Source organism: Polypterus senegalus, chromosome 17, assembly GCF_016835505.1.
Source record: "Polypterus senegalus isolate Bchr_013 chromosome 17, ASM1683550v1, whole genome shotgun sequence".
Classification (NCBI taxonomy): domain Eukaryota; kingdom Metazoa; phylum Chordata; class Cladistia; order Polypteriformes; family Polypteridae; genus Polypterus; species Polypterus senegalus.
The window spans coordinates 79,334,303-79,478,481 of NC_053170.1; the positions used below are offsets into that span (position 1 = coordinate 79,334,303).

At 38.6% G+C, this 144,179-nt stretch overlaps 3 protein-coding genes across 8 annotated transcripts in view; 2 read left to right on the top strand and 1 right to left on the bottom strand.

Annotated features, from left to right (window-relative positions):
- Positions 1 to 15,279: 15,279 nt before the first annotated feature.
- LOC120518075 (archaemetzincin-2) lies at positions 15,280 to 74,395 on the top strand. Of its 4 annotated transcripts, none has more exons than XM_039740660.1 (8): positions 15,280 to 15,491; positions 28,445 to 28,727; positions 38,908 to 39,081; positions 54,513 to 54,641; positions 59,142 to 59,305; positions 63,955 to 64,131; positions 68,965 to 69,115; positions 74,301 to 74,395. In XM_039740660.1, the coding sequence occupies exons 1-7, from the start codon at positions 15,450 to 15,452 to the stop codon at positions 69,100 to 69,102; spliced, it is 1,107 nt and encodes a 368-aa protein (XP_039596594.1). In that variant the 5' UTR covers positions 15,280 to 15,449; the 3' UTR covers positions 69,103 to 69,115; positions 74,301 to 74,395. The 4 variants fall into 4 exon arrangements, with proteins under 4 accessions (XP_039596594.1, XP_039596593.1, XP_039596595.1 ...); XM_039740659.1 differs by lacking the exon at positions 74,301 to 74,395 and adding an exon at positions 74,033 to 74,120; XM_039740661.1 differs by lacking the exon at positions 74,301 to 74,395 and adding an exon at positions 69,558 to 70,654.
- Positions 70,661 to 93,184, bottom strand: LOC120518074 (monocarboxylate transporter 7-like). Its single transcript, XM_039740658.1, has 6 exons — positions 92,805 to 93,184; positions 89,861 to 90,112; positions 80,862 to 81,005; positions 78,586 to 78,714; positions 74,873 to 75,721; positions 70,661 to 74,412 (listed from the first exon to the last, which is right to left on the bottom strand). The coding sequence occupies exons 2-6, from the start codon at positions 90,096 to 90,098 to the stop codon at positions 74,129 to 74,131; spliced, it is 1,644 nt and encodes a 547-aa protein (XP_039596592.1). The 5' UTR covers positions 90,099 to 90,112; positions 92,805 to 93,184; the 3' UTR covers positions 70,661 to 74,128.
- A 23,920-nt stretch (positions 93,185 to 117,104) lies between these two features.
- arsg (arylsulfatase G) overlaps positions 117,105 to 144,179 on the top strand; it is a 211,358-nt gene continuing 184,283 nt past the window's right edge. For all 3 annotated transcript variants that reach the window (XM_039739870.1, XM_039739873.1, XM_039739872.1), the window contains exon 1: positions 117,105 to 117,175. The gene's annotated coding sequence lies outside the window, so the exon portion shown is untranslated. The remainder of the gene's footprint in view (positions 117,176 to 144,179) is intronic.

A 144,179-nucleotide genomic window follows, 5' to 3' on the forward strand; every position in this document is an offset into this window, starting at 1 on the left:
GATCCCCCACACAAAGCCAGGTTAGCTTAACATATGGTCTTGGGGGGGTTGCAGGTGTTAAATGTACTATTGCTCCCATTGGTCTGAGATATGGCTGTTTGGAATTGGCTTGTCTCAGAGGCCTTTAAGTTCCATGATATCCTATTGGTTCTAGGAATTGGAGAGAACATCTATAAATGTACTTGCTCAACCACATTCTCTCTCTCTCTAACTGACCCACATATGATGAAGAAGTATCTTTCTTGCTAACCTGTGATGATGAAGACAACACAATGAAGAGCACAGCTTAGCAGCCATATTGAACAGACATGTGGCTGAAAGCTGAGCACCAACGATGCCTTAACTAGAGACATTTTAAGTAACTGCAAGTCTATGTGCCACCTGAATTACACATCACCATTTTATCAGGTTGTATGGTTGCCAATATTCAAATGTACTTTGCATTTTGTTATTATTTATGAATATTATCAGTAATACATTATTTTATGTGTAACTTAACTCCCGCTTGTCTTTACTACATCTAATTGCCTGAGGTTATAGATATAGAGGGGAAGGTGGGGATAAGTTATATACAGTGGTAAGTCTGTGAGATTAGGTATTCTAAGGCTACATATTAATAATACAATAGGGGAAAGTAGAGCAATATATATATTACTCTACCAAGATAAGACAATCACTTGTATGAAAATATACTATATAAATAAATGTTGCTTTGTCTGGTCCCCTTTTTGGTGTTCAATTTCCTGGTCTCTTCCTAAATTTTTTGTGCCAGCCAAGTCTTGCCATCAGTTCATTTCAATGTCAATAGGCTATGCCAGTGGTCTCCAACTCCAGTCCTGGAGAGCTACTATGGCTGCAGGTTTTCATTCTAACCCTTTTCTTAATTAGTGACCAGATTTTGCTGCTAATTAATTCTTTGCCTTAATTTTAATTGATTTAATTTTATTTTTCAAGCATTTGTGGATAAAAATGAAAGAATTTTAGTTTTTTCATTCATGAGTGATATTTTTCCAAACCTGCTGTTTGCACACAAACTGCCACCCCCAAAAATGTGCCATTTGGGACGGACCACCCTCTCCGCCCACCCCAGCTATGCCACTGAGGCTATGCACCAGCTCAACATAACCATGAACTGGATAGCTAGATTGGAAAAGGTATAGCTTTAAAATTTTGTGTGCAGAGACAGAGAGTATCAACATAGCTGCAGGGACCTGGCTTCACATCCTGGTCTGGTCACTAGCTGGGTGTAAACTGCATGCTCATCCTGTGTCCATGAGTACTTCCTCCTTCTTAGCCAAATGTATTTACGTTAGGTTATTGATGTCTCCTAATCTAACTAGCACTTCAGTGTCTATGGTGTAGGTCTAAAATTGAACCCAACCATCTCTGGCATCTTTCCTCATCAAAATGAATAAAGAATATAATAGGCCAGACTCACAAAAAGCTTTATTTTATATAGCACTTTTTGTGTTTTGTTCCATTGCTTATAAATTCTGCAGCAAATGTTACAGAATTACAGATGGCAGCACAGTGGTGTAGTACATATTTTGGATTCACATTCTGCCCTGTGTAAAGTTTGCACGTTTCCAAGTATCTATGTAGATTTGCCTTCAGGTACTCCAGTTTCCTTACCAAAGACATGGCGACTTTAAATTGGTCTAGTGATGGTCTGTTCATGAGTCTGCCTATTAATGGATTCACAACCTCTGTAGAGTTTCTTCCTAACATGCACTCAGTGTTGCTAGGATAGGCAACAGCTCATTGTGACCATGAAAATGGATGGCTGTACTTTAGAATTTGGGAACCTGGCACTTGAAGCGATAGCTGTGGTTTACTTGTATTAGCACATCTGTTATGTTGTTAAACCACATTTTATCTTTGTCTCGTATTGTTACAGGTTGTGCACTGGAGAAACAGTCCCTGTAAAATCTTTAAAGGGCACCTGTCTTAGATAGATAGATAGATAGATAGATAGATAGATAGATAGATAGATAGATAGATAGATAGATAGATAGATAGATAGATAGATAGATAGATAGATAGATAGATAGATAGATAGATAGAGCTCAATATAAGTGATAGACAGGAAACACACAATGTAAGAGATAGATGACACATTCAAGGTTATTCCAAAGATTTATTTTTTAAAACAAACAGTAGACTCAAAATATTTTATAGATCGAGTGCCCTCCATAATATTTGGGACAAAGACACATTTTTCTTGATTTCCCCTTCTTCTCCATAGTTCAAAATTACAAATCAAACAATTCAGATGTGATTAAAGTACACATTGCATACTTCCATTTAAGGGGATTTGCATATGTTTTGGTCACAGCATGTACAAATGACAACATTTTTTAACATGGTCCCCCCCCAGTCTGTCACTGAAGTTACTCCTCTGTCTGGAGATAACACTGTTCAATGGATGCAGTGGATTCTTCACAGGATTAACAGGAGCCTGCTCAGCGCCCGTCACTCTGCCACAGATGCCAAACTGTCCAGCTTCATGCCTACAATAGAGCCTGCCTTCCTTACTAGTTTGTCCAGGTGTGAGGCGTCCCTCTTCTTTATGCTGCCTCCCCAGCACACCACCGCGTAGAAGAGGACGCTCGCCACAACCATCTCATAAAACATCTGCAGCATCTTATTGCAGATGTTGAAGGACGCCAGCCTTCTAAGGAAGTATAGTCGGCTCTGTCCTTTCTTACACAGAGCATCTGTATTGGCAGTCCAGTCCAATTTATCATCCAGCTGCACTCCCAGGTATTTATAGGTCTGCACCCTCTGCACACAGTCACCTCTGATGATCATGGGGTCCATGAGGGACCTGGGCCTCCAAAAATCCACCACCAGGTCCTTGGTCTTCCTGGTGTTCAGGTGTAAGTGGTTTGAGTCACACCATTTAACAAAGTCCTTGATTAGGACTACTCCTCTTACTCCTCTTCCTGCCCACTCCTGATGCAGCCCACGATAGCAGTGTCATCAGCGAAATTTTGCACATGGCAGGACTCCGAGACATATTGGAAGTCTGATGTATGTTGGCTGAACAGGACCAGAGAAAGCACAGTCCCCTGCAGTGCTACTGTGTTGCTGACCACAATGTCAGACCTGCAGTTCCCGAGACGCACATATTGAGGTCTGTCTGTAAGATAGTCCCCATTCCATGCCACCAGGTATGAATCTACTCTCATCTCTTTCAGCTTGTCTCTAAGGAGCAAAGGTTGGATGGTGTTGAAGGCGCTAGAGAAGTCCAAAAACATAATTCTTACAGCACCACTGCCTCTGTCCAAGTGGGAGAGGGATCGGTGTAGCATATAGATGATGACATCCTCCGCTCCCACCTTCTCCTGGTATGCGAACTGCAGAGGGTCGATGGTGTGGCGGACCTGTGGCCTCAGGTGGTGAAGCAGCAGCCGCTCCATGGTCTTCATCACATGTGACGTCAGAGCAACAGGCCGGAAGTCGTTCATCTCGCTAGGATGTGATTCCTTTGGTACTGGGGTGATGCAAGATGTTTTCCAAAGCCTCGGGACTCTCCCCTGTCCCAGGCTCAGGTTGAAGATGCACTGTAGAGGACCCCCCAACTCCAACGCACAGGCCTTCAGCAGTCGTGGCGATACTCCATCTGGACCCACTGCTTTGCTGGCACAAAGTCTCCTCATCCCTCTGCTTACCTGGGCTGCTGTAATCGTGGGTTGAGGGAAACTCTCCTATGCTGGTATCAGCAGAAGGATGGGTGGAGGTTGCAGTACTTTGAGGTGAGAGTGAGTTAGGGTGGTCAAACCTGTTAAAGAAGTTGTTCATCAGGTTTGCTCTCTCCACGTCTCTCTCGATGGTGGCACCCCGCTTTGAGCTGCAGCCAGTGATGATCTTCATCCCATCCCACACTTCCTTCATGCTGTTATTCTGCAACTTCTGCTCCAGCTTTCTCCTGTACTGCTCCTTTGCCGCCCTGAGCTGGACTCGGAGTTCCTTCTGCACGCTTGAGCTCATGCTGATCACCGCCTTTAAAAGCCCTTTTCTTCTGGTTCAAAAGGCCCTTGATGTCACTTATAATCCATGGCTTGTTGTTAGCATAGCAGTATACTGTTCTTACTGGAACTACAATGTCCTTACAGAAGTTGATGTAGTCAGTAGTGCAGTCAACAACCTCCTCAATGTTCTCACTATATGATCCCTGCAGGATAGCCCAGTCCGTAGTTCCAAAGTCTCTCAGAGTCTGCTCTGCCTCAGGGGACCACTTCCTGAATGAGCGTGTGGTTGTAGGTAGCGCCCTCACTCTTGGCTTGTAGTAAGGCTGAAGCAGAACCAGGTTACGATCTGCTTTCCCAAGCGCAGGCAGCAGGGTGGCGCTGTATGCGTCTTTAACGTTTGCATATAGTAGGCCGATAGTTTTATTTCCCCGGGTGTTACAATCCACATACTGGGAGAAGGCAGGTAATGTCTTGTCCAGTGTCACTTGGTTAAATTCTCCAGAGATTAGCACAAGCGCCTCGGGGGATTTGTTTGCTCCTTTCAATTGTATTATCATCTGTGTTGCTAAATACAACAAAAACTGCATAACTCATTTAGGATTATCAGTGTAGAAATAAAACACAAAGCAAGTTTGGGATGGTATTCAACAAAGTGCTGATTCAAGGAAGTAACACGTGGCAAGGGGTTAAAAAAAGACAAAAAGACTAAAAAGAGAAGAGCCTGTAAATGTGAATATTCCTGATGATGGCTTCTTTCCTCTTCTGTCTCTTAAAGAGGACTGAAGAATTCTGGCTTGCTCTTTGTTTGTGGCGGGCACTCTGGTTTAGGAGTCATGTGTATCATCCGAGGTATAACCTAACAGTTCAGCTTCGAGTGTCAAGAACTCTGTCCAAGAGTCTGATGACACATGCTAGGCTATTGCCAGGTGTCCATTTTGGATAACCAGTGTCTGGTAACAGCCTCTCATCATGTGATAAAAAAAGGTCTGACTTTTAATATGAAGGTCAAAAGAGAACATACATTTTTAAGTGCTCATGCTGTACAGTAAACCTAAGAAGGAATCTGCCTTTGTGCCATTTGAGCAATTAATTATGGTACAGGGCCCTCCATAATGTTTGGGACACAGACACAGTTTTCCTTGATTTACCCCTCGGCTCCACAGTTTAAAATTAAATATTAAACATTTCAGACATGATTAAAGTACACATTGCAGACTTGATTTTAAGGGGATTTGCATACATTTTGGTCATACCATGTAGAAATGACAGCACTTTTGTTACATGGTACTGGCACATTTATCTTCATTGATGATAGAACTGCTGAATGATGAGGTGTATATAGCTTCAAGCAGCCATGCAAAGGCTATGCAACAAAGTGTTAAATATGATTGCTTTAATAGAACTGCCATTGCTATGGGGGGGGACCATGTTAAAAAATGTTGTCATTTGTACATGCTGTGACCAAAACATATGCAAATCCCCTTAAATGGAAGTATGCAATGTGTACTTTAATTACATCTCAATTGTTTGATTTGTAATTTTGAACTGTGGAAAAGAAGGGGAAATCAAGAAAAATGTGTCTTTGTCCCAAATATTATGGAGGGCACTCGATCTATAAAATCTTTTGAGTCTAGTGTTTGTTTTAAAAAATTAATCTTTGGAATAACCTTGAATGTGTCATCTATCTCTTACATTGTGTGTTTCCTGTCTATCACTTATATTGAGCTCTATCTATCTATCTATCTATCTATCTATCTATCTATCTATCTATCTATCTAGCTATCTATCTATCTATCTATCTATCTATCTATCTATCTATGTAATCCTGCCAACTACGCTAAATTATCTATCATTTACAGTATATAGTGCATTCCTATCTATTTATCTATCTATTGAAGGTGCTATATAGGCATCGACACAACACAGACTGAAAACAGAGGCATGTGTAAAATAAACAAAAAGACTTTTCATTTCTCTTCACCTGTGGGGCACGTCTTCCCCATAATCCCCACAGGCACAACACAGTCCCAAACAACACCCAAAGTAAAGCACACTAACACACACTCTTCCTTTCCACCACTCCTCCCAGGGCAGCTTCGTCGTCCTCCTCCCCACTCTGGGGCCTGGAGTTGTGGCCGCAGGCTCCTGTTGTAGCTGTCCAGGAAGTGATCTAGGTGGTAATTGGCCTAGTTAGGCGGCACTTCCAGGTGTGGCTGCATTCCAGCCCACAGAGGCTCATTAAGCCGTGCAGCTCCTCCGGGTGGTGGCCACAGAGCCCAACAGTCTGAGTCCTGACCTGAAGTCCCACACCTGTGGCCCCGATGTAACCCAAGAGGGCTGCCACCACGCGTTCCGGGGGACGTAGAGTGCATCCTATGGCTGCTCCCTCTGATCCAGTGTTGAAGGGGCATCCCGACCATCCCTCACATATCTATCTATCTATCTATCTATCTATCTATCTATCTATCTATCTATCTATCTATCTATCTATCTATCTATCTATTTGTTATATAGTGCCTTATCTATCTATCTATCTATCTATCTATCTATCTATCTATCTATCTATCTATCTATCTATCTATCTATCTATCTATCTATCACTAATTATAATGCTGGAGAGAGGTGAAATATTGCATGCCGATTAGCAATACAAGTAGGAATTTTACTAAACTCTGTATGTGTGGCAATAATGACTCCATCAACCTGTGATTAAAAAAGGAATGACTTTGAAGCCACTACAAAGATTTTATTTCCATATGTGATCACTAGGTGGCAGCAGTAATTTTGTAGCCCCAGCACTAATCCATTCACACAGTTTTCTAATAGAAATGATGGAGCCAGATAAAAGAATACACAATATTCTGGTAACAATATCATTTAATATCCTTCTTTTTGATGCCTACTGCTGAATGCTGCCTTACCTGTTCTGAACACCTTGTTTTACACATGCCTCTATTTTCAGTCAGTGTTGTGTCGATGCCTATATTGCACCTTTGCCACAATCGATAGATAGATAGATAGATAGATAGATAGATAGATAGATAGATAGATAGATAGATAGATAGATAGGAATGCACTATATACTGTAAATCAAGATTACTTGTGTTCTATTTGATAAGGATCTCCAGGTATGCATTTAATAATCTCTGAAATTCATCTGAGTAGCTGTGCATTACTAAAGTACATGAGCAAGCATTCATTCAGATTAACCTGCATACCCACTTATCTACTTTAGATTTCATAGTAAAATTTCTCTTACACTTGAAATGCAGAAAAATATCAAATTTATAAAACCGTACATACTGTATGTCATGTGTCCCCACCAAGTTCCTTTATAAATCTCAAATTAACTTGCACACACACAAATGTGCATACACTTCGAGTCAATCCCAATCATCTCCTGCCAGTAACCGTGTATGGCTTAAAAAGTACTGTTTTTGAAGTATCGGGATCTTTTTGCCATATAAAATTTGGCCATGTTCCTGAGTGACGTCTTTACTGCAAACGATGGAGGAACACAGAAAATTAAATTTCAGTGATTGTTAGCTTGAATGATTACTGACTGAAGTGGAGGAAACAAAAACCTTCTTTTTGCTCTGCAAGACTCACAAAGAAAACAAGAGTTAGAGCGAGTGACAGAAGCTGAGAGGGGAGAGTAACAGCAAAGTGCCATAATGCAGCAGATGCAAAGAAAACCTACGGCGCCTTGAGCGCCACCGTAGTAAACAGTGTGAATTGATGCAGGCTGTGTGTGCAGAACTAAGAGATATGAAGACTTTTCTTATTGATCTTGTAAAACAAATAACCTGTTTGCCAAGGAAATATCAATGTTGCAACACATACTGCACAAGTCTCTTTACATTTGATATACAAAAGCCAAACATTTTTAGTTTCAAGAGGCATGTAGGCACTCCAAGTTTCTGCTGTGTTTTTTAGAGTGCTGCACAAGCCATCACAATACAGCAAAGCCTTGTGAGGCTGTACGGCAGTGTGCCACCCGATGAGTTAAAACTCCGCCATCTACCTTTTAATGAACCAATGAATCAAATGGGGCCCTTGCCCGGCTGGGACACTTCCACACTTGGGAGGACATGGGGAGCAAGCGTGGCCAGAGCAACTCCTCTGTGTTGCAGTGGTGCCTCGGACTCTTGCAGGGCTTCATGGGAGTTCGAGTTTGCTGCAGCCCTGCTGGGATCCACAAGCAATGAGTCATCAAGCGCCTGGAGCACTTCCAGGTGCCTTATAAAAGGAGCCAGCAGCCACTACTCGGGGAGCCAGAGTTGGGAGGAGGAAGACTAAGCTTGACTTGAGGAGTGGAAGAGAAGGAGAAGAGAGAGAAGACTATTGTGTTTGTACTGTGCTTGTGCTGGGACTGTGTTGTAAGCGTGGGAAACAGAGAAGGCATTTCCCATGAGGTAAAAAGAAAATAAACGTGTGTGCCTTGAACCTGTGTCCCATGCTTGTCTGTGTCGGGTTCAGCTGGCAGTGCCAGCCTGGGTGGTCCACACCATTTTGTCATCCCTTCAGTATATCTCCTCTCTTGTAGTGTCTGCGGGTAGAGGACTGGGGGTGCCTATTATCACCTGAAAGATGGATTTTCTGTGCATGTCATAACTGGCAATGGCATCATTGGCTTTTTTGGGTGATACCCAATGGCATTCTGTACAAGGAATGAGTTTTCAGGGATCGCAATGTTTCTTTTGGCTTGTGATGACGACAGGCTTTTAAGCCAATTTAGATTTTGTAGCGTTGTCCTGTCGGGAGATGTATGCTGAACTGGAGTTGTTTCAACAACCATAAGGTGTTTGGCAATGGACACTTTTCAGCATGATCTGTCTGACCAGTCAGGAATCTCGCAATCATCCCTGAGCCTGAACCATGTTGTGCTATCCATATAAGATGGTATATGTAAGATAGTACCCAGATACATCTAACTTTCTTATGGTCTGGGTAAGCAAGCTAAGATCAAAAGGCAGTTTGCAGTAATTGTTGATCTTACTAATGTAATCGATGCAATTGACTCCACACCATCACTGAATGAATTTAATTTTGTAAACAAGAAGCACATCCATTTGATTAATATACAATTAATATGTGATGCTCAAATGTGTCTAGCTAACATTGTTGGAAGGTGGCCCAGCTGAACCCATGATTCCTTTCTAATGTGGGAAGCAGACTTCAGGATCATGTTGTGTGTGATAGTTGGTTTCTTGCTATAGCCACTATGTCATACAACACACAGCACACCTAAAATGGATATGTGACACATTAAGGCAATTAACAATAAGCATATGCATTAGGCATCCGCAAGCATTGAAGACAGAATATGTCCGTTAATCCTTATTTGTCCCTGCTCAGTACAAAGTGAATTAAAAAAATGAATGGATGAATAATTATTTCAAGAATATCAGAATGTGACCAACGTGTCACAAAAATGAGCAACGAAAAGAGATTTTTTGGTAACTTCACTGTCTTGTTGCCACCCATTCAGTAAAATGCCACCACCAAAAAAGTCTGTGTAGGACTTATGGATGGTCGAAACTTTCTGTAACGTCAAGCCAATTTTCACAGCAAGTTTGCTTAAGAACTTTGTTTAAGAAATGGTTCATGCACGTTTCCGAGCGTAAGCGAGTTTTATACATGAGGCTCCTGGATGCCGCATGCACCTCATAGCTACAGAGTCCTAGGTTGACATCCCAGCCTGGACAGTATCTGAATGGGTCCTACACGGCTGTGCGAGTTTTCTTCTCTGTCCTCCTGCTTCCTCCCACATCACATGCAGGTTAGGTTGAGTGGCACGTCTAAACTGCATGTTGTGTGCCCCGTGCTGCTATTTTGGAGAATGTAGGTTCAAAAACTAAATTAGCTTTTAAGACTCTAAGAAAAAACCACAACATTCATAAATGTGCGCATTGCATGGTATTTTGTTTTTACTCATCCATCCATTATCCTATCCCACTGAATTCTGTAGTCCCATGAGCTGCACTGTAATGATAATCAATAATTTGAGTTTTATAGAGAGTTACACTCTCACATTCTCCAGCAACTTGTTCACAAAAATGCAAAAAATATTTTTTGTCACCTTAGTAATGAACTACATTAAAAGTAATGATTATAAAACAATCTATATATATATATATATATATATATATATGAGCTTGTTTTTTAATTAATTTAGGTTTCTGAGATTAAGATTTCTTTTAGTTGAGTAAATGATAAATTAACTAACTTCCATCCATCCATCCATTTTCCAACCCGTTGAATCCGAACACAGGGTCACGGGGGTCTGCTGGAGCCAATCCCAGCCAACACAGGGTGCAAGGTAGGGACCAATCCTGGACAGGGCACCACTTCACTTGAGTAAATATTTTGGCTAAACGTTCAAACAAATCCTTCCCAGGCTCCAAAGGAGGACATTAAGTATTTCTTTGACAGAAACCACTTACCAACAAAATGTTTCTCTATATTCTCTGGCCTCTGTGGTGCAGGGATTAACGTCCTGCCACTTCTCAAAGATGTTCCGCTTAGGCTGCTTAATGAGTGAGTTAGTGCCTGTCTTGTGTTGCCCTGGCGCCCTGTCCAGCATAAGGGGCACATTTTACCCAGCAACTCTGAACTATAAGCAGGTTAGAACAGGAATGGATGGATTCTCTGAATTTGTTATAGTGCTCAAAGATCTCCCAGATGTTTTAATTCCTTAGTTTATATGATGCACTCTAAAGCAACATAGTATACAGGGCAATGACAGCAGGGAAGCCAAGAGTTTCATTTTAATATTACTCAATGGGTATTCAAAAAAATTAGTCAATAAAACAAAAATACACAGGCTAGTGACAAAAAGTTACACTTTTTCCAAAAACAGCGTCCCTCAAAGCTACACAGATAAGCTTGACTTGACACTTAATGTAAATCTATAAAGACCTTAGTAATGCCAGGTGTGCTCCAACACATTTAGGTCATTGCAGAGTGTGGCATCCATATAGTGGCACAGTTGTTATCAAAAGCTGATTCATTGTTAAAAATTTTTTTAATTTATGTTAAATACTATTTTAAAAGTATTTTAAATTTAAGTTCATCCATTTTCAGAATGAACATAATGCAGTTTCATTGCTGCATTGAGCTTCTTTGAAATATTTCAAACGTGTCCAAGGAAAATCACATGCTGTACCCACAGCTGTAACAGTGTGCCACCATTACCCAGAAAAATAAGTGCTATGAAACCATCAAGAATGGCTGTTTATTAAACAAAGCAGACAAGAGGGATGATCAAACTAAGAACAGAAACTACACAGAAAACAAACCCCAGCTGCCCCCACTGGGCCTGACTTCCCATGGCAGGGTGGCTCCAGTATAATCGTTCACTGGATTGGCCTTTAAAAGTCCTCTCACTGCTCCACTAGCTCCCTCTGGTGGCTATGGTAGCAATGCAACTCAGAAACGTATTTTGTAAATAAAAGGTCTGCCACCCTAGTTCTCTTATCAGCCTGCCTGCCCTCTTGGCTGCGTTCATCTGCTATGGGAAATTCTGCAGTTACCTTCACCCATGAGAATGTCTAGTTGGTATTTTAGGTTAAAAACCTGGTTGCTGTTGATTTGCTGTTTAATCTGCACAAAATGCAATTCAAGGTTATCTCTGGTTTTTGTGAATGTAAAAAGCGCATTAAACCTGTTAAGCGTGTTTCACATCACTGAATATAACATTACCATGAAATGCGATTTCCAGCTGACTGGATTATTATTTTGTTACTCTATGTAATGAAACGAAATGACAGGATTGTCACACAATTGATATAAAAGAACTGTCTTCGGTTCCTTGACACAACTTGTAGCAGGTGTGCAGCATGCACAATCGAGTGCACATCCCACCTGAATGATACTGGGGCTACATTAACAATTGACAATGCTCATCGAGATTTCTTTGGGTGCTTGTTGAAGAGAAGTGTTTTAATCCAAGACACACACCACCCACCAGTCAAATGTTTGAACATACAAAGAGCTTCCCATATTTTGATATAAACTGATATGTTTATTATGTAGACACCATTAAACTGATTTAAAAATGCTGCCAAAACATTACTAGTGTTGCTAATGGCTATTACTGCTAAAAAAGATTTACTTATAATTTATTACTCACATATAACCACAGAGCCCTCTTTTCAGCAGCCATTCCATCAGCGTCCTAATGGTCACCTCCCTTAGCTTATCCTTAATTAGTCACTAGGGGGGCTTTACCCCCTGCTGGCTTTGCTTGCCAACCCCTGGGCCAGCACTACGTGAAAGCTACTTTGTGTTTCTGCTGCTCACGCATGGGGATGCAGATGTACAATTTAAACAGATTGTTATTTTCATGGGAATTGTTACATATGCATAATAGAACTAACTATTTTACATTACAGTGAGTGATTAACCATAGTAAAAAATAGTTATAAACATAATAATTTGAAAGTAAATTATGTTTCATGTTGCGTTAGAGATATTTGTTGTGTTATACGATTTTGTTCTGTTTGGCTTTGAAATTAACACGCAAATAATTTTTAAACTTACATTTTTACTGTAAAACTTCAGTAAAAACAATTTTTTTTAATTACATTTTAGTCAATATCACATTGAATTTTGATTCTGTGTTTGGACTTACATCGTGACAACGCAACCTATAACGTGAGTGAATTTTGTTTCTTTCTCTCTAATAAATAAACCTACTTTTTCAAATATGATGTGATTTGTTAATTGTCTGCAAAAACTATTCTAATGTGGAACTGTTAACGTTTTAACACGATTGGCATATTAAGATCTACTTTGGTGTCTAATGTTATCACCTGAAGATGTACTACATTACCCTTCTTGGAAACATCTTTCTTTCTACAGTAATTCGTGTGAAGGAAGACCGGACGGTGTTAACGGTTGTAGTCATTCTTCATGATATTGTAAGTTGATGTTTTCATCTTACGCACAATCACCACCAACTGTTCCAGCATAGTCTAATGATATGCATTTAACCAATTTGCTGTGTAACCGATCAAAAATTTTCATGTTAATTCATTTGATTTTATCATTTCTCGGTGCTAGGATTGCCCGTGTACTCATTTTTTCTGTTGATAACCCTTCAGGATGAAATTCTTCATTAAGATTTGGACTTAATACGTCGTCTTTAATTGGGATCTTAAAGTGAGGAAAACGTAAAAATGTATAAGAATTGAGAGAGCAGGAACGGTGTCTGTCAAAAGCATTCACACAAATGAGAGGTCAGAGGGCTGTATGTGTGGTTGAATATAATTGAGAGGAGGGCGGGACTTCTCATGGTAAAAGTCTCATCTCACGGGATTTGAAAAAATCTCTTAGAAATAATCTTGTCTCGTCTTATCTCAGGATTTTCTTTTATAATAGAGAGATATATCAATGCCATTTGGTGATTAGAGAAACCTTTGCAATTACGTTAGCACCACTGAAACTTGTTATTCTTATTCCTTGGTTTGCAAGGTACTGGCAACTCCTTAAGTTCAGTTCTGTGTACAAACATGGCCAAAACATTATTAGAAACATGTCACCTATATTGTCTCACACAGAATGAAGGTTGTTCTATGGGACAGACTGCCAAGAAATTGAATATGTCATACCAGTATCAAATCAAATGAAAAAAAAGTGAAATCAAAGATTTTTAAGACTATTTGGGGAGAAGAAGCCAAAATAGATCTAAGTAGAATAGAAAAGGAAGGGGAAGGCATAGATGCTGTGATGAAATAGCGACTGTAGAAATCTTCAAAAAGAGCTGGGTAATGATCCCGTATAATGTCCGTCAAACACAATGCCCAACTGTATAAGGGTCAAAGGACATCAGAGTGTGTTTAGTTTGGGAAACAAACACCTTACATGTCCTCAGTTGCCTTACATACATACCAAATACTTGGCAGTGTAAAAGTATTCACTTTTAATTCAATGTCTCAACAATGTATTCGCTAATGCAGAATTGCCATCAATTATAGTTTGTATTGTCTGCATCGACACACATTTCACATGACAACCTGGATAACATAAACAAGTAGGGTACTCTGCATCATGGTGGTCGAAATTGCCCACGATGGAAACTGCAGGAACTCCAGTACTGACCAGTATACATTCTGTCTCGGCCATTTCTGGCCAAATGCCACTGTCATTTCCTTTCAGCATGGACAGCCTGCTATCATAGAAATTTGCCAGACTAATACAGTGGAGAACTTTAAAAAAACTGCTAAAAACCCATTACTTGAATATGGCTTTCTCACATAGCTTCATTTTAGTTTGACCCTGATATTCTGTATATGCATTTAATTATCAACATCATTCCAGGTGGCTCCATAATCCGTACTAACCCCAACTATCTCTTCTGTTCTTTTTCCGGTTTTCTGGAGTGGCGATCTGCGCCAACACCACCTGATCAAAGCACCGTGATGTCCCCACACTGATGGATTAAAGGCCAAAAGTCCACATGTAAGGTGACCATCCGTCCCCGTTTTCCGGGGACAGTCCCCTTTTTCGGACAACTGTCCACACTCAGAAACATGTCCCTGTTTGAAGATTTCATCCCCGGTTTCAGCTGGTTCACTTTTTTGAATGTATCTCATCACCACAATAATTTGAACTCGGCGCGCGTGCACGGTGTTTTGACGGAGGCCATGCTTTCCCACATCCTGCAACTTTGGTGAGAAATCACGTGATAAGCTTTCACTTTGTACTCTGTAGTGTTTAGAGGCCCTGCTCGTGATCTGTATGTAGATTTTACGCTCCTCTAGCCCCCCCATGTCCCCGGATTGGCCCAAAAAATTCTGGTCCCCTTACCACATGACCGTCATCATTTAGTTCTTCCATATGAACCCTGAATACAATGTGGACCAATTGAGGTCATTTATGTTAGGTATAATGCCTAGAGGGTACTGGGCGGTCTCGTGGCCTCGGAACCCCTGCAGATTTTATTTTTTTTTCTTCAGTTGTTTGGAGTTTTTTTTTTTTTTTGTTTTTTCTGTCCTCCCTGACCATCGGACCTTACTTTTACTCTATGTTAATTAGTGTACCCTAATTCTGTTTTCTTATTTATTTTGTCTTTTTTTCTCTTTCTTCATTACGTAAAGCACTTTGAGCTACATCATTTGTTTGAAAATGTGCTATATAAATAAATGTTGTTGATGTTAATCGAAGAGTCAGCTACAATGAAAGACAACAGCCACAAGGGAAACCAGAAGAAGGGACGCAGTTTTGAGACGGTCCCTAACCGGTAGTTTTGTAGGCGTGGCCTCGTGGTGACGTTTTGGTTTTTTCCGGTTAGCAGCTGCTTTCTTCCGGCTGCGGAGCTTCAAGCAGAAAAACCAGAAAGCGAACAAGCGCGATTGCTAACGTCTGACAGGCTGGTCGATGAGGAGATTTGCAGATGTCTTATTACTCGTTGGCTCTGTAGTTGACGTGACGCTAGACTCCTAATATGATATCTGGACTGTCTTCCGTTTCATGATTTTCTTGCAACTCGCACCAATGATTGATCCTAAAGAGGTACGTTTGCAGGCTAACGTTTGTAGTTAAGCCCCTGCTGTGTGTGCTTCAAGTCGTTCGTTTTTACATTGTCCACCTAGAAATTGTGCTGAATGCGCATACTGTGCTAGGCAATTAAATCTTACTAAGCTATTTAACGCGAACCGATAGACGGCTTCATACCTGAGGGAACGTATCGACGCTCGCATTGCAAACAACTTTTATTTTATAAAGCGTCTTCGTAAAGAACAGTAACCTTCCAGAACATTCTTCCACTTTGTCAGCCCGCTTACAATAGAATGACATGGATGAGGTGTGAAATCTCGTCTAGAATGTCGTTTTGTTGCAGACCTTTCACCGCTTTTTTAAAAATGGGTCAGCCAGAGCAGAAGTGCCCACCTCCGATCCAGGAGGGCCATAGTGGCTGCAGGTTTTCCTTCCTGGTTCTTTCTTAATCGGTTACCAATTTCTGTTTTTAATCGGCTTTATTTCAGTCGCCTTGTTGTTCAAGACTCAATCCTCTGAATTGCTTCTTTTTTTTCCTTAAGTTAGATTTGAAGTGAGACAACAGAGGGCCAGTTAAGTCGGGGCCTCCAACTCCCCTATAACTAGTTTAATTAGAATCCATTTTCTTTAATTAAACCTGTTATTTAATCCCACGGGGTGTTGGTGTTCTCATTCTACAACACCAGACATTTCCAAATCTGATTTTTTCTTTTCTTTTCTAAGACCACCATCAAAATGTTTTGTTGACCTGACCTGCTGTCTTTCACACTTAATTTTTAAATATTGTATGATGGACACTGGCTAGCTGGTCATGTGTTGGCTCATTCTGCTTGACTGCCAGAAAAGTCTTAAATAGCGAGTCAGTTAAAATTAAGGGAAAAACGAAAAAAAAAAGCAAATTTGCAGCAAAAAACGGCCCCCAGTTGAGAGTACAGAGTGAAAACCCGCAGCCTGTAATCCTCCAGGATCAGGTTTGAACACCTGTGAAATAAAGAGAGGAACAACAGGACTAATTGAACATACATTTTTGTTTGAATTATTCATTATTAACTGTGAAGTTGGTGGCTTGGTGTTAGCACTGCTGCCTCAGAGCTAGGAGGCTGGTTTTCACATACCGGGTCATCCCCTTACTGGTTTGGGTTTCCTCTCGCAGTCCAAGATATGCAAGCTAGGTGGATTGGTGTTTAGCTAGTCCGTGTGTGTGTGTTTCTGTGTGTTCACTCTGTGGTGGTCTGATGGCCCAGTACAGTGATTGTTTGTGCCTTGCGCCTGGTCCCTGGTCCAGCTTCCCCGCAACCCTCCTCATGACAATGTGAGCTTAGAAAATGGGGGGATTTATAGTTGCAAAGCACGCTCCATCCTTTGTATAGTCACCGTTACATTGTTCACCGCTGCTTAGCTGCAAAAAGTACCATTTAAAGTTTTAACCACACTGTATTTGACACACTGAGAGAAGTACCTGTACAGTATATTGAAACCTTTGTGCTTGATCGAAATGCCTTAATTATCCTAAATTGTCATCTTTGCAGCAAGATTTCATTAATCTTAACGATAGGTCATGAGAGGTCTTTTTCTGAACACATTAACAAAACAATGCCTAAGTTCACATCAAACATTACCTTTCTGACCACAGAAATAACAAACGCAGTCACTGAAATATCAAACCTGTGAGGGATGGAGCCAATCCCAAAACCTCGTGCAGAAAGCTGGAGACGAGTGAGGGAGAGAGCACACTCCTACAGAGCCGGTTTTGTGTTCACATTTAAATTAACAGGCACATCTTTTGAGAAATGGGAGCAAAGCCCACAGAGACGCATTGGCAGTTATCAGATTGGGACTCAAACCCAGGACTGTGTGAAGATATGTCATTTATTTTTTTAGTGCACTGAGCTTGTAAAATATAAACAGAAGTGGTGAAAAAAGTATTGCTTTTGAGCATCATGATCAGTTAGAAATGCAGACTTTTTTTTTTTTTTTTAAAGTAATGCATTACACTCACATTCTGCATTAATTTATTTTAGATTCATACAGCCCCATGTCTCTCCAACCTTGTACTAGAGTACATTTTTTTAAGCACTTAATCTCCAAGTACTGCCTGTACAGATATATTGCTTCTTTGGACGTAGTTAAGTGCATAACATAACATTCTACAACTTGCTTACTCCAATTCAGGGCCATAGAGTCGGGAAGCCTCTCCCTGCACCACCTGGTGCAAAGCCGAAAACAGCCCTGGACAGAGTAATTGCATGTCAAAAGGCTCATTCACGTGCACACTTGCTTGGGGCCGGTGTGAAATTGTCATTCAGCATGTCGCTGGAGTGATGGGTGGAAAACTGGAGTACCACACGGGTACCAGGAAAACGTGCAAACTCCATAGAAACAACAGTGGGGTCAAGGGATTACATGCGATACATTTTACACATGGATCTTTGAGGCAGCAGTGGTAACCATTGCTCTCCAAATTTGAACACTCTGTATGCAAGTATTCATATGGAAATATTTGCATTTACATTTCAGATTCATTTAATTTTCCAACAGTATTGCTGTGAAGCTGCTGTTGGTTCTGTGTTAACCACACGCTGCACCTTCTGGTTCCTGAATTGGAAACAGTCAACACAGTCTTTTTTTCCTCAATGTAGTTAACTACCATCATTTTAAGAAATGGTTAAGTTCAGAAGACGTCAGAATTGTGAACAGGCCGAACACAACAGTTTGAAAGATACACGTAAGACTACAAACAAACCAGAATCAAAGATTGAGGAAGGAGGAGTGTGCTCTGTAAATCCAACACTGTGGAACAGAAACAGCATTTTGAGCCATTCACATTTTGGAGTCGGTTTGACGTTTGATAAGTATGATGATCTGTGTGATTACATCATTGAAGAAGGCTGATTGACATACGGTACACAGAGTATGCTATCGTTGTCATGTAAATAATAAAAAAAAAAAAAATCCTGTAATATTTTGTGTATGTTTCAAGGTGCAAAAACAAAATTTAAGCCCACTGTATGCTGCATTTATTAAATTAGTTACTGGCCCCAAATTTGCCTTTAAAATATTCAGGAGGGGAAAAAAGTATAACCACCATTCCTCCAGTATTTTGCATACCTATAAATTAATTTCTTGGAGTGCACCCCTAAAACTCTCCTATTTGGTGCATTATAAGCATTGTATACCACTCCTTACATCACATCAAGAAAATTCTTTTTTTTTTCTAAATATTGGCAATTTTACTGCAATCTATTTTGAATATTGTATTTCATTCAGAAAGTGAACTTGTTGTATTCCAATTCTTTGTAGAATAGTAGCAGCCCTGTAATCTCAAGCATTGCTGTTAGGTTGGTGTGATTCAGAAAGCTCAAATCTGTGTCACGCACTGGGAGTGTCCTGTCATCCACTTCCCCGAATGCTGCATAGATGTACCCTTCTGCAAGAGAAATAAAAGGTGAACAATTTTGGTATTTCCTTTTTAAGAAAGAAAGTAGAATTTGACCGATTTAGCCAAATCAGAACCTTCATACAGAATGTAAATTGAAAAAGAAAAAAACTAGTTTGACTACGACTTATATCAATAATAGGTTTGCATCAGAAACTAATGAAACAGTTCAGATTTAAGAATTGCCAGTCTATTATTCCGTATAGTATTTTGACTTCTTAAGCTATGCAAACGTCCTGTCTGCAGTTCACTTGACAGAGGAGAGCCACAGTTCCCATCAGGCACTTTGAACTGTAATGGGGGACACTTAAAAATATGTCACCAACAATACCCTTGTATCTGGTCCCTCTGCTAAATTCATTATTAAACAATGGGTGGCTTGTCGGTTTAAAAATCATATTTAGTGCATTTCTTGTAGGCAGTATCCAGCCATCTACAGTAAATAGGTAAAATAAGGAGACAGCTAGCAAGTTGTTTCAGGGAGCAGTTTCAAACCATTAAAATCAAAGACCTAAGAAAGCCTACTGTAGAACAATTAACATCCCTTGATCATAGCCGCACTGATCTCTGTTTTCTTTCACAGAGATTCAAAGAAAAAGCTAAACTCCTTCTCAGACAGGGATAAGATATTTCTCCATGTCTTAACGACTGACTAACTTCCTAATCTCTCAGTTCCTCTACTCTAAAGGCAGGTTTTCCACACATGCTATCACCTTTTTTCCTTTTATCTTCTCTGGCTTTTTTACCTGCTCTTTACTTTTCAGTTGCACATCTGATGAATGCTATACAGTTAAAAGATTGTATATTTAACCTTCTTCCCTTTTTAGCATGGAAATAACCTTTAACCTTTTTTCCTGTTACAAATTATGCTTGTAGTAGCACAACATATTTAAGGAAAATGATTTCTACTCACACCAAGGAAAAAAGCAAAATAAAAACCAATTGAACTAGAAACACAATGGGCAGCTTTCTGACTATAAGCATTCTCAAACATGGTTGTTATCCTTGTGGAGTCTGCATTTGTTCCCTGTGTGTGTCTTTTTACTCCAGTTTTCTTTCCACATCCCTGGTGACAGTCATGTTAGGCCATAGCTGTAAACGGTTTTATACTTGTATATAGTTATATATACTGCTATATCAGAGTATAGCATCAAGTCAGTGAAACTTCTGGGCTATTGATCTGGTCCGTTAAGTATCAGAAGGGGCTGTTAATCAGTTTCAGCTGCTTTGGTGTTAATGAAATTAACAACAGGTGCTCTAGAGAGGCAACAATGAGAGGACCCCCAAAACAGAAATGGTTTAACAGGTGGATGCCACTGACATTTTTCCCACCTCATCTTTTCTGATTGTTTTTTCACTAGTTTTTCATTTGACTATGGTCAGTGTCACTATTGGTAGCATGAAGCCATACCTGGACCCTAAAGAGGTGGCACAGGTAGTCCAACTTCTCCAGGTTGGCACATCAATACATGCCATTGCCAGAAGGTTTGCTGTGTCTCCCTGCACAGTCTCAAGGGCATGGAGGAGATTCCACGAGACAGGCAGTTACTCTAGGTGAGCTGGACAGGGCCATAGAAGGTCCTTAAAACATCAGCAGGACCAGTATCTGCTCCTTTGGGCAAGGAGGAATAGGATGAGCACTGCCAGAGCCTACAAAATGAGCTCCAGCAGGCCACTGGTGTGAATGTCTCTGACCAAACAATCAGAAACAGACTTCATGGGGGTGGCCTTAGTGCCTGAGGTCCTCTAGTGGGCCTTGTGCTCACTGCCCAGCACCGTGGAGCTCGATTGGCATTTACCATAGAATATCAGAATTGACAGATCCACCACTGGCGCCCTGTGCTTTTCACTAATGAGAGCAGGTACACCCTGAACACATGTCACAGACATGAAAGGGTCTGGAGAAGCCATGGAGAACGTTATGCTGCCTGTAGCATCGATCAGCATGACCGGTTTGGTGGTGGGTCAGTGATGGTCTGGGGAGGCATATCCATGAAAGGACACATAAACCTCTACAGGCTAGACAATGGCACCTTGACTGCCATTAGGTATCAGGATGTAATCCTTGGACCCATTGTCAGACCCTATGCTGGCCTCATGTGGCAAGAATATGCAGGCAGTTCGTGGAGGATGAAGTAATTGATACCATTGACTGGCCCCCACGCTCGCCTGACCCACATACAATAGAACACCTCTGGGACATTATGTTTCGGTCCATTCAACGCCGCCAGGTTGCACCTCAAACTGTCCAGGAATTTCAGCAAAATGGACTAGCCTGCCACATAATTTTTTCACTTTGATTTTCGGGGTGTCTTTGAATTCAGCCCTTTGTAGGTTGATCATTTTCATTTCCATCAATGATGTAGCATCCCTTTGTTCCTAACACATTACCCAGTCTATATCAGTATAGATATCCAACAGGATTTTTTCCCATTGAGATCTGATGTGTTTTAAAAGTGTTCCTTTAATTTTTCTGAGCATTTACAAAGGATTTCTTTTAGCTGGCCCAATAATTAGAACAAAGAGTTAATTTGCTACAGTACAGCAGAAAATTGATTTAGTACGAAAAGTATTCAGACCCCCTTCAATTTTTCACTCTTTGTTATATTGCAGCCATTTGCTAAAATCATTTAAATTAATTTTTTCCCTCATTAATGTACACACAGCACCCCATATTGACAGACAAAAAGATTTTTGAAATTGTTGCAGATTTATTAAAAAAGAAAAACTGAAATATCACATGGTCCTAAGTATTCAGACCCTTTGCTCAGTATTTAGTAGAAGCACCCTTTTGAGCTAATACAGCCACGAGTCTTCTTGGCAAAGATGCAACAAGTTTTTCACACCTGGATTTGGAGATCCTCTGCCATTCCTCCTTGCAGATCCTCTCCAGTTCTGTCAGGTTGGATGGTAAACGTTGGTGGACAGCCATTTTAGGTCTCTCCAGAGATGCTCAATTGGGTTTAAGTCAGGGCTCTGGCTGGGCCATTCAAGAACAGTCACAGAGTTGTTGTGAAGCCACTCCTTCGTTATTTTAGCTGTGTGCTTAGGGTCATTGTCTTGTTGGAAGGTAAATCTTCAGCCCAGTCTGAGGTCCTTAGCACTCTGGAGAAGGTTTTTGTCCAGGATATGTCCAGTGATGAGCAGTGCCCAAGAAGACTCAAGAAGACTCATGGCTGTATTAGCTCAAAAGGGTGCCTCTACTAAATACTGAGCAAAGGGTCTGAATACTTAGGACCATGTGATATTTCAGTTTTTCTTTTTTAATAAATCTGCAACAATTTCAAAAATTCTTTTTTGTCTGTCAATATGGGGTGCTGTGTGTACATTAATGAGGGAAAAAATTAATTTAAATGATTTTAGCAAATGGCTGCAATATAACAAAGAGTGAAAAATTGAAGGGGGTCTGAATACTTTCCGTACCCACTGTGTGTGTGTGTGTATATATATATATATATATATATATATATATATATATATATATACACAGTATACATAGTTGTGCTTTAAAGTTTGTTGTGAACTCTTTAGAATTTTCTATATTTCTGCATACATATGACCTAAAACATCATCAGATTTTCACTCAAGTTCTAAAAGTAGATAAAGAGAAACCATTTAAACAAATGAGACAAAAATATTATACTTGGTCATTTGTTAATTAAGGAAAATGATCAAATATTACATATTTGTGAATGGCAAAAGTATGTGAACCTTTGCTTTCAGTATCTGGTTTGACCCCCCATTGCAGCAATAACTGCAACTAAACGATTCCGGTAACTTTTTATCATCCCTGCACACCGGCTTGGAGGAATTTTAGCCCATTCCACTGTACAAAACAGCTTCAACCAGTGGCGGCTGGTGAAAATGTTTTGAGGTGGGGCTGTGGTACAGCAAACAATTTCTCAAACAATTCTTCACAAATCAAAGCAATATGATTTATTGCAATGCAGACAAAGTTAAAGAACATTATTAAATCATGTCTGATCAATTATTTCAGTATATATATATATATATATATATATATATACACACACACACGACAAATGTGAGGACAACCATGTACAGGAAAATAACTGTGGGGAAAAAAAAAACTGCATCTTTTTTTACTTATTTGTACAGGAACACACTGTCTAGCACACTGTCTAGCGAGGCAACAAAATCCACTAAACCCTTAAAATGCCAGGGTCTCATCGCTGCCACGCAAGGCCAACTCAAAAGCCCCACAAAATTTAACACAATCAATTATCTTGGATAAAATATACCGATTTTCTCCTCGTTGTGTTTTCTTATCGCAATCCTGTGACCGTCGTCTAACTGAGTAGCGATGTTTACTCTTCCCAAAATGGCTAGTTTGACGGAATTATCCATGTGTGTCCTGGTGTTCTCATGTTTTCTTACTTTCTCGGACAGGTGCTTCATATCTCTCACTCCCGTAACTGTCCAAGCAGGATCTGTCCCAGTTGCTTTAAACAACAAGCACGGGAAACAAAATAAGGCATTAGCAGAAACGCATCCACATAGCCAGGCCTTTTGGTGTACCAACTGGAAGAGTAGCGCGTGTACTTCTTCCCTTTTCGCTTATCTGCTGTCTGATTAAGAGGTTAGGCTGATCTGGACCCAGCTCCTTTACCTTCAGTTTTTCTGCCAAAGTTCTCTTCTCAAACGGATATTGGAGTAGAGATTGAACAGAGTTGGGTTCGTGTGTCGAATTAACAACACCTGAGTCCACCATTGTCACGTAATGTTAATTGAAAATTGCGCCACTACAGACCATCCTTGATTTTAGCTGCTTGGGGCGACAGAAAAATCGCCCATTTCAGTTAAGATTTGAGGACGCTGATTGGCTAAATTTTATGTCACATCTTGAATATATTTATATCTTGAATCAGCATTTGACTAAATTCTACAAAGACCGCCTCCTTTGGGCGATATCTCGATCGCCCCTCAGCTGAAATTGAGACGTGCTGACAGGCAGAGAAGTTATATGGTGATGGTGAAAACATTTATTTTTACAGAAGATTTTCTAATATATCACATCATATAATTATACATTTAAATAATTTATATAATTATTATTTTGTGTGTGTGGTTCAGGGAGGGCGGCGCCCTAGCGCCCTCTATTGGCCAGCCGCCACTGGCTTCAACTCTGGGATGTTGGCGATTTTCCTCACATTAACTGCTTGCTTAAGGTCCTTCCACAACATTTCAATTGGATTAAGATCAGGACTTTGACTTGACCATTCTTATGCTGGAATGCAGTGTTTTCCTTTCTCCAAACATAACGCTTTTCATTTAAACCAAAAAGTTCTATTTTGGTCTTATCCGTCCACAAAACATTTGTCCAATAGCCTTTTGGCTTGTCCTCGTGATCTTTAGCAAACTACAGACGGGCAACAATTTCTTTTGGAGAGCAGTGGCTTTTTCCTTGCAACCCTGCCATGCACACCATTGTTGTTCAGTGTTCTCCTGATGGTGGACTCATGAACATGAACACATTAGCCAATGTGAGAGAGGCCTTCAGTTGCTTAGAAGTTACCCTGGGGTTCTTTGTGACCTTGCCGACTATTACACGCCTTGCTATTGGTGTGATTTTTGTTAGTCGACCACTCCTGGTGAGGGTAACAATGATCCTGAATTTCCTACATTTGTACACAATCTGACTGTGGATTGGTTGAGTCCAAACACTTTGGAGATGGTTTTGTAACCTTTTCCAGCCTGATGATCATCAACAACTCTTTTTCTGAGGTCCTCAGAAATCTCCTTTGTTCGTGCAATGATACACTTCCATAAACGTGTTGTGAAGAGCAGACTTTGATAGATCCCTGTTCTTTAAATAACACAGGGTGCCCACTCACACCTGATTGTCATCCCATTGATTGAAAACACCCGACTCGAATTTCACCTTCAAAGTAACTGCTAATCCTAGAGGTTCACATACTTTTGCCACTCACGAATATGTAATATTCAATAATTTTCTTCAATAAATAAATGACCAGGTATAACATTTTTGTCTCATTTGTTTAACTGGTTTCTCTTTATCTACTTTTAGGACTTGAGTGAATATTTGATGAATTCTTGACAGTGTATAACTGAGTGTGCTCCTTGATGAATTAACACAGGAGTCATCAAACAGATTTGAGTACTCACTGAGCACTCTTTGGACTAAGAGGGTTTCACAATGATTTTCCCTCACCACCCTACACCTTGCACACTTTAAAAGACACTTCCTCATTCACTTCTGGACACTCTTATCCTATCACTGACTCTTCATTCCAAACTATTAAGTTTAGTCATTTATATTGCTTTCTTTTTTTTTCTTGAGAATGCAGCATCATGTAACCATTATTATTTAGACATAAAATGTTTATGTTGCAAGATTCTTAACAAAAAAAGAGTTAGAGAGCAAAAACATTGCTGTCAAAATGTATTTGGAGGAAAATCAATACATAGAATCCTCAATTCACTGAAGAATGGTCCTAAAGGTATATCTTTAGAATGCTGTCATTCTGAAATGCATAGCAAAAACATCTTACATGCAATTAAACAGCTGCTGTCATAGAAGAGTGGTGTGAGGCAACACTGGTCAGAAGCACTTTCAGTAAATCTCAGTTAACACAGTCTGAAGCCCATCATAGGATGGAATGGCATTCAGAAAGAACAGCAGGTACTTAGAAGAGGGAGATTTCTGACCGCCCATATCATTTTAATAAAGTTGACCATTTGAAACCAGATTTTGCTTCTGTCCCTGCTGAATCTATATTTGGTGAAATCCTGAAGGCATGGTGCCCGTTAAAAAATGGAAAGCACTCATCATTTATATTTCATTTGCATTTACTTTCTGATGAAACAAGGGCTTCACTCCTCTCCATCATACATTGTCTTTTTTCTCAGGTTTTTAAAAGTTAAAGCTGAAGTCTGATATAATATCTAGTTCTTTCTGCTGAACTATCCATTCATTCGATTACTGAGCTTAAGTTAATCCATTGTTAGGATCATAGGGAGCCAGAGCCACTCCAGGTAGCAAGAAAAAATGAATAAACTGAACAGTTTTAAAACTGCAAACTTATATGGACTCCTCTCCAAACTAAGTTCAGGTGTTTCAGGCATACCCTTTGTTAACAAATGTCAATCAAGCACGTAGCCAGGTAGTTTCCATTGACGAACATTGGAAGTAGCACTGGTGGCACTGAAGAGCTCAGTGTCTTTAAACATGGCACTGTCATATAATGTCACCTTTTCCATAAATTGGTACATGAAATTTCTGCTCTGCTAGACCTGACCTGGTTTACTGTAGCACTATTATTGTGAAATGGACACATCGAGAGGCACCAATAACTCAGAAGTGGTAGGCCACGAAAACTCAGAGGTGGACCACCAAGTGCTGATGTGCATAGTGCTTAAAAGTCACCTATGCTCTGTTGCATCACTCAACAGAGTTCAAACGTGCTCCTGTAAGCAACATCACATCAACTGTGCGGCGGGAGTTTCATGAAATGGGTAGAGAACATACACACAAGCCTATGATCACCATACATAATGCCAGGCATCATCTGGAGTGGTGTAAAGGACACTGCATTTTGGAGCAGAGGAAACATGTTCATCATGCTTTACTATCTGGAAGCCTCATGTATGAATCTGGGTTTGACGGATGCCAGGAGAACACTACTTTCTGGACTGCATACTGTAAGTTCGGTGGAGGAAGGTTAATAGTCTGGAGCAAGGCCTATTGCTTCCACTGAAGAGTACTGTTAATGCTACAGTGTACAAAGTTGTTTTAGACAATTGTACACAAAACCAGGTCTGTAAAGATAAAGTTCGATGAATTTGGAGAAACTCGAATGACCTGCACAGAGCCCCGACCTCAACCCTACTAAACACCTTTGCTGTGAATTAGAATGATGATTCTGAGCCATGTCTTCTTGTCCCAATATCAGTACATGACCCCACAAATGCTCTTTTGGTTAAATGGGCATAATTCTCACAGATACACTCTATAATCCTATGGAAAGGCTTCCCTGTAGAGTACAGGCTTTTCTAGCCACAAAGATGGGGCCAACATATTAGTGCTCTTGGTTTTGTAATGGATGTCTGACAAGCTTTATATATGTGTGATGGTCCAATGTCCACAAACCTTTGGCTATGTAATGTATCTCTGCCATCATTACCTGTACACATACTGTTCTCTATGAATGATACAACCACTTGACAGTTCAACCAATTTGTAAACCCACTTAATCCAGGTTTAGATTTGTGGTCTTGTCTCTGAGGTTGCAGTTTCTGTCTTATTACCAACCACTTGATAGGTAGCATGCCTATGATTGGGAGTCAGATTTCTTTTAATAATTGCAAGGTAAGTATGTCTGTCATATTAAATAAAAGTATTTGTAAGAGGTTAATGACAAAACTATTCGAGAATATAACTTGACAGAATGGCAACAACATAATGCTCTGAGCAGTTTGTATTCATTTACCATTAATTACAGGTTAACGCTGCATATTTTCCATGACACTAAGCCTGTTTGTATGCAAACTGTGTGATTTGCCAAACACTAAAGAGCTGCATCTTTTGAAGCTTAAATGTTCTCCATAGTTGATAGAAGAATGAGAGAGGCTTGAAGGCCATTTAATTGTACTTTTACTTGGTATTCTGGCTTTATATACATGTTTATAAAGGGCTCAGGTCTATATATATCTCAGTGGAGCTGAGCCTTAGCCTGCCACATGTATCCACAGTGAACATGGGGTATGGGCATTTTAAATCACATTGGCATTATTTAATGAGCACATCCCAGTCTGAAATGGATGCATGTTGTGCTGCATTTCATAAAAAAACAATTATTTGCCCCAACTCTGATCAAATGTTTACTGTTCATGCTGCACTTGGGCCATTAATAAACTATACATCCAGTGTAGTCTTAAGAAGATGATTTTAAGCACAGCTGAAGACCAATAGTGTTAATTTAGATTATGTAACTGAGAAATTAAAAGTTTAACTGAATTGGATTATATAGGTTAAGAAAATGAATGCTCTGATGGTGTAGTTGTTAGCACAGCTGTCACAGAGCTCTACTTAAGAGTCATGTGATGAAGTAGCGGACCCAGAGATTTTTGTGTAGAGTTTGTTCACTCTTTTTGTATCTGTGATCACTTCTGTGTCAAGTCAAAGACGTGTTAGGTCAAATGATGACTTTCAGCTGCCCCACTTCAGTGAACATGTGTATATAATTGTGCCCTGTAATAGTTCATAGTTAGTTCTCATCTTGTACCCAGTGCTGCCATGATAAGCACCAGCTGTTCACACCCGTCACCTAGATAAGCAGGTTAGAAATTGAATGGACGGATGAATGAATCTCCAGTTGTCTAAGCAGAAGAAGTGAACTAGCAATAAGAGTTCATTGTCTTCTCGTATGAACTAAAATGCTCTATATTAATAGTGTGTGAAGTTTCACAAACACTGTTCACAAAATAGATATTTTGACTCTGAAAACAACAGGTGTCATTCTTTTGTCACTTTCTGGATGTGTTTATTCAGATGCAGACTATCCGGCATTCTGAAGACGCACTGAGGACCGCTCTGATCTCTAGGAGACAGGATTTGATGGATCGCTACAACAAGTATAGCCCTGGGGAGCGACGGCTACTAGAAGATTGCCTGCGCTCTGATAGTACACTCTTCCATCCCATTACATTGCATTCCCCATCAGATTGGATCCTAGCTCATCCAGAATCTACACAGGACTTTGAAGCCTTCTACAAGAACCCCTATCGGAAGACTCCCAACAAAGGAAGGAATACCGTGTATATTCTGACAATTGGTATGTTACAGCATGCTAGATTAGTGATGGAGTCTGATTTCTTACTTGACTAAATGATGACTGCTCCTTTCATGCAGTTTATGACTGCCGCTTGCCTGATGATGACCTGCTGCACACTGACTTCATGAATTGCAAAGTAATAGTAATTTTATAAACTTCAAATCCACCATTATGGGAGAGCAGATGAACTCTTTGCCAGCAGTTGTTCCTCTGCTTCTCTGGTAATTAGTATAGAGTTCCCTAGAATTCCAGCTTGACTCAGTTCTTCTCATTATGTAGTGATTACATTTTTAGTTGAAAACTGGTTAACTGTATTCCATGTTTTATTCTCAATGAAGTCAGTATGGTATATATTTTAGTAAATACTCAAATTCCAGTCATATCTAATTTAACTGTATTACATTACAGTTTTCGGTGTTTTCTATAGCTTTATGTAATTGGGCCTTGTTCAGAATGAAACATAAGCTCCAAGGAATTATATAAATTTCAACAGTGGAAAACAGAGGAGGATTCCCTTGTTTGCAGCCATATCAGGGCCAAATACAGTTTCTTTGCCAGTACAGATATGTCATTGTATGAACAAAGACACTTTTTTCAGTGATAAGGGAGAAAGGTATATTGTTATGTTATTATTGGTTTTATGTATCCATTATAATGCCTATTGTTGGCTACCATTGCCTAGATGGGCAGAAATAGTATTTCTTGTAATTTGCTGAATCAGTCATATTTTTTCTAGTGCCAATATTTGAATGGAAACACTATTTTTTATCAGAGAAGTTATGATGGAGTTGGTTACATTGGATGCTAAATTTTCTTGGCTGTTAGAAAGACCATGGTGGGATAGATGCTTCCTATTTAGATAGATAGAGGTAGATAGATAGATACTTTATTAATCCCAAGGGGAAATTCACATAATCCAGCAGCAGTATACTGATACAAAAAACAATATTAAATTAAATAGTAATAAAAATGCATGTAAAAGCAGACAACTTTGAGTAATGTTAGCATTTACTCCCCCGGGTGGAATTGAAGAGTTGCATAGTGTGGGAGAGGAACGATCTCCTCAGTCTGTCAGTGGAGCAGGACAGTGACAAAAGTCTGTCACTGAAGCTACTCTTCTGCCTGGAGATGACACTGTTCAGTGGATGCAGTGGATTCTTCATGATTGACAGGAGTTTGCTTAATGCCCGTCACTCTGCCACAGATGTTAAACTGTCCAACTTTACTCCTACAATAGAGCCTGCCTTCTTAACAAGTTCGTCCAGGTTTGAGGCGTCCCTCTTCTTTATGCTGCCTCCCCAGCACACCACCGTGTAGAAGAGGGCACTCACCACAACCGTCTGGTAGAACATCTGCAGCATCTTATTGCAGATGTTGAAGGACGCCAACCTTCTAAGAAAGTATAGTCGGCTCTGACCTTTCTTACACAGAGCATCAGTATTGGCAGTCCAGTCCAATTTGTCATCCAGCTGTACTCCCAGATATTTATAGGTCTGCACTCTCTGCACACAGTCACCTCTGATGATCACAGGGTCCATGAGGGGCCTGGGCCTCCTAAAATCCACCACCAGCTCCTTGGTCTTGCTGGTGTTAAGGTGTAAGTGGTTTGAGTCGCACCATTTAACAAAGTCTTTGATTAGCTTCCTATACTCCTCCTCCTGCCCACTCCTGATTTATAATATTACATTAGTTTACATTGGTTTTTTTTTCCCTCTTTCTGTGTGTGCTTGCCATGTCTCCATATACACTCTCTCTGTAGCACAAATCTCACAGTGATGCAGGGTGATTATAAATTCTGTGAGAAAACAAATCCTTGATTCTAGCTAGGGATGCTCTGATCAGGTTTTTTAAGGCTAATACCGATCCTCAATTTCATGTTACTTGATCGGCCGATTCTGATTTTTTTTCTTTTAGCCCTATAAAAATGTTTCACACTAAGCTTCTGCATAACCAAATGCATAGAAGCCTTATGTCCTATATTAAAGTATATTTTTATAATTAAACTATAGACCAGTGTTTCCCAAACTCGGTCCTGGGGGCAAACTGTGGCTGCAGGTTTTTGTTCCAACCAGATTCCTAATCAGTGACAACACCTGATAGCACTGATCTCATTTCATTAGCTGGTATTATTTTTCTTTTATTCTACATTCAGAAAAAGCACAGCAGCATGATTTTTACATTTATAAGACATTTAGAAATATTTCTACTTTTGCTATAGATTTAAATGCTTAACTCTCCTTTGTTGATTTCATTATATTTTGCCCTTTCTCTGTGTAGTTTTTCCCCTTCGTTGTATCTTATTAATGACAATTAAAAATGAGCAGAGCAGGCATGCTGGCAAACAACACTGAATAATCAAAGTCTGCAACTACTTTAGTATCAGACCCACTAATTAGTAAATAATGGATTAATTAAACAGTTAGAACACCTAGAAAAGTAGAATGAAAACCAAAATGAAAATATTATTAAAAAGAAAAAAAATACATTATTCCCATATAACTGCTTGGTACATTTATTTATATATATATATATATATATATATATATATATATATATATATACACACTCACCTAAAGGATTATTAGGAACACCATACTACCTTTCGCCTTCAGAACTGCCTTAATTCTACGTGGCATTGATTCAACAAGGTGCTGAAAGCATTCTTTAGAAATGTTGGCCCATATTGATAGGATAGCACCTTGCAGTTGATGGAGATTTGTGGGATGCACATCCAGGGCACGAAGCTCCTGTTCCACCACATCCCAAAGATGCTCTATTGGGTTGAGATCTGGTGACTGTGGGGGCCATTTTAGTACAGTGAACTCATTGTCATGTTCAAGAAACCAATTTGAAATGATTCAAGCTTTGTGACATGGTGCATTATCCTGCTGGAAGTAGCCATCAGAGGATGGGTACATGGTGGTTATGAAGTGATGAACATGGTCAGAAACAATGCTCAGATAGCCCGTGGCATTTAAACGATGCCCAATTGGCACTAAGGGGCCTAAAGTGTGCCAAGAAAACATCCCCCACACCATTACACCACCACCAGCCTGCACAGTGGTAACAAGGCATGATGGATCCATGTTCTCATTCTGTTTACGCCAAATTCTGACTCTACCATTTGAATGTCTCAACAGAAATCGAGACTCATCAGACCAGGCAACATTTTTCCAGTCTTAAACTGTCCAATTTTGGTGAACTTGTGCAAATTGTAGCCTCTTTTTCCTATTTGTAGTAAAGATGAGTGGTACCCGGTGGAGTCTTCTGCTGTTGTAGCCCATCCGCCTCAAGGTTGTGCGTGTTGTGGCTTCACAAATGCTTTGCTGCATACCTTGGTTGTAACAAGTGGTTATTTCAGCCAAATTTGCACTTCTATCAGCTTGAATCAGTCGGCCCATTCTCCTCTGACCTCTAGCATCAACAAGGCATTTTCGCCCACAGGACTGCCGCATACTGGATGTTTTTCCCTTTTCACACCATTCTTTGTAAACCCTAGAAATGGTTGTGCGTGAAAATCCCAGTAACTGAGCAGATTGTGAAATACTCAGACCGGCCCGTCTGGCACCAACAACCATGCCACGCTCACAATTGCTTAAATCACCTTTCTTTCCCATTCTGACATTCAGTTTGGAGTTCAGGAGATTGTCTTGACCAGGACCACACCCCTAAATGCATTGAAGAAACTGCCATGTGATTGGTTGATTAGATAATTGCATTAATGATAAATTGAACAGGTGTTCCTAATAATCCTTTAGGTGAGTGTATATATATAATATTATTTTATATTTATATATATAAATAAGCAGGCTTTGCAACGTCCTGAGTCTCAGTGATATAAAAGATATATATGCCAAATTTCAAGAAGATTGGATAATATTTAGAGGTTGCACACTTTGATCAGTTTTGTAAAAGTAGGCAAAAAATAAGATTTTTCAATGTTAACTACTTTTATTGGGAAAACTAGAAATCACAAACTTAAAATAATATTAAAACTAGACACTAAGATTAATAGGTAGTATGCAAAACTTGTGTTATGTTAATCAACTTTGAACGATGCAATCCCTTCTTTTGTTCGCTTGGTGACGACTTTTCTGTGATGCTTGACTACCCTCAACAAGAATTGTTTTTGTTGTTCGTCCCTGACCGATTTGTTAAACTTTTTTATCAGAGCAATTCCTCTTTCTGCTGTATCATTGACCACCTTAAGAGTGTTCACATGGCTTCTTAGAGAATCACTACAGTATTCTGTCACGTCGTGGATCCCAAACAATTCAAAGAACGTCTTTGCTTTATCAGTAACGAAATGGCTCAGGTCTTTTCCTTCAAAAACTAGGTTTTTACCCTCTAATCGTTTCATTTCCTTTTCCTTTGCAGGTTTGGTTTCTAAATTATTAGTCATATTTTCCTTTTCAGCCTGAGTAATACGTCCGTCCAAAAAAGCCAATCCTACGTTTGTTTCTGACAGATACCAAAGGTGTCTCTTAGCAACTGTGAGAGCACTTTTTTTGACGTCTGCATCTGGGTAAGTGCTCAGAAGCTGTAGCATATCCAAATCATTCTTTGGAGCCCATCGACTTACAGTTGCCTCGTGCCAAAAGCGAAAATATATGAGGCTGACAAAATGTGCAACCCGTTTCATTCCTTTCAATTCTCGTTGAGGAATATTCAACTGTTTAGTGAAGAGGACAATTTTAAGTGCATATATTGCCTTTGCCATCCACCTTGCTTGGTGCAGAGCCCCTGGGATCCTGAAACTGAAGTCGTTTTTAGACCAACCTCCTAGGTACACTGTAATAAAAGTGATCAATGTGTGCAACCCATAAATATTATCCAATCTTCTTGAAATTTGGCATATATATCTTTTACATCACTGAGACTCGGGGCGTAAGCAAAGTCATATGAAAATCACATCATTGGAAAAATTAAACACCCTAATATATATATATGTGTATATATATATATATATATATATATATATATATATATATATATATATATATATAATATATATATATATATATATATATATACTATATAAAATATATATATACTAGTAAAATACCCGGAGAAGTAGTGTGTTAAAGAAGCAATGAAAAAGAAAAGGAAACATTTTGAAAATAACGTAACATGATTGTCAATGTAATTGTTTTGTCACTGTTGTGAGTGATGAGTGTTGCTGTCATATATATATATATACACACACACACACACATAAACATATATATATACACATATCTATACATATACACATAAATATACACACACACACATATACACACACACATATATACATACATATATACACATAAATACATATATATATATACATACATACACACACATATATAAACATATATATACATATACATACATATCTACATATATACACACACAGCTATTTCAGTATCAGTGCAATACGCTGCTTGTTAAAACGGATAACTCTCGCTCTTACGTGCAAGTCTGCGTGGATATTATGAACTATAGTATTTGTTCAAGTTCTATTTAAATTTTAAATAGAAGGAATTTTTATTTAGTCGACAGAAATATCTTTGGTAGGAATGGTAAAAACAGACAGGAATATTATTCGTGAATAAATCAACTCAAACCTTAAACAACTTATAATATTTTGCTCTCCATAAAAATATATCCTGTCTAAATTATACAAGTTAGAAATAAAGTAAGCGTTAAAAGAACAAACATTCAAATTTCTTTACTCTTATGTAATTTTATATAAAAATAAACTTAGATTTTAAATATCCCAAAAGATTTTGCTCTCCATAAAAATATATCCTGTCAAAATTATACAAATTCAAATATGAACATGCTGCATAACAAAACCTGGAAATATAAATAAAATGTGTTCCTTTCAGCAATAACAAATCAAATCATTCAGTTGTCTTTGCTCATATGTCATTTTAGAGCTGGACGCCTGGCATCTTTTTGGCAACAGGTTCGTTTCTGTTTGGTGTGAGGTTCTGTGTTGTGGAGATTCTCAGGATGGATTGCAGGTGCTCATCAGTGAGGCGACTCCTGTGTGCTGTTTTGTTAGTCTTTATCACTGAGAAGAGCTTCTCACACAGATATGTGCTACCAAACATGCACAAGGTTCGAGCCGCAGGTAGACGGACTTTTTTTGTTCTTCAAAGTCACCAAAGCGCCGTGCAAACTCAGTGCGCTCAGTTTATCAGCAAAGTGCGATTTGGGAACACCGTAGTGACGACTTGGTTTAACATTACTTGGCAACAGGGAAAGTGGGGCAATTGCACTGGTGCATTTGTGTCTCCCATAAAAGCAGCTTCACTTGAAATCACTTTGTGATTGTGCACGGTAAAACGTCCGCTGAAGTGTCAGATTCTTATTTAATTCTTCTGCTTTCTGTATCTTCTGCATTGCATTCAGGTTACCCTGATGTTTTGTCTCATAGTGCCGTCTTAGATTAAATTCTGTAATTACAGCCACATTAGCTCCACAAATGAGACACACGGGTTCAGTAAACATATACTCAGCCTCCCATCGGTTTTAAAGGCTCTATTTTCAGAATCAACTTTTCTCTTCAGCATCGTGTGAGCTAGCTTCGCAATAACTTGCAGCATCATAAGCTAGACTTGATTAACGCGTAAGTGTTAGGCAAGGCAGCTGAAGCGCTGCATTATGGGATCTGTAGTTTATTGTGTTACCAGCGCTTCATATACCGGGCCATTAATAACAATAATACAGTATATAAAATGATCTCTGGCCATGGCCCCTTGAGTTTGACACATATGGACTAAATAGAACTTGAAAAGATATATTTTTCAAATGTGATCGCGCAATTCAGATAGAGTTGACGCGACTACAGCCTGCATGCCTCAATAAGTCATCCTCCCTCGCTCTTACTTTTTACCGTTCATCTAATGAATACACTGAGTATGGCTTTACCAAAACAATCATTGATGGCGAATAAAGTATCCATTATTCGAGTATGTAGATCGGATATATATATACATATATATATATACCAGCGTATCGCAGGAGAAGTAGTGTGTTAAAAAGCTAGAAAAGAAAAGGGAACATTTTAAAAATAGCGTAACATGACTGTCAATATACAGTATTTGTTTTGTGAGTGTTACTGAGTGTTGCTGTCATCAAGGATTTGATTATCATTATTTCTTTCAATCAGGTTCGTATTTGTAGGATGTGTTGTGTTCAAGTTACATTCCGTGTTTGTCAATCGTTGTAAAGATGACAGGTTTCATTCATCGATTCGTTTCTTACTGCATCAATAAACAGCTCGTCTTCTTCTTTATCTGAGACCTGACACACTGCATGCACGGGTTTTTTACACTGTCTTCCTTTAGCGGGACATTGACTTTTTCCAACGTGTGCTTTGTTTCCGCAGTAGTTGGATTTATGAATATGCTTGTATGTATCAGACGCTTCATATTTTTGCTGCCTTTTCAATTGTGTAATTGGTTTTGTTCAGCTCTTTGGAACTGTTGCTTTTATCTGTGCACTGCGTCAGTTCACGTGAGCCGCTCGGTGTACATGCATCAAGGTTCCCAGCTGTGCTGGTGCCATCTCGTGCTATGTCCATGGCTGTATTTAATGTTACCTTAGTCCTGGCACTTAAAACTTTCTCTCGCAGTTTCGCTGAGTTTGTGTCAAACACCACCCTGACCATCTCATCTTCCTCTCCATAAGCACAGTCCTTCACCCGTGAATATTTAGTGGAGTTTGCTATTGGATTGCGCTGACGGACGGCCTTATATGGGCAGGCACTAAATTACAAGCGCCAGCGCAGCCTGTCTATGAACTTAATTTAAAGTGTAGGTTTACATCGTGCTTTGTTTCCAGTAGCAGAACTCATGAATATGGTTGTATATGTCACTCGCCGCTTCTTATTGTTTCGCTGCCTTCTCAATTATATAATGCATGTTTTCTTCAGCGCTTTTTTGAGGTCTTCCTGGTTTTCTATGTACTGCGTGATTACGGGAGGCGTGATGATGTCACACGAAACTCCCCCACGGCGTTGAAGCTCATCTCCATTACAGTAAATGGAGAAAAACTGCTTCCAGTTATGACCATTACGCGTAGAATTTCGATATAAAACCTGCCCAACTTTTGTAAGGAAGCTGTAAGGAATGAACCTGCCAAATTTCAGCCTTCCACCCACACGGGAAGTTGGAGAATTAGTGATGAGTCAGTGAGTGAGTGAGTGAGTGAGTCAGTCAGTCAGTCAGTGAGTGAGTGAGTGAGTGATGGCTTTGCCTTTTATTAGTATAGATATGTTACCAAACCTAGTTTTCTGATTTCTATATTGTTCCCAAAACACAGAACTTGGGAAATAACACATCACTTAATTAGCCCAGGAGTCCAATTAAAAACTGAAGCTGCTTGGAACAAAAACCTGCAGCCACAGTGTGCCCCCAGGACCGAGGTTGGGAAACAATGCTATAGACCACAGGTGTTATCTGTCATTTTTTTTATTAACAACATTAAATTCTGTAGGCGTATTGTTCAATGACCATAAAAAATCAAAAATAAATAAAATCTAAAAATTACATACTTTAACTAATAAAATATGTACAAAAATATGTATCCATAATACATGTGGCATAAAACAAAATAAAATACTTCTCATAATTGCAAGCTGTTATATTGTTTATTTTTTTATGTAATGTGCCTAGCTGAAACAAAGCTTATTTTAAAAATAAGGTAGTTTTCACCATTTCAGTAGCAATATTTATATTTATACATATGCAGTATATATATATATGTTTATATATGTGTGAAAAAATATACTCTCACAATCAATTGATAATGGCAGTAAACACTGCTTAAATGTAAATACGTCTGCACTTACAACTTTTACTCATTTTTAATCATTAATTACACACGGGCTGTTTGCTGTTAATATATATTTACTATATTTAAACAGGTGTGTTTCTGTTTTTCTTCAGTGTATCAACTACATACTCGTAAGGAATACATGGTTGAATATATTCATTTTCTTAAGGTATAATTATAAATACAGATTACCATTTTAATTATGTAGTTGTTTCTTACCAAAACTTATGTTGGAAAAGGAGCATTGGTTATCCAGGAGGTCCTAAGCCTTGATATGTTATTAGGACTCTTTGCCTTGTGCAGTGAAGCTGCCTAAAGAGGTCCGGGCTTGTCCACTGCACAGCACTAAAGTTTGGTAAAAGTACTTCATAGGTCTGACAATAATATTTCCATATACTTCACCCTCTTTTATGAATTAACTCTTGGTATAGAGAAATTTGGTATCTTGAGGACAGTTGATGACACCATATACACTCAGCATAATTCTTGTTTGGCTCTTTGCATTTGTTTAAAAGGAAGCACCATCTCCTTGTGTTGTAGAACAGTCAGTTTCTGGAGAGCATTTGAGGCATGTAGCTTTGAATATGCCTATTAGAGCTGGTAAAGTCATTAATATGTGGACATTTTGAAAAAAGTACTCAAGTATCATTGTTTAGGTACAGCTGATGCTATTGCTTTGCCATCCATAAAATATAGGTTTTAGTTTTTCCCCAGCATCTCATATATACTGTACCTTAAAGCCAACACTGAAAAGAATGAGTCAAACTTATTTGAACAGAAAAGAGCTTGTGTGCTTGTGAAAGCCAAGCCATTAAAGTGCTGGTTCAGATCCCTTTTCTGCCAGAAAATATCCTATTCCGCTGGGCCCTTGAGCAAGGTCTTTAACCTAAAAAATTCCTAAAGGGGCACTGTACAATGGCCAACCCTGTGCTTTGATTCACATAGGTTATGTGAAAAAACAGTTCCCCACAGGGATTAATAAAGTAGTTCAAAATCAAAAAATAAATTAAGGGGCAATGTTTGCTTCTCCTCTCATGGCTTAATGCATATGGCAAGTTTAAGTGTCATAGCTTAGGATGTACTTTAGATGAGTATACAGTAATGGACAGTATTGCAGACTTGCAAGGCCCACAGAGGGCATAGTATGTTATATGACAGTCTTTCTTTTACTAACTTTAATATTCATACTGTAACTGTAGGATTTATGTTATAGTAACTAGAAATATTCACCAAAATATCTGACAGCAGAACATACAAGTAACACCTGCATTACAACAAGGTTTTATTGTTAATGAATAGGTTAGTACCTCTGTCTGAACATGCAGACCTCTTCTTGTTTGTTCTGCCTTAGGTTCATTTGGCACTTCTGAAGATAGCACCAGGCTGTATGTGGAGTGGCTGCAGGAGTACTGTGAAGCGTTTTATTATGGTCTTGCAGTCAGACTCCTGGAGCCAGTTTCTGTTTCTGAAACGGCTTGTGCCTTCCGGATCAATGAGAACACGTGCAATTTACAGATACATGCAGGTAAGTAGCTCTCAAAATATCAGGCATTTGTTTGTTTATTTATGTATTAATTTGTTTTACTACTTCTAGCAAAATAATGTAGTTTAGAGAGTCATGTAAGCTCAAATTTTTCGGCTGTCCGATTTTATTACATGACAAAAACACTATCAGCCATCACTTGGCCTAAAATAAAAGTGATCTGAAGATGTGCAAGGTACTGAAGATGGCTAGGGTATCACTAAGTGGACATGGTGGGTCTACCCAATAATGTTTTGATGATTTATTCAAATGCTCAAAAGTAGTTAACAAATAAAAAGAATAGTCAACCATTTCAATTTGAAACCTTTTTATTAAAAAAGAGTACTCCAGAAACTATAGATATTGTGACCTTTCCCCATACTAAATAAAACAATGACAAATTGGAATTGATTAAAAATGCTTTGGACAATATTTTGTGACCTTTTAAATTTTCTACAAATTTTATTTGAAATATATTGTTTTTTAAAGAATAATCTTTAGGTAGTTTTCAAATAAAATAATTGTAAACTATATTCATCATTGAAAGCTCAAAGACTAATCTATTTCACTTTATTCTTATTAGGCTCGCTTCAATCCCTGCATGATATGCAGTTATTACAAATTTAGTATCGGTAAAAGACAGACAACATAAGCTCACAGCATAATCAAATATTGGCTGTGTCCACATGTACTGTAGTTAGGATAGGCCAGGCGGGTATGGGGCCATCCTAACTATACTACATGCACAGACCACCCCATTTTAGTTCCTCTTAATCGGGAGAATGGCGGTTGCACTCCAAGGGCCTCTTGTATTGCCAGGCTCCTCACCCTATCATGGAGACCAAGATCAGCTAGTCTGCACAATATCATAATTTTAGATGCTTGTACTGGTGATTTAATTCTTTCAGTCACTACCCAGAGCCTTTGGGTGATAAAGGGGTTATAAATGTTACAAGTGAATTGACAGCTTTGTCTGAGGACTTTGCTCCTGTTTCACTACTACTTTCCGAGACTTTTGTAAAGCTTCTTCTGATTTACCGATTTGTTAACACTACCCTCACTCATGATCAATGCCTGAAGGTATCTGTATTTCTACAATGGAAGCAACTGCTCACTCTTTTAGAGCAGAGGACGGGTCTCTGATTTTCAGGGAGGAAATTGTGACCTCGGGTTTGGAAATGCTAATTTCACTCCCAATTGAGAACCATCCCGTTGTGCACTGGATAGTACAGTTTGATGATCCCAAGAGGACAACTTCACCTGTAAAAAAAAGAAAAAAAGCAACAACTGTTAGTCTTTCAAACTGGATACCCAACACACCTTGGCTGTGACTTGATATTTTTTATAAACAGGATAGGCAAAAAAACACACCTATGGCCTTTGAACAGTCTTGCCTTAACATTATGTATATGATCATATGTCTAACTCCACAAAATTAGGGACTGAATGATAGCAACCCCATATTTTGGTAGTACCTTCCAGAAGTTGCTACAGGGTACACAGTCATAAGTTCTTTTTCCAAATCTATAAAGTGCATGCAGACAGGATTTTCAGATTCCAATAATTTCTTGGATGTCTGTGCTAAGTCAAAGAGCTGGTCCACTCTTTCATGGCCACAGCAAAATTTGCATTGTCCCATATCATTAAGAGATTCAGCTGTTAGGTAGACTCTACACTTCAGTACCCCAGGATGGCTAAGGAACGTGATCCTTTGGTTATTGAAATGCACCCTGCTCTTCCCCTTGTTGTGAGTTATTTTGTTCTAGAAGTAATAGCCTTTGTATTGGCCAGATGTTTCATGTAAAGAGCGGTATTCTCTTGTGACTGGTAAATTGTTTGCAGCTTTAGACAAGTGATCTCTAACATTGTTCTGGGAAGACTCTTTGTTATTGCTCCAACTAACTTTGTAATTAAAATTAAATTAATTACCTTTATGTAATTTGTTGGTGCATTTCTGGGTGTTTTGTTACTCATATATTGGAAGAAAAATTATTTTCGGACAGGCATAATAATCCAGACAACAATAAATTTGAACTACAGATGATGTTGCCCTCTTGGAGAGTAATAAACTACAGGACACTTTTTAGCCCATTCTGAGACTGGTGACACCAAAGACCTGCAGCTGCTGCATAATTCCACAACTAAGAAAACCAAACAAAACTACAAAGGTCATTTATTAAATAAAGACATCATCAATAATATTTTCAGAAATACATATCAAGAAAAATGCAGTTTAAAATACTATTCCTTAAAAGCAGAAACATTTTTCTACTCTATCAGACTTATTTACAGTCGTATGAAAACAATAATTTACTCTACTTTCAACAAAAAAGATAACAGTGGTATGTCTTTAATTTCCATGGAACATCTGAGTACTGGGGTGTTTTCCGAACAAAGATTTTTAGTTAAGCAGTATTTAGTTGTATGAAATTAAATCAAATGTGAAAAACTGGCTGTGCACAAATTTGGGTACCCTTGTAATTTTGTTGATTTGAATGCATGTAACTGCTCAATTCTGATTACTTGCAACACCAAATTGGTTGGATTAGCTCATTAAGCATTGAACTTCATAAACAGGTCTGTCCAATTTAAAGTGGACAATTGCAAGTTGTGCTTCCATTTAACTCTCCTCTGAAGAGTGACAGCATGGGATCCTCAAAGCAACTCTCAAAAGATCTGAAAACAAAGATTGTTTAGTATCATGGTTTAGGGGAAGGCTACAAAAAGCTATCTCGGAGGTTTAAACTGTCAGTTTCAACTGTAAGGAATGTAATCAGGAAATGGAAGGCCACAGGCACAGTTGCTGTTAAACCCAACAGAGTGAAGCTGCAGACCGCAATACCTCCTACTTTAGACATGGAACACCCTCCATATCACGGAATGCCCAGCGTCAGTAACGGAGCGCCCTTGACAGCGCACTCCATGTAATGACGCGATTAATCATAACACCTTTTCCCAAACAGTATTGACATGCTCATTGCACAGTATGCTGCAGTTGTACAAATTACAACAGTTTCTATTTGGACAAACATAAATTACTTCCAGTCTCATACTTACACTATACAACCATTCTAAGCACTTTGCTAATATAAAGTAGTTTTTTTTTTTACTATGTTGAATGGTTGTTCATTACGTTTTCTCCTGAACTGTTACATTATAGTAAAAGTAACAAATCTTATTACCATTTAGTGTTTCAAACAGAATGTACCTTATGAAACTTATACCTAGAGATTTTCAATCTATAAATGTATTTCATATTCCCACTAGCAAATTATAATCATGTGAAACAATATTAAGCTTAATTAATTTTTAAAAGGTTTGCAAAAACAGCACTACATATAAAATTGGTTTTAAAATTGACTGGGAAACATTTTAGGAAACAGTCAGTCATTTATTTATTGATTTGATCCATCAACATTTTCATTAATAAAAGCTATATGTGTGAAATACTGTATGTCATCAACTGAACGGTATGTTTCTGTACTGTAACGGTGATTGTTCTTAAACCTTTTTCGTGCAACATTTAAGTAAATCGCAAAGACCTACAGTGCATCTGGAAAGTATTCACAGCGCATCACTTTTTTCACATTTTGTTATGTTACATACAGCCTTATTCCAAAATGGATTAAATTCATTTTTTTGCTCAGAACACCCCATAATGACGTGAAAAAAGTTTACTTGAGATTTTTGCAAATTTATTAAAAATAAAAAAACTGAGAAATCACATGTACATAAGTATTCACAGCTTTTGCTCAATACTTTGTCGATGCACCTTTGGCAGCAATTACAGCATCAAGTTTTTTTGAATATGATGCCACAAGCTTGGCACACCTATCCTTGGCCAGTTTCGCCCATTCCTCTTTGCAGCACCTCTCAAGCTCCATCAGGTTGGATGGGAAGTGTCGGTGCACAGCCATTTTAAGATCTCTCCAGAGATGTTCAATCGGATTCAAGTCTGGGCTCTGGCTGGGCCACTCAAGGACATTCACAGAGTTGTCCTGAAGCCACTCCTTTGATATCTTGGCTGTGTGCTTAGGGTCGTTGTCCTGCTGAAAGATGAACCGTCGCCCCAGTCTGAGGTCAAGAGCGCTCTGGAGCAGGTTTTCATCCAGGATGTCTCTGTACATTGCTGCAGTCATCTTTCCCTTTATCCTGACTAGTCTCCCAGTTCCTGCCGCTGAAAAACATCCCCACAGCATGATGCTGCCACCACCATGCTTCACTGTAGGGATGGTATTGGCCTGGTGATGAGCGGTGCCTGGTTTCCTCCAAACGTGACGCCTGGCATTCACACCAGAGAGTTCAATCTTTGTCTCATCAGACCAGAGAATTTTGTTTCTCATGGTCTGAGAGTCCTTCAGGTGCCTTTTGGCAAAATCCAGGCAGGCTGCCATGTGCCTTTTAATAAGGAGTGGCTTCCGTCTGGCCACTCTACCATACAGGCCTGATTGGTGGATTGCTGCAGAGATGGTTGACCTTCTAGAAGGTTCTCCTCTCCCCACAGAGGACCTCTGGAGCTGTGACAGAGTGACCATCAGGTTCTTGGTCACCTTCTTGACTAAGGCCCTTCTCCCCCGATCACTCAGTTTAGATGGCCGGCCAGCTCTAGGAAGAGTCCTGGTGGTTTCGAACTTCTTCCAGTTACGGATGATGGAGGCCACTGTGCTCATTGGGACCTTCAAAGCAGCAGAAATTTTTCTGTAACCTTCCCCAGATTTGTGGCTCGAGACAATCCTGTCTCGGAGGTCTACAGACAGTTCCTTTGATCTCATGCTTGGTTTGTGCTCTGACATGAACTGTCAACTGTGGGACCTTATATAGACAGGTGTGTGCCTTTCCAAATCATGTCCAATCAACTGAATTTACCACAGGTGGACTCCAATTAAGCTGCAGAAACATCTCCAGGATGATCAGGGGAAACGATGCACCTGAGCTCAATTTTGAGCTTCATGGCAAAGGCTGTGAATACTTATGTACATGTGATTTCTCAGTTTTTTTATTTTTAATAAATTTGCAAAAATCTCAAGTAAACTTTTTTCACGTTGTCATTATGGGGTGTTGTGTGTAGAATTCCGAGGAAAAAAATGAATTTAAGCAATTTTGGAATAAGGCTGTAACAACAAAATGTGGAAAAAGTGATGCGCTGTGAATACTTTTTGGATGCACTGTAACTTAGATCGGCATAAAAACAAACTGTCTTCGGTCATTGTCTTTTTTATTTTTGATAAATATCAAATACTATTACTCTTACTACTAATAATAATAAATAGTGTCAGTTGCAGTGGGCATTCAGGAGGGAATCATCCCAAGGAGATCTAATCATTAAACATACAGTATTTATTGTCTTGTGCATACAGTATAATTATATTGTTACTTACATTTCTCTTTAGAACAATGCTAATATATAAAAACACAAAAAATATATATAGAATACAATGTACAGTATAGATGCTGTATATATTCAGTTATATTTCAAATATTTATACATGGTCTTTTTCCTACAGTGTTTGTTATTACGATTGGCTGTTTAGTATCTCCACAACTAAAACACTTTCTCTGAAGCCATACTGAGGGCCACTGGTTCTTTACTATTTGCCAGAAGGGAGGAGCAAGAAAAACAGCTGTGCAGAATGGCTGAGTGCGTAATAATCATAGCAGAATGTCTTTTAGATACCCTTTACAGAAGGCAGCTGGGTGCCAGTAATATTTTGTGGCTTTCATCACCCTCTGCAGTGACACAAGCATGTGTGTCCTACCAGGATGTGATGCAGCCAGTGAAGATAGACTCCAGGCAGCACATGTGAGACATCTCAGGAAGGCATTGGTGAACTTGGGAATAAACAGAACGTTCTGTACCCTCATCAATTAATCAATGATTGTTACTGTACGAAGTTTAAACAAGCTGACCTTTTCCACAGCACTTCACAAAAATAAACCATAGCATAATCCGTATTTTTGGACATTAAAGGTCAGATTGACCTGGGACCACTGAGTCAAGCAGATAGACCTATTGTCTGCAAGCCATTTAATCATTGGTGGTGATAAGGCCTATGATAGTGATGTCAGTAACATTTTTAATGATGGAGCTGGTGTGATGTCTGGACACACAGTGTGCCTGGGTTGAGACTGAGCATAGAGGATATGATGCTGGCAATGAAGTCCAAGATCCAGTTCTGTTGGCACAACAGTGTTGAATGCTAGGCTATTGTCTATAACCATACCTCTGTAAGAGCAGTTTTTACATTATTCAGATGTGCCAAGATGATATGGAGTATAAGACTTAACTGCTGTACCATTATGCATCATGAAGATGGTGAAGGGGAAAAAAGTTATGTACTAAATTCAAAGTTAGTAAGAAGTCTGAGTGAGTGTAGTTAGTTCTAAAATGAGTCATCACATACAACACACAGACTGCTATGGGCATGAAAAGTATGAATAAACAGATAAGCACATTTTAAACATTACAAAAGATGTAAATCATGAAACACATATATTCCCTCTCTCTCGTACTGTATATATATGTACACACACACACTCCCAAACACATATAGTATATATTAATAATCCTGATTTGTAACATGGTATTGTTTCATACAGTGGTTCTCATATTCAGTCCCAGGGGCTGCAGATTTTTATTAGACTCCCGTCTTGAACTTGCAAGCCAACAGTCTAGGTCTTGAAAGTTAAAGTGATTTATCAAATCACAAAGCTCATTGTTATAACTACCACATAGGGCAGTGTAACCTGTGGGGGGGCATTTTAGCACCCAAACCCTGGACATAACCACACACATACAAGTTCAAGGTTCATATATGATTTTAAATTAATACAACACACAGTCCCAGTCAGGGCATCCACCCATGCCCTCCCTCCACTATATGGCACTTTTGAGTAGACAAGGAACTCCTGAACCAGGTCAGAGAGCCAGTCCATCTCCACTTTTCTTTACATTGGAAATTTTGAAGGTTGACAAAAATAAAACAAAACATAACAACCTAACTGGTAGAACAGCAGCAAGTGATGGGAACTTTTTTTTTTACCCTGTATCTCATCAAGATATGAGAGCATATCCTTCATGCAGTCAAAAGTAAATAACAAGGAGGACATGACTTCTTCAGTATCTTCAGCGTCTCTCCTTTGGTCTAATTTTCCAGTTGTGTGTGTTACTTTGTCCTCGTCCATATCCAGAATTCTTGACCTGAGTTCTGTCCCAACAAGTCGGTCACAAGCAGTCAGGACGTTTTTGATCAATGAAGACTTTTTTTGTGAAAAAGAAAACAATACAGAGTGTGAAGTATTTTATTAGAAATATCAACACATTAATTCCATTTTTACTCAAAGTACAGTGAAATTGGCTTATGAAATAAACACACCAATTAGCTCAATTGATTTCTCTGGCTTTTTGCCTCTGCTGTACTCCCTGTATTCATGAGGTAAAGTAAAAAAGAAAAAATAAACTCCAGTGTACAACCATAGCAGTTCATCTTCAAGGGAATGTCATGTCTAGTTAGAAACCATTCAGAAAGTACACAAATAATTAAAAATGGCTAAGTGGTCTGAAGTGAAAAAAACATACATTTTTATTTACTAATACTTTGCTGTAAGACCCATTTCAATTCAATCTGTACGTCTACAAGAACTGTACTTAAGTGAGTACCTGAAAGACAAAAATAATCCAATTACCACAATATAGTCACTTGTGAAGGCCAAATTCATCATTTCATATAAGAGGTAATTTAATTGTTCTCAATTTAGTAACTATACTCTAAAAACTACTAAAACATTCACATAAACATATTGCAATAGAAATGCTACACGTAAAAGGTTATACATAATTTAAAGTGTTTACCTGAATCAAACAATTACTGCATTCTAGACTGATTGATGACTGAATGATATCTAAAAGGAAAAAGAGAATCCTTACCTTTAAAAGATTTCCTGTGTTTAAGCCAGTAAGAATCATTTCACTACGTAGATTACCTGACAGGGCTGTACCTTTCTGCGAACCACATTTTCCATGCTACAAGGCAAAGCAATATAGATTATTAAATATTATGCATTTCTGCAAATAAATTATGTAGCATGTGAATAATTTTAATACATTACAATTTGCTAACAACCACACATAACCATAAATATGCTGACCTGCAAATTCAGTTAATGCTACCTAATGCCACAGATAAAACTGATCTTTGAAGAGCAGGAAAATAGTCAAAAAGTTACACTCCACAAAAGCAACCTATGAAGCCATTTGTTGCCTAAATTTTAAAAACAGTAAAGTAAATTTGATACTATTCATTGTACTGGCATAAATAATTCAGTCAACATTTTCAAAAATACATGCATTTTATATAAACGTTTGGGTATTTATAGGTTGTGACAGTATGGGTTGCTGTTGCCCCGTGAAACCCGCAGACAACACATTCAGACACCAGGTAAAAGTATAAGAAATTAATTTCTTATATAATATGCACAAAGCACCTCCACAATACACAAATAATCATCAATATGCAATACAATAATAATAAATCAATCCTCCTCTCCACCCAGCAGCTCTGTCACACTTCCTCCCAACTCCGGCTCAGTCTGCTGGATTTCCCACAGTCCTTTATATAGTTCGTGACCCGGAAGTGCTTCTGTCCTTCAGTTCATGATTCCATAGCACTTCCGGGTCAGATGAAAACTTCTTCTTTTCTTCAGCACGGAAGTACTTCATTTCTTCTATCCCCGTGACTAGGGAGTACTTCCGAGCTATAATGGAAACAATTGTGCATCCCTGCAGCGTCCCCTGGCGGCTCCCACGGTATCCAGCAGGGCTATGAAGCCGAACTCCATTGTCCATGATGCCCTGCGGGAATTCGGGGAACCTCCATGTTTCAGGGAGGACTCCATCTAGCGGCGTGGGGGTGTTGGCCTGGATAAACTGCCAGCCATCTCTCACAAGGTGAAAACACTTGACTTTCTACTGTATTCCAGTTTGTGACCCGACATTTGCACGATAGACATATGTGTGCTGACAAAATAGCGCCGATTAAAACGCACCGTCAAAATCGCGAAAGTTTCATTAAATATGAATTGCTAGTTTAAAGCATATATATTAATGTTTATTTTAGAAGTCAATATTATGAGACGCGGCATGCCATCAGCACGGCACGCAGATAGTCCTTAAGATTACGCCCTGCATATGTAGGAAGAATTGCAGCAAGGGGCAAACTCTCTTGGCCTCTCGCAATTTTGTTGCGACATTTGTCGAAAACCAGTTAAGCGGGTTTGCAAAAATCTCAATCACTTTGTCACGTTGTCATTTTGTCGGAGCGCATATGTCTATCGCGCTTTTGTCGGTGAACCATTCCAGTTCAGTAGTCTCATACCACATTATACTTTTGCAAAGTATATTTGTCATTATCACATATGGAGTAAGCATACACAATATCAAGCCCTTGAGAAATGTGTGAGTGAGTGAAAAAAGGAGAGAAAGGCAACATATGCTTCAGTAATGGAAAAGGGGCAGAGAGGGAAAGGTCCTCGTTGTTCCCTATCTTGTCTGGAATTTCTAGAAGGAGAAATAATTGCCATTTAATAAATCAGTTAGAGCACACAAAACCCCAGTGTTTAAGACCACTATTCTCTGCCTCCATAATGCCATTGACACGATGCAGCCCTGAAGAAAGACACAACTCAGTGTAGGCCTGACTGGAGACCTGCTTTGTGACCTGTTGGTCAAAGACTTTTTGTGAAGTTCAAATACATAAGTTCTGAGAGCTTCACCTTCTGTGGCTTTGTAAGTGGCTGATAAGGCCTGTGTAATCTGTTCTTTTATAGCAAAGTAGACAAGCATACTCCTGAGCACCAAACACAACTGTAGGTTCCTCTGTGGACTTAAATATACTTATGTGTCTCTGGTGAATATGAAATAGATATAAAGTTCTTAAAACTGACAAATATGCACAAGAACAAACGTTTCACTTTATTTAAATTAAAAAAAAAACTTCTGAAGCAGTATTTTTAAAGAATGCAGGAGAGGTAAGCATTGTTTTAAGAGTTTAAACAAACTATACTATCATTGAAGGAATTTTACAAAATAATCATAAATAACTGGCTGTTCTTTCCCCTATTATCTAGATTCTAATTTGAACTTTCTTTAACAGGAGGTAATTGAATATTGCTTTAACACTTGACCTTTGTTTGTAGCTCCTTGTTAAAATTTTCCATTATGTACTGTAAATATATACAGAACTATGAAAAAAAGATATAAAATGACCTAAGTGTATTCAAACTTTTGACTAGTAACATTAGGAGAAAAAATAGTATATCCACTATTAACTGTGTTTGTCTTAGAAATTTGTGCTCTTTTTCCACTTTTCAGTGGAAAATCATTTCAGTCTCTCTTCACTGTCTTTCTGAAATATATTTTAGTATCTAAAATACCAGGTTACAGAAAAGGTTTTGCTTCTGATTAACTAGCATACATGATATACAGGACAATTATAGGGCAGGAGAATTATAAGTACTTAATCGCGATTACAGATATTTGATTACGATCCGTTACACTTAGCTATGGTCAATTACACTCAACAATGGACAATTACATTGTCAGAGGTGGCTGGGGTGGCGACCTGGCCAGGACGCCCAGGAGGACCGGAGGAAGACTTGCGCCTTCCCAGACCATCTGGGGGGCGACTGCCCTGGTTCCTTTCGGGGCCACGCGTACAGAGCTTTGAAGCTCCACCCTGTAGGGGCCCGTGGTCATTGCCAGGAGGCACCCCCATGCCTTTGGAGCCCTGGACCTCAGCACTTCCGCCACACCAGGAAATGCTGGGGGGAAGAGGAGCAGGGACACCCGGAGTGTTTCCAGGGATACAGCCGGCTCTTCCGCCACACTGGAGCGTGTCGGCGGGAGATTGCCGGGAAACACCTGGAGCACATCAGGGTGTTAATAAAAGGGGCCGCCTCCTGTCATTCAAGGCTGGAGTCGGGAGGAGAAGGAGACAAGGTCTGGAAGGAGACGTGGAGGCGGCCTGCAGAGTCAAGGCATTGTGTGGTGTTGGCCAGGACTTTGGGGACTCTAGGGGTTTGTGAGCACTGAACTGTGTAAATATTAGGGAAAATAAACGTGTGTTGAGTGACAACATGATGTCTGCCTGTCTGTGTCCGGGTCATTGTCCACAACATATAATAATAGCTATTATAGTATAATAGTATATAATAGCTGAATCTGTTGATTTACTACTCAAAATTGAGTATTCCGAAAAGCCCTGTTGCAATATGCTACACAAATGGACCTGCTTGTTGTTTAATACTTTCTAAGAGCGCTTAGTATTGCACAGCATCTGAAAGTCAATTCAACTCACATCTTTAATACACTAGTACAGGGGTCCTCAATCCCAGTCCTGGAGAGCCGCAGTGGCTGCAGGTTTTTGTTCTGACCTGGTTGCTTAATTAGAAAGCAATTCTTGCCAATAAAGCACTAACAAGCTATGAAATTAAATTAACTCTGCTATGTCAGGTCATTCTCATATCCTAGATTTTCTTTCCCTTACTATCATGCAAATGATTTGAAGGCTAAAATGGACGAGTAATTCTCAGTCCTTCACTTTTTTCTCTTAATTTTTCTTCCAAGTATTTAATTAAACCCAATAGTGCAGATAAATACACACAGGTGTAAATGTAAATAAGCTAAATGGAGAAATGCTGCTCTCTCTTGTCATTTGCATGTTATTGATAATAAGGAGCAATTAAAATAGCTGTTTAAGACAAAATTAAGCAATAAGGGCTCAAAATCACTAAAGTGAAGCAGAAGTGTTACTTTAGCAATAAGTGCTTTTTATTAAGAAACTGGGTTGGAGCCACAACCTGCAGCCACTGCGGCTCTCCAGGACCGTGATTGAGGACCCCTGCACTAGTATAATTCGTACCCTACCAGTAAAGTATGATATTATCTAATATTAATAAAACTTGCAACAAACTCAGTGCCATCTTGATTTCAAACTCTGTCTTATTCTTCTTTCCTCAAAAAGCTTTCATAAACATTTATTCAAAGTCCACCATTCCTTCGAGTGCTGACAAAAACGATGATTGGCGTATCGAAACTGACATCAAAGGGCATTCCGTGATTGGCGTTAGGGGTGTCCCATGATATGAAGGGCATTCTATGTCTAACATTGTAGGTATTGCGGGCTGTAGCTAGACCATCATTAAAACCAGGTCTGGCAGGCCAAGAAAAATACAGGAGCGGCATATGCGCGGGATTGTGAGAATGGTTACAGACAATGCACAGATCACCTCCAGAGACCTGCAAGAGCATCTTGCTGCAGATGGTGTATGTGTACATCATTCTGCAATTCAGCACGATTTGCACAAAGAACATCTGTATGGCAGGGTGATGAGAAAGAAGCTCTTTCTGCACTCTCGCCACGAACCTAGTTGCTTGTTGTCTGCAAATACTTATTTAGACAAGCCAGATTAATTTTGGAAGTGCTTTGGATTGATGAGACCAAAATTTAGTTATTTGGTCATAACAAAAGCCTCTTTGTATGGCGGAAGAAGAACACCGCATTCCAAGAAAAACACCTGCTACATACTGTCAAATTTGGTGGAGGATCCATCATGCTGTGGGACCATGTTGCTAGTTCAGGGACTGGGGCCCTTGTTAAAGTTGAGGGTCAGATGAATTCAACCCAATATCAACAAATTCTTCAGGATAATGTTCAAGCATCAGTCACAAAGTTGAAGTTACACAGGGGTTGGATATTCCAACAAGACAATGACCCAAAACACTGTTCGAAATCTACAAAGGCATTCATGCAGAGGGAGAAGTACAATGTTCTGGAATGGCCGTCACAGTCCCCTGACTTGAATATCATCGAAAATCAATGGGTTGATTTGAAGCAGACTGTCCATGCTCAGCAGCCATCAAATTTAACTGAACTGGAGAGATTTTGTATGGAAGAATTGTCAAAAATACCTCCATCCAAAATCCAGACACTCATCAAGTTCTATAGGAGGCATCTAGAGGCTGTTATATTTGCAAAAGGAGGCTCAACTTAGTACAGTATTGATGTAATATCTCTGTTGGGGTGCCCAATTTTATGTACCTGGCTAATTTTGTTATGATGCAAATTGCATATTTTGTGTTAATCCAATAGACTTAATGTCACTGCTGAAATGCTACTGTTTCCATAACACGTGTCATATACAGGTGCCGGTCATAAAATTAGAATATCATGACAAAGTTGATTTATTTCAGTAATTCCATTCAAAAAGTGAAACTTGTATATTAGATTCATTCATTACACACAGACTCATGTATTTCAAATGTTTATTTCTTTTAATTTTGATGATTATAACTGACAACTAATGAAAGTCCCAAATTCAGTATCTCAGAAAATTAGAATATAAATTAAGACCAATGCAAAAAAAGGATTTTTAGAAATGTTGTCCAACTGAAAGGTATGAACATGAAAAGTATGAGCATGTACAGCACTCAATATTTAGTTGGGGCTCCTTTGGCCTGGATTACTGCAGCAATGCGGCGTGGCATGGAGTCGATCAGTCTGTGGCACTGCTCAGGTGTTATGAGAGCCCATGTTGCTCTGATAGTGGCCTTCAGCTCTTCTGAATTGTTGGGTGTGGCGTATTGCATCTTCCTCTTCACAATACCCCATAGATTTTCTTTGGGGTTATGGTCAGGCGAGTTTGCTGGCCAATCAAGAACAGGGATACCATGGTCCTTAAACCAGGTACTGGTAGCTTTGGCACTGTGTGCAGGTGCCAGGTCCTGTTGGAAAATTAAATCTGCATCTCCATAAAGTTCGTCAGCAGCAGGAAGCATGAAGTGCTCTAAAACTTCCTGGTAGATGGCTGCGTTGACCTTGGACCTCAGAAAACACAATGGACCAACACCAGCAGATGACATGGCACCCCAAACCATCACTGACTGTGGAAACTTTACACTGGACCTCAAGCAACATGGATTCTGTGCCTCTCCATTCTTCCTCCAGACTCTGGGACCTTGATTTCCAAAGGAAATGCAAAATTTACTTTCATCAGAGAACATAACTTTGGACCACTCAGCAGCAGTTTTGTCTTTAGTTCAGGCGATACGCTTCTGACGCTGTCACTTGTTCAAGAGTGGCTTGACACAAGGAATGTGACAGCTGAAACCCATGTCTTGCATATGTCTGTGCGTGGTGTTCCTGAAGCACTGACTCCAGCTGCAGTCCACTCTTTGTGAATCTCCCCACAGTTTTGAATGGGTTTTGTTTCACAATCCTCTCCAGGGTGCAGTTATCCCTATTGCTTGTACACTTTTTCTACCACATCTTGTCCTTCCCTTTGCCTCTCTATTAATGTGCTTGGACACAGAGCTCTGTGAACAGCCAGCCTCTTTAGCAATGACCTTTTGTGTCTTTTCTTCCTTGTGCAAGGTGTCAATGGTTGTCTTTTGGACAACTGTCAAGTCAGCAGTCTTCCCCATGATTGTGTAGCCTACAGAACTAGACTGAGAGACCATTTAAAGGCTTTTGCAGGTGTTTTGAGTTTAATTAGCTGATTAGAGTGTGGCGCCAGGTGTCTTCAATATTGAACCATTTCACAATATTCTAATTTTCTGAGATACTGAATTTGGGACTTTCATTAGTTGTCAGTTATAATCATCAAAATTAAAAGAAATAAACATTTGAAATACATCAGTCTGTGTGTAATAAATGAATCTAATACACAAGTTTCACTTTTTGAATGGAATTACTGAAATAAATCAACTTTGTCATGATATTCTAATTTTATGACCAGCACCTGTATTAAAAGGAAGTTGCTACTTTGAAAGCTCAACCAATGATAAACAAAAATCCAAAGAATTAAGAGGAATTCCGAAACTTTTTCATAGGACTGTATTTCTGCAACAAAATATACTTTTTTTGCTCAGAATCCCAGATTTGCAGGGTCCTCAAATAAACTGATAATACTTGAAAATGTAGAAGTATGATTTCATGTTGTTCTTCTAAACTGCAGTATTTGAAAAAGATCATACATGTTGCTTTTTTAGTTCTATATCTATCTATCCATCCATCCATCCATCCTTGCTTTCAAACAAAATGGAAAGTGTCTGTAGTGCCAGATGTAAAATACTCAAAATGTGTATTTTTGGAAATATATTTAGTGCTCCTTTGCTTACATTTATATCTTAATAAAAGATGCTACTAGATATAGCAGAATGGCTTTTTTAGTAAGGCATTGTGAGTTTCATAGAACGTTTGCTGCAACAGAGTGATATCGAAATATCTGTCAGCCTGTTTAACTAGACAAGGTTCACTGTTTGAAGTGTCCAGGATGATGGTAAAGAGTCAGTTAAGATCAAATTTAGTATTTCTCTATTCACCCAGTAAAGCAGCACTTCTAGTGTAATTAGTGTTTCTATTTTTTTTTTTTTATCATAGGTAGTCTTCTTCATTACTTGAAGAAGAGGAAACCTAAAGATGCCTTCTGCATTGTAGGAATCACAATGATTGATTTGTATCCTGAGGACTCCTGGAACTTTGTATTTGGACAAGCTTCTCTTACAGAAGGTAGCTGAGAAGGGAATTTGTGGGTCATAATTGTTTTAAATTTATGAATTTATTGCTTAATGCCTATTTTTTTGTATCTATTGTATGTTGCATGCTGGAGTTGGAGTTTCATTTGATATCATTACGTCAGTTTGCAATGGTTAGCCAACAGCCTTCATGTGTTGCAGTTTATCAGTAGGGTATATCTTAATGATTGTTCCTTTAAATATAAATTAGAAAAATATATATATATATATATATATATATATATTTTTTACTTTTATAGTTCTGTTGCTGTGCTATAATTAACATAGTAAAGCACATTTTAGTATTATATTGTACAGACTACTATATTTTTGTTCTTCTCCCCTGGTACACATTCATCTTCATACCTTTGGTCTAGTAAGAAGCCATAATTTCATTTTTCAAGTCATTCAGGTCAGAAGTTGGTCCCTTCATTTTGAGAAAGTAGCAATATCTATTGTGTTCTGTTTTTTGAAGTGCAGAATGGCTTGGTCACTCACTTGAGGTATTCACACAAGATGCAAAGCCTACAAGAGATCTGATTACAATGGAGCAAACGCTTGCTTTGGCGGGATGTAACTTAAATTAACAACAAGATGCAAACTGACTAAAACCACTTAATTGCAGGGCCCATTCACTTGTACATCAACACTCACAGGGCCAGTTTACAATCACCACGTAATCTGCCCTGTATATCTTTTGGGATGTGCCAGTAAAACCCACAAAGACATAAAGAGAACATACAAACTCCATATGGACATTACTGGTAGATAAAAAGAACACAGAACATTAGATCCTTAATGCTGCTGATCCTGTCGTAAAGTGTGTATTAGCTAAATTGTTAATGAATACTGATAGTATGGTTTACAGACATCTTAACACAATGCACACTTTTTAAAATTATATTTTTTATTGGTATGTTTCTTGTGTTTTATTTTGTGAGAGAGGTAAGGTTGGCCTGTTTTTATTATTGGGCTCATGACATCTCCTGTACTGAATAGGTACTCTTATTCAGGGTTTGTTCCTGTCTTGCAGTCTTTGAATATCATTGGGTTTCTTACTGAATGTGCCCTGTAGGTAAATTCATTTAAATTTACATAGCACCCTGAACTTTCCTTTATCACAAACCATCGTTATATATAAAACGCTACCATGGCTGTCCGTTTGTCTGTCCAGGATATTAAATCACCTGTAGCTTGCAAACTGTTTGACGTATTGACCTGAAATTTGGTACACATATACTATGTGACGTCTACTATCTGCTTTCAAAGTGATGATTGACCTCCAAGGTTATTACTTTTTTTTATTTTTATTATATTTTATTGTAAAATCACCTCTAGATAGAGGCTAGCAGGGCAGCCGTGGGGCGCATGTGTACGGGCGCCGTTCTTATCCCTACCACCTTCGCCGTCATTTCCCCTACCTCTTTATATCTTAAATCATTCTTGAGGCAGATTGAAGACTTCAGTGCCAGCTTAAGTGAAAAATTAAAGAAGCACAAATACTGACTTAATCAGTTTTAACACAAAAAGATGCTGACGAAAGAAGAGAAGAAGCGGGCCGCAAGAGTGGAGAAAACAAGAGCTGCTCAGGAAGCAGCAAGCACATCAACCTCTGAGCAAATGAATGCTGAACATACAGAGAAAGAGAATGAAAACTATGAGTGCTCAAGTCAAGTGTATTCACTGCCCGTTACCGTGCAGTGCGCCATTACTGGTCATAGAATTAATTGCGTATGTGCTTTACATTTACTTTTATTTTGTATCATGTTTGGTGTTGCCTAGGATTTGCTTTATGCAATGACATACTGTAAATAGAAGTGGTAGCAGCTTTCCCGTGGGACACTTTTTAAACCAGCAAACCTTACATGTAAGGTGGTAGTGCCGTAGTGGATATGCCACAGTAGTAGTGTCATTATGGACATGCCAAATTCTGTACAATTATTGAATATAGCAATCACTTAAATGTTTATGTGTATAGATCAATGAACAGTACACCACAGGATTGTGGAAAATAATCTTAGATGAATTTGGGTCTTTATGGCACCTTACACCTTTTGCATCTTAGTAATCGTGTTGCCTTTGTTTTAAGGGATGCTAAAAGGATTTTCAAACAGTTTAATGTTCTTTGCTGTCATCTGTGAATTTCCAGAACTTTATTCAGGAGACTTATAACAGATGTCTTGTAGAAGTTTTACCGTTTGAGATACACTCTCTGGGAAACCTCAACATATGGTTGGTGTTATTCTTAAGAAATCGGAATGGTAAAACCAAAACTGAACACAGCTGGAGGCCATTCAACCTTTCCGGATGGTTGGTGATCATACCAGAGCTGATTTACATTTGATGTTAACAGTTGTGTATTTTGTAGGGTATTTTTTTTTTTGCTACAATTTGGATTCCTAACATTAAATTATTTCTCTTATTTGATCCAATTTGGGATCACAGGGAGCTGAAGCCTTTCCAGATTGCATTGAATGCAAAGCAGGAACCAGTGATAAATAGGATCTCATTCAATTGCAGGACCAACTCATGCACACATGTTTCTAAAAGAAACTGATTTAAAAACGTCACTTAAAGGGGAACAATCTCATTTTTTCTATTTTGAAACCAGAAGGAAGGATCTGTGTCACTTGGGCTTCTGTGGTTTTCATAACCTGGTAATGTGTCTTGATTTCAGGTAGTTAAACTGTGAAAGGTGTGTAGATTTTCTATAGAGGCTGTTATCAGTTATGCACAAGGAGTAGGCTCCAGATGGAGTCATTTGTGTGTGTGTGTGTGTATAATTGATGTCTAAATACATTTTTGCATGATAAATGAATACAAACTTGTCCAATCAGCAAAAGTTGTATGCTTCAGAACTTGGTAACATTTTGTTAATTTTTAAAAATTTTATTTTAAGTTCCAGAGGCAGCATTTTGATGTAATGAATGTTACAACATTACTGCATCACAGATCTCGTGTCTGGGCTGGAGTCGTAGGCTTGAATTGTTGTCTTTGTGCAGTTTTTATGTTCTCCCCATATATGTATATGCATTCCTCCCACAACCCCAGAGTTATGACGGTTATTTTTATTGGCAATATCAGGTTGGGCTACACAAGGGACTTCTGCCCTGCCTTGCACCCAGTGTTGCTGGAATATGTTCCAGTCCCACCTTGATCTTATAGTGGATTAAGTGTGTTTGAGAAAGCTCTCTTATATTAATGGTTAATGAGATAATCTGTGTTGCACTTTCAGAGTTAAGATGACCATCAGATGAATGTGCAAATGTGGCTCTATTTTAACTTCACTAATTCTAGATTATCTCATTAGGGAAAGGGAATGGATGTTGTCTTGTTTTATTCAGATGAAATCATGATCTTCTATTATGGCTCAAAGTACTGTGTTTTTAACACTGGATGGCAGCACACTCATGCTTTGATCTGACAGTTGCCCTGCTTCATTAAATCAGCCTCTTGAACTTTCAGCAGCATTTTATTTATGTCAAATGTTGCCTTGCCTTAGTCAAATGTTTACTGTGTTAATTCAGCTAACAATAATGTGAATAATGATATCTTGTTTGTAGTACCAAATTAAATGACTACTTATTTTAAGAATATATCCATCCATCCATTATCCAACCCGCTATATCCCAACTACAGGGTCACGGGGGTCTGCTGGAGCCAATCCCAGCCAACACAGAGTGCAAGGCAGGAAACAAACCCCGGGCAGGGCGCGAGCACACCCACACACCAAGCCTATCCACCTAACCTGCATGTCTTTTGGAAAACCCACGCAGACACGGGGAGAACAGGGAAGCGAACCCGGGTCCCCTAACTGCTAAGCAGCAGCGCTACCCACTGTGCCACCATGTTGCCCTAAGAATATATTGCTATTTATATTTACTGTTGTGGTCTACTACTTTTTCTCTTATTGCATTTACTTAAGTTACTTAGTAGCTATGCCAACAAAAGATTTTGTTTTTAAGTCAACCATATATTGATTGGTTAGTTTACGCTTCAAGAAGATGTTGCAATGGCCCCATTGTCTATTGAAATGAAATTAATGCCACAGATTCGGTCTTCATTTTCCACATGACCCTGGGAACAGCAATAAGGGAATGTGACTGAACTTGTGTTTATATTTCTGCTTTCTACTCTCAGTTGTCAACATTTCCTAATGAATGTTGCGCAGAGATTCAACATATTTATCAGTATTTTGTTATGTCTATAATATTCTTGCTTCACTTATAAGTGAACTGGTTGCAGCTCCTTAGCTGAATTTGTTTTAGATTGTTTCTAAACTAAAACTAAATGTGTGTGGTGTCAAAGTTTTGTAACTACTTCATACACTATTGTGGCAAAAGGGTTCATCTGTCTAGTGCCATCAGTCACTATAGGGGGAAAATACATTATATTGTTTGTTGCTGTGAATGTGGAGTTATAAACTCGAGGAGTTTTAAAATGTACAAGATTTGCAAGCTCAAAATAATGTTTTTCCTTTCCCTTTTCATTATAGGGATGGGCATTTTTAGTTTTGCCAGGTATGATGACAACTTTTATAGTCGTGAGTACAAAGGTCGGATACAGAAATCAAAGAAGCTGACTCCTGGAGACTATTCCATATTCAACAGTTACTATACCCCACCTGTGACCAGTGCTCTACTGTATCGCTCATGCAGAGTAAGTCCTAGTTGTACAATTATGTGTATTCTGGCTTTTTAGGATTCTAAATGCATTGCATGGTGAGAATGCACAAACACCTATTTGTCAAGGTACCTTTATACACTATGACATTATCATTATTTCTAATATTTTTGTGAAAATGAAGGCCTTGATTCTTGTCATTAAGTATTACATTGGAAAGTTAAAGTATTAGTTATTATGAGATACAATACTAAAAGGGAATCATTTACATTGATTGGAAGTATGTTGTGTTTGTGTGGCAGCAAGAATTCAAGTAATTATAGTTTATCTTTAACACAACAATAAATATTGTTAACATAGCTAGATTCAAACGGTCAATTTAAAGAAAAGATAAATCACCAGTATCCTGTAAATATCTGTACTGTATCTTCAATACGTTGACCCATATACTGATGAGGAAATGACTCTGTCTTTGGGCTCAAGATATAAGTATCTGTATTCTTGGTGGACTCCGAGGTGTCCTCATTCTCCAGACATCAACACATGAGATTAACCTTCATTTGAGATTGTTTTTTCTTGATACATATTACTTTTCATAGGATGGCTTTTTGAGATGTGTACAAAAATATTGGGGTTGGGATTTCAGTTTAACTGTGAGGGCATTATATTTGTATAATACATGTGTGGTTTTTGATGAAGATAAATGATGGCACCTGCTTTATATTGTTGAGGTGTGATTCTGATATCAGTATATGGGTCTATGTATTGAAGATATACAGTAGATGTGTATAGTATATTGGTAGTCTATCCATCCATCCATCCATCCATTCATCCATCCATCCATCCATTATCCAACCCGTATATATCCTAACTACAGGAGCCAATCCCAGCCAACACAGGGCGCAAAGCAGGAAGCAAACCCTGGGCAGGGCGCCAGCCCACCGCAGTTGGTAATCTATCACTTCTTTAAATTGACTGTTTGAATCTAGCTATGTTAACAATACTTATTGTTATGTTAGAGGTGCGCTATAGGTTTGAGAATATTGTTACGCTTCTCTTTTACTGTTAAATTTTTTCTGAGTGAGTGTATATTCTAATATTCCTTATGGTTATAATTACAGTTGCATAAATTTAATTTCATACATTGTAATAGTAAAAATTAGAAGGAGGACGTTAAGACCTTTGCCACTAATGCCATTTCACCAGCAACATACCCAGCTGAAAATCAAATCAGGTTGAAAGAAGTACTGCCTTTATTTCAAAATGACTCCTTTATCTGGCAGCCTAGCAGTTCTAACTGCCTTTTTTCTTATCATCCATTATTTATTCTCTGGTTGAAGGTTATACTGACAAGTACAAAGTTGTGTTAAGTTACCTTAAATTACATTATATGACTTACGTAAAAGAACAGAGTGGAACATGGCTGGTTACTTATTAAATATTTATCAGGTCAGTTTAAAGTTTCCTTTTTCAGTTTTTAAATCATGTAAAGTTCATATGGCAATGGTCTTGAAAGACCCTCTCATGTAAGATGTAGAATAAACTAAAAAAATGATAAAGGAGACATAAAGAAATAGCATTTGTTATTTATTTAAAAGGCAATTGGAAATTTCAGAAGTGAATTTTCATCATATCCAATTATTAGAATAGTAAATAAAGATTTGTGTTGATACCTGATAAAAATTGGAATGACATTTGGTGCAAGCAATATTTAATTTAAACAACCTCCATTCATTTTTCCAATTCAGAATTTCTAGGAATAGTTCTGTCTATAGGATGGAACTGTTCATGGAAAGAAGGCCAAAATGTCATAGGGCACTCTTAAAGTTACCTAAACACTTGCTTGTGGGGAGGAAATACAAAATAATCACAGCAAAGCCAGAATGATCGAGGTTATGGCTGAATAAACATATTCACTCATGTTGTCCTTAGGTTGACACAGTCCATCATTTTTGTAGCTCTTCTCTGACTAATTTAAAGATTTTTTGCTTGATTTTTCATCACATGTTTACAGTAAGCTGGAGGCTGTCCTGGCAGTAATAGGTGCATGGAAAGAACTAAGCCTGAATTGCATACTAGTCCATCATAGGGCACATGCTCAAAGTCAACTGCAGCGGACCATTTTGTAGTCTCCACTTAATGCAGTATAGATAATTTAAAGTTATGAAAAGAACCAGGAATTACCAGAGAGCAGGAAACACAACACAAGTGGTAATCAGTCTGAGAATTCTAGTTAGGTTCCTGGCTTTTTAAGGTGGATGTCCTAACCATTTTACTAAAATGCCATCATGACCAGTTTCAACTAGCCAAAAGTTGTTTTTGCGTACTGTATATGATTTAGTATCTGGATTAATATTTAAAGCAAGATGGAAAAGAATTCTCAGTATAAACATCATTTTTAAAAAATATCTTGTATATTAACTTAAGCTACGATTTGACCACCTGTGAGAGTTCAAGTTACCTTGTAATCTAACCTGTTGGTTGGGTGGAGACTAAAAAAATCTTAATTTACTGTACATTGATAATTAGGACCACTTTCAAATCTAAAGTTAACTTTTCACAGTATTTCTGTGTTAAACTAGGAACCAGTGAAAGTGGTGATCAGATTTGTGGAATTGGACAGACAGCACATATGCTTACGTGAATTTCAAATCTAGAAAATGCTATAAGCATTTCATTAATGTGGCTTTCATGCAATGGAAATACCGCTTTGATTTATTCAAGTTTAAATTAGCTTCTTAATTTTTTATCATTTTTCACTTTATTTTTGTAGTAATCATTTATAGGCAGATAAAATGCTGTATAGAAATGCAAGATATGTCTCTACTACTAGTACTGTCATCTTAGCGGCATCCGTTTATTATGAACTGGCTATTATTGCATGGTACTTTGGGTTGTCACATGACCATAAGAAAAAATATCAAGCATGCAAGAACATTTTTTTTCTTCATTTTCTGTCACTGCTGACATCGAAGATGAGAAAAGAGTATGGTGTACCCATCAGGAATTGTTAGCTCCACACAGATGGACCAGGTTCAATGCTGGGAACTTTACTGTGGAAGGTCATTCTGTTTACGGTCCTGCCTCACAACCGCAGTGGCAACAGGTTAGAGAATTAAATTAAAGATCGCATTAGTGCAGACAAATGGAAATTATTACTCGGTGAAATAATTGAACAGCGAAAACAGATCAAATATATTTTTCGGATTTAATCTTTAAGTTGGAGACTTATAGATTGTGAAATTCGTGTTTCCATCAGCGAAAAGTAGTGTTTTCTTTCCAATGAAGAGGAGTATCCATGAGAATTAAAAGATTTGTTGTTTGGTGAAAGTGAAATCCGCATACGCGAGCGGCAGAGACACAAAGTGTCTGGCACGTAGAACAGGCCTATTGGCGAAGCCCCCTAGTTTGTTTATTGATTTGTGGTAGTAAAAATTACATATTAAAATGCAACTTGATAGCCATATTGTAAAAAAATGGATATAAACAAATCTCCACACTGCATGTACAACAGGTGCTAATAGAAAACCTACACTGCTGCCTGGGGACCGAATCAGGATGGTGGCTGCCTGTGTCTTTGTTGTTCATGGAGGCAGGAGCCTCTGTCTATGATTAGCACCGTAGACTTAGAGTTGAAAACTGTAAAATTAAACTGGTATCTTTGTGATGGATTAAACCAGCACACATCCATTGTAAGAATATAGCTTTTCAGCTGCTACCCACAGTGAACTGTTTCCCAGTAATTTGTACATCTACCCTTATGGTGAAGTTCAAGTAGCAGTAAAAACATTTTTTGTAGTAGGCCATTTCTTTGCCTTTTTTTAAAAGTTCATATTTAAATATTAATAGAATAAAAATGTGCATAAGGCTACTTGCTGTTCAAAATACTTCTTAAAATATTTTAAATGTGCTGACAATTGGAGTACACATCCTTTGACTTACAGTAGGCATCTTTCACCCCTCAATGTTCTATACACCGTAGCAGCCTTTTGGAAAACCTAAAACATGTTTTTATCTCACAGTGAATGAAGAGAAAAATCTTACTGTTTGATATGTTTCTTCCTTTATCCATATATTGGATATTCTACACAGGAATGCACCGAAGACTGTGCAGCCAATGACCAAGAGAATTAGTCGTTGTAGTCGTATAGAGTCACTGGGTTTTCCTCGTTTCCTCACACATCCTAAAGAAATGCACATTAGTTTAATTCACACTCTGTAAATGCTATCCCAGTATTGGTTTCGGCTGAGCGGGTTTGGACAACTGCTGTGTACTTCCAAAGTACTGAGAGGCTGCTGCTCTCAGTTACCCTATAATGGAAAGATCAGGCTCAAAAAGAGGACAGATAGTGTTGATGTTTTTTTTTTAGCCATGAATGTTTTTGCAACATGGCATTTCTTTTGAATTACATTTATTTATGCAATTTCTGTAGTGGACTGCCACTAAATCCAGAGTTGGTTCCTGTATTGGATCCAGTGCTTCCAGAGTAGGCACCAGTCACCTGTGACCCTGAACTGGTTTAAATGGATTAAATGTGTTATGTCTTGTTAATGTCACTTATTTGGTAGAAACATAATTTTCCAGTGATGAGTGATTTATTATTTATAAAAGTAAAGAAATTTCTTTTATATACTGAATATATTACCTGTTATCTTCATTTGATTTACATATGCATATTTTCTAGACACTGACACATGAAATTGGTCATATTTTTGGGTTGAAGCACTGCCAGTGGATGCAATGTGTGATGCAAGGGTCAAACCATCTTGAGGAATCAGACCGAAGACCCTTGGACCTTTGCCCTATCTGCCTGCGCAAGCTGCAATCCGCTACTGGTTTTAAAATTGCAGAAAGGTACAAGGTATGACCCATAAAATGTTTCTTTTAAATGTCACCTATAATTATTGCCTTTTCTAGAAAGTGGTTTTATACTGTTTTGGTAATAACTTTTCTTTTTTTATTCTTTTCCCTTATTGCATGATTCACCCATATTTTCGTGCCAAAATTTATAAGACCTATGATTTATATTAAATGTCAGTTATAAAGTGGCTGTGTGTGTGTGTTCACACCCTATGAGGCACTGGCACTCTGTTCAGGTCTATTTCCTGCTTTGTGTCAAGTGATGCTGGGATTGACTCCCAATATTAAGTGATCCTGAATTAAGCAGGCCTTTAAGCACATCTTTAACTTGAGAAGAAGCTACTTACATAATTTTGCCAACTGTAAAGCTGCATCAACTCTTTAACTTATTAAATTAACTACAAATGTACAATACTAAATAATTGCCCACATAAGTATCCAGCCCCTTAAAGTTAGTATTTAGCAGGTGCACATTTGGTAGACATGACAGCCTCAAGTCTCTCTGCATAGGTCTCAGTCAGCTTTGCGCATCTGGGCTCTGGAGTTTTTCCTCATCATTCTTTGCAAAACTGCTCAAGCTCTGTCAGTTGAATGGGGGATCATGAGTGAACAGACTTTGTCAAGTTCAGCCACAAATTCTCAATTGGATTGAGATCTGGACCCTGAATCCTCCACTTCAGGGGCCTCATGCATAATGCCGTGCGTAGAATTCACACACATGGCGTAAGTACAAAACCGGAAATGTGCTTACACACAATAAAATCCAGATCCATAAATCTGTGCGTTCACCCACTTCCACGTTCTTCCGCTACATAAATCCCAGTCAGCGTGAAAAGAAACGCACGTGCATGCGCCTGCTGTCCTGCCCCAACTCCTCCCAGAATTACGCCTCTTTAAATATGCAAATCAATATAAATAGCCCTTAAGCTCAACATTCTGTGAAAAGGCAATGGGAAAAGCACTGGGCGAAATAGAAGAAGTTCAGCAAATACAGAGTGGAGGAAAAGAAAAATATACTATTTGTTGGTTTAAACAGTGGTATAAACAACAAAAGGAAGTTGATCGAGTGACAGAGTGTCGGAGGAATTCGAAAGCTCAAGTTCACAAAGTCTCACAGTGCCCGAAATAAAAAAGAAGTTGTCAGATATCAAAGTCGCCATGAAATGGCGAGTCGTAGCCCACCGTCTGAGTGTCATATGAAAGCTTATTAGGGTACAGAGAAAAAAATAGGCACACAGTGGGGAAAAAAGTACGAAATGTCAACTTTAATCTCGAAATTTCCACTTTAATCATATAGTTTATTTTGTTATTAAAGTAGAACATCATAAACTTCATCTTAAAATTGTTTAATTTACTAGTTTCTCAAATCCCATCATAACTAAAGTAGCACGTTAAATGCTTTGTTTTGTATTTGATCTTCTATGTGCTCTATGTGTGTGAATCACTATGTGCTTCCAGGCTTTCTCTTCCTCCGACAGGACACAGAATCCATTACATTCATAATATTACAGCTCTCTGAATAATTAAAATACTGAGATGTATACTTGATATCATTTTCATGGTGATAGGAGTTAAAGCATGTTATTAAACATGGGAACATGATGGCGCAGTGATTGTGCGTGACCTTCGATAAAATAATTTATTGCAGCAGTACTGTCTCTTTCAGACGTACTAACCCCCAATTCCTGTCCTTCCTTTTCTTTCTCCAAATACCCAATCGCCACACAATCAGTTCTGTAATAGACGTTAAGATATCTGTAAGCTGAGAATGCAGATTCTTCAAAACTTTTAAGGAATATTGAAATATCTTCATAGTACGTGTTTAATTATTCTATCCTTCCAGTGTCACGCCAGTCCCAGCAAGCATACAGCGCGAGGCAGGAACAATCCGTGAACGAAGAGCCAGATCCTTACTAGCGCAGCGACACTGTGTCCTCACATGTTTAATTATTAACAATATACAGTAGATTATTTAAATGCTGTTAAAGTTTTATCTATATAATATAATAAACATATTTTTCTGCATTTCATCTTAAAAATGATACCGCCGTCATATATAAATACGCGCTTTATAAAGTGGCTCAGGTTGTGCAATATTATAACTGTAGTGCAAGTTTACAGTAAGATGATTGTACTTATAAGTACAAAATGTTCTACAAGGAGCACTTGATGGACTGATTGAGTGCGTTTATAGGGATGAAACTGTTTCTGAACCGTGAGGTCCGTACAGTAAAGGTTTTTAAGTGTTTGCTGTGTGAGAACAGTTCAATAGACAGCATGGTTGAGGCAGCGTGTGCTTGATGCTGTATACCGATAATTCTCTTTCCGATCAGCTGCTCCGAGTGGTGCAATGAGAGTAATATGGATAAAGATGATCTGCTGTGGCAACCCCTAACAGGAACAGCTGAAAGAAGAAAAAGAAGGTGCAGTGAGAGTAACAACGCTAAAGCAGCTATGGTATTTGGAATAGTTTGGCCATTCTGTGGACCATTATATTGTTACTGGTTAATTACAATCAGATGCATTAAACTAATAAACAATATGTGGTTAATTTCAGTGTATTTATAAAGCCGCGTCAGGGATGTGGATCTAAAAAAGAAAGGGTAACCACACTGGAACAGTAGCACTGCTTTGACGCTGAGTGCCGCCAGTCTGCAAAACCGAGCGCAGAACTTGCGTAAGCCAGGGTATGAGCTACTGTGGAAATGTGCGTGGCTTTACGGCAAGTTTAGGTTTTATACATCGCAATTTGAACCTGGAAACAGACTTACACAACATTTTTGTGCATACACACCATTTATACATGACATTAACATGATTATTTTTTAGACCACTCCTGTATACCTTTGACATTCTGCTTGTGGTTGTTGTCATCTTAGAAAATAAATCTTCTTCCAAGGGCCTTGTAGACTACATTAGAATTTCCTCTGGGATTTGCTGCATTCATGTTACCCTTTACCCTCACAAACCTTTCCAGTGCCAGAGGAGTGAGTGTCTCCCCAGCATGATGCATCCACCACCATACTTCATGCTGTATTTTTGGTAATTTGCAGAGTCTGGCTTATGACAAAAATGGTATTTAGTCTAATTGCCAGAAAGCTCAATTTGGTCTCACCAGACCATAGGACCTTTTAACAACTGACTTCAGAGTCTTCCATCTTCATTTCTAACAAACTCTAACCAAGATGTCATGTGTCTGCCTCTAGTCTCGGCCACCTAAGCTTGTAACTCCTTCAGCGTTCTCTTTGGGCTCTTAATCAGCCTTCCTCACTAGTCTTTTTCTTGTTCAATTAGTTTTTTTTTTGGACTGCTTGCTCTAAGCAGATTTACACTTCTGCCACACTCTTTCCATTTCTTGATGATTGATTAAACTGGACTGCAAAGGATATTCAGTATCTTGGGATATTTTCTTATGTCCATCTCGACTCGTGCTTTTCAGCCAATTTTTTTACAGAGTTTCCTGCAGTGTTCTTTTGTCTTCAGCATGTACCTTAGGCCAACATACTGACGCAGCACAAGTTGGACCTTCCAGAGAAGGCGCATTTATTCTACAACCAACTGAAACCCCTTTGACTACAGGCAGGTGATCTCCATTTAACTAATTACTAGACTGCTAAACCACTTGGCTGTACCAGTGCTGATTTAGATGTGTTGTATTGAAGCAGGTAACATTGACATTAATTTAGATCCCTTTGCAGAGAGGGTGAATACTTTTCATAGGCACTTGTAGTAATGCACACAGGAAAGAGTATGTTACAAGTAAAGTATGTTAAAAACTGGAAGGTAATAGTAAAAAGAGAAAAACCTTTCAAGGTGAAAAAAAGATCTTTAATGTGTCTCAAGTTACCAGAAAAAAAATCAGTATGTGTGAGTTTAAGGCCAGCTGGTAGATAAATCCGTCTTAAGCATTCAAAAACTATACAGAAGGGAAAGCATGTATAGTGAAGTGTTCTGTGTGATTCATACCTTTGTATAATATTTAAATTACTAGGGGGCTTTGCCCTCTGCCAGCGGCCGCTTCTCCAAAACTCCTCTTAAATGGTGATTCAATGGGAAACAAATACATTTTTTTAAACTCCTCTTTGCTCAAGCAGCTGGTGGCGTGCTGCTGCTGCCGCCGTCACGCTGGATCTGAAAGTTGGTCGCCTATCCCCAACTCCCCCACCAGCGGTAAGAACCGTTATAAAGAGGGGGGGCTGAGCGCACTCCAGGGAGATGTGGCTGCTCCTCGGAGACCCCTTTTAAATGGTGATACATTGGTAAACAAGTAACAGGTGTTTTTTTTCACCTCCTCTTTGCAAGAGAAGCTGTTGGCTTGCTGCTGCTGCTGCTGCCGTGCCGTGTGATCAGCATTTCGTGCGGAGCTGCAAACGTTTAAAAGTCTGTACAGCACCTGAATATTCAACCTCTTTTCACTGTTCCATCATTTCCCTGAATAATATTTTCATTTTGTTTGCGCTTATGCGATCTTTACTTTCATTTTTTGAGACTTTTGAACTTTTCTACTTCCATTATCTCTAACCTGCTCTGCATGTGTATCTCTGGACTTGCGTCTGAAGGTTGTAAGTATGACGTGAAAATGTCTCTGTCTCTCTTCAAAAGATCACATCACGTCCCCTGGAAAAAGTTTTGTCTCGTCGCAAGTTTTGTTTTTTACAATAGAGAGATATAAAGGACCTATGTTAAATACATATAGGACATTCCTGGATGACAATGTATTATAGCTGTTATTAATATTTAGATGTTAACTAGGAAACAAATGAAAAATCAACAGCAGCCACAGCCACCACTGATTAATGTTTGCACAACTTTTTTTTCCCCCTCAAATAATTAGGCCCTGCTTCGGTGGATAGAAAGTGATTTAACTACAGACATCCATATGGAAGTGGCGAAAAGAGCTCAGAAACCCACTGCAGCATTTGAAGAATCTAGAAAGTGGCTAATGGAATGCTTGTGCTTAATTGGTGACTAATATCCCTTAAATGGTAAGAAAACCTTAAATAGCATTTTCTTCTTCTCTGTCTTTGATGTGGACCAGGTACATCAAATAACAAAACTCATTTTCTCTGCATGATTGTCAAAAGTAACAAGTATTCTTGAAAGCAAATGTTCTCACTACCAAGAAGCATTGTCTTCTACACAAAGTAATTTGGATTACTTATTCTTTAGTTATAAATGACAAGTGAGCATCCCCACCACCCATTTTTTTATGCTTCATTTTCAAACCAAGTTACCTTTTAATGGCTTTTCAGAGATAAGAGCCATGGTTTTTAATTTCAGTTTTGCAATACATCAGTTAGCAAGGACATTGTTTTGTGCAGCTTGTCTTGTGCTTGTGTGCTTTTGTTGCATGGCAGGCCTGCAAATCCAGTAAGGTTTAAAACTACACCCACTGTTTTATTCCCTTTTTTATTGTAAATCGTCCAGGATCTAGGACGGCAGAAAGCTTTTAACCTCTTGTGCCACAAAGATGTAATTGTCAACTAATTTGTATACTGTTCAAGAAAATGAGGGGAACACTTAATCAATGATCACAGTCTAACACCAAGTCAATTAAACCTCAGGAATATCAGTTTGTCCAGTTAGGAAGCACAAGAGATTTTGAATCATCTTCGCCTGATTTGATGCAAATGAAAGTGACAACTGGTGTATTGGAGAGGCAACAGCAGAACAACCCCCAAAAAAGGAAATGGTTTTACAGGTGGTGGCCACAGACAGTTGCTCTCTCCTCATCTTTACGGATTCTTCTCCAGTTTTGCATTTTGCCAGTATCCCTGTCACTACTGGTGGTATGAGGAAATACCTGCAGCCAATTCAAGTTGCACAGGTAGTCCAGCTCCTCCAGGATAGCTCATCCATATGTGCTGTTTCAAGAAGGTTTGCCGTGTCTCCCAGCACAGTCTTTAGAACATGGAGGAGATACCAAGATGATATGGGCCGCTACATGAGGAGAGCTGGACAGGGCTGTAGAAGAGCATCCTCCCAGCAGCAGAACCAGTCAAAGAACCAGAGAGAGCACTGCCATAACCCTACAAAATGACCTCCAGCTGGGTACAGGTGTACATGTCACGGACTAAACTGTCAGAAACAGAATGCCTAGACGTCAGGAGTGCACACAAGCACATGGGGGCCATACACACTACTGAGTCACATTAGGCATTGTTGTGATGAAATTCATGCAAGTTGGATCAACCTGTGATTTCAGTTTCTAATTTTGATTTTTGGTGTGATGTTAAATTTTGGTTTCCTTTGACCATTGTTACATCATTTTATTCTCAATGGATTACACAGTATTACTCAGTAAAGATTTTCCACTTGAATATTTTGATATCCGATGTGTGATTTAAGTGTTCCCTTTATTTTTTTGAGCAGTGTATTTACTAACTGCACAACCTGTCTATATGGTAGTAGCAGCTAATAGCTACCCCCTGTACGTGTCTGATCATATTTATAAAAGCAAAGAGAGTGACTGACAAGTAAAATCATTTACTTGGTCTGTTTAATCACACACTAAAGAAAAAAAAAGGATCAGGGACAACATTTATTTATTTTGAAAAAATTCAATAGTTTGGCAACAGTAACAACCCCAGCAAACACATCATTCAGGGTAAGAGGGAGGGTTTGTAATTTCATATTGCCAAATACGCCCTTTCTTATCTATACTCTAATGTACTGATAAAATGTACAAACGAAAAAAAGGATTTGACTCAAAAATACTGAAATCAAACATGATTACAAAAGTGCAAAAGTTGCAAAGATACCCTTCCCAATAAAATGACATAACAAGACCAATAAAAGTTTTGTGTAATCTCCTGAAACTAGGACACACATTGAGGAGTACATTCTTGTTAAAGGTATAAGTTATACTTGAACTTGTTGCAAAACATGGAAAAAAAATGTAGCTTCAGAAAGATCCATATGGGAGCAGACAAATACTGCATGTTAAGGCCACTTTATTTTGTGTAGCAAAAAAACGTCAGCTTGCTTGAAAATTGCACTGCACTTTCAGAATAGAATTGTATACACTTTTAAAAAATATCTGGGATATTAAAACTGTTTTTTCTTATCTACTATATGCATTAACAAAAATACACGCAATTTCAACTCTGAGTACAGGGCCAGGAATCCACAACTGTGGAAGATTTCTTGTTGGAGAATTTCTGCTGTGGCTGCTCCTTGTACGTACAATAGTTAGTTTGCTTTTCCTGAGGTTTCTATTCAGATGTTTACTTCACTTTTAAGTTGAAAAACTATTGTTATATAGCCAGCCATAAAGGAAAAACAGTTCATTTTGAAATTTTCAGGTTGAGTACTATAAAGGTTCTCTAAAGCAGGGATGTCAAATTCAGATCCTGGAGAGCCGTTTTTGTTCCAAGCAGATCTTGAATCGTAACAATTACTGTTGCTAATGGCAGAATGTACTTTGTCTTAATTTTAATTAACTTGGTTTTAAAATTTAGAACCCATAATGGTTTCCCTTTTAATGAAAGCAGTGAAGCCCTGAGAAATATCAATCTGCTGTAGTCCACAGACCATTTTTATGGTTCTCTAAAAAAAGAGAAAATCAGCAGTTGGTGTTGCAGAATGAGAGCACTAGGAAGCCATATATTAAATACATGTGTTTCATTAAGAGTTAAGTATCAACTTTTAATTAAGAAATTGGAGCAAAAATGAAGTCAGACTTGTGAATTACCTAGTGATCTGTTGGCTCTCATTATATTTCATTATTATTTGACTGCTAGAAACAATTAACGGTTGTGAATCTTAATAAAGAGTTTCACTTGAAATTAAGGCAAAAGAAGTCTTTTCCATTCGTAATAGTAATCAGGCAATCATTAAGAAAAATTGCTGGAATGAAAATCTACAGTTGCCTTTCAGGATCTGACTTTGACACTCCTGCTGTAAAGACTTTTTGATCTGATAAAATAAATGCTGTACAGCCAGAATGAGAGTCGGGTTACAGTACAGTACAGTAAACTGTCTCATATCTACCAATGAATGGGTATCATAAAAATCTTTAAAATGGAAATACAGATAAGAATGTTATTAAAACTGGCTAAGAACATCTGAACAAAGCACTTGATTAAACAAGAAGGAAAGTCAAAAGCAGAAATATAACTTATTACGTAAATGTCTACATAAGGAGAAATTAGCTGAAAACTTGCAGATTCTATGCCCTCAACTTGCAGTTCAACACCATAATACACTTTCTGTGTAAAACAATTCTTCCTTTGTATTTTGTAAAATTAAGTTTACTCAATTTGGAAAAGTGTCCATTCTTGTAATTTGTGGCAGGGCACATGACTGTATAAACTTTACATTACGGAATCTATAAAGAGGGGACTCCCCAGTATTCTCTTTGGATCTAGATCAATCACTGGAGCCAGTAGAAAATAATGTCAGCATTGGTGTAGGCACTTTGCAGACTTTTTCAACACGGACAAAAAGCATTACATAAAACAATCCAGAATAATTTAAATTTATCAAAATAATAAATTAGCTACAATGAAATACAACGTACATACAAAAATCTGTGAGGTTTAATAAATATTTAAGTGAGGTACACTTTTAAGTATTGATCCATGCTGCAGGCAGGGTCACAGAACCAATGCCTGAATAATAATTTGAAGTACATAAAACATGAAGCAGGAGTTACTCTTCTTAATATGAAACTTCTGTGTATGTTTTATATTTTTTTTTAAAGAGGCAATGATGTACAGTATTCAGTGTACAATTCTTCAATGTCCTCCACAGAAGACAACATAGAAATAAAGCCTGTCCCAGTTCATACTATCTGTATTGAGTGCACAATATTAAAACATCTCACCTTTCATTGCCTTGTTATTACTATAGGTAGGTAGGCAGGCAGGCAGGTGGGGGAACCTGGGGGCTTTAGATGTGAACTTTTATATATCTTTCTCATGTCTTAAGTGTTACCTATCTAAACTTAACTTCTAATTTTCCTTTGGGAAAGTTAAGCAAATGAAGTATATCTATCTTTCTGACCTCTAGTGCACGGATATGTCTGTTGTCAGATTAAGTTTCATTTACTTGATAACATTTTCTAATATCTCATCTCAACCATTACTCATTCTGACAGTATATAGATTAGTCATTCCATTGTCTGCACTACAGACAGAGGTGTAGCAGTCATACAATGAATTATGAATTCAAGGCAGTAAAATGTTTCATAAATCAATAATGCAGATAAATTAATTTCTTTCCAGAAAAACAAAATCTGGATTCCAGAATCAAGGATCCTATGCTCTAGCAGGCTCGATATTTGACCTGTTAGATGTGTGTAGTATTTGCTCACACTTTACCAAGTTTTTTTTTCCCCAAGTCACTGCATGTAAGCAGATGTTGGTATTTTTCAGTGCTAAAGTCAGTGTATGTGTAAGAGGGAACATACAAACAGGCTCCTCTAGCCATCACATATGAGAAGTTACGATTACAGATTTCAATCTGTCTCATTTCTTTTTAACAACATGGGCTATTTCATCTGAGAAGCTTATTTTAAAACGATGTGAACATTTCTCAAAGTTGTACAATTAAGACAATGATTTTTTTGCCCTTCTGAACACCAACACCAATTCAAATTTTTGTTAACTAAAATGAGAGCAATTTACAACATAGTCTATCACAGAATGCAAGTCTGGTTCAAGTATTTATGGAGTAAAACAATAATGAAAAATCCCTGCACTTTGAAAGTGACCCATAGAGGATGACCCGATTGGAAAAGCCTTCATTTGAGATACCTATTGTTGGAACCTCTGTGAGTACTCTTTAATATGCAGCATTTTATATTATTTACCTCTACTATATAACTGCATAAGGGTTAAAATAAGTTGGGGCAGGGGGATGGGTTCATACTTCATTTCTTTAAAACCATTTTTTTCTAGGTGCTGTCTTGTGCAAAAGCTGCTTTATTGAGACGTTCAGAGTGCTATGGTTCACGACGTGAAGTGCATGCCCAGGTCCCTTTGGAATTAAATTATTCAAACAATGTCATTTTGGTGCTCATTTTTGGAACTGATTTCTTCTTTAATCAAATCAACTTCCAGAAATTCTTCAGACTCTTCCTCAGCTTTAGTTTCCTCAGAAATTTTCTGTGGCTTTTTGCACTTTAAGTCTTTTTCAGTTTTTGGTTTCCTTCTTTTTCGTTTGCAGAGGCCAGTTTTTGCAGGCCTTACCAAAGCCAAGAAAAGTGCTCCCAACCCCATTCCAGCAGCACATGAATAAAAAGCCGATCCATAACTCTTTGTTACATCTACTAGAAAACCTGAAAAGAAAAATAGGAAAAAAATTAGCACAAGACAAAATAATAAAGTGCAACTCCTTATGATAAAATAAAAAAGAAAAAAAAAAAAAAACAGAAACTGGTCCCTGATTAAACACTAAGAATGCATGTTTTGTGTGTTACCTGTCTGCAAAACTTCAGAAACTTGGAGCTTTTAACTGGACCACTTAAAAGAAAGAACTATAAACTTCAAACAATGTGGTACTAGTATCTGGATTAAGCCTGTTCAGTTTCAAAGGCACACGGAGTACTGACTGTAACATCTACCTAAGGGTTTGAATTAATCTTTTTAGTGACTTTGGCAACTCACTCACATTCATGTGGAATTCATTGGTTTTTTTGTTCATTTTTTGAAGCATACTACATACAATAAGCATAAACCTGTTACTGTATTTTGCAAGATTTATCAGCATATTTTTCTTGAAATTTGGTTCTTTCATACCTCCAAGGGGTGGGCCAGCCAGCCCCGCAAAGCTCTGGATGAAAACGTACACTCCCACAGCAGATGGCATTCTCTGGATGCCTACCACATCATCCTCTGCCAGCATAGGAATGTGAGTTGCAGCCACTGTTCCCAGGAAGAAACCATATAGCACACAGCAAGTCATAAGACCCCAGAAATCTGTGGCAAATGGGAAGACGATGAGCACAATACAAAGCAGCGAGACACAAATGAGTTCAATTAAAATCTTCGGGATGGGTTCCTTGTTAAGCACCCACCCCACAGTTATCCTTCCAAAGATCTCGGCCACAGCCATGGCAGATAACATGTATGCTGCTTGCTCCTTCTCAATTCCCAAACTGATGCTAAGAGGAATGACAAACAGCTGAGGTGCAAAGAATCCCATGGTTGCAAAGAGTCCAAAAAGTGTGTAACAGATGAAACTGCAGTCTTTGAGCAGGGAGAAATCCAGAAGTTTGTTTCTGAAAAGAGTGTTGGATGTTTCAGTGTTCAGTGACACTGGTGGAAGAATTCCAGCCTCTTCCTCCTTTGCCACTTCCTGCTCTGAATTTTTGCAGGTTTCAGAGATATTTGTCTGTGAGGTAGATAGAGACTGAACTCCTGAGTCCACCGAGTCAATCGATGTGCGTGTTTGTTCATTTTCAAGTATATATCTGGTCTCTGCTTGTTCTGTTTTTTTAAGTTTTTTCTCTGACCGATGTGGCTTTTTTTCAGCTTCTATGACTATTGGCTGCAACAAAGCTCCACAGACAGTGATAGTAAACTGAAGAACTCCTATTACAACCATAGTGTGTCTCCAGCCAACTTGATTCTTCAGAGCAGTAGAAGCTGTTTAAAGATAAAAATAGAAAATTAGCTTTTAGTGAAGAACTTCATTTAGACGACCTCAACAGTGCCATAGTAATGTGTAGGGTAGTATTCAAAAACATCCTGTTATCAAAAAGGCTATACTTCAGCTATTGTCTCACCCAAAATCCAAAGTACATCTTATAAACAAGGATGTAGGAGTCATAGTGGACTCTACACTATCAACTTTCAGACAGCGTTCAGAAGCCACTAAGAAGGCTAACAGAACGTCAGGTTATATGGCGCCCTAATGTGTGGAATACAAGTAAGTCCAAGGAGGTTATATTCAAGCTTTATAATGCACTGGTCTCCAGGCTACAAAATGACATAGCAGCACTAGAAAAAGACCAGAGAAGAGCGACTAGGCTGATTCCATGGCTACTTGGATAAACTACTAAGTAGTGTGGTAAAGAGTAGGTCTTTAGAGACTTTCAAAACTAGACTTGATGTTTTTTTAGAAGAATTAAGTGGACAGGAACGGTGAACTTTGGTGGACTGAATGGCCTGTTGTCTTCTTGATTTATCTAATGTTCATTAAAAAAATCCATCTTTGCCCAAAGGACACAGTCAATGTAGTGTCTGCTTTGAAATCTTTGTAACTATTAACATATTTTACTCCCATTATTAAACATTGAGTTGGTTTTACATTTTTATACATAAAAAGCTGCACAATGGTATATAAAAGTTTATTCAATTTTGAATTATATACATTGTTGATAATGTAATTTTTTGTTATTTTTTAAACTAAGGGTCACAGCATATCCTATTAATCCATGAATAATTCCCTAAACTTCTTAACAAAATTTCTCTTGGAGGTTGGATGTGGGCAGTTTAAGTATATGAAAAATATTGTACTTTTGTTTCTTTACATTTAAATACCTGAGAAATTATAATATTACATTGTAATTAATGGTATATATCAGCTACCAATCATAGCTTGTTTTTTCGTAATCATGGTCTAATGGGAATACTGTTACTGCTGGTCTTTCAATACAGTCAATTTCTATCAGGTCAGAGTTTGCATTAAAATATAAATATCATCATTTAAACCCCTTCATGTTTTTTTTTTACCATTTAATATTCTACTTCAAATATATGAATGGGTGTATACAGTTTCAAGCCTTCAGAAAGACACTGCCAAGGATAATATACGTTTGTATTTAATCTAGAGTTAATGTTTGTTTAAAATGCTTTAAACTTGTAGCTGTCCGTTGGTACATTATATCAAAGGTATACTGCTTAAATTTGCCCTAAGTGGCATATATCACTCATCCTGATTGACAAAAAAGATTACACAACCCTTGTAAACAGAGTTCGTCTGAGTTCTTTTAAGAAATAGCAGTTGTGTACAGAGTGGATGCGATGAAGTATCTTGTTAAGAGATCTGATTACATTCTTGATGGCATTTGGCCAAGATGTACAGCTATATAGTTCATCCAGCTTTTCTTGAAATGGACCTTCAGTAGGATTTTTTCTTTCAATAAATCACCCTAATTGCATACACAATAAATGACATTTTCTGGGAAAAAAAAATAAGACACTTAAAAAAAAAAAAAAAAACTTATATTCCTAACAAATGGGTGTTTAAAAATCCTTAATGGTGGAGCATCATGAGTTGGTTTATCCTGTAAACAGCTTGGTTTGCTCATCTGGGACGTTTTTTTTCCACAATTCTCAAGAGCACAGAGAGAGAAAATTAATTTCTCTGGATCCTTGACACGTACAGGACAAACACTATGTTAAATAGACGCCACTGTTTTCAATGTGTCACAGATCATAAGCATAAAACCCCAACAGAGACATTTTCGTAGGAGGACGTCTCTTTAAAATAGGCCATGTTTTCTGTGGACACAGCAGATTATCCTGCTGCCTTGAAAAAAAAAAAAAAGTTTTTGAAATATAGTAGGTCATAATGTTCATAGATCTTAGTAGGTCATACTGTTAAGGAGAAAAATAGACATGGGGTCATACAGTATGTCTTACATGAAGATCTCTAGTCTGTGCTGCTCCAATTTGAAGTAGCAGCGAGCACTAACACCCATCCTGCTTCACTTTCACTGGCTCCCTGTCTCTTACAGGATTGAGTATAAAGTTCATTTAATAACATACATACAGTAGCTATAAATGGCTTTGCACTGGACTATATCAGTAGCCTCCATTCAAAATGATGTTCCTGTGTGACTACTAAGATTCACTGATTCTGGCAAACTAACCTGTGCTGTATGGGTGACAAAGCCTTCCGCTCCATTGCACCCAAACTTTGGAACAACCTCCCTAAATTAATAAGATCAGCTGACTCAATTCATTCTTTTAAAAAACAGCACATTTGTTCAGAAAGCCTTTTAACTTACCCTGACATTCTGATATTTTTTTCAGTTTACCCTCTCTGTCCATATGGGCAAGATGATTATGTTTGTATCAAAACTTATTATTTGTTCAGGGTTTTTTTATTTTTTGTATTTTATTCTGGTTTATTGTATTCTATTTTAATACTTTGTACTGTATATCCTGTATTGATCTTTATTTTTTTTTAATATGGATATTATTTATATCCAATGTTATATATGCCCTGTTGTTCTGAATATTTGTGAAGGCTTTGAGCATGGGAAAGGCACTATATAAATAAAAATGTAGTTTAAAATAATAGGGAGTATTAAAACAAGTTAAAAAAATAAAATATGAAGATATGTATAAAAGTGGCATACTGATAAGACCTACATGAATAGCTTATAAAAAGCTTGTTATTGCTTGACAGGGCCATTCTGAGAGCCACCCCCTTGATTTCCAGGTGTTATTCAGTTTTTCTAAGTTTACTCAGATTCAAATAGAATACTTTTAAATCTTACCTGGAGCGAAAGCAAACACAGAGAAGCATTCCCCTGTAGAGGCAACTGCAGTAACGAGTGAGCGGCGCTTTTTGAAGTACTGGGAGAGGATGGTGACAGTAGGAAGGAAACTAAGGCAATATCCGAGTCCTGTGAATAAACAGGAGAAAGGAAGATGACAGCCAATGTAACGGCCTGCAGTGCCCAAGTGCTATTATTATTTCTTTGCCACAGAAATGCATGATATTCAGGAGGATCCGATGAGGTGGTTTACCAGTATACAGTGCATTCTGCAAAAAGAAAATGCATCAAGGGGAAACAAACAGACAAAACAGAAAAACAAAGAGGGATTCTTGTTAGATGTCAACTAAAAACAGGAGCTCAGCCACTCATTTATGTAAGCAGCAAGGCCAGGACATCAAAATCCCGGTTCAGTGATTAACATATTAGCCATTTCCATTTAAACAGTTGTACAGGTTACTTCCTCCTTAGCAAGGTATTCAGTTTTAAAGACCAGAAAAGGAGGACCCTTTAATCTGATTCATGATCTGGCTGATAATTTGACATAATCTACTTAGAATAATCAGATTTAAAATTAATTATGATGAAATAGGATCTTTTCATGTAGTACTAATTTTATTTAAGCAAAAGGTTTAATTTTGATTGTATCTGTTGACCACCAATTCTTTTTAAAATATTAATTAACATATCTTTCAGATCCAATAAAAAAAGAACAGTACAAATTCCAATTTGTTATTCATTACTATGAAATAAGCTTATGGTGTCCAGGCAGTGCAATAGCATGACTTTTTGTTGGTTTCATTTTTAATAGTGCTGAAAGCAGAAGGCGCAGTTGACTCTCCGTACTTGTCTCAGCTTTCCAGTTGTGACTGCTAGTGGGGCAGAAATGAGTAGACATTGACAGTAGTGAGCTTTAGTTACACCATTGTGTGGATGGCAGGAAGCATTTCACTGTTGTATGGAGTTAATGAAAGCAAATGTATACAAAATAAGGCCAATTGGATGGCATAAAGAAATAATGTAGCATAACCCCAGCTAACAGGGTCAAAAGACCCATGGCAATAGAAAAACAGATTTATTCAGTTTGGCCCCTTTTAAAACAGATGAGAGGTCCTAACCAAGTGTGATATAAAAGCACTTTGCATGTTTGAAAAGGAGGTATAATGTTTTTTTTAGGATGAGATAAGTTATGCTATATACCTAACTCACAATGCAGAAGGAATTAAAACATTTGACTTTCATTTATGCAAACGCTCGCTTTTCTGCATGTGTCAGTAAGAGTATATAGATTTACCAAAGGCCTCCAAAGGGTATTTTTGAAAATTTGTAGTCCTACCTGCCAGCCTAGTCAGTAATGCCATTTTGCGGCACAACATGGCGGCATGCAGTTTTAATGAGTGTGACTGAAGCTGTCGGTTATGACAGTTGCACTTGTGCTCAGTTTCCTTCCTGTTTTCACTGTGCAGGCTCTCAGCTGCTCTTTGCCATATTTGGACTACCTTAAAATGTACAACTGGCCCTACCTGTCAGCTGTGGAATGTTGCATACATTGTTCTGATTCCCCATTATATTTTACAACAATCATGTAGTGTGGGGAAATTCCATGGACTGGGTGACCTGTGTATACAGGGGAAGAACAAGATCAATGGCCACCACCACCACATTCTTGGCAGAGATGATTTAGATTTGTCAACCTTGTGTCTTCGCTTTCCTCTGATATTTTTTAAGACTCTCTTTGTCAATAGTGCTGCAGGGTTGGTTATGTTTACCAGAGTATATGTCCAAGTTGCAAGGCACAGAGGCTAAAGAACTCTGATTAAAGAAGAAGAGATAATATGTTGTCTGGACATTAAAAGCTGAATTAATTCCAAAAGAGGTTTAAAATGTATAAAAGTGGACAATCAATTGTGTGAGATCATTTGCCAGTCATGATGGTAATTATCTTGAAACGATGTGTCTTTTCAGCAGGCAGTGTCCCTGGAACTGGGAAGAATGAAAGCCACTGCACAGTGACATTTAGGATGTGTTAACATTCTTGTACTCACACAACCACACTACAATGTAAGTGGAAATAAGCCCCATGAGTTTTAGCAATGTACATCCCTGTAGCCACCTTTAAAAAACGTCTCATTACCAATATACCATACCAAATAAAAACTATTTAGGCACAGCAATACCATGAAGAATCTCACTTCAGGGGTGTTGAAAAACAACAAATAATTCAATTATGAAAATAAACTAAACATAAGCTTAGAGCTAAATTCAGTAGTACATACCTGAAATTATGCCCAGAGTCAGATACATTTGTACAATTGAGTTTGCAAAGGCAGACAGAATAGTTCCCAGGCTGATGAGGACACCCCCCAACATGACTACTGGTCGATGTCCAAAACGATTACTCAGTATTGTAGACAATGGAGCTGCAATATTAAACATAAGGCAGAGGTCAGGCCTATTCACATTTGCATAAACATTTTTTTTATTATTATTATTATGCTGTTTTAAGTTCTAAACGTTATGTTACAACACTGACAATCCATTCTTATTTTATGTTGCTTCTTTCAAATTAATAAATGAAAGATTAGTATAAGGCTGAGCAAGTTACTGTCATTTTTTCCCCCCAAATGCATTTAAGAATAGTTGCTTGCAACTCACATTGGCTGTTATAATCTCTGGGGGAAAAAAAAAAAATCAGTGGAAGAGATGTTAGCTTTTTTTGACATGTGTTATTATTTCTCAAGCAAACAGCTATAACATGTATATGCAGTGACAGTCAAGAAACAATATAGATTCAGTCTATTTCTGAACCTATTGTATGTAATACATTTCACGGTCTTAGGGTACCAAAGACTACTTTTGACTCTTTTGGGGAATAGGCAGTGGCCAGTTCAGTCCTTACCACTAAACTCTGTAAGCGCAATTGACTCCTTCCAGACCAATTCAGACTTATTGTTTAACCTAACCTACAGGTCTTAGGAATGGTAATAGAAACAGGGATCTCTGCAGAAAAGCCCACATGGGCATAAGGAGAATTTACAAACTCCACACAGACAGTCTCCGAACTGGTTTCTAGATTAGTGTTGCAGCAGCACTAATCACTGCGCCATGGTTTCATCCCAGAGACAATAAAAAAGCCAGAATAATAGCTTGAACTCTTTCTTGCACATTTTATGCCATTCACTTTGTTACTGTATTAAATCTAACCACACTTGGAAAAATTAAAAGGAAAATTGATATTATGCCTTAATTAGGGCTATTTCAACTACAAGAGCATGACACTTGTCCATAATGAAAAGGAAGACAGGCATAATTCTGTTTTAAGGGTGCCCACTTATCTTTAAGGGACAAGATTTTATAGTCACCTGCAGTGACACATTTCTTATTTTACAGACTTTAAAGCAAAATAATTTCTCTCTTTACACTAAAGGCCACAAGTAATATGTGTATTATTTAACAACTTGACTAATCTGGGTGATCAACTCCATTAAATGTCAGGCCCAGCCCTTCTGAAGAAAGAAAGAAAAAAAAAGAAAACAAAGTCATGCTTTTTACTTTATAATTGCAGCATACAGCCTGTTGCGCACTTGTGCAATCAGAAAGGAAGCCGACTACCTTGTACAAAGCCTTTTATTCACGGATGTGAAAGACTTGCTTCTCTGGCCACAAGAACAGGCTTAAACTGGAACTTTAAATGGTAGGTCAGGTTGGGAGAATGAGGAAACTGCATCTCCTCCCTTTTTCACTTTCAAACAAACTGTGCTGTGCATGTCTGTCTCAACAGGAAATGCCAGAACATGGAAACATGAAATACATCCTTTACAAAGAAAGGCTAAACAACCACAATAGTAGTAAATGCGGCATCTTCACGTCACAAATCTTTCTCGCCATATCAACATAATCTGCTGAAAACTTAACAGCATATTTGTTGCTAGTGCCCCCCAACGTAGTTCAGGTGCTTCAGTTCCTTAACTTAGTCACTTGACATAAAGCTCAAAACTCCTCCTTTTGTAACGTTTCATAACTGCTTAAACCAAACACTTCAAGCCAGTTTAACAGCAGATGGTGAACAGTTACCCATTTTGGCTTTTAAAATATTCTTACATTTTTTTTTATATAAATTTAGAACATGCAGGTGCAAATTTCACTATACTCTGTATACATGGCAGTACTAATACCAGTACTATTACATCTTGGATTTATTTTCCTTTTATAGAATCACAAAGAGCTGAACACCATCCTGGCAACATTACAGTTTGTCTGAGATTACCGAGTGTGTGCATCCAAGGTTTATCCCATCTTTCAGTAGATAGATGGAAATATAATAATTGAAACAAACTCCTAGAGGCTTATTTCATATTTTTTTTCAGCGTTTCATTTTGTGTGCCATTTACAGCACTATGAATTTAAAACAATTTAAACAAAAGTAACGTGTGCCGGGATGTTACTTGTGCACATCATGACACAGAAATGCTCGAGTATCATACTCATTTTTGCTTTAAACAATCAGAATATTTTTGACTAGACCATTTGGACTTCTCTGCATTTTCCTCTGTGTATGTACAAATTAAAAAGTACAAACATGTGATAATTATCAAAAACAGTTACCCTCAGTCTTTGAAGTCTTGCAATTTGCCAACACTTAAAATGCCCCTCCAAACCAAATTCCCACTTTAAAGTTAAGGCAATACTTGATCCTGCATTGTTATTATCTTTCTGCCACAGCGGTTCTGGAGATGTGGCAGTATGACAACTACTTGTTTTATTTGCTTGCCAAATGTCTTCAAATGAGTTTATCCTGAGGCACGGTGGTCAATGCTCCAGAGGTGAGACAGGCGGAGGGATTTTACTATATAGCATTTGGGGAGTGTAGCAGCATACATTTGAAAGCCTGGCATTTAATCTAAAACTCACACATCTGTGAAGCATAAGGTAGTGATGGGCAGTTGGCTTGCTGCTTTGTGCCTTTTGACATGTAGTTAATTGATGCTAAAAACATTTATACACCAAGAATTACAACTTAGATAAAATTAAATGTAGGAGCTAAACAACATCTTCTTGTTATGTTCTTATGGAAATTCTTAAAACACAAAGGGACTGCAAAACCAATTTGGATAAAAAACAACCATTTTCTTTCTTATGCCATATTTATGTATTACTACCTGTTCTAAAGAATTTAAAAGATACATGCTGCATTTCCACAAATCTGACTTTCGCTGGAATATGAAACAGGTAACTGAGATTGCCCTGGATCCTAATCTCACTCTAGATTATTCAGTGTTGAAAATGAACGACTGGTTTTCAGTTCTGTTAGTCTCGCAACACCAAGCATTTTAATTTATATGTCTGGACACAACCATGAGTAAATTTTGTTTAAAAGTGTGTAGAAATAGAAACAATTGGATGGTTCACTTAGTGCAGGGGTGGCGAACTCCAGGCCTAGAGGGCCGCAGTGGCTACAGGTTTTCATTCTAACCCTTTTCCTAATTAGTGACCAGTTTTCACTGCTAATTAACTTTTCCCCATCATTTTAATAGCCCCGTTAGAAGAGTTCAGCCCTCTGAATTGATTCCTTTCTTCATTAAATGACAGCCAAGCAGAAATGAGATGTGAAACGAGCTAACAGATGACCAGCTAAACTGGGGCTTCAAACTCCAACCAATTCCACTCCTTTAACTTTCTTGTTAAGAAGCCAGTTCTTGCTGTTAATTACACCCGTTATTTAATTCCATGGCTTGTTGCTACTCTCATTCTGCCATTGCACACATTTCGAAAACTGTTATTTTTCTGTTCTTTCTAAGTGCACCGTCAAATGCTTTTGGTGACCAGAGAGATCAACCTTACCAAGACCATCACCTTTCTTTAATTTTAGATATTGTGTAATGGGCACAGGGAAGCTGGTCATGTGACTTGTTTTGTATCTCATTGTTGTTTGGCTGCTAATTAAAGAAAAAGAAACAACTATGGGGCCTGAGTCAAGTTAATTAAAAGAAGTAATCAGCAGCAAAAACTGGTTACTAATTAGGGTTAGGGTAAGAATGAAAACCTGCAGCCACTGAGGCACTCTAGGCCTGGAGTTCGCCACCCCTGACTTAGTGTCTCATTTCTAAGCCAATCCAACACCACATTAGGTGAAGCTCAGAGTAGGGGGGGTGATTTTCAACTGCAAAGAGCAGTGGTGCACATATCTTGGTCTGACAAAGAGCAAGCATCTGATTATGATAAACTCAAATATGTGCCGCATATGTGGAGAGCACACTGTATGTGTTAAAAATGAATATACCCAGCAGCAAGGAAAAAAACGGTCTGTAAAATTAAATTTTACATTTTTTTTTCAAATACATCAGTGGACTAGTGGTAAAAGAGAACAATACGTTGTAGTCAAAAGAGTGTTGGAAGTAAGGTTGAAAGAACTGGTACCTGTATATGAAATACAATATATGCATTCCAAATAAACGTTGTGTCACATCTGATTAAAATGAGGTGAAAAGGACTGCCGTTAAGAGAGTTGATAATGAGACAGACTGTTTAGATGCAGACATTGGTACTCAGAACACCACAATCAGTAAGTGTGCCTAATGACACAACACAACAGCAAAAATTTCAAGAGGCTGCACAGCATCCACCTTCTGACAGCATATCTAAATATGCTGTTCTCCAGAAGTACTTTTCAAATGCATGGAGCCAAGTACCTGCAGTGGTCTTACATGTGTCTTCTAATGCCATGCTTATTACAATATATAAATTAATAATTTGAGTCTCATTTATCTGGTACTACTGAGCTCCTGTCCTGAACTGATAACAGCAATTTTAGCTGTTCTGTTCAGTTTCCTTTTTTCACTCCCTGTCTTTCCATGGTTATTTTACTTACTTGTGTAATACATAAGTAGAAATGGAAATCTGCAACCCTTGTGGTTTAAAGTGCACAGACTGGAGGAAACTGGGGACGGGTTTTTAGGAAGAAACCCTGTGGGCAGAGCCTTTTCAGCAGCAGACTTCACCGTTGTACACTACAAACGTTTTGATGAGTTATCCCCAGACACGTATACATAAAATACTGTCCATTTGTATAGGGTTATTGTTACTATCGGCCAGCTCCTGGAGGCTGATTAGTATCCTAGTGCAGTCATTATCTTTATGTATGAGGTTTGTGTGTTTTGCCTGAGGGGATTTTTCTCTGCACATGTCAGCTTTTCCTTGACCCCATAAAGACATACGTGTTAAGTCCTGTTTTTAGTGTGTTTGGGTGTGTCCATGACTAAGGCCAACAATGGTTCTTGCAGCTGCCAGGTAGGCTGTTACTTCATGCAATCTTTAACTGGAATGAGGTGGTTTAGACAATAGATGGATGGAAAAAGGGACTTCCATTCATAATCTACAAAATCAATTAAAATGTACACAGAATAACATTTAATAAAAGCCAAAATATAGACATGAGCATATTATTAGAGATTCCTAAGACTCTTAACAGTAGTACTACAAATAAATGTTAATGCTTTAAGGAATTTTAGCTAAATCGAGCTGGCAATTGAAATTATAAAAAGAAACCTACAGTTTACTCACAAGTCAGAAAGGTTGCTCATAACACCTTTAGGGGAGTTACATGGTTTATAACTGATTGTCATTTCCCCTTTCAGACCAAAAGGTTTAACTTTAAAATAAGTGCAAACCCCAACTCCAGTAAAGTAGAAATGTTGCTTCAGGCCTGATCTTAAAAGAATGATATCAAATGTTGTATTTTGTATTTAAAGCAATTGGATTACCTTAATATACAATGGTGAATTTGAACAGTTAAATCCAGGTATTCAAAAGTTTGTCATGTTTCGCATAATAAAAGTAAACTTTATAACTGGGTTAATCGCAAAGAAAGAGACAACTGACTTGTATTCCATGTGGGCATATAACTGAAAGTGATGAGTGAAGAAATGAAAAGAGCTGCTACCAAGACAGTAGAAATGTTTTTTGATTTTGCATTTACTTATTTGGCTGACGACTTACAACATTTATGATAGAATTAGTTACATTTTTTTTTGTGTTTCCAATTGGAGCACAGGCAGGTCAAGTGACTTCCTCATAGTCACACAGTGTCAGTAGCATGATCTAAACCCACAGCCTTGGGGTTTGAAGTCCAAAGCCTTAAACACTATGTCACACTGCCTGGAACTTTTCAGAAAGTTCATTTTTCTTGGACATTCTTGTTCCTGTGCCTGGCACATCAAAACATTTAAGAAAGCAGTAGAGGGCAAAGATCTGATTGTCATTATATCTTATGCTTGAACTCTGATATTAGCTTTGAAAAAGTAGACTTATGAAATAGGGAATTGCTTCAAAAAATAAAAAAGGTTGGAGTCTACTTTCCGTACTGTTTATAGTGTGGCTGCATAAGCTTGTCTGTGCGGTTGCTAAGACATGTAATCATCTACAACAATTCAGAGGGACACTTCTAAAAGAATACTATTACTGTGCTTCTTTATGACAGCACCCCGGTTTCTAAGAACAGGAACATGCTGGTTTTGTTTCTATGAATATCCAGCTGGTCTGTTGTGGTTGATACAGGTTTTGTTGCTGGTGTATGAAAGAGCAAGTTCTGGGTGTATGCCAAATGCTTAAAGCAAAAGTTAGTGAGAACCCTCCAGGATTTATATCAGCATTCCAAACATCTCAGCAAGAGCTAACTGGCTTTAGAACAGTAGACCCATTTATTCTTCTTTTTCATATACTGTATATTCAGGTCCACACCAGAGAATATTGCTACGAATCACCTATAAAGGAAAGTGACAAACATGCACCTTACTGCCAACTCTTACATTCTGGCCATTCCTTGTGTATACTTTTTTCTCTATTATAAAATTTCTCACAAATGTATTTCGTACTGGTTCTGGAAAAGACCTAGATCAAGTGAAGGCATGGTTACAATCTTAAAATCTGCAATTCCTTTTTCACCACATACACACTTAATCCACTTAGGAGTTACAGGGGAATTATTCTCTGTGTCACTGGGTATAGTGTTGGAACCAATCCAGGATGGAGTGCAAAATCATCACAAAGCACACTCAAGCACATACCACACTCATTTACACAGCACTAACTTAGAACTAATAGTTAACCTAACAGCATATTCTAATTAACTTCGGATAACACTTTTAATGGAATGGCTCAAAAATAATCTGTTCATCCATCCATTGTAAATTGTTGCTCTCCATATTGTAGAATATATTACAGAATAATAATGTCTTGTAGCCTGCAGTGAAGGATGTTTGTTTAACAATGATATAAAAAAACAGAAACTGTCTCACAGAGAGTAACATGTTTAAGGAACAGAAGGTTATAATTATTCAGTATTGCTTTAATGCATTTTTATATTATACCACCATTTTCTGAAGGTCAGTTGTAGCTTTTGAGCTAATGCACTCAAAAACAGGCACAATTAAGGTGTCTTACTCTTCTAAAATAAATTAATCAGAAAAGTGCAGAACATTTTAGGATAATTTATAGATCCAAATTACAATATCTGCATTTATTTCAGTTTTTGTGCCAAGCCATTGTGATATTAATGAAATCTAGACATATTAAGCTTTTAATTAATTAAAAAAAGTAAAATTATTTTTACAATATATACTGTATATGTGGCAGCTCATCCTTTTGTGCTTCACTAAAAGTAGGAAAAGTTAAAAATGACAAATACAATGAAAAGGAGCTTAGGGTAAAAAAGAAAAAGATTTGCAAATACTGTATCAGGATGCAAAAAATGTCTCTTAAATCCCTAAACATGTTCATCTTTTTAGTTACAGTTTATAAAAGTATTGGGAAACAAAGCACAGATATTGTGATACAGACGTTGAGATGGCATGCTGCATCATCTCTTTTTTTCAGTACTTTTTCTTGATTTGTCTAATAAATAGCCAGATAACAGCTGCTGTTCTAGTAAAAGAAATAAAAAGTAACCCAAATCGAAGATGCCTTTATTACAATTAAAAAACCTCACTGCCAAAAAGTCTAGATTTCATTTTAAAAGGCAGTCAAAATTATTAACAACTTTCTCAAATAAAAACTGATTTTTGGTGATATAAATTGTAATAGGAAAATGAATAATTGTTGTAAGACTTGATTTCAGAGCAGTTAGGCCTGTGGTAATTAGTAAAGGTGGCACACTGCAGGGCTCTCATTTTATGAATAGTCTGTGCTCAGAGACTGTTTTTGCCTTATACAAAAGCCAAAGAAAACTGTAAGGTGTTGCACGATTTAAACACAACATTTGTTGTCTTTTTTATTGGTTATAAGAATTAAAAAAAACTTTTAAGTGTAAGGTCCTTTTTTGTTAAATTCGGTTTATCTACATCTGATGTTCGCTCATTGTTTGACAGTGTGTTGCTGTCGTCTTTCTCTTACCACATTAAAAAGTGGAATTTGACATGAGCAGTGATTCATTCAAGTTACAGCCTGTAAGCTGCTATGATGTATTTAAACTGTGGAATTCCCTGCTGTTCAAGGATTTCCGGTACTAGCTTCCTATTTCCAATAGTTTGACTGGATTTACGATCAAATGAGACATTCAGCTGCATGATCCGACAGGCTTGTTATGAATGGAATTTTTGATACATTGGCTTGAGTGTGGTGTGAATTTTAGTAGTGTGTACTCGGCTACTGGGAAAAAAAAGAGCTGGCCAAGGTCCTGAAATGTCTTCAAATTTTGAGTTTCCTGTTCAGTAGCTGCTCTTGAAAGAGATTTGCCTTCAAAAAGGCTTTATGCTTTACAGTCATAAAGTGCAATTAAGATATTTCATGTGGTTGCCTGCCAATAATTAAATGGAGACGTATTTCCATCTCTTAAGTCCTTAAAAATGTACATATTGATAGTGATACTTCATTTTGAGAAAAGTATGGCAGAAGTGAGATACACTTTAAAACATTTTTAAAAGTAAATATTTTTCTCACCACTGTAAGAAATAAAAAAAAAAAATACATGTACAAAAATGAAAAGGAACATGCATTGCAACTATAGGTAAAAGTACAACAAAAAACATTTATGTATATATATATATATGTATATATATATATATATATATATATATATATATATATATATATATATATATATATATATATATATATATATATATATATATATATATATATATATATACATACACACATACACCAATATAAATAATATACACATACATAAACACTCATACACACTACTAATGGTCCATCAAAAAGAAAAAAACAAAACAAAAATGCATGATTGCTCAAATTAATCAAATTGAGAAATTCTTACCTGTAAAGGTCATGACAAAGACACATATGGAAAGAGTCCATGATACCCTGCTGTTAGATTCATTCAGTTGTGTCATTAAGTCCTCAAAAAATATTCCAAAGCTCTTAATTATTCCATATGTAAATACTTCCACAAAAAAGAAGGCCACAGCAACAACCCATCCCCAGCCCCCATCAGGCTCTTCTGTGTAGACATTTGGACCTCCGCACCCCTTCACTCGAGCAACAAAACCCATCATTCAGACTGTCCTCACTGTGGAAAATAAACTCAAGTTAGCCTCTTTTTGGGAATAAATCAACAAATGCCACCTCAAGAACAGCAGGTCACATTATCAGGTAAATAAAATATATTTGTGTGTATGTGTTCTTCTTTACCAGGCTCTAGCTCTTTTGTTTAATACAGGTTATTTAAGCATCTTGCTTTAAATCAGTTAGAGTTGAAGATACTTCATTATTTTTAAACTCTTACCTGATTTTCAATATATGAGCCACTCTTTATAGCAGCATCTTATCTTTACTTAATAGACTAAATATAGTCTATATGACGCAAGTAACTGAAGAAGACTGATTAAGCTGCAGACACTCTTGACTTAAATATGACACACAAAGAAGGCGCTTCAGAAGGGAATGAGAGGGCATGAGCTCAAAATACTAACTAGTGTAAACTGATAAGACACAGCTATTGGGTATGTTAAATGAGAAGTTAAATCTACTGGCTGGCCAACAGAGCCTTCTCGTGATTTTTAGCTTAATAGAAAAGAAGCATATAAATCTGTTTCATGCCTTTTACAAATTTTAGTTCCACCAGCCAAAATGTTGTGCTGTTTATTTTAAAGGCATCATTCTGCTGTTACATTATTTTTATTAAACAGTCAGTCATTTATTGTCCAACTCGCTATATTCTAACATAGGGTCGTGGGGGTCTGCTGGAGCTAGTTCCAGCCAACACAGGGCGCAAGGCAGGAACATACCCTGGGCAGGGCGCAGCCCACCGCAGTGTGCACACACACACACACACACACACATCAAGCACACACTAGGGACAATTTAGGATCGCCAATGCACCTAACCTGCATGTCTTTGACAACTGCAAAAAACAAATTTTATGTTGCAATGCCTCAGATCTTACATTACAAGACATATATATTAGAAATACTCTGTAAATTATTGTTTTGCCAAAATAAATCTATTGCATGTTTTTCTTTATGCAAAATGTTTTACCAAATAGGTATGCTCTATCTGCTATTTAAGAATGCAAAGAACAACAATGATACAAAGTCTTTTTTTTTTTTTACAAAACAAACAAATAGCTAGTAACAAAAAGGCATGTTTTAAAATTGAAGTAATTAGTAGTGTTCTGTTTAAAGCCCATGTTAGCAAGCCAATAGTTCAAAAGAGTAATGATTTAGTATCAATGCAGTGACCCTGTTGTCTAAATTGCAGAATAAATTTTGAAAATATGTTCAGTTAACAGGGCACAGACATAAAACTATAAGAACATTTGATTTGATGTGCCTGCATACTGTGCTAGTAACTGTGACTGCTGCTAATTCTGTCATCCATTTTACTGCAGCACTGCTGCAGTGGGAGAGAAAGAGAGCAAGAGTGGGAAAGTGATAGCCTCTGCCTACACTACCACTTTCTGCACTAGAACCATTCCAGTGAGTCTTCATTATTAATCTTCAACTGGAAGAGCTCAATGCAGCTAAATAATAGAATATGCAAAGACGCTTCATGTTATTGTGGGTCATGCAGACATAACCTCCCCGTTGACACTTCTTAAACAGGTGATGCCAACAACAAAGTATCTCATGACACTGAACAAAGCGACAAACTTCTTTAGGTTACTGAATTGTTTTACTGGTGTTGGGGCACTAGCATCTCCCCAATGTCCAGTTATTGGCAGGTTTTCATTATGGGCACCTGCTGCAGTACCATAAAAAATGTCTACATGATAGGCTAGGAGGTCTGTTCAAATTAGAGTAACAGAAGTAACTAAAAACCAGAAACCCACAACAAAGGTGGACCTGGTCACTCTGTCACGCCAGGAGAGCCATGATCTCCTATCTACCACTGATTTTCTAGTATTTTTTTAGACTCTTCCATTTTATTACAGGGGTGATTCCAGCAATTATTAAACTAAGCAACGGGGGCGAAATTTCCGTATAAAATGTTAACATCAGTGTGGATTTTGTGGATAAATTTTCCTTTTTCTTTATAGTTTTTAAAATGATTGGAGTTGCGGCTATAGAACTAATTTCCCGCTTTTTAGTCAGGGTGGTACCTTCTGCACAAGGGCTAATAAACGTTTTTCTTATCGCAGATTTGAGATACAGCGCCCAAGCGCAGATGAGCCAACAAGTGTAGATTACTTGGGAATGTTTGAAAGTCGGAATATTTTGGTTGATCTATTTTTTCGCATAACCCGAAAAGAAATCACTTAGCGTTCCTTCGGTGTATCTTTGTAGCGCTCTCGGGTCTACTCGCGTGTGGAGTAGGGGGCGCCCTGGAATCCGCTTGTCTATTCCACAGCAGCTCGTCCGAGGCGCCTGTTCGGGTTAATTTGAAAAGCAAACCGGTGTTCATAAGGGCAGATCGATCCCAGCGGTCTTGGGCAGACACGCCGTCATTTCTGTCGAATCTACAATAACTTATTCGCACGCAACCCGGTGTCTGTCAAAATGCCTCCACCACTCTGCTTGGCTTCATATTGCGACCTTCGGGTTAACGATGATGCAACAGAAAAGTTTCCGCCACGCTTCGTACATTTTCGTTCTCGCACCTTGAGAGGCACTTTATAGAGCAGACACACGGGAGACTGTTTTGTTTTCTAATTACCTTATTTGACAGTCCGTAAATAAACAATAAGAATTTAATCATGACAGTATTACTTTCACTCACGGTGCGACATTCAAATTGATAAATTTAATAATTTGCTGACTTACCGGTGTACTGAGTGAGAATCGATGTCCTTCACAAAAAATATATAAATATGTATAAACACTTCACTGTTTATCTAAACTAGCCTATCATGGTTATTTTTTCCTTGTTTTACCCTGTCTCATTTAACTATTTCGCTCTCTGATGTTTTCACTGAACGTGGTGGCTTCACGTATGAGCTGTTAAAATTATTTTACAAAAAGAAATTTAAATGTAAGACAAAGCTCTTCGGGGATCCCCTTCCCTCCGTTCTATCTGGCCGTCCCGTACTGCTCCTCGGCCACCCTTCTGCCACCTTCTAGTCTCCCCTGTCTCACCCGAGCCCCGCTTGCCAATTTTCTCTGTTGTCTCGCTGCTTTATATTCCGGCTCAAGCCGGTCCACCACTCACACGAGCGGGCGGGCGCGCGCCCATGTGCGAGGCACTTTTTTCCTGCCTGTGATGCGCGCGCTCATTGATTGCTCATACTTTATGCAGAGTAGAATTAGAGAGCTGTTCTAGTTTAGATTTATAATAAAAATGAAAAAATAATACTGAGTTATTTTTAAAGAATCTAAAATACAATCTGGAGGTACGGTGCAAATGAATTTATGAAGCAAAAGAGGTGTTGGAGAGTTAAAGTAACTCAATACCGTTTTAAAGCGCATTGGCACCTGCGCCCGAGAGATGGCGGCTGTTTCGAGCACAGTTCTCACAAGTCAAACGGATTTTGGGTTAAGATTCGTGGCAACAGTTTTATCGCGGGCCGGCACGCCGTCCTGCTACATCACTGGACACGCTACATCATTCCTAGAGCCGATACACGAAACTGTTAGGGTAAAAAGTGAGAAGCAAATAGCTAGTAATGTATTGGTAAGTTAACAGTATATAAACTGTTAGGGTAAAAAGTGAGAAGGAAATAGCCAGTAATGTATTGGTAAGTTAACAGTATATTGTAAATCTATCATAGAGACAAACCTAAAAAAAAGTACCATCCATAACATCCTTTAAACCCGCTTAATCCAGGACAGGGTCGCCTAGAAAAGGGTGGTACAGATCTAATTATGCAGATCCAGATCGTCTGGATGACTTTGATTTATGCGGGCACGATTCCTGTTCGGCGCGAAGACGATTCTTCATGTCGTCAGTTCCCACACTTCTCGATAGACCGGGATTTTTCAGGTGATTTTCTATGTAGTAAACTTAATAAGTTAAAGCGTAATGAAATTTGCATAATTCGATCTGGACCACCCAATATATTCATTATACTGTACTCGGCGCGTCCACCTCAAGTACACAGTACTGTCGGGGAATGGAACTGATCTGACAGCTCAGGAACTGGAAAAAAATACGAGATTTAACTTGTTGATCTAAACGTTTCCGGGAAGTTCATGCAAGTTAAAGTTCTGGTTCAAATTTACGTCATTCGTGGTCGTTCTTTATATTGGGTAACATTTTTATTGTAAGTGTTCAAAATGCGTAAATGACAGTATTTAAGTAAGTCTGTCCTGTGGTGATCTTTCACAAATGTGAATTAAAAATTGAGCATATATATAGAGAGGGCTGAGCGCAAGAAACTATTTATTATTGTATTAATTGTCTTCTTATTATTAGCTTTGTAATAATCATAACCTGCATGTCTTTTTTCATACAAACTGTATACTTTATAGTGTAGTGTATGTGTATATATATATATACTGTAGTATAGTTTACTGTCAAATAATGCAAAGAGTACACGACACAATAGTCCTTGTCACTGTGTGAGATTCTGTACAGCATTTGTATTGGCTTTGCATAGCTATGATTAGTGCAAGAGCAATAAGACCGGGAGTTTCTGGGAGTTGGTGGATTTTGTTGCCGTTCTCGATGGAGTGTTGAAAAAGCACCTTGAAAATGCCACTGTATTTAAGGGAACTTCATAAACTGTACAGAACAAGCTTTTTCGACATCCCTGTACACTTGGTGCCATGCATACATTTTCAAATCTAATTTAAAAAAAATCACAAATGTTCAGACTGGCATTTGGGTAGTGCTGTCATCTGCTGATGTTTTTTATATTGCTTTTTATTTTGTTTTAATATTTCATTTTATATAATGTTTTATTGTTTAGTGCTTTATAAATATTTTTTACTTACTTAAAACAAGAAAGTGTTTATTTTGCCACAAGTACGATAAGAAATGTGTCATTTCAGTATCACTAATGGAACTTGTCAAACTTTTCAGAATTTCAAAGTTTTAAATGTGCTGTTTTTAGTGAGATTAAGGTTCGTAACTTTATATCATTAACAATTTATGATTTGTGACAAGTGATATGAAGTAAATATGTTCAAGTTCTGCTGTGACTCCAAAAATATGCATTTTTAAAATGGTTTGTCTGACACCCATTAAGATGCCTAAATTTCAAACTCTTAATTTGTTGGTGTCCTGCAGCCTATCAAACATTAGAGATTTACATAATTTTTCTACATATTAGGAAGTTTTCCAAAGTTCATAAAATCTTCCCCAGAAACACCATGACTCAGAAGAGGCTAAATGCATTGGCCATCCGGATGTCAATGGAAAAGGAGGCTGGTGACTGACATGACTCCATTTAATCAGAAAGTAACTGAGAAATGTTTAGGCCTGAAGGAAAGTAGGGCAATATTTATATTCAAGTAGTGCTGCTGGGCAGTGTGTAGGCAACATTACTGTTTGGGTGTGTGTTTTTTGTTATCTTTTCTCTTGAGCTACTGTATGTAGCACTTCTTTATTATCCCCCACCCCCCAAAAAACTGTTTCCCCACCCAAATTTTTTTTCAACAGATTCTATTGGAATTGGGGTGACAGTTCTCCTTTCAGTATGACAGCATACAGACAAAACAATGCTGGTGAGACTTCAGGATAGGTTTCAGACTATGTGAGTGACCAAACTAAAGCCCAGACTTAAACCCTATAAAACATTTGTGGAGAGCCCTGGAGATGGCAGTTTACAGACACGTCCCATCCACTCTAACAGGTTTGAGAGGATCAGCCAGGAAGAATGGGAAAAAAATCCCAAATTCAGGGGTGCAAAGCTTTAAAGATTTACACAAAAAGACTTTAAGTTCTAATTGCTGCCAAAGGGGATTCTACAAAGTTTAGAATTAAGGGGCTAAATACTTCTAGGAATGACAAGTTTCAGTTTTTGTTTTTTTCATAAATTTGCAAACCTTTGAATATATGTTTTCACTCTGTAATTCTGAGTTGTTTATTTTAGATTGATGGGCAAAGATGGTAAATTCATCCATCTAAAATTAAATCTACAGTACATCACAATAAAGTGTGCAGAAACACTTGAACCCACCGTATATAACCCTGGTGGGATTTTCATACTTCCATGACAGTGAGCAAATGCACATCACAGCATACATTGTCATTAATGGGGTGTCATCTGATGAATCAACCATATCCATTCTGGTCAATGAAAAACAAGGCACAATTCAAGTGGGATAAATAGTAAACTGGAGTAATGAATAACACTTATTTTCCTATTCCTGCTAATGAGAAAGGGAACAGAATATGTCTAAAAACCCAGAGTCCATGGACTGTTCAGCTCCGTGTTAACATAAAAGTCTTTTGTGGATTAGCAATGGCATAACAGTGCAGACTGGCAGTGACAAAGTGATGGTGTTGATGTTGGTGTTATAACGGCCGACCCCTTACCCAGCTGGCAGCCACATTACCAGGACCTGTGGCCTGGATAAATTACTGAGTTGAACCTACTTACAGCAAGCCGTACCTCTGACAAATAATATTTTCCCCTCAATTGACGGTTAAACACAAGCAAACAAAAGCAGATATGTAAAATAAGTGTATAAATACAGGGTTATTCAAAAAGAATGAACTGATTTCATTACAAAATATTTTATTAAGTAAAAGTAATACAAAACTCCAGCAAAGTCACAAGTATTCTACTCACAAACAAGTTTTATTTCCTGTCTTACAATTGTTCAATGTGGCCACCACCTGCAGCAACATCAATGCGATAAGAGAATTCCTCCCAGGCGCGTATCAGCATATCACGTTCCACTGACTGGATCGCTGTTGTTATTCGATGTTTAAGCTCATGGAGGTTAGTGGGTAGCGGTGGAACATGAACACGATCTTTTACATATCCCCACAAGAAAAAATCACACACGGTGAGGTCTGGAGATCTCACAGGCCAAGCACAAAGAACAACATTAGTGGAACGTGATATGCTGATACGCGCCTGGGAGGAATTCTCTTATCGCATTGATGTTGCCCGTGCTGCAGGTGGTGGCCACATTGACCACTTGTAAGACAGGAAATACAACTTGTTTGTGAGTAGAATACTTGTGACTTGGCTGGAGTTTTGTATTACTTTTCCTTAATAAAATATTGCGTAATGAAATCGGTTCATTCTTTTTGAATAACCCTTTATATTAAATACAATACAACGACAAAAACAATAATACAAATCCATCCATCCATTCATTATCCAACTTGCCTAACTACAGGGTCACGGGGGTCTGCTGGAGCCAATCCCAGCCACAACAGGGCGCAAGGCAGAAAACAAACCCCGGGCAGGGCACCAGCCCACCGCAGTAATGCAAATCCCCTACGTAGAATATATCTATATAGATATATCCCTCCACCAAAGCAGCAAAGTGAAAACACCACATATACAATAACAAAACCCCACAACTAACTAAAACACAAATAACAACAATGGATGAATACTGAAATGTCAATGAACGTGAAATTGAGTCCGGGTAAATCGCTGTTCAGAATACAGATGACTGATAAAAAAATGGTTGTGTTTGAATCTCCCGAATAAAAGTGGAATAATCTCACTGTGCTTCCACGGCGTATGGTGGATAATAATGTCCAAACCTGGGGTTTCTGGTAATGATTGAGCTGTCGTGCATCTGGTGGAATGAGAAGCAAACTGGGAACAAGGCATAATGTGAATAATGGCAGAAAATGATGATCTGTTGTCGGTAATGAAATCTCCATCTCTCTCCTTTTTTTCCTCTTTCCCTCCTGATCGTTTAAATAGTGATGAACCGGATGTATCTGGAAAAACTCCAGTACTGACTTGTCCAGGGGTTGCTGCCTCCCTGCAACATTCTTCCCCGTTTCCCATTATGGGGACGACATTTAAACAGACACATATTAGTTTAAACGGGGAGCTGTGATGAGACGCGACTGGGTGCAACACTATAAACAACAATACCTATGTGGCCCTGCTACAGTGTTGTTTTTGTGGCACAAATTGATGGTTTGGATATATGTAGATGTATATTTTTTGGATAGGAGATTTTTGAATATCACTGGTGAACCATCTGCAAATGGTCCTTTTTAGCAGGTGAATGGTCTATGCCACAAGAAGGAGTTCATCTTAATGGAGTGACTTTTTCAGTTACCAGGTTTCAAATTAACTGCATCTCTGGGAAGAGGTAAATCATGATATTTTGGTTAGAGACTCACCACAAGGTAATCTGCAGTAATTTTGGAACACAAGAGTTGACATGGACCTGCATATCAATGTCACATTTTTGACTCACTGTTCAATCCATAGCTCTGATGAATGTAGACTGATTATGCTATTCTGAGAAGAAACAGGCCATATGTACTAGAACAAAAGTGCCCAGTAAAGTGACCTCTCAGTAAGTGTATATTCATAGCAGTATATGTGGCCTCAAGCCGTCAGGTTGTGGACCCAAATCCTGCTGCTAACACTGTATTACCATGAATACGTCACTTCACCTGCCTGTGCTCCAAATGGAAAAAGAAAAGAAATGGAAGCAATTGTACAGTATCTTAAATGTCGTCTTGGATAAAGGCGTCAGCCAAAAAATAATAGTAGTTGAACCTTAAGTTTCTATATATTTTGTTTTAAATGTATATTTCAATGCTTTATGATATACTTTTTTAAAATTTTGGGTTAATGAAAAAAATTAGTTTTCTTTTTAACTCATCAACAGTCTAAATAAAGGTGGCCATGAGAACATTTATTTATATAGCACATTTTCATACAAATAATGTAGCTCAAAGTGCTTTACAAGATGAAGAAAATAGAAATAAAAAGACAAAGTCAGAATTAAAATAAGACAACACTAATTAACATAGAATAAAAGTAAGTTCTGATGGCTAGGGAGGACAGAAAAAACAAAAAAAAAAACTCCAGACTGCTGAAGAGAAAAAAAATAAAATCTGCAGGGGTTCCAGACCATGAGACTGCCAGCCCCCTCTGGGCATTCTACCTAACATAAATGCAACAGTCCTGTTTGTATTTAGGGTTTTCATGGAAGGACTTGATGATGATGGTCATGTAGACTTCTGGCTTTTAATCCATCAATGTAGGAACATCACGGTGCTTTGATTATGTGGTGGTGGCGCAGGTCACCACCACAGAAAACTGGAAAAAGAAACAGAAGAGAGAGTAGGGGTCAGTACAGATTGTAGAGTCACCATGAATAGTTATGATAATAAATTGAATATACAGAGTATCAGGATTAAATTAATGAAGTTATGAGAAGGCCATGTTAAAGAAATGAGTTTTTAGCAGTTTTTTAAAGTGCTCCGCTGTATTAGCCTGGCAAATTCCTATTTGCAAGCTATTCCAGATTTTAGGTGCATAACTTTTAACTACTTTTAAGGTTAGCTCTTGGAATTCTAAGCAGACACTCATTTGAGGATCTAAGGTTACGATCTGGAATATAAGGTGTCAGACATTCCGATATATAAGATGGAGCGAGATTATTTAAGGCTTTGTAAACCATAAGCAGTATTTTAAAGTCAATTCTGAATGACACAGGTAATCAGTGTAGTGACATCAAAACTGGAGAAATGTGTTCGGATTTTCTTTTCCTAGTTAGAATTCTAGCAGCTGCATTCTGCACTCGTTGCAAATAATTTGTCTTTTTTGGGTAGTCCTGAGAGGATTGCGTTACAGTAATCTAGTCTACTGAAAACAAAAACGTGACCTAATTTCTCAGCATCTTTCAATGATAAAAGAGGTCTAACTTTTGCTATGTTTCTTAAGTGAAAAAATGCTGTCCTAGTGATCTGATTAATATGCAATTTAAAATTCAGGTTACAGTCAATAGTTACACCTAAGTTCTTTACTTCCGTCTTGACTTTTAATCCTAATGCATCAAGTTTATTTCTAATAACCTCATTATATCCATTATTGCCAATCACTAAAATTTCTGTTTTCTCTTTATTTAGCTTGAGAAAATTACTATTCATCCATTTCGAAACACAAGTAAGACATTGTGTTAGTGAATCAACAGAGTCGGGGTCATCAGGTGCTATTGATAAGTACAGCTGTGTGTCCTCAGCATAGCTGTGGTAGCTCACGTTGTGCCCCGAGATAATCTGACCTAACTAGTAGGTAATGGTTGGTGTTAGGTATGTTGGTTCGAGCCTCTTCCAGATAGCTGAGTTTTTAAGGCAAAGCCTTTTCAAGGGTATACCAACAATTGTGCTAAAACCAAAACTTATCAGTAGTGGTTGATCATGTGGATGAAATCAGCTTGTGAAACAGGGGGGTCACAGGAGAATAGTCATATGAGCAAACAGATAGTCGGCCACCTTGCTAATCACATCCAAATTCAGTTTCAGCATTCAGCATGAGAGAGGTGCTATATAAATAAAATGTGCTATTATTATTATTATAAACATAGGTGCACAGAACATCATTTCAAAAGTACTACTTATTGGACTTTGTCTCTAATGGGCTACAACAGCTGAAGATTATGGTGGGGGTCAACGTTATCCTAGAAAATCAAGATAGTGGGTATCCAGTGAGCACAGGTACATCAAAACTGGACCAACCTGAAGCTGAAAAAAGGTGCTTACTCTTAATCCAGGTTCATGTTTTCATTATGCTGATTGAAGGATCAGAATTTGGACCAAGCAGCATGATTCAATGGGGCTGTCCTGTTGGGTATCAACAGTACCGACTGGTGATGGCAGTTGTGAGGATATGGGATGCATCCCTGGCACCCACTGAAGAATGTATGAATGAACATCATTGCTGAATAAGATCATCCCTTCATTGCTACAGTTCATTCACATTGAGAAGGACACTTCTAGGATGATCATTCACCATGTTACAAAGCGTGTGTCGTCACTGACTGGTTCCAGGAGCTGGTTGCAGCGAGTGTTCATTGATTCAGTGACCTGGAGAGTCCACAAATCTCCCAAAACTCTGACTGTGCAGCCATTACATTTTTAGTGCTGTGTAATGCAATTTGACATGTTACAACAATCCTGAACAATATATCCAACGTCTTGTACAATTCATGCTGTTCTAAGCGCCAAAGACACAACACACTACTAAATTGGTGTACCTAATAATAATAATAAGACACTTCTTGAAATTCAGCTTTGGTTGATGTAAAGGCTGAAATCAGGATAGATTATATCAGACTGTTTTATTTTGAATAAGAGGTTATAACATAATTGAAAACAAATTGATCATTTTAAGAAAAAGTCACAAAAAAACTTTTACTTTCTTGATAAATTGAAAGCATAGAATATTGTGAATTTCAAGTTTATATCATCAAGAAACTTTTTATCTAATGTAGACAATGTACTGCGTACTGTAGTGTAGCAAACTGCAAAACCAGTTCACATTACTTCTATATTGTACCATTTTAAATAGACTGCGTTAATTTAGGGTACTGTTAAAAATATGCAATATATATGTGCATTTGTGTGTTCATTCATATATTCATTGAGCCTGTTTAATCAAATTAGTGGTTGCAGGAGATGGAGACCATCCTGCAAGCACTGGGTGCAGTACAAAGCAAGAGCCAAGCATTGAAGAACTCATGGCACACTTCCTCATCATCAGGTAATTTGCAGTTGTCTTCTGGATACAAATCAGAGTAGTTGTGCAAATAATTACAAAGACACATGCAGGGTGTGCATATGAAAGGCACGTGTGGCCAGTTGCCAAAGGAAAAGTAAACAAGAAGTTCTGTGTAATGTTGTAAATAGTAATGAAATAGTGAGCTTAGTGAATATTGAAACCAACCTACAACACCTGTTGACTTGTCACCTGGGGAGCATTCTGTGAAGAAGTTTGTTACTCAAAAATATGCTGTCTTGTTGATTGGCCTGGACGTTATTGGGCCTGCTGCTGGTTTATTAATATAAAGATAACACAAGAAAGAGATACAAAGTAACAAATGATTGTACAGTGTTGCAAAAACGAGACATATGAGTCATGAAAAGGTTTGGGCCAGCCACCCGTATAATTGATTTCCTGGCTGCAAAGTCGATCAAATGAATACAGCACTGCTGTGCACAACAAAACAGAAGTGCAAGTCCAAAACAGAACTGAGAGAATAGGGAAAAGATGGGGGCTTTTAAAGGGGAAGACAGGAAGTAGAGTCAAAGGGGTCGGGCTCATGAAGGTCTTCTGCCATTGGTGTGAGCTCGGACGTGACATCACAGGGGCCGGAGCCAGCAAGGTCTCCTTCCATTGGCTTGGTCCCGGAAGTGATGTCAAGAGGACCAGGTGGGATCTCCCGTGAATGGTCTGCAGGCAAGGGAGAAAAAGAGTCAGTACACTCTGCCACATCCCGATATGTCTCGAAACTGCCCTTACTCAAGCCCTTTAGCTGCCTCCCATGCGCACGTGTGTGACAACAGAAACAAAACACATTGAATGAATTTTGCCTGCATGTACAGTTTTAAAGTCTTTGACTACTCAGTGTTCTTGCCAGTGATGAAAAACAACAATGCTACATACACCAAATAAATCTCCCTCTCTCATACCCAACTGTCTTGTTCTCTGTCTGGTGTTCTCTCTGTCCTCTGTCCGCATTATATGAAAAAACAGCGTCTGGAGCAAAACATAAGAAATGATCAGCAGATGTCAGAGGTAAAATAAAGACTAAGACAATCATCAAATCCAGAAGCACTCAACCCTTGTTGTAAGCCTGACTTGGATGAGGTTAGTTTTACACCTTGAATTGGGGCAAAATCAGAACTTGAAGTGGGCCTGTATGCACCAGTACTGTGCACCAGCATTTTCTTATTGCGTTACGAGTACCATTAATTAGTGTATGGGTGCTGGTGCGTAGTGCTAATTCTGATCACATTTAACAACGGTCTGTCTGTTCACACCTCCAATGGGGAGCTCCACTCCGATGTTTTGATATAAATTGTGTATATCAGTGCGCCTTCAGACCAACAAGGGGGGCACCCCATCCTCCTGTTTTTCATTGTGCACAACAAGGAGTACTGGCCATTCTTTTTTTCCAGTTCAAACACTGGGTAAAATAATTCTTACCAGAGGATCTTTGTAATTTTTAGTTCCTTCCAAATCCCTGAAATGATGGATTTACAGATATGTTGATGTGTACTGGACTGGTTTAACCTTTTTTTTTTTTTTGCTTTTACTGACTTTTTATAAAGGTGCAGTGATCTTTATTGAGACGTGAATGTGCAATGCAGTCTGTAAAAAGTTACTGACATGATTTATAACTCCCGTAATAAATTATTGTATCCCACCTCCGGACTTAAAATTATTCCTGTCTGAATGGGGTTTTAATCAAAACATTAGCACTGCTCCTCACAATAATTAGTTAATAATCTTTGGCATTTGTTTTATTTTGACTCCAAAAATGTGGATGCTGAGTATTGAGTGCCACAGTCTTAAATACTGTAAGTAGGATGCAATGAAGTCACATCTCATGGAAGGCTTATTAGGTTGTGGCCCTTCATTTATAGTTCTTTCAGGGTGCTTCACACCATTTCATGTCATGTTTGTGGCCCCACATCACAACTGGTACCCTAGTGGTTAAGTTGCCACAATGTTGCTGGTTCTCTTCCTAGCATTCCCTTAACCAGACATTGTATCAGCTGTAAAAATTTAAGAACAACCATACCATTTACATGTGATTTGCAAGAAAGGATCCAATAAATAAACTAGTGATCAGCAGTTTGACTTGATTTAATAATATCTATAGAATATTTTTATAAACAAAGATATGTTTTTAATTTTAAGTATGGTCAGACATTGCTTTTGACATTACAGTTATTACTAGGGGTCTTTGCCCCCTGCTCACCTCGCTTACCAACCCCCTTACCTGTGCTACGCCCCAGCAACTTCGTGTCTCTGCTGCTCACGTATGTGGATTTCACTTTCACCAGAAAACAAAACTTTTGATTCTCGCAGATAGGCCTCTTCATTTGGACGAAACACTACTTTTCCCTGATGGAAACATGAATTAGATGATCTACAAGTCTCCGATTTAAAGTTTAAAGCAAAACAATACCTACATACTTCTGTCAAATCACCTATGTCCATATATTCAATCTGTTTTCGCTTTTATCTTGTTATCAATATCACATTGAATTTTGATTCCGTGTTTGGAATTACATCATGACATCGCAATGTATACCTGCCCGTGAGTAAATGTCGTTTTTTTCTCTCTACACAAACTGTGTCTGACAATACCATTCACACAAATAAGGAATGAATGAACCGTGTGTGTGGTTGTAAATGTTTTAGATATGGACAGGACTTTTCCAAATCTCTTTGCATAAAGTCTTGTCTTGCCGGGCTTGAAATTTTCTCTTGCAGCATTTCACCTTCATCAAACAACAAATCTTTTAATTCTCACAGATACGCTTCTTCATTGGGAAGAAACACTACTTTTCCCTGATGGCAACAGGAATTAGATGATCCACAAGTCTTCGACTTAAAGTTTAAATCTGAACAGTATATTCAATCTCTTTTTGCTGTTCCGCTATTTCACCGAGTAATAATTTCTGTTTGTGCTAATGTAATCTTTACTATCATTTTTTTGAGAGTTTCGTACTTCCATTATTCCTAACTGCTCTGTATGTGTATTGTGCCAACGTTTTTGAATTCTTTACGACTTTCTACTTTGTCATCAACTCTTTGTCTTTTATTTCTGGCCTCAAGCGTGGTTAAATCTCTTTGGCACAAAGTCGCGTCTCACAGGACGTGAAAATGGCTCTCTGAGAAAGTCACATCTCGTCTCTCTTCCCAAGATTTTTTTATTATAATAGAGAGATGGTTATTCAAATTTGAATGTAGATATTTGGAAAACTTCACCTACTCTGGAAACCAAATATCAGTAACTGGAGTTAATATGTTCAACAGAGACTCATAGAGAATGCGTGAAAACTTTGGAAAAAGAATCCAGCATTGAATGTGTATTGTTAAGTTAAAGCCCATACTATACTGTATTATCGTTGGATTAGAGGAACCTTTATAGAAGCACTTTAAACATTAATTGTACAACCTCCAGGACCACGCTTCACGGCAACTGTCATCACGTCTTGAACGTGAAGTGCAAATTACAGATAAACATCAAAATATGAAACTGCTACAAAACAAATCATAATGGGACATCAACATTGAAAAGGGAGGTAAAGACAACTGCATAAACAAATTTTAAACATGCCAAATCATGGCATCGATCATGAAAGCATGCACAAAGCACTTTGTTTTGACAGGAAATCACTAAGATTTTTTGAAGTGCAAACCAGGAGAGACATTAAAAACATTGAAGGGTCAAAAACAAGGAGATCAATAAGTCCCAAAACAATAAAGCCAAAGAGCGGGACAAAAATCGACGTCAGAAAGACAAAATGAAAATCAGGAACTGAAGAGATCACATCATAAAATATGGAATACTTGCACTAGGCATAGCAAAAGTTTTTGTTATCCGTAGTTCGGATAAAGGCCCAGTAAGATGGGCAGCTTTTTAAACCCATTGCTGCAGTTGCAAATAGGTGATGAACCCAGGCGCCACACCCGCCAATGACTCGAAAGGTTACCTTGGCAACTGGAGCAAACTGTGGTTCACTCAAGGCACATGAGACAACCGGCAGAAGAAATTAAACTCAAAAATGTAACCCTCTTAATCTTGTCAAGGGTACAGTATTTATCTGATGTATCTTCAGTTCCCTTTACTCCAGTCCACAACTTAATTTATGGACTAACTAGTCATTCTGTCCTAAGGTTATGTGAGTTATACACTGTGGTCCCCGGCCTCCTTGTGCCTCCTCCACACCGCGAGGGGGCGTCCGTCCTGGTTTTGTTGGGAGCCACGGGTCGAGGGCATGGAAGCCCTACCCTGTAGGGGCCCGTGGTTACCGCCAGGCGGCGCCCCGATGCCGGTTGATCCCATGCAGTCCCCGGCCGGAGCTGGAGCCCGGCCGGGACGCCCAGGAGGACATGAGGAGGGCTTGTGCCTCCTCCAGACCGCGAGGGGCATCCGTCCTGGTTTTGTTGGGGCCACGGGTTGAGGGCATGGAAGCCCTCCCTGTAGGGGCCCGTGGTCACCGCCAGGCGGCGCCCCGATGCCGGTTTATCCCGTGCGGTTGCCGGCTGGGGCTGGAGCCCGGCCGGGACACCTTGGAGGACGTGAGGAGGGCGAGTGCCTCCTCCAGACAGAGTGGGGGCGTCCGTCTTGGTTAGGCAGGGGGCCTCGGGTACAGGGCTTTGAAGCCCAGCCCTGTAGGGACCCGTGGCCACCGCCAGGCGGCGCCCCGGTGCCTAATTATCCCGGGAGCACTTCCGCCACAAGTGCCGGGGAAGACTTTGTGTGGCACCCGGAGAGCTGCCAGGAAGACAGCCGATACTTCCGCCACGCTGGGGCGTGGCTAAGGACGGAACACCTGGGGCTCATCCGGGAGCCTTATTTAAGGGGCCGCCTCCCTCCAGTCATTGGTGGAAGTCGGGAGGAAGCAGACTGAGCTGGAGAGCGAGGACAGGAGGCGGCCAGGAAGGCACTAAGGACTGTGGGCCTGGACTTTTGGGGAATTCGGTGCGAGAAGGCACTGGGGGTGCACGTGAGCAAAGACCTTGTATATAGTGTATATAAATAAATAGTGTGTGGGAAAAATATGATGTCCGTCTGTCTGTGCCGGGGCCAGTTGTCACAACACTTAAATCAAAAAGGAAAAAATGCAAAGTACATGAGATTAAAACAATAACAGAAAACTTTGTCACAGTTCCTTACTGCGTTGCTATTCACAGGATTGCACTATTCTGACGTATAAGGGGTGACATGTTTTTTTTTAAATAACGGACCAGAAGAAGAGACAACAACCAAAAGACAAGCAAACATTCTTAACTGGGAAGGCAACTATACACCATTGTCAAGCCAAAAATCAAAACTCTAAATCCAAACTTGACGAACAAGCTGAACTTGTTTTACCAGGATCCCCAACTAAACCAGCACACACTAAATTTTTCATTATTTCTCCTGAAATTCAGATGAGTAAGAAATGTTTATGGTGACATTTATACCCACAACCCTGTGATGTCACCAGCCGTGCACTTCTGTGTCAATTCACCTAGCAATGTGACAATAACTGCTCCACAAACTGCTTCTACCCGTTTTAAGCAAAATGGCATTATGGAAAAGATGGAAAATTAACTCAGCTTTTGAATGATAAAAGTCAAATTTAAATTTTCATGGTTATAAAACCACTGACTGTACAAATAAACATTCAGAAAATGCACTAAAAATGTAAGAAAAATGCAAATCATAAGCATGGCAGCACTGCTCTGTGTAACACAGTATCATCACAATCCACCAGAGCACAAATGTGTAAATGTGGCAGATTGCAGTTCTCTTTTTTTGTAGCGCCTGCAGTCCTAAAAGTGATGATTGGTTATTCCATAACGTATACTTACCATACCTCACCATCTTGCGAGTACTTACCTGAAAAAAAATGGTTATCAACATTTGCAGCACCAAAGAGCCTCTATGCCCAGTTACTATTCAGGGAGTGAAAATGGAGGGAAGTCCAAATCAATGACTGGTCTTTGTAACGCACATGAACAATATAAGAAAGGGCAGAGCAGGCGTCTCTTTTTCTTCTGAGACTGCGCTCCTTTAATGCAGGTAGTAACATCCTTTATATGTTCTAGTTGTGTGGTAGCCAGTGTGGTTTTCTATGCTGTGGTGTGCTGGGCTGGTAACATCATTTCCAGAGAGGCCCCCAAAGACAATACACTAATTGAAAGGGCAGACTTACTTCTGGGACACTCTCTGGACTCATTCTTAAGGAAAAAATTCAAACCAAACTAGGTGCCATTATGAACAATGCTGCACAACCTGTCTCTGACACACCAACACTGACGACTTTCAACCAATGAATCTTTAAGCAGAAGTATGTGGAGAAATCCTACGGGGACTCGTTTATACCAACAGCAATACATCTGTATAAGGACTCACTGCAGTCAGAAGTTTTCTTTTTTTCATTCCAGTGAGTATTTTGTGAGGGGTTTGCTGTTTGCCATAATATAATACTATTTATTTGTTAAACATCTGTAAGAAGTCACATTTTCCCTAGGGATTCTATCTATCTATCTATCTATCTATCTATCTATCTATCTATCTATCTATCTATCTATCTATCTATCTTTTCATGGACACCTTCACAAAAAGCTAAACATTTTTTAATATGTGTTGTCATGAATGACAATAATAAAAATTCACAAAACCGGGAATGACAGAAACAGAGAAATCAGAACTCTGGCTTTAAGCATTACCAGGTGAGATGAAGTCCACAAATAAAGACTAGGATTCTTTTGAGTTCCACAACATAATAGTCAATGGAAAGCCCAACAGGAAGCAATGGATGAATACAGACTTTGAACTATGAAAGTCAGAGAATTTAAAGAGTATTCAAATCCACTTGTTTAATTAGGGTACTTTTGGAAGTTTGAATGCAAGGCACGCAGTTTTGTTGTATTTTTTTTTTTTTTCCTTTGTCAATGTTTATCGTTGTGTTTGTTCAGTTTTTTCTAAAGCTATGCACTTTAAACTCTCCAGTTAATTAGTACCAGTAACAAGCTTTTAAAATAAAGCAAATCCTTTTATCCAGTCAGTTGGCACTTTTGTGCTGTTTCCTTATTAATCTAGGATTCTGGGTTTAAATCCCTAGTCCATTTCCTGCCTATGCCAAGTTTTCATGTTATTTCCATGTCTGTATGAATTTTTCTCCTGGTACTCTGGCTTTAATAACTCCTCCTAAAGATTTCAACATTAAGTTAAATTGTTGGTTCTAAATTGGCTCAGAAGTAGTGTGAATGTAGGTGTGTGTGTGTGTGTCAGTGGGCACTCCAAAGGACAGACCACAAGATAAGTTCCTGTTTTGTGGCTGATATTGCTGTGATAGGGTCTGGGCCCCTAGTGACCCTGAATTCAATTAACTGGCTTTGATAACATTTTGAAAACAACTTAATCCAAATCAGTGTCACTGAGAAGTATGATGCTGACTAGAGGAACCAGTCCTGGTTTAGGCACCAGTCCATTCCAAAGCCCACTCACATAGGGTCATTTATATCTAGCATTTAGATTAGATTAGATAAACTTTATTAATCCCAAGGGATAATTTAGGTACGTAGAGCAGCAGAAACACAAGAAATCAAGGATACGGATGCACAGGACAAATAATACAATCAATCAATAGATAATAAATAAGCATATATTATGCAGAAATTGCAAAATGCACATAAAGAAAATCAGCATTTAGTTTGGGGTGTCTGGAGGAATCATTGAATTGCCTGATAGCAGTGGGTAGATAAGACTCCCAGAGGCACTTCTTAGCCATACTGTGGAGGAATGAACCTGTGCTCCAAGAGAGCGCCTCCTGGAGGGAATGGAGTGGATTTTTTCATGATGGCATCCAATTTTGCCATCATCCTCTGTTATACAGCAGCTTCCAGTGTGCCCGGAGTTCACCTTGTGTTGGCACAGGCTTTCCTGATATGTTTGTTCAGGTATTGTGCTTCTTTTGAGCTCAAGTTGTTTCCCCAAAAGACTGCAGCATAGAACAATACACTGGCTACTACAGGCTGGTAGAACATTTACAACAGCTTGCTGTACATGCCAAAAGACCTGAGTATCCTTAACAGGCACAGTTTTCTCTGCCCGTTCTTGTACAGTGCCACAGTGCTGTCAGACCAGTCCAGTTTGTTGTTCATGTGAACCCCCAGGTACTTGTAGCTCTACACCACTTTCACATCCTCCCCATAAATGGTGACTGGTCTCAGGGGTTCTTTGGCATTGTGGGGATTCCCCATCAACTTTTGTGCTGATGTTGAGTTGCAGGTGTTTCTCCAGTACTCTGACTCTTCTCCTGTAGTAATTTGGGCTATGATGGAGGTGTCATCTGAGAATTTCTGTAGATGGCAAGATCTGGTATTGTACTGAAAGTCTGTTGTGTACCGTAGATGGTAAACAGGTAAGGAGACAGGGCAGTTCCCTGAGGCGTTCCAGTATTACACACCACTGGTTTTGATACACAGTCATTGAGCCTCACAAACTGCTGTCTGTTAGTTAGGTAGTCCATGATCAGGAGATTGTGGGTGAATGAGAAGGTGCATAGCCTTGAGCTTTTTCCCCAAGTCATTGAGGCACAATGATGGTAAAGGCACAGGAAAAATCCAAGAATATTATCTTGACTGTGGTTTTGACTTTGTCCAAGTGTAGACTTTATGGAGCATGTAGTTCTGACCATCCTCCACACCTATATTTGCCTAATAGGCAAATTCCAAAGAAACAAGATATTCTGAAACCAGGGGTCAGAGCTGTTTCAGGACTAGACTCTCAAAGGTCCAATGATTTATGAAACAAGAGCACCTGTTCTGAACATCTTGGGATTACTGTAATACCCTTTCTTTGACACTGGGACTACATAGGATGTTTTCTGCAACTTAATCTTCTCTTTTTCTTTTTGGTATTCACTCATATGGAATCTTCAGACTCGTGGATGAATGTTACTGTACAATGTAGGCACACCAAGCTCCCATACAAGCTTCCGTATTACTGGTGTCTCCTTCATCAAGATCTAGTCTCATGCAACAAACAGTCCTACAGTAGACGTTCTGTTGTGTGGCTGCCCATTATGCATGGGCACTGGTTTGACTCACCAATCTAGAATTTAGTATTTATGTAGTAGACTGCCGTCTGCTCCACTTTCAGGTACTATGGGGCTTTCCTATTATAGCATGAGTGCTGATTCAACCACTTGGTGTGTTGATTGGCCATGATGATGGTCCTAACTTTGTGATAAGTCATAGACCTGTTTTCCCATTGTTTTATAGATCCTTTCTTTGCCAATTTGACACAAACGTCATTACTAGAATGTTGCATTGGGAAATAGCCAACTGTAGAGTGACTGTGTGGACTATTCATAGGGAAATGAGAGCAACTGATAGGACATTCAGCTTCTTGTCACCTACAGGTATTAGACTGCAGGGCCTGTGGGACATTCAGGGCATCTGTGAAGACCACAATGTTTTTAGGGGTGTCAGGGCTGTTTTCTACTTAAACCAGCCACAAGGGATGCACAAACCAGTGTGTTTCTTCGTGCCGGTCCCAAGCCTGGATAAATAGGGAGGGTTACGACAGGAAGGGCATCCTGTGTAAACGTTTGCCAAATAAATATGCGGACAACAATACAAATTTCCATACCGGATCGGTCGAGCCCCGAGTTAACAACAACCACCACCAGTACTGTTAGCCAACAGGGTGCTGGCGGAATTTGAGCTACTGTTGGCCAAAGAAGAGGGGGGAGACATGTCCGGAGGCGGGAGGAGAGGAGGAAAGTAAAGAGAGTTGAACTAAGGGTAGGAACTTTGAATGTTGGCAGTATGACTGGAAAGGGGAGCAAGCTAGCATATATGATGGAGAGAAGAAAATGTTGATATATTGTGCGTGCAAGAGACTAAATGGAAGGGGAGTAAGGCCAGGTGGATTCAAATTGTTCTATCATGGTGTGGATGGGAGGAGAAATGGGGTAGGAGTTATTCTGAAGGAACAGTATGTCAGGAGTGTTTTGGAGGTGAAAAGAGTGTCAGGCCAAGTAATGATTATGAGGCTGGAAATTGGAGGTGTGATGATGAATGTTGTTAGTGCATATGCACCGCAAGTTGGGTGTGCAGTGGGCGAGAAATAAGATTTTTGGAGTGAGTTGGATGAAGTTATGAACAGTGCACCCAAGGGATAGAAAGTAGCAATTGGAGCGGATTTCAATGGACATGTTGGTGAAGGGAACAGTGGAGACAAGGAGGTGATGGGTAGGTATGTTGTCAAGGAGAGGAATGAAGAAGGTCAGAGGATAGTGGATTTTGCCAAAAGGGTTGATGTGGCTGTGGTGAATACGTATTTTAAGAAGAGGGAGGAACATAGGGTTACATACAAGAGTGGAGGAAGATGCACATAGGTAGATTAGTTCCTATGCAGAAGAGTTGATCTGAACTAGATTGAAGACTGCAAAGTGGTGGCAGGGGAAAGTGTAGTTAAACAGCATAGGATGGTGGTCTACAGGATGACGTTGGAGATCAACAAGAGAAAGAGAGTGAGGGCAGAGCCAAAGATCAAATTGTGGATTTTGAAAAAGGAAGACTGCAAGGTTGAGTTTAGGGAGGAGGTGAGACAGGCATTAGGTAGCAGTGAAGAATTACTAGACAGCTGGGAAACTACAGTAGAAGTAGTAAGGGTGACAGCAAGAAGGGTGCTTGGCGTGACATCTGGAAAGAGGAAGGAGGAAAAGGAAACCTGGTGGTGGAATGAGGAAAAAAGTATTGTTTTCTAAAACTGCCCACCTTCTCTACCTGAGTGCAGTTAATTATGAGAAAGTGGTAGTGCATCTGCTGTGTTTCTCCAGAGTCCACAGTCATCTCCTTTGTCTTGCTGACAGCAGTGTAGCAGACTCTCTACTTCATCCAGGTAAGCCTTCTTGTTGTTGGAACAGATCAGGCCCACAACAAATGTTTCATCAGCAAACCTGACAAAGATGTTAAAGTCATGTGTGTAGAGGAAGTATAGCAGAGGGCTCAGAACACAGCCTAGTGGAGCCCCTGTGTTGCGCGTGAGGGAAGATGAAGTGTGGCCACCCACATAAACCACCCAGGGTCTGTCTGTCAACTTAAAAACCCAACTGTACAGTGAAATGTTTAGAGGCAGCAGCTAAAGTTTGACTTGGGCAAGCAACTCAAATTTCTGTCGCATGTGTGCATGGGGTGGATGTGTGTATATATGTGTGTGTTTACCCTGTGATGGACTGGTGCCCTGTCCATGCTTTGTTCCTACTTTGTGCCCTATACTAGCTGGGATAGGCTCCAGCAGACCTCCACACACCTGTTCACAACAAAGTGGGTTGGGAAATGACTGACTAACTTTACAACAAATCACTGTGGTCTGACATAGTCTTTCTGTTCTCAAAACAACAGGTCATGTTAGAATTGACAGTGTCCTGGGAAGACGGCATGAAGGAAGTGTATGAGAGGAAGCTTGCTAAGTATCAGGAACTATTGGAGCAGTTCTGGAGGCAGACTGGTGATCTTGATGCCAGTCAGTTGAAGTAGTATGTAGAGGCTTTGCAGGCTGCTCACTCTGCATAGTACAGTATATACACTATTTGGCATCACTGGAGTTGCAAAGAAGGAAGTCATCCAAACCACCACAAAATCTGCAGAAAAGAACCTTTAGACTCTAGAGTCTAGATAGCATTGTTTTAAGAGGAATGATCCATAGACTGATACTGCTGGGATCCAAGTTGGAGCCTGATTAACACTGGCCTGGTCACAAGGGTGATGGGGTCTGTTGTTGAAAGACCTGTGTAACAGAAGCCCAGACCACAGACAGACACCACGACTTTGCTACATAACACACCTTTATTTTCTTGCCACAACACAATGCACAAATCACCACAATACTCAGTTCCCTCTTCCTGTTTTCAAGCTGCCTCCACTCCTCTCCCAGCAAGCTCAGTCTTTCTTCCTCCCAACTCTGGCTCCCTGAGTTGTGGCAGCTGTCTCCTTTTATAGAGGACCTGAGAGTGCTCCAGCTGTTCCATGATCACCTTCCAGCTGCACTTCCGGGTGTGACGGCAGCCCTGCCCAGGAGGGCTCAGCCATTCTTCACACGCCCCCTGGTAGTCTCCATGGGCCACAGCAGGGTTGAGCTTCCCTGCACCGTGGCAGTGTAGCAAGCCAGGAGGGCTGCCCTCTGTCATCCCGAGGGAGGTATTACCCTGTGCAGGTTCCTTCCCCGGTCCTTCCCTTATGGAGGTGTCCCAGCCGGGTAAGCATCCCGGCTGCCCATTACACCTGAAAAACCCAATGAACCCAAAGTACACCTCTGATGAAGCATCCCAGAGCATCCAGATGGATGTATCATACTACTGTAAAAGGCCAGATTTCCCCCAGGGACAAAGAAGGTTCTATCTATATGTCTGTTTATCCATCATATAGTGTCTTTCAAATCTAACTGTCAGGTGTACTGCGTCTAAATTAATATGAAATTGCAATATATTTTTAATGACATTGGAAACATTAATATTATTCTCTAATCTATTAAGTCTGATACAAATTATACTGTCTACAGATTATACAGTAGTCTCATCTGTTTAGCATGGGAGGAGGCATGAAAGAATAGTTTGAGAAATACAACGTACAGTAAGTTGCTGCTGTGACACATAATGAATACATTTCTCATTACATATATTGAAGTAAAAAGGAATAATGGATTATAGGAGCATGAACAAGTCTTTCGAATGAATGAATCTCTAACAGAAGCTATTCATGTTTTTACTGTAGGTCCAGATGTATGATTTGAAAAGCCGAACAATCCAGAAGGATTTGTACCTCAGTATCTATATTTTTGACATGAAGTGTGACAGGCTGGCTAATGCGCTACATATAACCACAGGTTTTGCTGGGTCAGCCTCCACTTCTGACTTACTGTATGAGCCTGAGCAAGTCTTTACTTTAGAATAAAAAAAATGTTCCTAAATACTGTAACGACTTACAAGAGACGGAGGAATTGATTTAGCCACTTTACTCCAACTGCTAGTGAGTGGCCATAACAAACACCTTTGGCTTTTTCAGCAGGCACTTATGTGGCTCTGTGTGTTCCCGTCTTCTTTGTACCTTTGTCTGCTCATACCCACTGCCCAGCTCTACTTCACTCCACTTATCCAGGGTCAGATGCAACTCTTTCCCCGGCCTTTGTGAGCTGACTCAAGGCCAGGGTCCACACCCACAACTCACTGATGGCTATGCATCAGGGACGATAGACTTCAACAGCTAGGAGATGCAATCGAAGTGCTCCTTGAGTGCTGTGTCTGCACCCCTCCCCAATACCACTCGCATAGCTGCTTTTATGTTGGGTTCTACAGATGGTCCCACACCCTTAAAAAGGTCTGGACCCAGGGGCATACAAAATGCAATGTAATATTGGTCACAATAATAGTAATTATTATTATTATTACTATAGTACTAATTTTATTTACAACTAGCCATGTTACCTTTGACAAATAATAGAATAAATGTAATAATAGTACATCTCTTGCCTTATGTGTACCTTCAGAATGTTTTCTCAGTATCCTTTTGCATCTCAACCCTTCTTGACCGGTGCACCCTCAGTCAACTGTGTTCTCTATTATATCTGAGGTGCCTCACTCGCCTCCTGTCTGCTTGTATACTTTCCGTCTTTGAAAGCAGCTCACGGAGTGGCTCCTATGGCTTTGCTCCTCCATGTGTGTCTCAACCTTGCACTTCCTCTTTTGATTGCATCACCAAAGCCAAGCTGACCATTCAGATTGTTTGCAGGAACTGGATACACATACAGACCTTACTGTTTTATTATTTTGTACATTGTATATCATAGATGTGTCTTTCAGAGCCCAGGAACACAGAATATAGCACAACAACTGGGTAAAAATACATTTAACAACAGCAATAAAGGAAAATTAAATACATTTACATAAGATTTATAAAAACTAGTGTAGCGAGAGTAGGGAACAACATGTCGAGGAGACCCTGGAGAGTTGGAGATTTGCTCTAGAGAGGAGAGGAATGAAGGTCAGAATACATGTGTGTAAATGAGAGGAAGGTCAGTAGAATGGCGAGGCTGCAAGGAGTAGAGTTGGTGAAGGTGGATGAGTTTAAATACTTGGGATCAACAATTCAGAGAAACGGGGATTGTGGAAGAGAGGTGAAAAAGAGAGTGCAGACAGGGTGGAAAGGGTGGAGAAGAGTGTCAGGAGTACTTTGTGACAGATGGATATCAGCGAGAGTGAAAGGGAAGGTCTACAGGACAGTAGTGAGACCAGCTATGTTATATGGGTTGGAGACGGTGGCAGTGCCCAGAAGGCAGGAGACAGAGCTGGAGTTGGCAGAGTTATAGATGTTAAGATTTGCATTGGATGTGACAAGGATGGACAGGATTAGAAACGAGTACACTAGAGGTTCAGCTCAGGTTGGAAGTTTGGGAGACAAAGTCAGAGAGGCGAGATTGCGTTGGTTTGGACATGTGCAGAGGAAAGATGCTGGGTATATTGGGAAAAGGATGTTAACGATAGAGCTTCCAGGAAAGAGGAAGGCCTAAGAGAAGGTTTATGGATGGTGAGAGAGGACATGCACAGGTGGTGGGTGTAACAGAACAAGATGCAGAGGACAGAAAGATATGGAAGAAGATGATCCACTGTGGCAACACCTAACGGGAGCAGCCGAAAGAAGAAGATGCATTTTAAGTCAGTTTTTAAGAGCTAGTAGTGATATTTGACTTCACAAAGACTCTGAAGAAGAGTGACCCACAAGGTTGGTGCTGACATACAGAAGGCTGCATCATCCATAGTACTCAGCTTCAGAGGATCAGAGTTGCTAGACAGAAATATACAAGTGTAGATGTTTAGAAAGAGAGGATGGAGCCTAGTCATTTAGGGTTTTGTACATCAGCAGAAGTATTTTAGAAGTAATTCCAAAAAAATTAATAATTTTGTTTCAGAGTCTTCTTTGTGAGCTGTAATTGTCTGAACGGCTTCAACTATGAAGGCATCTCAGACCTTGCAAAGGCAATTTTTACATTATGACAGGCTACACCGGTGAGTTATAATTGATAAAACGTATATCTAGATTTGTTCATTTCATACAATCACAACGAAAGCTGAGCAGATGTTCACTTCCTTTATATTATTACTCATAGATTGTATTTATTTTAATTTTCAGACAGCTAGTCATCCGGTCGCCTTCCTGATGACACACACATTAATCTTTTACGTATGTACTTGGTTCGCCTTTTTGGCATACAGCCTTTCAGACGTTCCCTGTGGTGTGGCTCTTGCACTCAGTCACACCCGACCCCCTTATCATGCAGCTGGCCTTCGATAACTGCGGAATCGTCGGCGCAGTGTAGGTGCCGCTGCCGCAGGCGTCACACGTGCACGAGCTCGAGGCAGTCTGTCTGGGTTGTCGTCACTGACGGGGCGCGCGCGCGCGCGCACGCGCACACACGCTGGTGCCCGCTTGCTTTCTAGTGGCGTAGAGGTGGATTTCCACGTGTTGTCTTCGGAGTGAGGACGCTCGCAGCGGTGAGCTTCATTCCGGGCTGAGCAGGTTTGTTCCAGTTTAAAAAATGAAATAAAGTCCACGTGAGGAAGGAGGAGTTGTGAGTTTCTTTGTGGGAAGGATTACTGCTTGCATTTGATTTTCAGAAAACCGTCAAAGCCACATGTTTGAAAACATTTGAGGAAGAATGGTGACGCGATTGTATTTATTTTTTTCCGAATATGGATTGGAAACACAGTCGACTTGTATACAATACGTTGTGCCAACACCAGAAAATAAAAGCTGCGGATTTCCCCGCCGCCCATCCGTTCGAGTGAGAAGCAACCGCCAGCGTTTAGACGCATCCCGTGGGAGACTCTGAGGGGTTAAGATTCGAGTCCAGCGCCTTTGCCTGAGGTTAAAAGTGTGTTAGTAATATTTTTATTAGACAGTCCATCCATAGAGTTTTAATAGCGCCAGCCCTCGCATTTTCTCTTAATTTTAAACGTGGTTTCGTGCCGTCGCGCCTCCCGGGATTGGTGTTTAGGATGGTTTATTTATTTAACAGCACAGTGGCTAGTGTGTGTGTTTGTTTATACGTGCATTTTTGTCATTCCCCTTCGTGTATACCAGTCACCGCAGACATTCAATCGCCCATTAAAAAGCTGACATTTTCAGACCCGCTCGACCCATACTGGGCCACATCACGTCCATTAATAACTGCGTTGTGACTCGCTGTTTCTCAGTTAAATTATTGCTTAGGTAAAGTCAGCTTTTTTTGGCCTGTCGAGATTATTTGCCTGACGTCTTTATATAGTGCAATTTGCAATATTTCAGCTACGATTTATCGCATTTCTTTTGTTTTTCGAATTGGAGAGCTGGCAGGTGAAGTGACTTGGCTCTTCTTGGTCACACAGATCTGAACCCGCGACCTCGGGCTCTGAAGTCCAAAGCCTTGACTACTATGGCACACTGTCAGCCTGTTTGGTTTCTGTAATTAAAAGACAATTAAACATGCAGTTCTTCATTTTTTATTAATTCACTTAAGAAGAACACTCCTCGTAATTTAACAAATTTCTCTGGATGTATATTTTAATCTTGTTATGCCTTCCATTTTTTTAAAAAAATCCTAAATGTAATAATTCATACATAATATAAAATGTGCAACTCTGAATTGTTTGCTGTTGCATTTGTAGTACTTTTAGTTTTTTTAAAACAGTTAAAATAGATGCATAAAGACAAAGGTGAAGTTATCCTTAGAAAAGTAATCGATTTTTATATGGCTCCATTAAAATCATGCTCTTTCGGAAGGTGTTATATACATAAAATATTAAATGTCATAAATAGGGATGTCACCAGGTGTTTGATTTCAATACCAGTGAAATTTTGTTATTCTTGATACCAGTCAATACCACAACAAAAACAGAAATCCCATTCAGTTGCTTTTTTATTAAAAGTACCACCGTTATTCAAGCGAACAATATTGTGCCCTTTTTCTGTAACAGAATATAAAACATATGAATACTAACAATAACAGCTTTACAGTGGTGGTTTATCCTTCAAGGAGTTACCCAGTTATCATTTCAGTTCAGTGAACAAGTATTAAAAATAATAACTATCAAAATGCAATATAGGGCTTAAATTTTAATGTGGGCAACAGCAAATGGGGAAAATTTTAAAGTCTTCTGGGAGGATTTCAGTTCAAGGATTAAAGATAATGATACATCATAGACGACCTGTGCACATTCCAGATTTGTTCTCTATTTTCTTTCCAGTACATACACTTAAAATCAATGCTAAAACTAATATTTAAAAGCTGTTATTTACAGTATGTAGTGTTGAATTAGTGAATTCCAAGATAATTCAGGATATTTTAAACATTTTAAACCTGTTTTTTTAGCATCATGCTTCTTAAATCTGGTTTATCCGAGAATCCCTTTTTCACCTTTGTAACATTTGCTTTTGTCAGGTTTATATTTGCATCATTAGCTTGTTAAAATGAAGTAATATTTAATGGATGACTCCAGTTGCTTACATTTGTAAAAGTCACAAAATCCCGGTGCTTTGATTTTTTAAATCTGTGCCTCATTTCCTTTACATTTGTGCAAACTTCAATTTCCTGTGTGGAATCAAACTTGTTTTACATGAATCAGTTGATTGAGACCTCCTGTAGAACACCCTTGGTTGTACTGTTTTTAAAGTCTGTTATATGAGTGATAGGATTTGTTATTGTTTAGCCTCTTTATTGATACAGAATCAGGACATTTACTGGACCTGCAGTGTGACTGGTCAGCTGCATTACACTTGCCAACATACCTTTCAAATAGATGACGTGTTTTCACAAAGTTCATCACATTTGGAACATTCCTTTAGCTTCAAAAACAAACAAATTACACAATTTTAGTGTTTGAAGCTCTATATTTAGTAAAGAAGTCTACTGTTTTGCCCATCTTTCTAAGCAGCATTATCATAGTGCTTTGTGCTTCAAAGTGATAAATACATTTGTTTGGTATTAACTAAAGGAGTTGCTCATTTCAAATAGCCACTTCATCTGAAACTTACCTTGATTTTTACTTGCTAAAACTGTTGTTAGCACTACCAGTGTGCACAGTCCTATACAGTATATGTAATTGTGGATGCATACAAGGTTACCCCGTGACCCTGAACGGTATAAACCGGTTAGAAAATGGATAAATACTTGAATGCAAATCTGTAGACTTGCTCGATGCACTCAGAGAATTAATGCAAAGTCTCTCTTCCTTTTTAGGGACTGTGTAGGACACTAATATGATGAATCTTGCCATCATTTTGCCTCCTTTGCAACTTTGAGACGTTACAAGTTATAGGAATACAACTCGGATTTAATTGTTCACATCACTGCACTCTCAAAGCACACACAAATCTGTTTTTAGAGCTAACTCCATAATGGGGTGGAAGTGGCAATGTCGAAACCCTGTATGTGTTTTGGCTTTTTTTTTTTTTTAATGAAAGCATTATTCCCACTGTCTGTTGTTTTTCTTTCCAGCACGTGTTGATGTGATGCCGTATCATCACCACCAAAGTGTGTAGAGTAGCCAAAAATTTTACTCAAGTAAAAGTAGCGTTACTTCAGAATAATATTACTCAAGTAGAAGTAAAAAGTAGTCATCCAAGTAAGAGTAAAAAAGTATTTGGTGAAAAGACTACTGAAGTACTGAGTAACTGTTTGAACATAATAAATGAATTATTTTTTAGAAATATTGTAATAAGACAGACAAAAATATAAAATAATGTGCAAATTCTATTTCCAAATAATAAAATTAAAAAATTAGTAAAAATAACATCTTTACAAAATAAAGACGCACAAATAACACAAAGTTCCAAATCTCAGATTTTCACAACAAAGCTTTTGAAGCCGATACCTACAGTAGGTAACATGTATGCTTGAACAGTGCAAACTACTTACAGTGACAAGATATACTGTACACTGACAGTTTAATACTTCATATTCACTTTGTGGTGTAGCGGGTCCACGGCTTCAAAAAAACCCATAAAGGCCAGTTTTAAATCCATAAAGCCCGTGTCACTCTCCGTGGGCGCAATTGCACGACCGCGGGGAGTTAATGAGGCAGTTGGAGCGAGTTGCACCTGCACGTGCGGGTACAATCGTACTCAATTGCTTCATTTGCTTCCTGCAGTGTGTGATTAATGCCCATGGAGACGGGAGTGTATATATACAGGGTCAGCACAAACAAAGAAGAGAAACAAAGAAAAGAGCCAAGACGGAGGTCGGCCGAAAGTGAAGTGATGGTTAAGCTTTAGCAGGAGTTGGCTCTCAAGGTTCCTACAGTGAAGCTGTGACTGTTTAGCAGTGATCAGGAGCCCCGCATGACTAAAAAGTCTCTCACAGGCTGCAAGACGCAGGAAGTTTGTGTGTGGTCACATGACTGCATGGCTATGTCTGATTGGTGAAACGAGGTGAGACATAGTCGTGATTATTGTTGCTATGTCTGATTGGTGAAAGAGTCATGCAGTAGATCCACTGGCGACTTCTCTCTGGCAAAAATATAGTGTAATGTATAAATGGAAAAAAGTAACAGGTTGAGTATTGCCCAATGTAGCGGAGTAAGAGTAGCGTTTCTTCTTCATAAATGTACTCAAGTAAAAGTAAAAAGTATGGTGCAGTAAAACTACTCTTAGAAGTACAATTTTTTTTAAAAAAGTTATTCAAGTAAATGTAACTCGTTACTACCCACCTCTGATCACCACTAAGGCCATTTTCATATAGTTTTTCCTCACATATTGTGCCTTTCAGTCACTCATGAGTGCAGTATGGACTTTCACCCGATACTACTGATACTGTTAAAAAAGCTAGTACTTTTAGTTTTTGGAAGTTTATTTTCACTTGGTACCGAACTATTGGTTCTTATGACATCTCTAGTCATAAATGAAAACAGTCTTGGAAATTAAAATCTTATAACACATATCTTTTGTGTACACAGAAAATAAAAATACATGCACTTTTTGTTACTGCTGACTAAGAGTAGAGGCCCAGCATTGTCTATTTTCTGAACACAAGTCAGCATTGATGGGAGCTTGAACCTCTGTTGATGTTACAGAGCACAGGATGGAAAATTTAATTATTCCCAAAACAGCTTATTGTATCAATTTTTTATTCAGCTTCTATTTCTAAAACAAATTGGAGCAATGAATATTCCCCAAGGTGCCCTTTCCTTATACCACAGTGGCAACTATCCTAATCTATTTTGCATTCTTGACACACAGGTTTTTTAGCATTCATATAAAAAACATTTGGCTTTCAAATGGTGCCAGAGAATAAAGTACATAATTTAAAGTAAAACATAACATTATCTTTGATGCATTTGCCCTAATACTGCTTTTATGAAGTTTCAAATACTCTTTACTTGTAACTTGTATCTTTCCTTCCAGGAATTTAGTCTGCCAAGCCTGCCCTAATGGTTATAGTGATAAGATATACGGTATTCTTGGAGCTGGGTTGTATAGGAATTACCTGCCATTCAGTTGAGATTAATTACTCAGCAAAAGGCTTGGCCATTTTTCTCCATATTAGTACCTTTTCTGGTTATCATTCATGATGTTCCAATTCATTCTTCTAGAGTAGTTTGTAATAACAGGTTCCTCATGTACTGTATATACTTTTGTTTTATATACCTAAGTCATTGTACTGTACATTGACTTAAAATTGGTTTCATTATCTAGACGGCTTTCACATCCATTTGTGCCTGCCCATCACCACCTGCTATTCCATACACCTCAAGTTCCAGAGTAATTTTCCTACTGCATCACAGTCACTGTGACATTCACCTGTAACTAAGCGTTCTTTAATACAAGATGGTGCAGTAATTTGTGCTGTTAAATCACAACCCAAGAGACTTGGAACCAACTCCCTCAAGCTGATGCTACACCACCCTGAGTATCCCCATGACATACATCAACTTCCTGCCATATTTCACAAATGTATTTGTCAGGTTAGCTAAAAATCTGGGTGGGCACAGGTGAGCACATGGCATCCCATCTCGAGCTAATGCTTTGCCTTGAAGCCAGTTCAACCAATGATAGGTTGCTTGAGAGAATGATTGAATATTTCATTTATGTTTTTAAATAAGGGGTTAATTTAAACAACAGTCTGCACCAATTCAACGCAAAGCTTGCATCCTATAGAAAACTAACAAGAAAAATCCGTATTGACATGGGTGTTTGGTTGTGTGTATATCATACAGATACCTTTTAAAGGCTGTCATGATTTCTATGTCAACTACAAGACTTCAAAGCTTGTTTCAGATACCATCAGTGTGAAGTAGTGCCGGTTTCCATCTTGAATGAACTTGTTTACTGTATATATCAGTGACATTGGAAATCTGCATTAACAATAGCATTTCTTCAATGAAAAGGGTGTAATATGCAGAAGAAGTTGTTTGTCAAGTGAGGTCTGAGTAGGTTCATAATGCACATGTGTGTAAGGGCAGTGCGTTTATGAAATTTACTATTGAAGCAATTTATTGTGTATTTCAAATAACTGTTAATTGCACAGGCTATGATGATGAAATTGCCTGACCTTGCATTTTAAAAGGTGATTTTATTATTTTATTTTACTATTGCTCTTGAATAAGTTCTCCTAAGTCTCACACTTGATCGTAATCAGCTTGGTTTTCACCATGTTAAGCATGAAATGTAAGATTTATTTAACAGAAGGAGGGAAACAACCATTTTAATTTACATAAAATACAAAGCACAAAGCAAGGAATTAGCTGCAGATTAAGGAATTTTTGTAATAAGAAAAAATAGTAGCCCCTTAAACCTCATAGTATTGAGGCAAAAGTCCTGAAACTGATGACCTGTAGAAATGCACTATTCTGATATACTGTATGTGCAGCAACCAAGTCAGTTGAGAAAGTTACCCTTAAATTGTACAGGCTGTCTAAAATAAAGCAAACACTTTCAGGCCCATAGTGTTATGTCTGCAATATGTACATTTTACGACAATGTGTTCTTGTTGGCCGTAAAGTGTTTGGGGTTAGAGGTTGAGTGTCTGGCAGAATTGGGGCTTCGGAAATAAACGCCTTTCTGAGAAAAACTGCACCTGTTCGCTCTCGTATTGTATGCAACACATAGTAGTTTGTTGAAAGGCATTTTCTTGTTTTTCCAAAAACTATAGCGATAGGAATGTATCCATGGGCAGCCTTTTGTGAGTGTTAATTGTTCTTCTTACTAAGTTTGCAAGGTCCAGTAATGATCTTGCTTGTTCTGGCATGTACATTCTCTTTTCCTTTTTTAAAAAATTGTTTTATGTTTTGTTTAGTAATTTGAAGGAAATTATACAGCATACACTAATGTTTTATAAAGTGTTAGACTGAGGTGTGGTCATTAAAAGTATAGGATTTATGTCTCCTTTCTAGCTATACACATATATTCTTTGCTAGAGGTTTGAATTGAGCTTGTTTAATTATTCTCCTGTGCTGAATGTTAATCATTGCCCTGTTGCTTCAACAATGTAGCAGGCTACATTGCTAAATAGTTAATAAAAATGAAATTTGTCATTTAAAAATGGTTTACAAATGTCAGATTTTGCCCTTTGTGCTTACTGTATATCGTAATAAAGTAGATTTCCTTTGGTAACATGTCATACTGCACAAAGTAATTAAAATGTTAGCTGTAACAGAAGACGACTCAAGTGACACACTGTTGATCAGTCTCTATTTTATTATGAAAACACTAATATGATGATAGTAGATAATTTTATTTTACACGATTAGAAAGTCAATGGACCTTAATTGTTAAACCTGCTACATTTTGAACAATTATTTGTAAGCTGACTACCTCAACAGTGTCTTCCTTACCTGAAAAATTTCAACACACATTTTTCATACCCTAGCTGCAATAATATACCCATGTCCTATAAACCCCTGACCTTTAAATTCTCCACAGTATCCTGCACAAATTTAGTATTCCTCCATCCATCCATTATCCAACCCACTATATCCTAACACAGGGTCACGGGGGTTTGCTGGAGCAAATCAGAGCCAACACAGAGTGCAAAGCAGGAACAAACCCTGGGCAGGGCGCCAGCCCACCGCAGAGCAAATTTAGTATTCCTGCAAAGTCTTATTTTTAATGCATACATTTCTTGCTGGCTGTCTCTCATATTCAATGCCTTCCTTAAAGTACTATTTTATAATTCTGCCTAATTTGTTACTTAGTTATTCATTTATTTTTTCATGGGTTACATTTTGTTAATACTACATATATAGGATGTCGCCAACATGTTTCAGCTGCTCTGGACTGGAAAATACAGCTGCAGAATTCAGTAGTGTAGACAGCTGCTTAGTAAAGCTACACAAGTAAAGAGCAGGAGTCAAAGACATGGGCAGCGCACAATGCCATGTGTCTTTAGTAGGAACTTGACGAATGTTAAACTAGAAACTAAAAACAGTTTTGTGTTCAGTTCAGTACAGAAATTCAGGAAATTAACTTGGATGGTTTAATGGCCAAGACTGTGGAGTTGGTACATAAAACTTTGACTCTGCCTTCTCAATTTATGGTACCAGCGACTCCTACTCCAGCTTTTCTAGTTGTAATTACTCATATATTTAGCACATGATATACAAGATACAAGGCATTTCATCACTGCCAACTCGAATCATCAGGCTATGTTGTAGCACCCTAACTTGTTAAAGTTTGGTTTTAAAGGTTGTAGCAATGCTGTTGTAGGCTTTTTTTAATATTATTTATTTAAGAAGTTACAAACATTAAGTAAAATTAAACAAATGAAAATTTGCAAATTGAAAAAAGAGGCTATATATCAAAACACTAAAAAAATTGTTTAATCAAATTAAAATTTGTGAAATTGGAAATTTGAACACACATTGCAAATTATGTTTAGTCAAAGTTGACTCCAACTCTGACTCCATCCATCCATCCATTATCCAACCCACTATATCCTAACTACAGGGTCACGGGTGTCTGCTGGAGCCAATCCCAGCCAACACAGGGCGCAAGGCAGGAAACAAACCCTGGCAGGGCGCCAGCCCACCGCAGAACTCTGACTCCATTAACACAATAATTGCTTTTCACTCCAAATCCATGGCTGGACATCCCTGTTAGCGACACCTTTTCATTTTCTGATGAACTGACCACTGCCAGTTCATGGCTGCATTGTGACACTTAAAGACACTCACAACCCTGATTTCTATTCTCTTTATGTTTCAGCACAACTCTGAAAAATAAAATCGGTGACAGACACACAAAAAGATAATATGCAATGCTCAAAGGTAATTTGCAAGGAAATCAGCTGCAGATATTGCCATGGTGGCCACCGCTCTAATTCTGAAGAGGGAAATTTCATTTGAAAAATGAGAACTTTGTTGGAAGCTTTTTCTTATGATACCACAATTGACTTTGTTTTATGGTCTACTAGAAACGTCCTTTGATTTTGAAGTAACGGTAATCTCAAAAAAAACAACCCCACTGGCAAATTGACTGTGACTATTATTATTCTCAAACTCACTCCACTTCAGAGGAGCATGGAGTTGCGGTCCTCACAGAGTCTACTCACTCACACAGCCACCCACACTCAAGCTGAAGCCACTTTAACAAACTTGCATAGCTTTGAGAATTTGGGCAGAAAGCTTGGAGTACCTAGAAATAAACAACAAGATACAGAGAACATGCCAACTCCATGCAATGAGGTGCTTGTTTCTGTAAAGGGGCAGTGATAATCATTCTGCATTACTATTTTACTTAGCTAAGACCTTGTTAACTATCTTTAAACATAATATCTCAGATTTGTTACAGTGCATCCGGAAAGTATTCACAGCGCATCACTTTTTCCACATTTTGTTATGTTACAGCCTTATTCCAAAATGGATTAATTTCATTTTTTTCCTCAGAATTCTACGCACAACACCACATAATGACAACGTGAAAAAGGTTTACTTGAGGTTTTTGTAAATGTATTAAAAATAAAAAAACCTGAGAAATCACTTGTACATAAGTATTCACAGCTTTTGCTCAATACTTTGTCAATGCACCTTTGGCAGCAATTACAGCCTCAAGTCTTTTTGAATATGATGCCACAAGCTTGGCACGCCTATCCTTGGCCAGTTTCGCCCATTCCTCTTTGCAACACCTCTCAAGCTCCATCAGGTTGAATGGGAAGCGTCGGTGCACAGCCATTTTAAGATCTCTCCGGAGATGTTCAATCGGATTCAAGTCTGGGCTCTGGCTGGGCCACTCAAGGACATTCACAGAGTTGTCCTGAAGCCACTCCTTTGATATCTTGGCTGTGTGCTTAGGGTCGTTGTCCTGCTGAAAGATGAACCGTCGCCCCAGTCTGAGGTCAAGAGCGCTCTGGAGCAGGTTTTCATCCAGGATGTCTCTGTACATTGCTGCAGTCATCTTTTCCTTTATCCTGACTAGTCTCCCAGTTCCTGCCACTGAAAAACATCCCCACAGCATGATGCTGCCACCACCATGCTTCACAGTAGGGATGGTATTGGCCTGGTGATGAGCGGTGCCTGGTTTACACCAAATGTGACGCCTGGCATTCACTCCAAAGAGTTCAATCTTTGTCTCATCAGACCAGAGAATTTTGTTTCTCATGGTCTGAGAGTCCTTCAGGTGCCTTTTGGCAAACTCCAGGCGGGCTGCCATGTGCCTTTTACTAAGGAGTGGCTTCTGTCTGGCCACTCTACCATACAGGCCTGATAGGTGGATTGCTGCAGAGATGGTTGTCCTTCTGGAAGGTTCTCCTCTTTCCACAGAGGACCTCTGGAGCTCTGACAGAGTGACCATCGGGTTCTTGGTCACCTCCCTGACTAAGGCCCTTCTTCCCCGATTGCTCAGTTTAGATGGCCGGCCAGCTCTAGGAAGAGTCCTGGTGGTTTCAAACTTCTTCCACTTACGGATGATGGTGGCCACTGTGCTCATTGGGACCTTCAAAGCAGCAGAAATTTTTCTGTAACCTTCCCCAGATTTGTGCCTCAAGACAATCCTGTCTCGGAGGTCTACAGACAATTCCTTTGACTTCATGCTTGATTTGTGCTCTGACATGAACTGTCAACTGTGGGACCTTCTATAGACAGGTGTGTGCCTTTCCAAATCATGTCCAATCAACTGAATTTACCACAGGTGGACTCCAATTAAGCTGCAGAAACATCTCAAGGATGATCAGGGGAAACAGGATGCACCTGAGCTCAATTTTGAGCTTCATGGCAAAGGCTGTGAATACTTATGTACAATGTGCTTTCTCAGTTTTTTTTATTTTTAATAAATTTGCAAAAACCTCAAGTAAACTTTTTTCACGTTGTCATTATGGGGTGTTGTGTGTAGAATTCTGAGGAAAAAAATGAAATCAATCCATTTTGGAATAAGGCTGTAACATAACAAAATGTGGAAAAAGTGATGCGCTGTGAATACTTTCCGGATGCACTGTAAATTAACAGCATTTACACTTACAGCCTTACATTTACTGCACAAAAATGGTAATCTTACAGGATAATATGGATAACAAAAATGCTTATTTTTCTCAGCTTATTTTACATTCTGTAGAATTTTGTTGTGTTCTACTGATGTAGTTTTTTTCTCATCCAGTGTGGCTTTGTAGCTAAATACAAGTGCAAATCCCTACATGTAAAGTTAAAGAATTCTGTATTTAAAGTTAAAATAGCAGAAATAAATTATTTGAATAGAGGGCTGACAACTTTATTTACTCAATTTTATAAACTATTGTAAACATCATGAAGAATACATAGTGGCATATAAACAATGTTTGAAATATTAACATCACATTGTTTTTTTAAACTGCAGGGTTTAAACTTCCCAAACAACTTTTACTCCCCCCATAAACTCTAAAATCAACTCCAGTGTTAAACTTAAGGGTGCTGTCCTCCCCAATTTCAAGAAGGAATTTAAAGCTCTGAAAAACTATATACTGCTATAAGTTTATACCAGTTTATTTATTTATTTATTTATTTATTTATTTAGGTTATGAAATGGAGTACTCAGAGATATAAATTATGTTTAGACAGCAATGTATATTTGTTAAGATATATTTATCCTTTTAATCCGAGTCTCTGGGAGCCACAACATACGTACCTAGTAGCTGTAGTGGAATACAAACTAGGATCCAGCTATACATCAGAATACCTGTACAGGCTTCTCCCCAAATTGCTGTATAGACATACTCATATACTGCAGATGTAATTAAAAAAAACACACACAGATTGGCTTGAAAGTACAGTTTGTGGGGCTGGTGGGAGGATGTTGGAGTGCCTTCAAACCCGTCATTGTGAAGAACTTAAAAACCCTTTATGAAAGACACTCTTTTGTGATGATCCATTCACCACCTTGTGTTTCTTTGTTTTAAATAAATTATTCTAAGTCTGTTTATATGTTATTTAAAAGAAATAGCCACTGACTATAATCATACATATGCCCTAATTTAAAGTTATTGAATGATTAATATGCTAATCAGTCAGACTGAAAGAAAAGAACTCCTGGGCATGATCAGAAAATCTCAATTGAACATCCGCCTACATTCCTAAATATCTGTAGGATGTGATTCAGGCAACCCCTGGTTTATTTCAATAGATGAGACAACTGTATTTTTACTTCTTAAGCTTGTAGTCATCTCTTGGTTTGTTTGTTTTTTTGTATTTACCTCAAGACCTCAAGAAACATATCAAATCCTCATTAAATAAAGTTTATTTTTTCATTGTTAAAATGAAGTGTCAGCTTTTATTAGTCCCACCGGTATAGTACCATATGCTTATTTAAAAGAAAATCTTGGTTCTCAGCTTAGTAGTATACAGGACCTATATTAAAGGTATTTAAGGGTAACTAAGAACATTTACATTAAAATTGAATTTAGCTTATTCTTATTAAGCTACCTTTCCTTTATAAACCCAGCCTGTTATAGAATAATATAAAAAACCATTACAACATAAAAAGGCATCAAGCAATATAGGTTTATAGGGTCAATATTGTCACATGCACAGCATATATAGAAATTCTAACTTGCATCTGCTAATACAGTATATATACAGTAGGCTGGTTCTAAAACTGCCCTTCCTACAGTATTTCAGCTATATTTTGAAAAGGCAAACAGTTTCATTCATATAGAAGACTGAAAATAGGTCCATCATTTTTGGTGATGCATCCCCTGCAAATCAGACCAAGAGCCAACGTAAATAAAACCAAGAGAAACAGAATGGAAAAGACTTAGTAATGGTCAATCAGAAGCAATTACTACAATTAATTAAAATGCAATATAAGGAGCAGCAGCAGCTCCAGTAAATACATGCTATGTTAAAATAATGAGTTTCAGCATAGTGTGTTCAGCCTTAATTTAAATCCTGATGCTGATGGGGCTTCTCAAAAATTGGGTAGTGGATTATTCCAGAGTGTGGGTCAGCTTTCTACCCATTTATCTTCAGAATATTAAGTATTCCTCTGTCCTGAAATTTCAAGGAATGCCATGAAGTATAGGCTTTAGTACGTTCTGTAAAATTTAAAATCAGTGGTAACTTTAATTGGAAGCCAGTGAAGTGATTGAAGAGCTGGAGTTGTATAACCATACTGCTTAGTTCTAGTTATGATCTAATTTGCTGGCCGCAAGTCACAAGAAAACTTCAAAATTGCTTTTGAATTACCTTTACAGTTTTGCTAATTTCTCAGTCAACAGAACAGCTGAATAGCGAAAAAACTGCTGAAATCAATTAGACAACAGTGACTAGATTTGGAATGTGCCTAATTAGTTACACTATTAATATCTGAGCCATTATTACAGACCCTTGCTATATGATAGGATGGAACTGGAGGTGTGTGACTGCTGGTAAACACTTAACTAGTAATAAAGATTGTGCAACTAAATATTGATAATTTATTTCCTTAGTTTATTGAGCTTGGGCACTGGGATGATCAATAATCTTTGCCAAATGTCTGGCCCAAGATACTGTACTTGCTTACTTCTGCCCGTTTAAGTTGTGATTAAACAACAACAGTAGTTACGTATTTCATTATTTGCAATAGATGGGGGTTAGTTTTATTTATTTATTTTTTCTTTTTATGACCTTTCTTCTAAGGCAGAATTATAAGTCAGTAATAAGAATTTATGATTATTTGCAAGAGAAGCTAATTGTCCATATCCTTTGGGATTATAGTCTGTAATTATGTATAATACCTATCTGGTCTTATTTATATTATTATGAAACAAACTCTAGTTTGTCGTTTCATATTTCCTTGCATTCCTTGAACTTGTTCATAATCATTTTGTGCTCAATGTTTTTCTCCCCACATGAAAACAGCCAGTTTTTTAAATTTATTGTCTACTCAGGGTTTATTGATTTGGGACATTTTGATATACAGTACAGGCCAAAAGTTTGGACACACCTCCTCATTCAATGTGTTTTCTTTATTTTCATGACCATTTACATTGGTAGATTCTCACTGAAGGCATCAAAACTCTGAATGAACACATGTGGAGTTATGTACTTAACAAAAAAAGGTGAAATAACTGAAAACATCTATATATATATATATATATATATATATATATATATATATATATATATATATATATATATTCACTAAGGCAAGACAACCATGAAAAGCACGCCGGAAGGGGCCTGGGTTTACTAAGCCGCCGACAAGTGAGACATCTATGGCGCACACAGGAAGGAGCCACGCCCACCAACTCCAAGACCATTGGAATAGACGACAACTCGCAGGGCCACGCCCACCAACTCGGACGTGACGACACAGAAAAAATGGCGTCATTTACAGTGGTGTGAAAAACTATTTGCCCCCTTCCTGATTTCTTATTCTTTGCATGTTTGTCACACAAAATGTTTCTGATCATCAAACACATTTAACCATTAGTCAAATATAACACAAGTAAACACAAAATGCAGTTTTTAAATGATGGTTTTATTATTTAGGAGAAAAAATCCAAACCTACATGGCCCTGTGTGAAAAGTAATTGCCCCTGAACCTAATAACTGGTTGGGCCACCCTTAGCAGCAATAACTGCAATCAAGCGCTTATGTATAACTTGCAATGAGTCTTTTACAGCGCTCTGGAGGAATTTTGGCCCACTCACCTTTGGAGAATTGTTGTAATTCAGCTTTATTTGAGGGTTTTCTAGCATGAAGCGCCTTTTTAAGGTCATGCCATAGCATCTCAATTGGATTCAGGTCAGGACTTTGACTAGGCCACCCAAAGTCTTCATTTTGTTTTTCTTCAGCCATTCAGAGGTGGATTTGCTGCTGTGTTTTGGGTCATTGTCCTGTTGCAGCACCCAAGATCGCTTCAGCTTGAGTTGACGAACAGATGGCGGACATTCTCCTTCAGGATTTTTAGTAGACAGTAGAATTCATGGTTCCATCTATCACAGCAAGCCTTCCAGGTCCTGAAGCAGCAAAACAACCCCAGACCATCACACTACCACCACCATATTTTACTGTTAGCATGATGTTCTTTTTCTGAAATGCTGTGTTCCTTTTACGCCAGATGTAACGGGACATTTGCCTTCCAAAAAGTTCAACTTTTGTCTCATCAGTCCACAAGGTATTTTCCCAAAAGTCTTGGCAATCATTGAGATGTTTCTTAGCAAAATTGAGACGAGCCCTAATGTTCTTTTGCTTAACAGTGGTTTGCGCCTTGGAAATCTGCCATGCAGGCCGTTTTGCCCAGTCTCTTTCTTATGGTGGAGTCGTGAACACTGACCTTAATTAAGGCAAGTGAGGCCTGCAGTTCTTTAGACGTTGTCCTGGGGTCTTTGTGACCTCTCGGATGAGTCGCCTCTGCGCCTTGGGGTAATTTTGGTCGGCCGCCACTCCTGGGAAGGTTCACCACTGTTCCATGTTTTTGCCATTTGTGGATAATGGCTCTCACTGTGGTTCGCTGGAGTCCCAAAGCTTTAGAAATGGCTTTATAACCTTTACCAGACTGATAGATCTCAATTACTTCTGTTCTCATTTGTTCCTGAATTTCTTTGGATCTTGGCATGATGTCTAGCTTTTGAGGTGCTTTTGGTCTACTTCTCTGTGTCAGGCAGCTCCTATTTAAGTGATTTCTTGATTGAAACAGGTGTGGCAGGAATCAGGCCTGGGGGTGGCTACGGAAATTGAACTCAGGTGTGATACACCACAGTTAGGTTCTTTTTGAACAAGGGGGCAATTACTTTTTCACACAGGGCCATGTAGGTTTGGATTTTTTTTTCTCCCTAAATCATAAAAACCATCATTTAAAAACTGCATTTTGTGTTTACTTGTGTTATATTTGACTAATGGTTAAATGTGTTTGATGATCAGAAACATTTTGTGTGACAAACATGCAAAAGAATAAGAAATCAGGAAGGGGGCAAATAGTTTTTCACACCACTGTATGTTCGTCTGTCGTAGAGGCCACATGCAGTGCAGGTCAGGTTAATGTCATGTACCTCCGAGCTACGTTGACTGTTCATAGAGGCATGTTTCTCGCAGAGGTGAATCGCCATATGCAGCATGTGAAACGGTTTGCGAGGGGTATCCCATGGGATCCTTAAAACAATCCTTTAAAACTGAGGTTAAACCACAATGAAGGAATCAGTCTTTAAAAACCAATAAGCCCTGTGCCTCTGTTTCATTACCGTCTCACCTGCTTCACCAATGCAGACCCTGCAACATTCGAGACGCTCTGTCAGCAGCTGATCTTCTCTGTGCCTGACCGGTTCACACAGAGGCAGCGCAAGAGAAAGCCGCCCAAGAGACGGACAGAGGCACACACACAGGCAGCTGGTGGGCGGCTCTCCGTGAGTTTCTCTTGCGAGCGGACACATGAGCAGGCAGTGTGTATGCTTCGAGTGCGGGGGTGGACGCGACAGGACCATCTAGGAAAAATCATGTCGCGGATGTGATTCGCTGTATGCAGTGTGTAAAACAGTTTGTTTGTCGCAGATGTGAATCCCTGTATGCGGCGTGTAGAACAGTTTGCGAGGGGTGTCCCTGTGTCTTTCCAGAAGTGTTCAACCATCAATAAATAATTATGCGGCGTTTGTTATGCCGCGGGTTCACTATTGTGTTGTATTTTGCTCTCTCCAGAGTTCCATCTTTTCATTCACTTACTGTTGTATTCTCACACTAACCTGTTTTAGACAACCATGTCTTTCCAGAAGTGTTTACCATTCAATAAATAATTATGTATGAGATTGAGCGTGTGTCTAGGCGTGGGTAAGCCGTTGAACTCCATTCGGACTGCAAACCGTGGAATTGCCACTAAGTGCGACTCATACGCTCCCACTGTTTTTGTCCCAACCCTTTGTACAAACCCCCTCCCACAGGTTGACTGTTAATAGAGGCATGTTTCTCGCGGAGGTGAATCGCCATATGAGGAGGTGTGTCCAAACTTTTGGCCTGTACTGTGTGTATATATATATATATATATATATATATATATATTGCAATGACTGTAATATTTATTCATTGAAACACACTGTATCTATCTTGCGAGGGCTGCAGCTGACTCATTAATGTTCTTTGCTGTATCCGTGACTGCATCCCACTTGCTTCATACTGAACTTCTCACCTTTTTAGCTCTTATTTATCACTGTTGTCTGAGGTTGATGTACTTGGTGTGCTTCATAAAGCTTCAAACAGACTTCCATGCTAGTGGAGGGACCCAGTTATACTGAGTCTTTGTTAAATAAACAGTTAGATAATTTCTCTGTTATAAAAAAAAATCTTGTGACAATAGAGAGACAAGACGTGATCTTTTGAAGAGATACAAAGAGACACTTTCATGTCCTACGAGACGGACAAGTCACATCATACTTGCAACCTTTGGAAGCAAGTCCTGTGATACACATGCAGAGCAGGTTAGAGATAATGGAAGTAGAAAAATTTGAAAGTCTCAAAAAAATGAGATTAAAGATTGCATTAGTGCAAACAAAATGGAAAATATTACTTGGTGAAATAACGGAACAGCGAAAAAAGATCAAATAGTGTTTGAGGATGTCTGGGAGACAAGAGAGACAAGGCAGTGAGACAAAAGGACAGGTGCTGTACAGGCTTTTAAACATTTGAAGTGCCACATGAAATACAGATCACGTGGCACGGCATCAGTAGCAAGCCAGCAGCTGATTGAGCAAAGAGGAGGTTAAAAAAAAAAATATTTGTTTCCCATTGTATCACCGTTTAAGAGGGGTTTCGGACGAGTGGTCGCCTCTCCTTGGGGTGCGTTCAGCCCCCCTCTTCACAACGGTGCGTAGTGCTGGCGGAGGGGTTGGTGAGCGAAGCGAGTAGGGGGCAAAGCCCCCTAGTAAATCTTAAATACAATTTAGGAAAGTGTCATTTGTAAACTGGTTAATATGAACAAAACACAACTGAAGATGTTAAACAGGTCTTAGTGACATGGACTACCCTGTTTAGCGGTGTTTGATAATTTTTTAAGGAAGAAAGCAGAGATGACAGTGACAACACGGTCTCTCATGCTTGGCTGGTCTTAAAAATGATGGCATCTTGGAGGTATTTTGTTGTGCCCAAGGAATTAGAAGAGGTGGTGCATTGAAACCTTACATGTGCTCAATTGGCTCATGGTCTTTTTGGCTGAATGTGGAGGCAAAGGATAGTTGGCTAACTGTGACCTTCACTTCGTTCCCTTGAGTAACTGCCATCACAGACAATGGAAGAGACACATTTTGCACATGTGTATTACACAATCATTCCCCAAGTTGTAACACAAGAAAACCAGAATGTAATGAAGTCAATTAAAAAGAGAATAATCCATAAGGCATTCCCTTTTCTGTGCATTTGTTGTCTAGTACAGTGTCATGAGACGCCTCAGCTTATTCTGTTAGTAGTTGATGCAGGGCCCAAGATGGTTCCCAAGGCACACCAATGTTCGTACCCATACATCATCTTCCTGGCCAATTTAGAATTGCTAGATAACATGCATGTTTTTAGAAAATTGTTGAACCAAAAAGAGAATACCCTTTCAAAACTAAGTACAGTAATCCTTCGCTATATTGTGGTTCGACTTTTGCGGCTTCACTCTATCACGGATTTTAAATGTAAGCATATCTAAATATATATAGTTTAAACTTTTGACTAAAGGGTGTTATTAGAGGGCTCTAATAATTTTAACAGTGTGGGAGAGTTTATAAGGGCTTAAAATATATAAAAATAACCATACAAACATATGGTTTCTACTTCGTGGATTTTCATCTATCGCGGGGGGTTCTAGAACGCAACCCCCACGATCGAGGAGGGATTACTGTACACATCTATACTTATAAAAGGCAAAGCCCTCACTGACTGACTGATTGACTGACTCACTCATCACTAATTCTCCAACTTTCCGTGTAGGTAGAAGGCTGAAATTTGGCAGGCTCATTCCTTACAGCTTACTAACAAAAGTTAAGCAGGTTTCATTTCGAAATTCTACGCGGAACGGTCGACAACGTCTGCCAATTTTAACTTTCTTATTTATGGCCCCATCTTCACGAAATTCGGTAGGCGGCTTCCCTGCGCTAACCGAAACCGATGTACGTACTTATTTCGGTGGTATGACACCACTGTCGGCCACCATATTGAACTTTCCAATGTTACTAATTCTCCAACTTCCCATGTAGGTAGAAGGCTGAAATTTGGCAGGCTAATTCCTTACAGTTTATTTACAAAAGTTAAGCAGGTTTCATTTTGAAATTCTATGTGTAATGGTCATAATGGTCGACAACGTCTGCCATGTTGAACTTTCTTATTTATGGCCCCATCTTGGTAGTCGGCTTCCCTGCATTAACCAAAACCGATGTACGAACTTATTTCTGTGGTATGACGCCACTGTCGGCTGCCATATTGAACTTTCCAACGGTCTTTGTTACTTATGGGCCCATTTTCAAGAAATTTGGTACGCGGGTTCCCAACGCTAACTGAATCCTACTTATGTACATATATACGTCCATAGCCTGCAGCTTGGTCACCGTGTGAGGCGGTGTTGGGTCCCCCATCCCAACGCCTCCCACGTTGTTGGCTGCCTGCCTATATAAGGCCATCCATCGCTCCAGTCTCTACATTCCCTTCCTTGTTTCGCCACGGGATTCACGTCTCCCTGCTGATAACTGCAGCCTTTTTATTTAATCCATGGCTTCTCCGCTGTTTTATTGTTCATTTATTACGATTATAGTTATTGTGTAGGTATTTTAGACCTAGTTTACATTGTTGAGGAACCCATTTCGTACCCCCATTAACATGTCTATCGAGGTGATCACCATCGATCACAGAACTGTCACTTACCGAGTGGTTTCCATGCCCAGAGATGGTACCTGCCTTTTCCATTCTCTGTGTTACATATTGCACGGCCATATCAGGCTCACTCTTGATATCCGGAGGAACATTGTGTCTTATGTATTGAATGACTGGGACAGGTTCAAGGTGTGCACTGATGACGGTACAGGAGATAATTATACTACTAATATATATTCTAATGCTTAAGCCTTTCACTTATGGTTCGGCATGTGAGTTGATGGCTACCGCTGAATTGTTCGGTTGTTGCTTTCAAGTGTCCCGAAATGGCCAAATATTTTACACCTTTGGACAACCGCCAATGCCTCTTAAACATCTTAGATTCACAGGTGATGATTTCAGTAGTGGACACTTTGATGTTTATGAATGTTTAAACTCTCAAAAGCTGGATGTGAAGTTATCGATGAAACCAGTTGTATGCTTACAACGCTTGACAGATGCTGAATGTCACTTCAACACAACAAGTCCTACAAATGCTGTCGTAATTGAAACAAACCATGAAACTCAAACCGATTATGACAGCAGCAATCCAAACTGTGAGATTTGAGGCAAGATTGTTTTTCACATGGCCAACTGTACGTTGCATGTTCAAGAGTAAGCTCAGCGCACAGCTTGGTCATATTACAACCGGAGGGCCAAACTGACAACGTGGTATACAAAGAGATCCTTAACAAATAATTATTGGTATATTTTCCCTCAGTTTAAAAAGGTTTACTTCTTAATAAAAATTTTAAGGCAGTACTTCGCCGCTGCGAAGCGTGGGTATTTTGCTAGTTGAAACATAACAGAGAGAGTGGATGACATGGAATTTTGCTCAGAGCTTTGCATCTGTGATGTATCTTAAAATAGAAAATAAAGCAAAGCATGCAGGAACAATAGGATTTTCAAACAAAATATGTTGATGTGGCAGCATTATTATTGTGTTTTAAATATGTGTCCTCAGACAGGCTGCCAACCCATTTGGTATGCATTACTGGTTTGTACCTGTAATAAGCGCAACCGGAGAGTGAAAAAAAGTAGCAGTAAAAATGGATTAATGATGTCAGCACTACATGGTATGTACATTTAAAAAGATTGCTTTATAGTAATGCTGCTGTCATGGTCATTTGCTGCAGTACAAAATGCTTTTGATAAAAGTTCTTTAGCTTATCAATAAATTGTAGGTTAAATGATAGCTTTAACATGTATATTTGTCACATTAAAATGTAGTGAGAAGTCAACTAAAATGACAAATTTTATTGGCTAAAAAAGATTACAATATGCAAGCTTTCAAGGCATTAAAATGTTAATTCAACATCATTAGACAAAATCTGGTGTTGGCCATACAGATGTATATTTTAAGTATTGCTTATTAATAATCTTGAAAAACAGTCTATTAAAAGACTGTGTGGAGGTAGTGATAAGTTAGTTCAGTTTATTTTAGGACCTAATTAATAGGGACAGGCAGGACATGTTTCAAATAGGCGTGGATCAACCAACTACCATACTGTGTCTTCATTTACCACTGTCAATGTGGAAGTACTGTTTTTGGAGTTATTTGTAAATGTAGGTCATCTATCTGTGAAATTGATCCCATTCCTGATTCATTTTTAAGAAGGTTTATGAGTATTTGATATGTCTTGGCTATTGAGAATTCTTCTCTAGTTGCAGGTGATGTGATTTTCTGTATGCTTTCAAGACTGCTGTGAAATACTGTTGGTCAAGATGTCAAACACCAATCAGACAGTCTTTAGTAATTTTAGACCAATTTCTAGCCTTCTCTTTTTAAGTAAGATAATTGAAAATGCTGTCTTTATTCAACTTTCTGATTATCTTGTATACAATGATATATTTGAAAAATTTCATTCAGTTTTCCCTTCTTTCATAAGGTTGTAGTAGTTAGTGATATAATTTTCCCATGGCTTGGTGCCCATGCAGCTAGTGACCCTGTGCTTGTTCTGCATGCAACTACCACAGCATTTAACACCTTGGGTTATATTGTTTTAAGGCACAGTAATAATTTCTGCAATAAATTAGGCTCTTTTTGTTAAAAAGTCAATTTTAAAAAGTCCATCTCTTTGTATTTTTCTACAGTACTTGTAGTTCTTCCCACCTTTGTTTAAAACTTTTAATGGTTTACCAGCCACATATGTATATGCTGTGGTGTGTTATTTTATATATTTTATAAGTTTTTCTCTTTAAATACCATATGAACTAAACAAGAGTGGAGAAGCTGCTTTTAGTTTTTAATGCACTTAATATTTTCAGTTAATGGTCATTGTTTATTAAACATGCAAAATAAGCAGATATTTAATTATGATACAAATGAAATTGAATTCTTCTAAATAGTACTAATGTGAGTATCATCTCTTGCTTAGTGTCACTACTCTGAGGAAACTTTCGCTTGGTTTATATTTTGATACATTTAAAAAAGTATACTGTAACATTTTATTAGAATTTTAATCACTTCCCACCCCACTGATTTTTTTCTTTACTTTGTTTCCTGTCTTTTTTACATTTAACAGTTCTACTACCCATAAAATATTACTAATATGCACATATTTTCTTTTTTGCTGCCTTCCTGGGTTTTGCAGCCCCAATTGTTTTATTGTTTTTTGAAAGTTTCTCATTAGAATTAGAATCTATGCTATTACTATGAATTCAGAAATGGTGTGAGTTTAATGTAGATGACTTCAGTGCTATTCTCATTAACACTTTGTATCCTCTTCATTTGTATGTGTAGATGCATTGAAAGCTTTCTAAATGTTTAATGAAATTGAAAATATCAATGTTATTTTTTCACTATCTCTGTGGCTGTTTGCCCATTTCTATGGAAGCTGTTTCCCTTAAGAGCAGCTTGTTTATTTTTTGAGTAGTCATGTGGCACTTAATAAGGGATGGTTGTGACTTGAGCTTGTCTTTCTTTTTTTAATTTAGTTTAATTTGATTTAATTTTTTAATTACCCCCATTTTATAGTTCAGTGGTGTGTTATTGAGAAAATGTAATTGTACTTACCCACATGTACAGCTTTATTTGCATGTGGACCCTCAAGCAAAGAGAAGTACTAGCTGGCATAAGCAGATGAAATGATAGTCTTCAGAGTTGAGTGCCACCCAACATCTGTGCAAGTTGCTAGCATAGCTGCCCACTGCATGGAAGATGAAGCCCACAGACTGGAAGTTGAAGATGTCTCTCTTCAACTGCTAACCGCGCTAGCTGCTGTTTACACTATACCTCATTTGTATCATCTTGGAATTTCCTTTGGTTCATTATTTTGGTCCACTGTATGCTGCTTAGGTATAGTTAACTATAGTGTGTGTATGAATAGCAGTTAGAGTTGCATTTTAATATTCCACATGTACAGCTTTATCCACACGTGGACAGTTGCCTCAAGCAAAGAAACTTACAAGCTGTCATAAGCAAACCAAACAGTCTGACCAGACATCTCTTCTCAGCCACTGACCCCTGTGGGAATATGGCAGTCACCCACATTAGATACTCTTAACACTATACCTTGGCTCAACCAGCCAATATGTAATTGCTACTGCAGTAAAGCAAAATTGATAAAACACAGTCAATCAAAAGTAGCAAAAGTAGAAAATAAATTTCAAAAGAGACTTATTTAAAGACACATGCAGAGATACAGGTAATGATGAGGAAGGGACCCTTCAAGTCTGAGTGTAGAGCCTCTTCAAAATTTTATTCAGTCCACAGAGTACTTGTGTCTTGACAGTTTAAGTGGTAAATGTAAACGTCTTGTCTGGGTGATGGTGCCGAGCTTCTCTCTGTTTCTCTTCTCTTCTTTGCAACATACATCTCAAATGTAAAAGCCTCAGTCCATGTGGAATTAACAGTAATAACACAAATAACTGATAGTCTTAAAAATACTGTCATTTTTGCATTTTAATTTTCTGAGCTGATAAATAGGGTTGTTTCACATTCTAGAAATATGTCTAGCAGTCTGTTTTTTTTTACCTTTGTAAAGGAATGATGATATAATAGATACAAAGTACACATCAGTAAAGATACAGAGATTAAGTACATAGCAGTTTGAACTTCTGTCAGTTAAAAGATGCAAACAGTTCAATATCTTTTGTTTAGAAAGGTGTCCTAATTGCTGTCTGTTTAATCAGTGTTAGTTTTTATGGCATTCTAACTGATCCGTGAAATTAGTGTTCTGATTTGTGTTTGTAATAAATTTTTGCAATCCAAGTTCCTATTTTATCCTTCTATCCACGACCCAACCCGCTATATCCCAACTACAGGGTCACGGGGGTCTGCTGGAGCCAATCCCAGCCAACACAGGGCGCAAGGCAGGAAACAAACCCTGGGCAGGGCGCCAACCCACCGCACCCTATTTTATATATTGTTCAATTCATAGTTCATTATTGTGATTTTGAACATTCATTAAAAAAAGTCTTCAAGATGGTTTCCATCACTACAAAAGTAGTTTATACAGCAAAAAACTGGACAAATTAATAAGAATAATGTTGCAGGACATAAACCTGTGCAACACTACACAAATATACAACAATCGTAACTCTGGTTAGCACACTTGTCACTCCAGTTGTCATTTTAATTTAGGAAACTTTTAGCTGAAGCAGAACTTTGCTATTAAAAAAGAAATAGAGAAATAATTTGGAAATGCAGACTTCAGTTTGTTTTGCATAGAAGAACTTTTCAATGGACATTGACCTTTTTGGCATATGGGCTCATTGCAAGACTTCCTCAGTCCAGTTTTAACACCTATAATTGTATCTTTTTGCATCAATTATTTGTACAAAATCTATGCTAATAAAAGGCAAAGCCCTCACTGACTGACTCACTGACTCATCACTAATTCTCCAACTTCCCGTCTAGGTAGAAGGCTGAAATTTGGCAGGCTTATTCCTTACAGCTTACAAAAGTTAAGCAGGTTTCATTTCGAAATTCTACACGTAACAGTCATAACGGTCGACAACGTCCGCCATGTTGAACTTTCTTATTTATGGCCCCATCTTCACGAAATTTGGTAGGCGGCTTCCCTGCGCTAACCAAAACCGATGTACTTACTTATTTCGATGGTATGACGCCACTGTCGGCCGCCATATTGAATTTTCCAAACATCACTAATTCTCCAACTTCCCGTGTAGGTAGAAGGCTGAAATTTGGCAGGCTCATTCCTTACAGCTTACTAACAAAAGTTAAGCAGGTTTCATTACGAAATTCTACGCGTAACGGACATAACGGTCAACAACGTCCGCCATATTGAACTTTCTTATTCATGGCCCCATCTTCACGAAATTTGGTAGGCGGCTTCCCTACGCAAACCGAAACCAATGTACGTACTTATTTCGGTGGTATGACGCCATTGTCAGCTGCCATATTGAACTTTCCAACGTCACTAATTGTCCAACTTCCTGTGTAGGTAGTAGGTTGAAATTTGGTACTTATTTCGGTGGTATGATGCCACTGTCGGCCGCCATATTGAACTTTTCAACGGTCTTTGTTACTTATGGGCCCATCTTCAAGAAGTTTGGTACGCGGGTTCCCAACGCTAACTGAATCCTACTTACGTACATATATACGTCCATAGCCTGCAGCTCAGTCACCGTGTGAGGCAGCATTGAGTCCCCACTAGAAGAGTGAAATGCTTAAGCCCTTCACCTATGCATCTGCATGTGAGTTGATGGCTGCCGCTGAATTGTTCGGTTGTCACTTTCAAGTGTACCGAAATGGCCAAATATTTTACACCTTTGGACAACCGCCAATGCCTCTTAAACATCCTAGATTGACAGGTGACGATTTTAGTAGTGGACACTTTGACGTTTATGAATGTTTAAACTCTCAAAAGCTGGATGTGAAGTTATCGATGAAACAGGTTGTATACTTACAACGCTTGACAGATGCCGAATGTCTCTTCAACAAAAGTTCTACAAATACTGTCGTAATTGAAACAAACCATGAAACTTAAACTGATTATGACAGCAGCAATCCAAGCTGTGAGATTTGAAACAGGATTACTGTTCACATGGCCAACTGTACGTTGCATGCTCAAGAGTAAGCTCAGCGCACAGCTTGGTCATATTACAACCGAAGGGCCGAACTGACAATGTAGTATACAAAGAGATCCTTAACAAATAATTATTGGTATATTTTCCCTCTGTTTAAAAGGGTTTAATTTTCTTCTTAATAAAAATTTTAAGGCAGTACTTCGCCGCTGTGAAGCACGGGTATTTTGCTAGTTACCTTATACTAGCCAAAGTACCTGGTGTCACCTGGGTGAGAGGTGGGTTAAGGAAAGTAAGCAAAGGCTTATGTGTTTTTAAATAGTGATCCTGTTGTTATTGCTAGCAGTCTCATTTGTTATCTATTCTGCCTCTCTATCAATGTCTCTGCTCTTGTGTGTCAAGAATTTGTTCTTTTTGGGTCCTGTTGGATTTCAGAATTGTGGTAACTCCTTACTGATTCTATTTTATGTATATAGACTAGCAAAATACCCACACTTTGCAGCGAAGTAGTGTGTTAAAGAAGTTATGAAAAAGAAAAGGAAACATTTTAAAAATGACGTAACTTGATTGTCAATGTAATTGTTTTGTCACTGTTATGAGTGTTGCTGTCAATAAGGATTTGATTATCATTATTTCTTTCAGTCAGGTTTGTATTTGGAGGATGTGTTGTGTTCAAGTTACATTCCGCGTTTGTCAACCATTGTAAAGATACAATAACTTTGTGTCCACGTTGTCAGAGTTGAAACATTCATAAACATCGAAGTGTCCACTACCCAAATTGCTACTCGTGAAGCTAAGATGCTTAACAGGCATTCCCGGTTGTCCAAAGGTATAAAATATTTCCCTTCTTTCCCCACTTGAAAGTGAGAACAAAACAATTCCGCAGCAGCTATCAGTCCACATGCAGAACAATAGGTTGAGAGCTTAAGCATTTCACTGCTATAGTGGTCCTGTGTAGTATAATTGTCTCCTTTATCGTCATATCTATCTATGATGTCTCTGGAGAAATCAAGACTGAGACTGATATGGCCATGAAATAAGTAAGAGAGAGAATGGAAAAGGCAGGCGCAATCTCGGGGCATGGAAACCACCGAGTATGGGTTGGTGAAATTGTGATCAACGGTGATCACCGGAATAGACATGTTATTCGGGGTAAGCGTGCACCCATTGAGAAAGAAAGTACGAAGGAAGGCGAGAAGCGGTGGAGCATGAAATGAAAAGGAGAAGTCAGCACCAGGAAGACGTACGTGAGCATGTAAGGAAGCCCAACAATGACAGCCTTGAACTGGTGGAGTAAACAAAAAGGC

Excerpts from the sequence above, each read along its gene's own strand:
- LOC120518075 (XM_039740660.1), top strand. The coding sequence starts at position 15,450 with ATGATTTTCTTGCAACTCGCACCAATGATTGATCCTAAAGAG. Across the intron at positions 28,728-38,907 it reads CGTGTATATTCTGACAATTG|GTTCATTTGGCACTTCTGAA; the intron begins GTATGTTACAGC and ends GTTCTGCCTTAG. Across the intron at positions 64,132-68,964 it reads AAATTGCAGAAAGGTACAAG|GCCCTGCTTCGGTGGATAGA; the intron begins GTATGACCCATA and ends TCAAATAATTAG.
- LOC120518074 (XM_039740658.1), bottom strand. The coding sequence starts at position 90,098 with ATGATGGGTTTTGTTGCTCGAGTGAAGGGGTGCGGAGGTCCAAATGTC. Across the intron at positions 81,006-89,860 it reads CTTTGTCATGACCTTTACAG|CTCCATTGTCTACAATACTG; the intron begins GTAAGAATTTCT and ends TTAATATTGCAG. Across the intron at positions 74,413-74,872 it reads GGCTGGCCCACCCCTTGGAG|GTTTTCTAGTAGATGTAACA; the intron begins GTATGAAAGAAC and ends TTTTCTTTTCAG.